Source organism: Homo sapiens, chromosome 4 (genome assembly GCF_000001405.40).
Source record: "Homo sapiens chromosome 4, GRCh38.p14 Primary Assembly".
In the NCBI taxonomy this organism is placed as follows: Eukaryota; Metazoa; Chordata; class Mammalia; order Primates; family Hominidae; genus Homo; species Homo sapiens.
In genome coordinates, this window is record NC_000004.12 from 89,406,969 (window position 1) to 89,528,864 (window position 121,896).

At 37.5% G+C, this 121,896-nt stretch overlaps 1 long non-coding RNA gene across 3 annotated transcripts, besides 4 other annotated features; it reads right to left on the bottom strand.

The window, feature by feature from the left end:
• Positions 11,996-12,521: an enhancer, noted in NCBI's record as "NANOG-H3K27ac hESC enhancer chr4:90340115-90340640 (GRCh37/hg19 assembly coordinates)". NCBI's record gives its function as "activates a minimal SCP1, AML or CMV promoter by ChIP-STARR-seq in primed H9 embryonic stem cells {active_cell/tissue: H9 hESC(primed)}" and the evidence as "EXISTENCE:reporter gene assay evidence [ECO:0000049][PMID:30033119]".
• Positions 12,522-13,046: an enhancer, noted in NCBI's record as "NANOG-H3K27ac hESC enhancer chr4:90340641-90341165 (GRCh37/hg19 assembly coordinates)". NCBI's record gives its function as "activates a minimal SCP1, AML or CMV promoter by ChIP-STARR-seq in primed H9 embryonic stem cells {active_cell/tissue: H9 hESC(primed)}" and the evidence as "EXISTENCE:reporter gene assay evidence [ECO:0000049][PMID:30033119]".
• Positions 49,487-78,591, bottom strand: LOC105377328 (uncharacterized). Of its 3 annotated transcripts, XR_938979.2 has the most exons (5): positions 78,382-78,591; positions 68,613-68,706; positions 67,346-67,411; positions 63,150-63,263; positions 49,487-53,249 (listed from the first exon to the last, which is right to left on the bottom strand). It is a non-coding gene; the product is annotated as an uncharacterized LOC105377328 (long non-coding RNA). The 3 variants fall into 3 exon arrangements; XR_938981.2 differs by lacking the exon at positions 68,613-68,706; XR_938980.2 differs by lacking the exon at positions 63,150-63,263 and having other exon boundaries at positions 49,489-53,249.
• Positions 82,609-83,201: an enhancer, noted in NCBI's record as "H3K27ac-H3K4me1 hESC enhancer chr4:90410728-90411320 (GRCh37/hg19 assembly coordinates)". NCBI's record gives its function as "activates a minimal SCP1, AML or CMV promoter by ChIP-STARR-seq in naive H9 embryonic stem cells {active_cell/tissue: H9 hESC(naive)}" and the evidence as "EXISTENCE:reporter gene assay evidence [ECO:0000049][PMID:30033119]".
• Positions 104,690-105,191: an enhancer, noted in NCBI's record as "NANOG hESC enhancer chr4:90432809-90433310 (GRCh37/hg19 assembly coordinates)". NCBI's record gives its function as "activates a minimal SCP1, AML or CMV promoter by ChIP-STARR-seq in naive H9 embryonic stem cells {active_cell/tissue: H9 hESC(naive)}" and the evidence as "EXISTENCE:reporter gene assay evidence [ECO:0000049][PMID:30033119]".

Here is a 121,896-nt window from a genome sequence, read left to right on the forward strand (position 1 = left end):
TTCTGGAATAAAAAAAAAATAGAATGCCTTCACTTGGTTTCCAGAAAACCATATTCACTTTGCAATGGACCAAATGTTAATGTTACACCAAAGCTCATTCGCTGAAATCCTCCTAACCTTCAATGTCATGATGTTAGGAAGTGCGAATTTTGGGAGGTTATTAGGTCATGAGGGTGGATCCCTGAGGAATGGGATTTGTGTCCTTATAAAGGGGACCCCAGAGAGGGCCCTCACCCTTTTTCCACTATGTGAGGATACAATAGGAAAACAGCTGTCTGTAGGAAGAGGATCCTCACCAGAATGCCTCGACCATGCTGGCATCTTGATCAAGGGCTTCCAGCCTCTAGAAAAGCAAGAAATGTATTTCCATTGTTTACAGGCAACCCAATCTACGGTATTTTTGTTGCAGCAGCTCAAATGGACTAAGACACTTTTGTTTATCCCTCTGTCTTTTCTCAGTCTCTTCTGATGGATTACTTTCTTCTTCCAGAGCTCAAACCTTTGTCATCGTCATTATCGAAAGTAACCTCCATATGCAACTCTTTATGCCAGCTATGCCCAAATTAATATCCCAACTGAAATCTCTCTCCTGAATTCCAGGCTTATGCATCTGAGGTAGGCAGAAGAGTGTCCCCCAACTCCCCAAGTGATGTCCCTACCCTAATCTGTGGAACTTGTGAATATGTTACCTGATATGGCAAAAGGGGCTTTGCAGATGTGATTAAGGTTGAAGGTCTTGAAATCATCAGATTATCCTGCATTTTGTAGGTAAACCCAATCTAATCACATGAGTCCTGAAGCCTGGAAGTGGAAGAGAGAGGAAGTGGGTCAGAGAGAGGACAGGAAAGAAGGCAGGAGAGATGCGAAGCATGGAAAGGATTCTTTTATTCCTGGCTGGAAGTTGGAGAAGGAGGGTAACAAACCCAGGAATGTGGCTGACCTGTTGAAGTTGGGAATGGCCCTTTGCAGACAGCCTGCAAGCAGACAGGAATCTCAGTCCTACAAGTGCAAAAAGTGAATTCTGCCAACAACTTGAATTAGCAGGAAATTGATTCTCTCCTAAGGCCTCCAGAAAGCAATGCAGCCCTGCCCACAGCTGGAGATTGGCCTGGTAAGATCCATGTTGGACTTCTAACCTACAGAACTATAAGACAATAAATTTGTGTTGTTTTAAACCATTAAGTTAGTGGTAATTTGTTACAGCAGCAATAGAGAACTAATACAATACCCAACTGCCAACTTGACATCTCCATTTAGATATTCAATAGACATTTTAAACTTAGCACATCTAAAATTGAAGTCTTGGCTGGGTGTGGTGGCTCACACCTGTGATCCCAGCAATTTGGGAGGCCAAGGTGGGAGGACCACTTGAGCCCAGGAATTCAAAGTCAGACTGGGTAACATAATGAGACCCCCATCTCAAAAACAAAAACTGGTTAACATAGTAAAATTGAAGTCTTGTTCTTCCCCAAAACACCTGTTCCACCTATGGACTTGCATATCTCAGTTAATGACAATTTTGTTTTTCTGATTGCTCAGGCCAGAAGCCAGGGAGTCATGCTTGATTCCTCTTTCTCTCACACAATCCATAGTCAGTCTGCTAGGGAATTGTATGTGTTCCGTCTTAGAATATGTCCATGCCTCACCTTCCCCAGTATCACTACTCTGGTGCCAGCTGTCATTATCTTTCACCTAAACTACTGCAAAATCCTCCCTATGGGTCTTCCTCTTTAATACTTGACCCTGAGAGCCTGTTTTCAACAGAGTAGAGAGTGAGCCTGTTAAAACATGTCACATCATATGACTCCTGTGCTCAAAATCCTGCAACAGCATTTCACTGAGAATAGAAGCCACTAGAGGGGACACAGGGCCCTAAGTTATCCACTCCAGCCTCCCCGTGCTATTTCTTTTTTTGTTTTCTGACTTCATCTCCTGTTGATGCTTTCCATTACTCACTCTTCTCCAGCCACATTGGTACCCAAATTAGACACTTTCCCACCTTATGGTCAAGGTCAGTTCACTTGTTCTCTCAATCAAGGAAGCTCTCCTCCAAGGTATCACTGTGGGAACTGCCTGACTTCCTTCACATCGTTACTCAAGTCTCAATCTCCCAGTGAGGCCTACTCTGCCAATTTAATACAACCTTCTGCCTTCCTGCATTTTTTAAAGTCTCTCTTTCCTTACTTTTATTTTTTCTTCTCTTCCTTAGCACTTACCACTTACTAATATGTTAAATAATAAACTTAATTTTATGTTTATTGTTGATATCTGTCTTTCCCCACTAAATTATAAGCTTTGCATAGGTAGGAATAGTTACCTGTTTTATTTATTGATATGTCCTAAGACCCTTGATTAGTGCCAGGAACACTAGAGATGTGCAGTAGCTATTTGTTGAATAAATATGCAATTAAAAAAAAGTAGAGGAAATGAAAACAAAAAGAAAATGGACCTTGCTGAACTGAATTAATAATCTAGAAGATCGGATTGATGTACACCCTCACAACATACAGCAAAGAATACTAAGAAATGGGAACCATAATTTAAAAGATAAGAGATAAGGTAGCTAGATTCAGGAGTTTAATATGCAAATAATAGTAAGTTTAAAAGGAGAAAGAGGAACAGATGGAGGGGAAGCAACAACAGGAAGAAAAAAAATCCTGAGCTGAAAAAGTCTTGCATTTTTAGATCAAACTAGCAAGAACCTTTTATCTTTTGAGAGAATTTGACAGACCAAATAGCCAAAGAATAAGTAAATATGTAAAGAATTTGAGTACTAAAATTAAAAGACTAATTATCTATAGCCATGTCTATTTCTATATCCTACAAACAGAGAATACATGGTCTTTCTTTTCTTTTGGCTTTGAGACACTTACAAACATTACTCACACTTGAGAACTAATAGAAGAGTTGATTAAATTGTTGGTGGATTTGGATATGGTGGAGGATGTGGGGACAGACATAGGAGTCTTATTCCACTTGGCTTGGCTCTGGCACTTTTGCTTATTTGTTACATAAATGTTGTCAAATTACTCAACCTCTCTAAGCCTTGGTTTACTGTAAAAGTGGGAGAAAACCTGGTTGACAGAACTCCTGTATGTGAAAATGAGTAAATGCTTTTACAAGACCTAACACAGTGCCTGGCATGCTTTTGGAAGTCGGCAAAGAGTAATTATTGTTATTAGTAACTGGGAGTTGTGATAGTAGGGAACTTAGATAATGTGTTAGCAGACCAAATTGAGACGCTTTCTTCCCTGTTATTGAGATAACTTTGAAAACAATTTCTACAGAGTTCTCAATGGAAGGCAGCAAGGAAAGTAGGTAAACAAGACCTACAGCAAAATAATTGAACTCTTAAAATTGGCAAATAACCATCATTGATGAGACATATTTTAAAATAGGCACTCTTGCATAGCATGCATTTCAAAATTATCAGTGACAATTTAGAATGTTTTATAATGTATTAATTCCACATTATGGTCACAGTAGCGGAATTGAAAGATTTGATATTCTTTTCTAATAATTTACTAACGGTCTCTCAGGAAATGATTTGAGTAATGGAAAAATTCAGGTTGAAACTGCTTTTAAGGGCATTAAGTATCCTTTAGTAAAAGCAGTTAAAGTTATACTAAATAGTTTCATAATTATTTAATGGCTCTAGTCTGCTTTTTTAAAATGGAAGTGGTTTAGTGTAACTTCCTGAAGTGAATTCCTGGTTATTAGCCCAAAGACAAAAGGTAAGATATCTGCACAAGTTAGAAAATTTCAGGGAGATTGTGGCATCACAGACTCATTTTCTTCATTCTCCTAAGTACTGAATCATCCACCCACAGTCTGCTAGTGTTGAGGAATGCAGGAAAAGCAGGGCAGTGTTGGGATTGCTTTGCTCCTTTTGATAGCCCCAGCACCAAGCACCGAAGGGAGCACATTGTGGGCATTTGTGAAACACTTGCTAATGGAAAGAATCATGAAAGAATGAAGAATAGATAAATCTTAATGGCACAGAGCCTAAGGTCATGTCAGTAAACCCCTTCTCCAACCCTGCTTCCTTTCCTATCAGACAGTGATTGAATTTCCAGACCTTAATGTCAACTGTTTATCAGCTGGGCTTCTGAAACCTGTTTAATGGCTTCTGTGATGCAGTTTCTTCCTGTTCCGGATTGTTTGAGCTCCATATATAGGAGGTACCATCATCATTTCAGAGACATCAGTATAATAAGCCCAACGGGAGAATGATATGGCAATTTCTAAATTTCCTAGAAGGATCGCTCAGGAGGATGGGCTTGAGCAGGCTGCCTTCCATGTCACACCACCACTGGGCACATTTTGTTTTTTGGCAACTGCCCCAACAGGGTAAGTAAACTAAAATTCCCCAAAGAAAACTTACTGATGAAAGCCATTCAGAGTTTCATAGTATTGCTAAGAAATGTTCTTTTTTAATCTTAAGGCGGAAAAAGAAAATATCTGAGTGAATATCCAATTTTACGTATTTGTTTATATAAAATAGTATCCAGCAATGTAAACTGCTTTGTTTAGGTATGTGTAAGAATGGGATCCTTGAGGAATTATGAAGCAGTTTTGTAAATTATCAGGCAAGTCTGCTGTTATTGGAGACAGTTCCTCCTCTGACCAGCTTGGCTTAATCTGGATCCCACAAGGCAGCAGTCTTTCCTAAGCTTCACCTATTCTGATTTGCCAAATGCTTTTCTTAATCATCTGGTGCTACCAGATGTCAGAATTCCCTGCTGCTATCTCTAGTATTGGTAGTCTCTCACTTGTGGTAAATATAGCTCATGTTGATTCAGTTGGCTTGTGTTCTGAACAGCTGGATGGGTATCAGGGGGCTTGGGAAAGAGGCTGAACTCGTCCTGAAGAGTCCTGAGAGACTTGGTCACAGCTGAAAGATTGAGTGCCTGAAAGAGCCCAAATAACCACAAAGCTTGTATCTTACATAAAATTTCCCTATAAAATGGAATCCTTCCGCCCCCATTTCTAGGTAAGCTTTATCTGTGCTTGCAACGTGATATGGAAGGCTGACACTTACCCTCTGTGTCCCTTCATTATAAATTACCACTATGGAAATATTCATCACAACCCTTTTTCTTCTTAACAAGATTTGCCTGGGTCATCTGCTCCTCTGGTGATCTCACTGCGTGGTTCTTGGATGCCCTCATTAGTATCGCTTGAGTTGCCTGTGACAAATATAGATTCCAGGGCTTTTCTCAGATTATTAGAATCAGAATCCAAAATTTTAAAGTAGCTCTCATTAATTGAGCACTAACTTGTGCCAGGCTATGTTCTGTGTACTATTATACGTAATATGCTATTATGTAATGTATAACACATGACTATATTGTTATATCTGGTGTCTTCTGAGTTACTGAGAAACCAAAGACACAGCTCCCCAAAGTGAGAGATGCCTGTCGCCCATCCTACAAAGCTAGGCTGTCCAATGGGACATGTGTTTAGAATCCAAGTTCTGAGAACCTACATTTTAAACAAGCTTCCTGGATATTTTTATGTACACTAAATCTGAGAACTACATGCATAAATTCAGCTCCAGGAAGTTAGGATTCAGGTCTATTTTGTTCCCTGTGGTATATTCAGCACATAACAAAATATCTGGCAGGCAATAGTGTTTTATTTTATTTTTAAAATAAAACGTACAACTAATTCTCAAATATTCCTTCCTTTTTATTTTGAGGATCCTTCTAAATGGTGGAAAGACAAATATACTACATTCTGTAAAGTAAAAGACAGATAATCTTGTTTTTAGATGTATTTTCAACTTTTGTAAAATGGCTCCTGTGAGTAGATTATCTTGCTTGCCAAGAGCCTATTTTTACAAGTGTTTTTCAATTTACATCACTGGGTAACTCTACAAGCATCATAGCTTTGCTGAAGTAACGTTAGAAATGAAGCAAACAATAGGGTTGGGTGTCTTCTGAGTTACTGAGAAACCAAAGACACAGCTCCCCGAAGTGAGAGATGCCTGCCCCCCAACCTGCAAAGCTAGGCTGTCCAATGGGGCGTGTGTCTAGTACATAATTCTCCTGGAAGAATTAGCAGAGCGAGTTGAGACTTTCAATTCAGCACCTATAGAATTCAATAGCTCATGAAGGACTGTGTTTTCTAGAAAAAAAAAATGGGATGGGGAACAGGGTAGAGGAATTTACTCTCAAGAAGAAATGCTTTTGACATGTTTTTCTAACCTCCATCAGCTGACCTTTTCCAAGAAAAGAAATACATTTAATTTGATTTCCAGATTTGTGATCTACACAACTTATTTATAGTTACTTCGTCCTCCAGGCCTGAAGAATTTAGAATATAATAGAAGTGGCAATGTTAAAATCCCAAAATCAAGCCTTAATAAACATAGAAGCTTGTGGGCATTCCTGGCTAGAGATTAATTTGGCACTATTTCAAACTAATATTCTTGAAAATTTTAAAGTATCTGTCATTAATTGAGCACTACTTGTGCCAGGCTGTGTTCTGTGTACTATTATACGTAATATACTATTATATGTAACTTACTACTATATCATAACATTCTATTATTTGTACTATTATATGTACTGTTCTATGTACTGCATGAGTACATTTAACCTTCTCAACATTTCTATTCATAATGTACAGTTATTTTCAGATAAGGAAATAAAAGCAATGAGAAGTTAAATTGTCCAGCACCCTCCTCCTCCTATGTGGTCATGTGACCCCCAGAGATTCCAACTCAGGCACTCTTAGTTCTGCTACTCTAGTGAAGGGCAGGGAACGAGTCTCCTGGGAGGTAGTTCTAATGCCTGTGCTCCTGGGAACCTAACTGAAGCCCTGCCACTGCTCATTTGTCTCCCCTTTCTAAAATCATCTATTACTCCAGCCTGCTTTTTTTTTCTTAGTGGGTGAACAGGGTTTCTCTACCAATTTCCCCCAGGGGCTTGTTACATATTCCTTTTATTATACTTACTATTCTCTGAGGTGACTTCTGGTAAATTCAACTTTCTTCATTCCCTAATATTGCCAGTGAAGCTTTCACAAACCGTATAGTATAGTATTCTGTGCTGGGTTAAAAAGCTGCCCCCCCCCCAAAAAAAAAAAAAAAAGCATTTAAACCTAACTGCCCTTAAAGTCAAGGCAAGCTTGAGACATTTTGATGCAAGACCCTATTCCTAATGGTCACAAGGAATACTGAATGAACGCTGGCAAATGAGAGGACGGGAGAATTGTTTTGGGTTGATATGGATGCAGAACGGTAATGTGGTTGGTTTGTGTTTTTTTCCTAATTAGCCTACTTAGTGAGGGATTCATATTAGACAGTCCTGAACAATCGATATCCTTAGAAGATACACCAAAGAGGATATAGCCCTGCAGGGAAGGCTTCCACTGTCCTTTCTGCATGCAAATGCAAGATTCTGAGGCCTAGCGATTTCAAAATGGGCAACTGACAAACAGACTTTATACTTGTAGTATAATAGACTTGAAGAAACCTCCATTGACTCCAATTTTAAAGATGATTTTCATTGCTGATGTACATGTTTCTGGCATTTCCCACCCTCTCTGAGATAAGTCTGAAAAATAGGAAAGAAGGAAGTTTGGTTTTCTATGAAAACACAGTTCCACATAAACTACAGAACTTTTTTGAAGTGCCAAATGCACACTTAGCCTGAATCTAGTAATTTGATTCTCCTGGCCAAATCTACTTGCCATAAATATTCTCATAACAATAGCCAGCCAAGTGTGTTTGAAAAGTAGCAGTTATCTCTGGTTTGAGTGCTGTGTCTTTAGGTTCTTGGGAACTGTAGGTAATATCCAACAGTAATGTACTTGTAACTGTATCCAGTATCATTACTGAAATTTAAATTTACTTTATGCTAAGAATTGATTTTTAAATATCCCTCATCATAAGGACTGGTTGTAGAGACACTAGAGAATCATGATGTTGACTGCTTTAACCAATACTGAGCACCCACTGTATACTAAGCTTTGTATAATTTTTGGTGCTACCGTACTAGCTTGAGTTAAATATGGTCTAGACTCAGTTCCTAAGGAGTTCATGGAAATGGATGTGTAAATGAAATGGTTTCAGGAAAGATCAAGGAAAGCTTCACAGAGAAAGTAGCACTTCCACAGGGTTTCAAAAAGTAAGTTTGCATTCTCCAGGTAGATCTAAGGAAGAAAGAGGAGGAATAAAAGCACTTGAGTGCCAATCACAGTAATGTGAGTGGGGGAGGCCTATGAGGCTAAGGTCAATGGGATTTGTGATAGATGCTGGGAGGAAAATCTAGAAAGGGAATTTGAAGGGTCTTGAATGCCATATGAATGAGTTCAGATTTTGCCTGTAGGCAATCGAGAAACACTGAAAGGCTTTAATCAGTGTAGTGACATACTTACATTAAGGTTTTAGAAAGATTACTCTAGTGGCAGTAGAAGCAGAAATTGTGGTGGTCATGCTGAAGACTGAGTGAGTGCTTAAAGGATTATAATTATACTTATAAATGATATAATCATAATAAAATGGTTTACATGAGAGATAATATTAAACAGAAGAAAATTTTAGTAATAAAGATGGAAAGGACAAAAGACATTTGAGACATTTGACTCCAGTTTCTTAAATTAGTGGATGTTCAAGTTTTTTTCAAGCATTTTAATCTTCTAACCCTCTAAGAAGACTTATCTGAAATACTTATATATTAAATGAATAAGTTGTATTTTGTTAATAAATGTAATATGGAAATTCAAACATGTATTTACTTATATAAACTCAATTACTAAAATCAATGTAGCTGATTTACTACAGACAAATTTGCTAATAAATTCTATGATTATAGATGAGAATTACTGAACTTTATCCGTATTAACATATAATTTATTGAATATATTTTAACTTGCATATACAGGATTCTTAAAAATAAGTAGTTACAAAGGGGTAAATGATCATTGCTTTACAAAAATTAGGTAACTTTGAAACATTAGATACCTCCAATTACATTGGTTTGGAAGCTTGAAGGACCAGTATTTGAAATGCTTGTGTCAAAAATGTATCATTAATAATATTGAAAAATGCTTGAACTCTCTATAATAAATGTGAAAGTCTGAAATGGAGTGCTTAAAATATAAAAATATTAATTTATCTATGATATTATATTCTTGCTGTGTGATGTATTATGCATTCACTTGTTATCGCACAACTGATTTTGGGCTAGGAGTAGTACATTCCCTGAAGGAGTGCTCCTAAGTCTTGCCAGCATTTGTTTGAGAGTAGCACACATAAGCTTTAGTAATAATCTTTCTTGCACATTTCTATGTGAACAGACATGGGCAAGTCTGATTTCCAAGAACGGCTAATGTAGAATGATTCTCTTCCTAATCAATGGTCATTTGTCTGGGGTGAGTTCTAGAATTGGTATTTTTAAAGAGTGCCCTACATGAGTCTTTCATGAGGCCAGTATTGGAAAGCCCAGTTCTTTCTGGCCAGCCTTATTTTGGGTGCCAGAGAGACATATGCAGTGGGAGAGAAAAATAAAGGCTAATTCTATATGTTGCCTAAGTGCTAAGAAAAACAAAACAAAAAATGGGACAGCATATAAAATACTATGCTGGCTTGATACATGAGTAATTAAATCTGATGTTGGTATTATTCTGATAAAGTTACAGTGATTATAATTTTGGAGAAGGAGGGAGAGGCTTTCAGTGGATTCCTGAAAGTGATGATGGTTGAGCTGGGAGTAGGTTTCTCTCAGTGGAGAGGAAATAGTATGAATAAAAGTACGACATTTTGAGATGTAGGTAGTCATCCTCTGGTTTTGATACTGGGCAAAGATGCTTAGGCACTTCAGAGGTTTTCTGGCCCATCTTTCTAATCCTGAGCATAACTTCCCAGAATGGATCTATGGTGTCTCTCATGGCACCCCGTGTATACTGGGAGGCCTAGGTTTTCTCAGTAACTTCCTTATAATTATAAAGAGCATTAACTCTTTAAGATAATGCATGAGTAGATATAATTTCATAAATGGAATTGGTAGAGCTTGAAAAGTTAATGCACTTTCCCAAGTTAGCATCTTAGTTACTTTTCAAAAGCAGGACAAAAACCATTGCTTGTCAGAGTAAGATATAAAGCAAAGAACTCTTTTTCCCCATGAGGTCTAATAGAGCAAATCACCTACAAGGAAGACATTATTTTTTGCCTGAATGGTAGGAGCGTGTGGTGAGTCATGAATCAATAAAAACATTACCATAAGCTATTTAGTGATTCATCTCTTTCTTATTTCTAAAATAGGCTTCAAACAGAAGAACATTTTACTTATATCCTCAGATTGTGCTCTGAGATGCGCTTATAAAATTCTAGGGTCAAACTCTACATTTGACTGCTAGAATAAAATTCCCATTGATGCAAAACTTCAGGAAATTTGTGGTTTGCAGAAGAAAGGTAATAATACTCGTTTCTCTGCTTCCATTTGAGAAAGTTTTTAGATTTTCTTTCCTCTGTAATTAAGTGAAATTGGATCTTACTTTTCATACTTTACTATTTTTGAAAAGCAGATTGCTAAATGTGGCAAACTGTATTTTCCAAAAATGGCCAAAGCAATATTCCCAGGACAAAGTGTTCTAGAACTTTACCATTCCTCTGTCAAGAAGAAGAGTCTATTTCCTTTCCCATTGACACTAGGAAGGCCTTGTGACCACGTAGATTAAAAGAATGTGTATGAGTGACACAGTGTGTCTGTTTCTCTACTCTTCTCTCTTGACCTTGGGTGGACCTTTTTGACCACCCCTGTGAATAAAATGCAGTGAAAGTAATGCTTGTGAGGTTCAGGCAGAAAAAGTCGTACAGCGTCTGCGTGGTTCTCTCACTCTTGGGAAGCTTGCCCTTAGAATTCAGCCACCATGTTGTGAGGAAGCAGAGGCCACATGGAGGGCCCACATGTATATGTTCTGGTTGACAAGCCAGCTATTGTCCTGGCTAACAGCTAATACTGACTGTCAAACATGGAAGTGAGCAAATCATCTGATGTTTCCAGATCCTTGCATTTGAGCCATTCTAGTTGAGGCCAAGATATCACTACCTAATCCTGCTTAAACTGCAGATTTGGGAATAAAATAAGTCTTTTTACTTTAAGCCACTAAGCTTTATGGTGGTTTTCTACACAGCAATAGATAATTGGAACGCTAAACAATAGCAATGAATAAGCAGAATTTTTTTTCATTTCAAGATGTTTCTCAAGATTTAAACAATGCGACTTTAAATAAATTAAAAGATGTATTAATCAATACGTCTATTGTAAAGTAGCAGAAAGAAGATTCAACAATTACTCTGGAACAGAAGCAGAGGAATCCGTTTCAGAATTAGCTCCTATTTTCAACCTCCCATCCCTCTCCATCTCCTAAGTTGATACAGAACTATATGCCTGACATTTAATAGTCAATTGATTTAGGGAAAAATAGGGCTCAGAATTTAGTTAAGGATAGCCAAACTTGTACCTGACTGATTTTCCCCAAGCATTCTGTTTATTGATATGTAATAAATACAAGTCACAAGAAATGGTGCAAGTTCTCTTCATAAGATCCTCTTTCTTCTCATTGTGAACAGATATGCTGCAGAAACCCAATGAACAACCTTTCCAGTGCATTTCTCCCCAGTGTAGAGCAGGCCTTCTTAATCTGTTCAGCCTGCTAATAACAAAATACCATATGCTGGGTAACTTATAAACAACAGAAATTTATTTCTCATACTTCTGGAGGCTGTGAAATCCAAAATCAAGATGCCAGCAGATTCAGTGGCTGGCGAGGGCCTGCTCCTTATAGATGGTCCCTTCTAGCTATGTCCTCACATGGTGGAAGGGTAAAGAAGCTCCCTTGGGCTCTTTTATAAGGGCACTAATCTCGTTCATAAGGGCTCCATCTCATGACCTCATCACCACCCAACGATCCTACCTCTTAATACTATTGCACTGGGGATGAAGTTTTAACAGGAATTTTGTGAGACCACAAACATTCAGACCATAGCACTCACCCATACCCCAGCCTTTTTGCCATCCCTTCCTGCAGCTAATCTTAAGTTATCACTCTCTCAGTTCTTTTTTTAGAGTTGCTAGTGCTAATGAGGGATATCTTAGCTACAGTGACACTAAATCACTCTGCACTAATTTCAGATGAATATTCACTGTTACTCAGCAAGCCTTTTAAAAATTCAGTCCCTGATGACTTCTTTTTGAATTGCTAATAATTTAGAAGTTAGTTGTTCCAGACTTTTCAAAATCCCCTGATCATACTGTGAACTTCTAAGAGATGATCTAAATCCTTTTACATGAAGTTAGAGGCTTTTAGGATTCACTTTCCTTCTACTGTGACTCAATATCTCTACATAACAATAGCTTTGCCCCTACACCCTTAACTACAGCTTGGAACATCTGTCTCCACTGATGTTTATTTTCTTCCAATGCAGAAAGGTAGAAAGAATATCACCTTTGACCTCCTGCCGTTTCACCATCCAAATCTTACATCTGTATCCCTCCGCCTGAACAGGGTCTCCTTGGGGCAGGGCACTGTTACTCAGCACTGGTCTTGCTGTGTCTAAAACACACGCACACACACACACACGCACACACTGAAAGAGACTCCGAGAAAAAGGAAAAAAAAGGAAATGTTCTCCAAAGACATTGTGGATAATAATGTGGATTTTAGATTTTGTGGAAGGTGTCACAGAGATACAGAAATATGTACACTTCACACTTAACTCAGAACATTTTCCTAAAGATCATCTTTAAATATATTTCTCTTTTCTCCAGGTGGCCACTGTTACCCCTTCACCATTTCTTTTTGTCTCTATCACTGTTCCCTTTAGCCCTCTACTTTTTCCCCCTCTTTTGGCTGCTCTAGCTCTTTTGTGGCACTCCCAGAAATTCTTTCCAGTATTTTCCTTGCAGAAAATAATTTAATCTCTCTTTGTTCTCCTATTTGTATTTCCATCCACTATCCAGCTTAACACAACAAAATCTTGTCCTTGAAATCCAGCATTCCTGAAAGATGAAAGGAGGAAGGGTGGACACATGTTATTCAGTATGTTCTGATTCCATGCATCGTTTCAGTCTTATATTGTCCCCTCAAGGTGCGTGCCCCTTTGTCTTTCTCTTCCCTTTCACTTTTAGATCCAGCTTTCCTGCAGAAAGTCTGATTTCTCTGCTCCTACATATTACAAACCTGCAGGGTCAGGCCTGTGATTGTCCAGAGTTGCCTATTACTGGCTGGACACATTTGTCGAATTCAGAAATAAAACAGAAGAGGCCTGTTGTGGTTGTAAGTCGCCTGCTTCCCAACCATGTATTTATTATAATAAAGTTGATATTTTAATATCTATCCTTCTGATCTTGGTGGAATTTGAATCCAGGAGTGGAAAAGAAGGGTGTTATTTTGTGGGCTTTCTAAATTTGAAAGTTAAAAATTATGCAAGGCACTAAAGTTTTCATTTCAAAGCAACTAAACACTATGTAAAAAAGAAAGTATGCTATTATACCTAGATGTTTATTTCTTTCCTGTCTTGATCTTTTTGGATGTCTAAATTTTTATATCTCACTTTCATGGTGTAGCTGACTAAGCCATTAGTAACTTCAAGAAAGTGTTCTATTTTTACAAAAGGATGTTTTCCTAACATGTGCTCTAACCATGCCCAATGAGTACTTGGTAGCCACCCAAATGCAAGCCAATTTCCATAGTGGTAATTGATGACAACACTGCTATTCCTATCACATTCAACTCTATGTCTCAATTAATATTCCCAACATATGGTGGCCTAATGAATCACTTGTATCGAGAATGGTGCGTCTGTCTAAACCAGTGGTTCAAGAGGGCATACTTGATTCACTTTGAGAGCTTTTATAAACTATGCAAGAACATTCTTCCCTTCCCTTGCACAATATTCTAGCCACCTTATGGTCAGAGTAATCACCAATTAGGTTAGAAAACAGACTGTAGATTCTTCATTTGGCTTATTTATGTTTCCTATACTTGTACATGTCTTCTGATTTCTAAGACTTGGGTAACTTATTATTTTATTCTAATTTCTTTCCTATTTTTAAAATATGCATTAAATTGGTCTTTTGTGGATTGATAGTACATACCACCTAAGAGTGTGGACTTTTACAATAGTAGTGAAAGGTAGATTAAAGTGTCCGCCCTGTTTCTGTGTGAATTTTGTTAACCCCTGGTTTCTTTATGTATAAAATGGAGAGAGTAGGAATATCTTTCTCATAGGAATACTTTTAAGATTAAAAAACAAAAAGAGATGATGCATATAAAATGCTAGGCAAAATATGCAACTCAAATGTATGGGCAGTGGCAAGCATTCAATAAGATATTAGGTATTATTGTTGTTATTATCATTAGCTTTTAGCTTGTGTTAATTCAAGAAGAGAGTTTGTTTTTTACGCTTTTGCTAATCACCTTTTATTATATCTTACATTCTATGTTGCTGCCCAACCCTGAAGGGACTTTAAATAATTCTCCATCTCCCAGCCTGGGTGACAGAGCGAGACTCTGTCTCTAAAATTAATAATAATAATAATAATAATAATAATAATAATAATAATGCTCCATTTCTTTCAAGGGAAAGATTCACAACACCATCAGCCTCAATTGGAATTAGTTAACAACCAGGCCAGCTGCATGACAATGGACAATTTATCTCACATGACTCTTTCAATAAATATTTTTGAGTGCCTGGTCATTGAACTAGGTCCTATAAGATCCCTTTCCTGAAATGGTATCATTTGTTTAAGAATATTTTACTATTTAAGTCTGGCCTTCTCTAATTATTTCATATTAGTATGTGTATCTGTATAAGAAACAGTGAGGGGCCGAGTGTGGTGGCTCATGCCTGTAATCCCAGCACTTTGGGAGACTGAGGTGGGAGGATTGCTTGAGTCCAGGAGTTTGAGATCAGGCTGGGCAACATAGTGAGACCTCATCTCTACAAAAAAATTAGAAAATTAGCTGGGCATAATGGTGCATGTCTGTGGTCCCAGTTACTGAGAAGGCTTAGGTGGGAGGATGGCTTGAGCCGTAATTGTACCACTACACTCCAGCCTGAGCCACAGAGTGAGACTCTGTCTTAAAAAAAAGAAAAAATGAAACCAAAAATTAATGAACTGATCTCATTCGATCTCTGATAAGTCATAGCATGGAAGATTTCGGTGACAATTTACCTATTCAATAATGAATATTCCATACAAATGTTACTCTTATCCATCTTCCATGCCTTACTAAGAATTAGAGTTACCAGCTAAAATGCAGGATGCCTAGTTAAATTTTAATTTCAGATAAAAATATAAATAATTTCTTAACATAGCTATGTCCCAAATATTGCAAGGGACATACTTCTGCAACATCACTTGTTGTTTATTTGAAATTCAAATTTAGTTGCATGTGCTATGTTTTTATTTGCTAAATCTGAATTTCTGTTAATGCAAGCAGAAAGGAGACTTAAAAACTAAAATAATGGTAATGCATTTAGTCTGATTGCTGGATTTAGAGATTGCAAGGCCATGCTATTCTCTTTCATTAGTTTGTATACTATTTTTTAAACAACATGATCAACCAGTTATTTGCCATGGTTGAAGAAAAGGCTGCCTGGGCTCGTTCACTTTGTGGTTAGAGGATACATACCTTAAATCTACAAATACAGGACAAGAATGTTGTTGGCTGTCATTCTACTCAGGCTTAAATGATGTAGTATCAAAGGCCCAATTCAAGTCCTGCTGTCTTTCCAGGGGCCCTAAACCCTGCCCTGCTTTCTCTTAGCTTCCTGAATCCTGTCTGTGTACAGTTCCTCCATTGATTTCTCAGGCTTCATCTGGAGTTCCACATGAGTAGTGATGACAGGGTCAGATTAACACATCATACACAGAAATAGCTCCATACATAGATTGGTGAGTAAAGGCTATAAGATCAGCATTTAACAGTGACTTTTACCATAATTTAGCCGTCAACTTCATTTCTGTGAGCTCAGACTTAATGGCCACGTAACATAAACCTCAATTTTAGAATAAATTAATTTTTTTCTGTGCCTGTTTCCATAAATGAGAAAACAGAACTCCCTTTCTCCATTCCATGGTACACAATTTTGGCTTTCATTCTGTGACTATACAGTCACCTTTACTGCCATGAAAGTATCTTTGCTTGGCCTTTGGTTCTGCCATGTAAACCAGCAGAAGGGCCAAGGTAAGTCATGGCAACTATGTACTGAGCTGGATAAAATGAAAGAAAATGAATCATCTGCTGTACTGTCAATTGGGAGAACTGATAAAGCAGAAAATAATGATGAACCAGGTGTGCCCTTCTCCAGACAATTAAGTGCATGTTTTCTCTTAAAATCACCTATCTGGAGAAAAGGCATAAACTGTTGCCAATTAAAGCAAGTCTTCTGGAAATGTCTACATTGTCTCCTGGAAAGAGGATGTAAATAAACACTCAGCAATGCATTTCCACAGGAAACAAGATTCATGCTGGCCTATCTCTTGGGCACAGCACCCAATGGTGGAAACAATAAATTTGAAGGATTAGGTGGCTGGATCTGTTTCTACAAAATAACATTTGCATTGAGGCCATATTATTATGAAAAATAAGGATAAAAAGTAATTGATTATCAAAATTTGAGGATCATAAAAGAGGAAAGACTGCTGTATACATATATATGAATCAGTTACTTTCTCAGAAAAATTGAAGAATGATTGCAATATAGTTAAAATGTGCATCATATTTTATAAATAATTTAATGCATAGCAAACTCTAGAATAATATACATCCTTATACATATGAGAGACATATTATATAAACCAAATATACATATGACGCTTTGCCTAGATGTATGTGTATATTCAACAATACATTTTACTCTGAGAGAGGATTTGGCAAACCACAGCCCACAGGTTGGATGCTTGCTTTTTAAAATATAGATTTATTAGAACACAGCCATGCCCATTTGTTTATGTATGATTGATGGCACCTTTCCCGATATACAGCAGACTTGAATGGTTCCAAAAGAGACTCCAGGACCCAAAGAACCTAAAATGTTTACCTGGCCCTTTGTTTTAAAAATTCTAAGACATGGTTATGGTAGCTATAAAAATCATGTCTGGTTTAATGATTTTATAACATGAAATTCGATTTAGTTATTCATTGTTGGCAGAGGAAGATGAAAGACTGCCAGCTACTAGGTAAGGATTTTAATGTGTATGGAGATAAATAGAAGAAACTTTCTTCTTTATATCTACTCCAACTTTCTTCTCCTCTTTATAATTCTGTGTATTTTTTCTTGCCTTATATTTCCCTTTCATTTTTATCTTATTATTCTATGTGTATCTTCACTTGTCATTTATGACCTTTCTCCGTTTTATCCATTTTCCACATATATTTTTATAGTGGGAATTTTGGGGTCATGTGAAGCACAGGAACTTTTTGCCTGGAAGATCTATCCATCCATCTCCACATGAGCAGTATTGAAAACTTCCCACCTCCAATGAACTAAAAAAATGAACTGAGTCAGATAAATAGTCCTCTGCACAGTTTTCCTGACATTTGTTTTAATGTTCTGCAGTAGAAAATCAGGAAGAATTCTGTTTGGTTCAGTGTACCTGTAACAAGCTTTGGCTTTGATCCAGGTAATTTTTCAGATACTGGTGTCTCAAAGACAAATAAAATAAGGTGTATATCCTTTGTTCTTCTCTCTTACACATCTTGTACTTTATTCTAAATGCTTAGGATAATTTGTACTTTGTGTGTGCAATCGTGTGTGTTTGAATTGGATCTTGTACTAAACTATAACCTCCATGAAGACAGGGATGATGTTCATTTTGCTTACTCTTTTATTGTCAGTGCCTGCCATAATTATAAGTCCTCTAAGAATATTTATTGAATTACTTTAATGAATGATGGAGAGGGCCACTAAAACATTTTAATAATTAGAATGAGAAGGTCATGTAAATCTTAGATAGATCATTCTGGTAGTATTTTGAAACTTAGGAGGATCAGACTACAGACTGTAAGTCAGTTCTTCTAGTTGATCTTTCTTGTGTAGCAGAAAAAAATAAGATATTTCTGTAATTCCTCAATTTGGGGGTAGGAAGGGCATGAACCTAGAAATAAGTAGTTCTTTAACTCAGTCTGGTTTTTTGCCACACAATAGTTGCCACATTTCTCCACCCACTCAGGTGTGCCTCTTATTCCCCAATTACAGCTTTGAATCTATTACCCAGCCCAGCTTCAACAAGATGTACTTGAGCAGCTCTAATCTGCCTCTGAGCTTTACCCAAGTTAGGTAATCAGAGTTCTACATTATCCTAGGAGCTATGCCATGATAGATGCTTTAGGCATCATGATAGGTTCTATGGAGAAAATGATTAATAAGACAGATGCTGCCCTGCCACAGTCTAGAAAGGGAGAAAAATCGAAATACAAATGATGCTAATATTAGTATTGAGTGATAAGTGCAATAATAGAGTTATGTATCTGTTGTAAAGGTGGCAGAGAGGAAAGAATGTTTATGCCTGTGTTATGGATATTAAAAAGGCTTATAGAGGAGGAAGCATTGGGTTTATGTTTTCAAAAGCAAACAGAATTTTTCAGGTTCAATAGTAGGTGATATGCAAACTGAAAGTAGATATTCAGGCAGAATAAATAAAAAAAGACATGAAGGAATTAAGTTTGCCATGCTTTTTAATAACGAGTCCACTGTATTTGTTCCTCTTCTCAGATCTTGATTCTTGTAACTTGCCAAAATTCCATTCTCTTCTTAGGCTCTGTTTTAATGTTGGGATTCTCTTTGTAGGAAAATGGGGTTCTTCTCCTGAATATCAATCCTGTTTCATAGTGGCCATTAGACTTCTCTGACATTGCCTGCCAGTCTTAGATCCTGATTCTAAAAGTCACCTGTCTGAAATCCGCCATTTCTGTGTCTACTTTTTTCTTGGATCCTATTGGTCTAAAGTGAGATGCTGTGGTTCTTGGATACTGAGCTTTGCCTCTGTCATAGATCAAGCTGTCTCTCAGAGATATAGCCTTAGTTAAAGATTCTGGCTCAAGTGATTTATACAGGAGTAACCCCAGGAAAAACAAGCAAGAGAGTGGAAGGAGAGAATAGAAAAGGAAAAAAGCTAAGCAATGGTGTGATTTCAGGTGTGGCTTCAGGCTCAGCCTGATCCTGTGGGGGAACTCTGGAGCATAAATTACATTTCAGGGTTTGTTTTACCTTGAGACAAAAGAGCTAAGATTTTTACCCTCATACCAATCAGTCATTGGCTCCAGGCAGCCATGGTAGTTAGCGAGTGGGGGGCCTAAGCTACCAAGCACTTCCAAGTGAGATAACTGAAGTTTTTAAGGGTGGACACTGGAAAGTCATAGGTTCTAGTTGTTAGCAGAATGGCAATCCAAAGATGAAGAATGCTGGTAAAGGGATGAGAAGGGCTAGGTACAGTGTCCACTGTGGACTCCCACAAAGTCTTCCCCAAGTTCATGCCTGTGATGCCTGGTGAGTGGGATGCTTCAGGTCTCCAAATGTCTCAGAATTTTCCTTCCTGACATAATTATCTGGACTCCTTTGTCTATGCCAAGTCTCCACATAAAATGCTTGCATTCCTGGAAAGCTATTGTATAGTTTGCTATAAAGGAATGCCCGAGACTGGGTAATTTATAAAGAAAAGAGGTTTATTTGGCTCACAGTTTTGCAGGTTGTACAGAAAGCATGGCATCATTATCTGGTTCTAGTGCGGGCCTCAGGAAACTTAGAATCATGGCAAAAGGTGAAGGGGAAGCAGGCATATCAGATGGTAAGTGAGGAAGCAAGAAAGAGAGGAGGAGGTGCCAAGCTCTTTGTAACAATCAAATCTCATGGTTACTCATTACTATGGAGGGGGCACCAACGCATTCATGAGGGATTCACCCCATGACCCAAACACCTCCCGCCAGGTCCCACCTCCAACGTTGGGGATAACATTTAAACATGAGACTGGGAGGGGACAAATATCCAAACTATATCAGGGATAGTTCCTTCAAGGACAGGGAGGAAACTGAGAATGTTCTTGCTACTTAGGGGACTAGTAAAATTTCAGATGATCAGAGAGCATTTGGTTCATTCCAAAACATCATTTCATACTGAAAACAGAATTTGAAACTTTCATATGCACAAAAGAAAGACAAGATTGATCTTCGGATTTGAAAAACGTAGGCTGCTTCCTGATCAGTATCCCAAGGCAGAATAAAGTATTTTCAGGATATTTTGCATTCAGATGTATTATGCTCCAAATTCAATTCTTTTGATTAGAAGATTTAGGCTTGCTATAATATAAAAGCAAGTGTAGGACATGGCTACACAGCTTGAATAATTTTTGCAACTTCAACGAGAATTTTTGAATACTTTAAACCATGATTCTTACTTGTACTATATGATTAGTAATTAGAAGTAATTTGGAAAAAAGCATGTGCCGTTTTCTCTATTATTCCTATGAGGATTATCATTATAGTGATTTTCATTCCTTTCTCTGAAATAAAATATTTTAAAAGCTCAAATTATAGGACTTATAAAAATGTACATTTGTACATTTCTTTTATGAGAAAGAGACAAATAATAATGATGTAATCATATGGTAAGAATTTGTTGAAATCAACAACTTTCAGGTCAAATTAGAGAGCTAGCATTGATATAACCCAGTATCTAGCATCACTTCCTACTCTTAAATTACAGTAATTGATATTTATAATTAGTAGTGTGGCATAGGTACTGTTGTGAACCAGATGGGTTAACTTGTACTTATTATCATTTAAATATATTCTATTTTTACTCTATTTTTTAGAAAATTGGTAATCTATGTACAATAATTCTTACCTAATGAGACTATTCAATTATCCATTTTGTGTCATTCTGGATAAATGGGCACTGGCTCTATCTTTGTTTCCGTCATACCATGTTTGTGGTGATGTCATACTCCAATTTTAAAGATAATTTTATTTATCACACCGGAATTGGCCAATGCCTGGAAAGGTTACATCTGTAAAGTAAACATAAAACACTGTGGAGCCAAGTGGAGCCCAAATGATCTGTTTACATTTAAGATTGATTTTTTAAAACCTCATTTCCTTGTTTTGTTACAGATGGCAGTGGAAAAAACAATAGAATTTCTGAATGAAAAAAATTCCTAGATTTCTATGTTGTAAAAGCAGGTCCTTGACATTCTTCCTGTTCATCTAGGGAGATGCTGGCATCCACTTTGTTATCTGGAGGTAGGCCTTGATACTTGGATGTTTCTTCAAACACAAGATGGTAGCAGGAAAAGGGAAATAATGTGTGGAATTGACACGGAGGGAAACTGTAGCAGGAGAAGAGAAAATTTTTTAGCTAAGATTATGCTATTCATACAGATTTGTGGGTATAGATTACTTTCCTCCATGTTATAATGTTGATAACTTGATGAAAATAGCAAATAAAAAGTAGCATTATTCTTCTGTACCCAACAAATGTTTTTGACACTACTATAAGGACAATGTTGCTTTTTGACTTACCTTGTTCCATTTGAATAATAATTAAGAAAAACGTAGATGGGCCAGGCACAGTGGTTCAAGCTGTAATCCCAACACTTTGGGAGGCCAAGGTGGGCAGATCACTTGAGCCCAGGAGTTTGAGATCTGCCTGGGCAACATTGTGAAACTCCATTTCTACGAAAATACAAAAATTAGCTGGGGGTGGTGGCACATACTTGTAGTCTCAGCTACTTGGGGGACTGAGGCAGGAGGATTGCTTGAACCTGGGGGACCGAGGTTGCAGTGAGCTGAGATGGCATCACTGCACTCCAGCCTGGGCAACACAGTGAAACACTGTCTCAAAAAAGAAAAGAAAAGAAAAATATAGATGGATGATTAATCAAACATTTTATTACTTATCTTGGTAAATTGGCAGGTTTAAGACCTTACGTTAGATAGTAGAGTATGAGCAAGTTGGTAGTCTTTTAAGAAACGTCTGTAAGATTTTATTTCACAATCTTTTCAGAATCATCATTCATAGTTGAGTTCATCAAGTGTCACTTAAATGGCCTGTAAATTAAAGAAACAATTCTTTAACATGTTCCTATTTAGAGGATGGATCCTCATTTGACCTTTTATATTAAAAGCTATAATAAGAAGAGGAATGATGACTTTTTCCAGCACTCCTGAACAATGTGTCAAGATATATCTGCACAGAATTTCACAAAACGTCAGGGGCATTGTCTCCCTTTGGTAAACTCTAAATGTGGCACATAGAAGGTATTCTTTTAGCAGTTATTGTGGATATGAAGCTGGATATTGATTTAACAAAATATTTTCATATTAAAGAAATGTTTTATACATTCAAACACATGATGTGTTCTAAAAAGTGTTCATTGATACCTAGAGAACAAGGATTTTAATTTAATTTCCCCATCAAATAATATGTCAAAGCAAGTTATCTATCTGGACTAGACTTTACCTCCTTGTCACAGTGGTAGTAGCTTAAATTGTAAAAGATCTATTTTTAGTTATTGAAATATGGCCCCCCACAGAACCAGTCACTGATGGACTTTACTAGGTTTCTTCAGTATTTCCTAAGAGGCAATTACCCTGGAAATTATTCGTAGCACAACTGTTATATCCAACAGCCAACTCATCAGGAATTTTTGTTGGCTTGACCTGCAAAGTGTATCCAGAATTCGACAACTTTTTACCATTTCTGTCACCATCTTCCAGGACACCATCACATCTCACTTGGATTGTTGCCGTAGTCTTCTAACTGGTTTTCCTGCTTCTAAACTCACTCCTTCTAAGTTCATTGTCAACACAGCAGAAACAATAATTCTTTGAAAACATAAGTGAGATATCATTGCTCCTCTGTGTAAATGCTTGAGCCCTTATCACTCTGAATGGCAGCTAGAACCGTTACTGCAGCCTCACTGCTCTACATGGCCTGTTTTCCTCTCCCCATCACCTCTTTGACTTGTTATCCCAGGAACTGCCCCTCTCTTGCCCTCCATTCCCTCTTCACTAGCCCACCGGCCTCCTCATTCTTCCTGCCTCGGAGCTGTTTCCTTGTCTGGAATTTTCTTCCTCCAGATGTCTGCTTGGCCCACTCTAACATTTCTTTCAACTCTTTCCTCAAATGTTCAAATGTCATATTCTCATTGAGGCTGTCTTTAGCTCTCTACCTCATCCTACTTCCCCACTGGGCACTCCCAGTTCCTTTAACCTGCTCTTTTTTTGTCCTCCCTGTAGCACTTATTTTTTTTTCTATCTCCTCCTTCCACCTCTACTAGATTGTGAGTTTCATGATGACAGAGATTTTGACCATTTTGTCCAATGACATACTGCCAGGGTCTAGCACAATATAGATGCTCAAAAGATATTTGTTTAATAAGTGAATTAGGCCAGGTTTGGTAGCTCATGTCTGTAATCCCAGCACTTTGGGAGGCCAAGGTGTACAGATCGCTTGAGTCCAGGAGTTCAAGACCAGCCTGGGCAACATAGTGAGACCTCTGTCTCTACAAAAAAAGAAAAATAGCCAGGCATTGTGGCACGTGCCTGTAGTCCCAGCTACTCTGGAGGGTATTCTGGAAGTGGGAGGATCACTTGAGCCTAGGAGGTTGAGGCTGTAGGGAGCCATGATCATACCATTGGACTCCAGCCTGGGCAACAGAGGAAGACCCTTTCTCCAACAAAGAAAGAAAAAAAAAAAACAGGATCCATTGCTATTTTATGTCCGTGACGTAAAAGAGTGCATGGGGTCACCATAACATGAACTACTACCTTCTGCTGAAATGTGCTGGTGTCTTTGAGAAAGCACCAATAAATAGCTCCTTCCTGCCTGGCCGAGGTTTAAACCAATTTATAGACAAAACTAAGTTTCAGCAGGCAGAGCACAAAATATTAATATCACCTTAATACTGAAAGGACTGGTAGAAAGACATACTTATTTCTGTAAGCAAGTCAGTTATCTAATACTGAACCTCTGCCCCAAATAGATACATGTGTCTACAGAACAGCACTGACCGATGACATATCTTCCAACAAAAGCAGAATAGGCAGAGCAGAATTTCCCCTCCCAGGAATAGGAAAGAGAAAGAAACTGTGCTGTCCATGCATTTTTCACCTGCATATATTCACCACTCATTGTTTTGTTTCTTGGAGTTGGGGGAGGTGGAGCAATTGGGGCGGGATAGAGAAGTGTGTGATGAGGGCATGGGGAGAGGTCAGTGGTGTTACTCCAATAAACATCCCATCATATAGAAGAAAACATTAGACATGGAAGTGAAGTGATGTCCCCTAATAATATCTATATTTTTCCTCTTTTGAAATTTGTTCCTTTTGGTTAAAATTAGTATATCTCAGATATTTAGAATGTTAATTTGCTGTCGGCAAACCCAGAGAGATGAAAAGTCAGTCCACGTGGTTGGTATGGAGAGAATTGCTGAAAATATAAAACTGAGACCTAACCTATCAGCAGTCAGGGAAGAGTTAGAGGAAGATTATGTTTTAAAATGGAGATCCTTCAGTGACTCCCCCATACTAATAATATTTCAAATATCTTCAAATCACAGGCCACTCTTTGGGTATTCCTCAAGGTAATGAGAGGCACATCATCAAGGAGGCACAGGTTTTGGGTGTTTCTTATGTACTAAGAACTGGGGATAAGAGTAGTGCACAAAATAAATATAGTCCTTGCCTTCACAGAATCTATTGGGGAAGAAGTGTGAGTATAAGTAAATATAGAGTGAAAATAGCATATTAATAGCACCAGAAGCCTGGGCGCAGTGGCTCATGCCTGTAATCTCAGCACTTTGGGAGGCCAAGGTGGGCAGATCACCTGAGGTCAGGAGTTTGAGACTAGCCTGACCAACATGGTGACACCCAGTCTCTACTGAAAATACAAAAATTACCTGGGCATGGTGGCACATGCCTGTAATCCCAGCTACCTGGGAGGCTGAGACAGGAGAATTGCTTGAACTCAGGAGGCAGAAGTTGCAGTGAGCCGAGATCGCACCACTGCACTCCAGCCTGGGCAACAGAGTGAGATTCCAACTTTTTTTTTTTAAAAAAAAAAGCACCAGAAATAGGTGCAAATTGAGGCTGAAGGTGAGAAACTTTACTCCTTCATTGTTTACAGACTACCCATATGTTCCAGGGACAGGATTAAATGCAGAGGATATAAAGATATCCTGTCCTCAAAAAACAGAAAGTTTAAAATGGGAGAGATAGAGCAGGTAGTTAAATAAGCAGGTCAATAAAATACAATATAACATATAATGTGTCTTAGCCTGTACATGGAACTATGTTGACCCAGAAGAAAATACCTTAATTCAGGTTTAGGTTTCAGGAAGACTTATTGGAGAGGTGAGTTAAAGCAATAAAATAGAAATAGGAAAGGAAAATGCAAGTGCATTGGAAGATAGAGTTGAGATGCTTACTCAGAATGTATCAGAGTGAGTGATGAAGAGACGAAAACATGGAATGGGAGAGTAAGGGATGGGTAAGATAGCATTGGAGTAAAAGGAGGAGAAAAGAGAAAAAAATTAAGGAAAGGTGATAGCTCAAATTTTTCCAGAATAAAATGACTAGAGTTCCTCAGACTTAAAAATCACAATGCTTTCTAATCAGCAAAACTAAATACAAATTACATGCATACATAAGGATGAAACTTCAGAACAATTTAAAAAAGTGAAAATTGAAAAACCAAGTACAGAAGAAATAGGTTATCTACAAGGAATAATAACAGAATTCTCGCAGGCAACGATACTGCTAGAAAACATTTGACTCTTATCTTCAAAGGAGAGTAGAAAAACAGCTTCCAGGCTAGCATTCTATTCCCATTGAAGTTATCATTCAAAAGGGAGAATAAAATACAGCCACTTCTAGACATATGAGGATTAAGTATTTATTATTCATGGACCCTTTAGGAAAGTACTCTAGAGCAGGGGTCCCCAACCCTGTGCCATAGACCCTGGCCTGTTAGGAACCAGGTGGCACAGCAGGAGGTGAGCGGCAGGCCAGTGAGCATTACCGCCTCAGCTCCGCCTCCTGTCAGATCAGCAGCTGCATTAGATTCTCATAGGGGTGCGAACCCTATTATGAACTGCACATGTGAGGGATCTAGGTTGCATGCTGCTTATGAGAATCTAATGCCTGATGATCTGAGGTGGACCTGTTTCACCCCCAAACCATACCATTTTACCCCCACCCCCATTAGTGAAAAAACTATCTTCCAAGAAACCAGTCTCTGGTGCCAAAAAGTTGGGGACTGCTGCTCTAAAGGATGAAATCCCACACAGAGAAAAGAATACGTGCACAAATCCACAGTAATCCAGCGAGCAGGGACAAGTGGGAGGCCTGGTGTGGCTAAAGGTCTGGGGGAAGGGAGAGATCAGCAGTGGCCTGTGACTCTGGCTGCTCTTGTCCTTTAGGGGAGATCTGGGCTTTCTCTGAAGGCTCAGAGTGATCAAAGGGTCTCAGCAGGGTGAGGACTTGTTTAGATTTATGCTGTAGTAAGATCACTGTGGCAGAGGGTAGAGAATATGTTGTTGCCAGTGAGGCCAGTTGGGAGTAATGGGTGTAATTTAATGAGAAATGATTAGGGCCTGGATGAAGGTGAGGCAGGGAGGAAAATGGTCAGATGCTGGAATTGTTAAGGCGGTAGGTCCTCAGGACTCAGTAAGTGATTCAGTGTGGCGAGAAAGAAAGAAGGCGTCAAGCAGGCAATTGTTTTACTAAGGCAGCTTCCATGGAGTCCAATTGCAGTGAGAGGAGCAATGGGAGATGAGAGTGGAAACACTGATAACCCTGTTAAGAATGATCTGTGAAGCAGCGGCAAGACTTAGAGTAATAGCCAGAGGAAGATCAGAGGGAAGAAAGATATTAGGATGGAAGGCTTAATGAGCAAGTGGGGAAGACAAATAAGAGAAGCAAAAAATGAAGATATACAGAGAGGTTCAGAGATACCTGATAGAACAAGGGCCTGGGCAGGTAAGAGGAAGTAGAGAGCCTTATATACAAGGAAACATAGAGAAAGATGCAGGCTGTGGTACGAATGCATCCCCCAAAGTTCATGTATTGGAAACTTAATCCCCAGTGCCACAGTGTTGAGAGCTGAGACTTTAAAGAGATGAATAGGTCACAAGGGTTCTGCCCTTATGAATGTATTAATGCTGTTATCGTTGGAGTGGGTTATCACGAGAGTGGGTTCCTGATAAAAGGATGAGTTTGTCCTTTCCTACCTCCTCATAGCAAGAGGCCATCACCAGATGCAAGCCCCTCGATGTTGGGCATTCCAGCCTCCTGTAAGAAATAAATTTCTCTTCTTTATAAATCACCCAGTCTTAGGTATTCTATTGTTGCAGCACAAAACGTAGTAAGATAGGGCAGATGCAAGAAACTGACAATCCCCTCGTCCTTTGTAAGTAGCACCATGACTGGCACACAGCAGTGATGAATAAATGTTGAGTGAATTAATGAATCAGTGAATGAAAGAATAGAAAGATAGATGATGGATATATTCAGGCAGGCTCCAGATCTTAGTATACTAACTCTCAAAGGCCAGCATGTTTTCAAGTTAGGAATGGCAGACCTCTAGTGGACAAAAAGAAAAGTCAGCAATCTAATGGCTGAGAACAAAATTTGCATAAGATGGTTTGGGTAAATGCGCTTGCAAAAGAATAAGTACATAAAGCATTGCTTTACAAAGATTTTATCATACCTAATTTTTGCTGTGCTCAGTTTCTTATAAATGGGACTTAAAAGCACATGCATGATGAGTTCACTTCTGTAATTAACTGCTTAGAGTGAATGCCTTATGGAAATGAAGCCAGTAATCTTTTAATTATGATTAACATTTCTTTTTAATACCTGCAGGAGGGAAATAATTACTCATATGTGGAATTTCATGCTACAAGCTACATAAGATACAAAGTAGCTGTTCATTTTGAAATAGAGAAAAGGGGAAAGAGAAAATCGTAACCAAATAAACCTTTGGTTACAGAAGTCTCAAATATGATGAAAAGAGTGTATTTAAAAATGACAACAGCAACACATATTGTTTAAAATATTGAACTGTAAAAACAAGGTTAACAGACCTTTTTAGTCCTTAAAAATTAAATAATGTCCTACTGTCAAATTATTTGGAGTTAGCTCAAGGAGGAATTATTTGTTGATGCAAACTATGGTTCTTTTAGGAGCCTGAGTGCTTTCTAATAGAGATCAAGTTGAGTTGATCCTATGTTATTCACAATCAAAGAAAATGTTTGGCAGCTATTCCAGGTTAATTAACTACATAAGGTCTCCAGTTTGTAAATCAGAAAGGTATTACAGGTGACTACTTAAGGATGCTTCAGTTTTTCTATTATGACAATTTTATTAACAATGTACAGTGTCTTAGGTAAATGAAAGAAGAATATAATTTTATGTGGCAATTGTGTGCAGCTGGTGAGGTGGGGATGAGAGAGTTAGGAAATATTAGATATGAGAGTACACATGTGGGAACTTTTCTAATCCATGACTGCAGAATTTAAAACGATTGAAGAAATTACCATCTTTTGCCTGAGTTAGCAGAACTGAAATTAGCTTCTGAGGAAAGCTCTTTGGGATTTCTTGTTTGTTTCTGAATCTTTTTAAATGTTTAATTCAATACCACTGTATTTGAGAATAAACATTATTAAAATGTCATAATGACTCTTTAGACTATTTTAAGCTGCCATAAAGAGAGTGTTTGCATTTTTTATCAGCCCTGATCTGCCAGGGACTTAGTCATTAGGCATCATTGTATAATTAAATAACAATAAATAATTATAAATAAATGTTTCAAATTTGATACCAATAAGAGCAGAAATCTGAGAGCAAGTAAAAAAGGGTTTCTAAGCAATATTTAGACAACTGTAATAAAAATATCTAATAAAAGTACAGCTCACACCCGCAAAAATGAGTAGTTATCGCTGGATTTATTTAATAGGTGATTTTATTCTGCTTTATTTCTATTGCATATATGTCCAAAGTTCTCTGCATTGAGCATTACATTTGTCATTTTAAAATGACTTAAAAAACAAAACAAACAAAAACACCAAGAGCTCAGCATCATTTGTTGACTAGAAACTGTTGCATGGCTGCTACAGATGCTATTGTACCTTTTGGGCACATTCTGCAACATCTCTTGCTATTCTGAGCCATCCAGAGCGATTCTACATACATCTCTAGAAAATAATACAAATTTTCCAGGACAGTATGATGATGTCAGCCATTGCTTAATCAGTTTTTACATTTAGGGAGAAGCTAGAGGAAAGTTGGAAATGCTAAGGGACATTTCAAGACTTCCCAGAAAGTAGCTGTGTCAGGAACAAGGAAGGCAGGAGGAGCCTGGGGAAAGTCTCACATTTGATTCAAAAGAGTTCCAACCTTAGGAAAGTTGGACTCTCAAACACGTCTGTTTCAGTATGCAGCCATATTCACGCCTAGATGCAGGACTGCTATGGTTCCCTCCTCCATAGTGCTGTTTATTCTGCACCACAGAGTTCCCTGGGCCTGTGAGAAAAACCCCACACTTCACTGGGGTGCTTGCTTTTGGTCCTTTCCTCTTTTCCTTCCTTTCATCCTCCTTTTTCTTTCCTTTTGTTTTCGTCTCTGCCCCTTAACAATTAAGTGTTATTCTCAAAATAGGAGAAGATGGCAAGTTCAGATTTGTAACTGCTAGATATGATATTTTTGTATCTTTTTCTTTAGTGAACTCTCATTTATTTAACAAATATTTATTTGCTCACAAATATTAAAGCATAATTGCTTTTATTGAGAGAATCTGTCTAATAAATAGTAATTCAAAAAAGAAAAGAAAGGAAAACCCAGATGTAGTTTCTGCCTTCAATAAATTTACAATCTAGTGGAAAAGACCAAAAGTAAACAAATAATCTCCCCAAATATATATATATATATATATATATATATATTGAGATGGAGTCTCACTCTGTTGCCCAGGCTGGAGTGCAATGGTGTGATCTCGGCTCACTGCAACCTCCACCTCCCGGGTTCAAGTGATTCTCCTGCCTCAGCCTCCTGAGTAGCTGGGACTACAGGTGTGTAGTCCGGCTAATTTTTTGTATTTTTAGTAGAGACGGGATTTCACCATGTTAGCCAGGATGGTCTCGATCTCCTGACCTCATAATCTGCCTGCCTCGGCCTCCCAAAGTGCTGGGATTACAGGCATGAGCCACCGCGCCCGGCCCCAGGTAATTTTTATTATGATTTTGGATGCATGCTATGACAGGACAGCACAAGGGTGTGAGTGATGGTGGGGATATCAGAAAACACCCCTGAGGTGTGACATTTATCCTCAGACCTAAAACAATGGTTCTCAACTGGGCTATTTTGACAATATCTGGAAACATTTTTGTTATCACAACTGGGAGGAAGGATTTACATTTCCTGATCATGTAGTGTGACTTCCTTTTTTTTTTTTTTTTTTTGAGACAGAGTCTTGCTCTGTCGCCCAGGCTGGAATGCAGTGGCCTGATCTCCGCTCACTGCAACCTCCACCTCCCAGGTTCAAGCAATTCTCCTGCCTCAGCCTCCCAAGTACCTGGGATTACAGGTGCCTGCCACCATGCCTGGCTAATTTTCATATTTTTAGTAGAGACCGGGTTTCACCATGTTGGCCAGGCTGGTCTTGAACTCCTGACCTCAAGTGATCCGTCCGCCTTGGCCTCCCAAAGTGCTGGAATTACAGGCGTGAGCCACTGCACCCAGTCGCATAGTGTGACTTTGATTTGTGTCTCCATAACAGGAATATTTTCAAAATAAATCATCTATTTTATTCCCCATAAGTTATATTAATTTTTGTATATTAATTATTAATTGTTATAAGTTATATAAATTATACTGTCCTGGGTCTCTGTATCCATTGAGTAGGCTTCGATTGTTTCAGGGTGAGAATAGACAGAACCTAACATAGAGAAGTCACTGCTCAGCTTTGAATGTCAAATTAGACATTTTTTGAGCACTCAGAAAAACAATTGCCTTGGATATCGTAACTTTTAGAGAAAGGAAAGTTTTCTTGGAGTATAATAATTTCCTTTCATATAATCAAGACACCTATATATGATTCATATCATAGTGTTTTACTATAAGACATTTGTAAATTGAAAGACAGTTATGAGGCCCCATCAGACAGGAAGGAGTAGAAAGTCCTTCTGATGCTGAGGCTTAAAAACCACGGAAAGGAAGAGGGAAGCAAAGCAATCTACTCTGGGTGTCCTTGCTTTGTCCTTGGCAGTGCTGGGGAAGCGGTGGTGCTGGGCAGGGCCTCTGAAGCACTGAAATCATGTTGGGGAAATCCAAGGCAATTGGAGACTTCTGGTTTTCCCAGCGGGTGGCCTGAGAACCATGAAGATTTCTTAGAGTAACCACAAGGTGGCAGAGAATCGCAAATGACTTCGAGAGGCTTTTGAGTGCCGGGGTAAAAATGGCCGCAGGAGATGCTCTAGTTCACAGGCTTGAAGTAGTGTTGAGACAAGAAACGAAGTAACCTTGGGACGGAGATCTGACTGATAGACCACACAAACTGGAGTCACGGGCAGACCTCAGAGCGTCATTACTGAGAGCTGGGGAGGGCTGAGGCAGCCAGCGGGCATCAGGTCTTCACCTCAGCATAGAGCTGAATGTGAGGCACACTTCTGGATGCCTCAGGAGCCAGTGCAGAGGAACAGAGGTCCTCCGAGTTCTGGATACACACTTTCTACTCTACACCACTTACACCACCTGGGACCTTAAATCACTCTGGCAAAAGGGAAGGAAACCTTGAGAGGAGGGTGGCGAAGGGCATCACATCTGAAACCCATGACAGTAACTCAAAAGACATGAATTATCCAGAAAGAGGCTATTTAAACTAGAAAAGACTGAATTACTTATTGACAAGCCTGTTTTGTTTTTTTCCCCTCCTGTCAATGGTATTGGGGGCTTGAAAGCAAGACAAAGTCAGAGAAAATAAAGAAAAATACACTGTGTGTGTGTGTGTGTGTGTGCATTTGGGTCGTTTCAGAAGTAGTAAGTAAATTTACACACCACTATATTGGAAAGCCGACATAGAATTCCTAAGGAAGTAGGGACACTACCAAGCTACATCATCCTATCATAAGACACAGGGTAGTCTACTAAAACTGTACTTCATATTCTAATATTTGCCTGAGGTACAACACATAATATCAAGAATACTGGAGGGAAAGCTGATTTGTTCTTTCGGGAAAGGCTTATTTCTTATGTTTATTCTGGGCACTGTAGGTCAAAACAGGATGATCCAGACATGACTTTTAATTCAAAAAGATTTTAGAAAAAAGGCATGTGCATTATTCATCAATGTAACATAATGAAAAGATAGGCTGTATTGTACACTCATTAGGAATGCAGACCCCGGGAACAAATTGCTTGAGTTTGATCCCAGCTCTCCCATTTAAGACTCTGACATGTTACTTAACCGCTCCATATAAAGAACAAGTTTAGTTTCCATAGAAAGAACAACTTTAGTTTCCATAAAGACCAAGCTTAGTTTCCACAAGTTTAGTTTCCATATGAAGGCAGTGGCTGCCTTATAGGATTGAGTTAATAAATGCAAAGCACAGAAAACACCTGACATATAATAAGACCTAATAAATATTGATATCATTGTCATTAGCAATAGTAGTAGAAGTAGTAATATTAGTAGTCATAGTGAAAGTAACAGTGGATGAGGTAGTTATAATTACCCAAAGGAAAATGAAGATAAAGGGTTCTGGCGATTACTCATAGGGGAGATTATTTCCAGTTGAAGGATCAGGGAAGATTTTGAGGGAGGTGGCATTTGGTTAGGGCTTTGAACATGTTATTGTTCAGTTCTCCTAATAACACTGGCCTGATTAAGAGAAATGAGAATAGGAGACACGCAGGGAATACAATAACTTGACCAAAGGAGAGACACAGGAAATACTAAGAATGAGTGAAAAACAAAGAAAGTCAGCAGAGAGCAGTTGCCTATTGATATTCTGGCATGGTGGGTGAAGCCGTCAATGCTGCTTCTGTTTTCCCTCTTCCATAGACTGCTAATGTGATAAAGAAAGAGAAATAATGGTTTCCAGCATTCACTGAAAGTGGCTCATTTTCTCCTGAATCAATCTTTGGTAACACAATCAACTCTGTGCTGCAAGGCCTGCTCCAGAGGCCGGTTTGCTATATTTTAGGATTGGCCAACACTCATGGGAATCAGAGGTGAGAGGAGAAAGTGGATTTTAGGTCCACATTCAAGACCTTGACTGAGAGTTTGGAGGATTTTGTCATTGAAGAAAAGGTAATTGGAGTAACAGCTTCCAGCATCTTTGCTCTTTGTTTTTATACCCCTTTCCACATATATCCCATCTCTCAGAAACTCTTCTACTCCCCAAATTTGCTTTTTAATGATGTACTTAGTAGGCATTTTTATGAAGATTTTTAGTCCCCCAGGAGCAATTTTATGCTAAATTTATTTTCTAATATTAAGTGTCTTATATTAAAGGAAATTCAGTTGAAAATAGCAGAATAGAGAAATGTGAGTGAGGAAGGTATTTCCAGGGAATTTTAGTAATTCCTAGTAAACCACCATGCCATATATTAATATTTAGATACCTTATTTGCACCACCTTGGGCCAAAATTGCACTTTCTACAAGTTTTAGTGATATAATATTTAAGTTTCCTTTGTAGATTATAGAGTTTTGTTGAATTAAGAATTAATTTCAATTTTTAAATATTTGTATAGGTATTAAAATTCATTATTTCTTCCTGTAAAAAAGTCATCTGTGTGTGCTTGTGTCTTTATAAAGCTGGAAAAAACACAAGGGAGTAAAATTTAAAAATGAAATTCATCTATAAACTCACCACTAAGTGACATTAACGGTTTGGAGCATGTCCTCCTTTTTCCTTCTTTCTTTATTTTCTTCTTTACAAAAATTGTATCACTTGGTGTGTCAGCCTGAATACTGTCTTCCCATAGATATCCATGTATGAGGGGACTTCAAAAAGTTCATGGAGAAAAATGAAATTAGAAGAGAAAAAACATTCTTATAAACAGGCTTTTTCTTTTTAACAAAAGAAAAAGATGAAAATTTTTAAAAAATTGAGCTTTTTTTCTTAACATAAACTTCATGAAGTTCAAGACACTTTTGTAAATTATGATACCGGCCATTTGATCTATTCTTTTTTTTTTTTTTTTTTTTTTTTTTGAGACGGAGTCTCGCTCTGTCGCCCAGGCTGGAGTGCAGTGGCGGGATCTCGGCTCACTGCAAGCTCCGCCTCCCGGGTTCACGCCATTCTCCTGCCTCAGCCTCCCAAGTAGCTGGGACTACAGGCGCCCGCCACTACGCCCGGCTAATTTTTTGTATTTTTAGTAGAGACGGGGTTTCACCGTTTTAGCCGGGATGGTCTCGATCTCCTGACCTCGTGATCCGCCCGCCTCGGCCTCCCAAAGTGCTGGGATTACAGGCGTGAGCCACCACGCCCGGCCTTGATCTATTCTTAAAGAACTGGCAGTCCTGGGAATTTAAGCATGTGACTGCAGTCTTTTTTACAGTATTTACATTATTAACTGAAGAAGAATGGGTGCCCTTTCAGGATTTTTTTCTTTTGACACAGGGTTTCACTCTGCCACTCAGGCTAGAGGGCAGTGGCATGATCACTGCTCACTGCAGCCTCAACCTCCTGGGCTCAAGCAATTCTCCTGCCTCAGCCTCCTGAGTAGCTGGAACTACAGGTGTGCACCACCACACCCAACTAATTTAATTTTTTTTGTAGAGACAAGGTCTCACTTTGTTGCCCAGGCTTATCTCAAACTCTTGGATTCAAGTGATCCTCCTGCCTTGGCCTCCCAAAGTGCTGGGATTATAGGCATGAGCCTCCACACTTGGCCCCTTTAAGGATTTTTTAGGATTAGAAAAAAAAAAACAATTCAGAAGAAGGCAAATCAGAACTGTAAGGTGGATGCCTAATGATTTGTCATCAAACTCTCATAAAAAATTGGCCTTGTTTGATGAGAGGAGGAGCATTGTCATGATGGAGAAGGACTATTAAGTGAAGCATTTCCAGTCATTTTTCTGCTAAAGCTTTGGCTAACTTCCTCCAAACACTCTCATAATAAGGAGATGTTATCAATCTTCACACCTCCAGAAAGTCAACAGGCAAAATACATTGAGCATCTAAGAAAACTGGTATCGTGACCTTTGTTCTTGACCAGTCCACTTTTGCTTTGACTGGATCACTTCATCTCTTGGTAGCCATTGCTGTGATTGTGCTTTGTCTTCAGGATTGAAGTGCCTTATTTCCTGTTACAGTTCTTCAAAGAAATTCTTCAGGATCTTGATCCCGTTGTTTAAACTTTCCATTGAAAGCTCTATTTTTGTCTGCAGCTGATCTGGGTGCAATAATTTTAGCACCCATTGAGTGGAAATTTTGCTCAGCTTTAATTTTTTAGTCAGAACTCTGTAAGCTGAACCAGTTGAGATATCTATGGTATTGGCTATTATTTCTTCTGTTAATCATCAGTCCTCTTTGATTAGGGCATCAACAAGATGAATTTTTTCCTTGCAAATTGATGTGGATGATCTGCCACTGCAAGCTTCATCTTCAATATTGTCTCATCCCTTCTTAAAATGAATTATCCATTTGTGAACTACTGATTTCTTTGGAACATTTTCTCCATATGTTTTTCAAAAATTATCAATGGTTTCACCATTCTTCCACCAAAGTTTCACCATAAATCTGATTTTGCTCTTACTTAAATTTTAGCAAAAGTATTACTCCGAACAGGGCTCTTTTCAAACTGATGTCTTATTCTTCTTAGTACCTCAACTAGATCATGTTTAAACATGTTATAACAAGTTGGTATGAGTTTACTTTAGTGTAAAAAATGCAATCCAGCATAATTGTTTCATAACTTAATGAACTTTTGAAGATGCCTTGTACAATCCCTAGAACCTGAGAATATCTTATATGGCAAAAGATTCTTGCAGATCTGATAGATATGAGAAGATTATTTTGGATTATTGGGGTGGCTCCAATGTAATCACAAGGCATGAGAGGGAGTAAGGGGAGATTAAAAAAAGAGAAGAAGGTTATGTGATGATAGAAGCAGAGATTGGAGTGATGCAGCCATGAACCAAGGAGTGCCAACAGCTTCTTGATACTGGAAGAAACAAGAAATGAATTCTCCCCTGGAGCCTCCAGGAGGCACCAGGCATCCTGGATTTTTATTTAAGACTTATTTTGTATTTCTGAACTTCAGAACTGTATGAAAATAATTTTTTTAACCACGAAGTTTGTGGTAATTTGTTACAGTGGCAATAGAAAACCAATATGCTTGAAAACAGTCAAGATGCAAGTAAAAGAAAATCTGACTCAACCTGACTTAAAGTAATGTGGAGCTGTTAATTCACTAAATTGGAAAGTCTAGAGGTCGAGCAGCCTTGAAGTGTGGTATAATCTACAGGTTTATCATGTTATCAGAGCTGCAGTTGCATTTCCCTGGGATTCTCTCTGTTTTGCCCTCTTCTCTGAGTTGTTTCCTTTGTCCTTAAACTGGTTTCCCACAGGCCAGCCTTCTCAGCAATCCTTCCAAGATTCAGTCTGATGAGACAGACTTAGGCCACTTATCTGAACCAATCAGCATGAGAGCCTGTCACTGTGAGGCAAAGAAACTATGTGAATCACTTCGTTTTTGTTACGTTGTCCACAGGATTCAGGAGTGGAAAGAGCTTCCCTACAACTACATGGATCCACAAATGGAAATCAGGCACTGATGGAAAAGCAGAATGGATTCTGGAGACAAACACAAATGTCTGCAGAATACTCCTTAAGCTACCCAATAGCCATACATATTCTCCTTTAAACACATGTCTTAAAAATGTATAACCTTTTACATGGAATATACACACCCCACCACAAAAAAACACAAACCCAAAATTGATCCAGTTACTGAATTCAAATTTTAAGAGCTCTGATGGGACCCAAAGCCACATATATTACATATCACATTTGTGGAGAATATGATCTATATTTACATGGCTTTTGTATTTGACTGATTGCATTATTCCAGGAGTGTCTTGCCTGGAAGATGAAGTGGTAAATAACTTTCCTTAACTTGACCTTATCAGGGTATCTCAATAGATCACACAATTGTGATTGTTAGATTGTTCACTACTCAAGGCTTGCTTCAAAACTTTCCCCTTGCTGGGTCCACCAAACCTAAATTATCAGGCATTCACACTAAAATATAACCAGATGCATTAAACCAGAATCAAAACTTCAATTAATATTTTGCCTTTAACCTTGTTATTCTAAAACACTAATAATAAAACTTCAAGGTCCTACTTTATTTATGGCAGTAGAAAATAAATTTGGATCTCTTAAGGGAGGAGCAGTTGACCTTTAGTAAGTTTCATTCCTTTTCATTGGGTCCAAATATAGTTTCTCACGATTCATTAATTTATGGCTAAATGGACAATTATCTATATAAAACACATCTGTATTAGTTCATTTTTGCATTGCTATAAAGAACTACCTGATACTGGGTAATTTATAAAGAAAAGAGGTTTAATTGACTCACATTTCCACAAGCTGTATAGGAGGAATGGCTGGGGAGACCTCAGAAAACTTACAATCATGGTGGAAAGTGAAGAGGAGGAGGCACTTGTTTACATGGCCAGAGCAGGAAGAAGAGAAAGCTAAGGGGGAGGTGCTACACATTTTTAAACAACCAGATATGGTGAGAACTTACTCTCATGAGAACAGCAAGGGGGAAACCCACACCCATTATCCAATCACCTCCCACCAGGCCCCTTCTCCAACACTAGGGATTACAATTCGAGATGAGATTTGGGCAGGGACAAAAACCCAAACTATATCATTCCACCCTAGCCCCTCACAAATCTCATGCCCTTCTCACATTGCAAAATAAAATCCTCCCTTCACAACAGCCCCCCAAGTCTTAACTCATTTCAGCATTAACTCAAAAGTCCAGAGTCCAAAGTTTCATCTGAGACAAGGCAAGTCTTTTCTGTCTATGAGCCTGTAAAATCGAAGCAAGTTAGTTACTTCCAAGATACAATGGAGATACAGGCATTGGGTAAATACACTCATTCTAAGAGGGAAAAATTTGCCAAAACAAAGGAACTGCAGGCCCCATGCAAGTCTGAAACCTAGCAGTGTATTCATTAAATCTTAAAGCTCCAAAATAATCTCCTTTGACTCCATGTCTCACATCCAGACAACACTGTTGCAAGATCTTGGGCAGCTCCACCCCTGTAGCTTTGTGGGGTACAGCTCCTGTGGCTGCTTTCATAGGCTGTCACTGAGTGCCTGCAGCTTTTCCAGGTGCACAATGCAAACTGTCGATGGATCTACTATTCTTGGGTCTGGAGGATGGTGGCCCTCTTCTCACAGATCCACTAGGAAATGCTCCAATGGGGACTCTGTGTGGGGACTCCAACCCCACATTTCCTCTCTGCACTGCCGCAGTAGAGGTTCTCCATGAGGGCTCTGAACCTGCAGCAGACTTCTGCCTATATGTTCAGGCATTTCTATACATCCTCTGAAATCTAGGCGGAGGCTCCCAAGCCTCAACTCTCATACTTTGCAGGCTTAACACCATGTGAAAGCCACCAAGATTTATAGCTTGCACTCTCTGAAGCAACAGCCTGAGCTGTACCATTGCTCCTTTTAGCCATGACTGGAGCTGGAGTAGCCATGATGGAGGGCACCATGTCCCAAGGCTACACAGAACAGCAGGGCCCTGGGCCTGGCCACAAAACCGTTCTTTCCTCCTAGGCCTCCAGGCCTCTGATGGGAGGGGCTGCTGTTAAGGTCTCTGAAATGTTTTGAAGGCATTTTTCTCATTGTCTTGACTATTAACATTCTGCTTCTCTTTACTTACGCAAATTTCTGCAGCCAGTTTGAATTCTTCTTCAGAAAATGAGTTTTTCTTTTCTACCACATGTTCAAGGTGCAAATTTGTCAAACGTGTGTGCTCTGCTTACCTTTTTAAATATAAATTCCAGTTTCAGATCATCTCTTTGCTTACACATATGACCATATGCTGTTAGAAGCAGTGAGACCACAATTTGAATGCTTTGCTGCTTGAAATTTCTTCCACCAGATACCTTAAATCACTGCTCTCAAGTTCAAAGTTCCACAGATATCTAGAGCAGGGACACAAGAATGACTTTTACTCAAGTTCCCAATAAGTTCCTCATCTCCAACTGAGACCACATCAGCCTGGACTTCGTTTTCCATACTACTATCAGCATTTTGGTCACAACAATTTAACAAGACTTGGAAGTTCCAAACTTTCCATCATCTTCCTGTCTTCTTCTGAGCCCTCCAAACCATTCCAAAGTCACTTCCACATTTTCAGGTATCTTTATAGCAACACCCCACTCCTGGTACCAATTTTCCATATTAGTCTATTCTTGTATTGCTATAAAGAATTACTTGAGAGTGAGTAATTTTTAAAGAAAAGAGATTTAATTGACTCACAGTTCCACAGGCTGTATAGGAAGCATGGCCGTCTCCCCAAGAGGCCTTAGGAAACTTACAATCATGGTGGAAAGCAGAGGAAGGAAGCATGTCTTTAAATAACCAGAGTAGGAAGAAGGGAGAGCAAAGCGGGAGGTGCTACACACCTTTAAACAACTAGATCTCAGGAGAACTCACTCATTATCAAAAGAACAACAAGGGGAAAATCCACCCCCATGATCCAATCACCACCCACCAGGCCCCTCCTCCAATACTGGGGAATATTACAATTTGACATGAGATTTGGGTGGGACACAAATCCAAACCATGTCAATATCTGATGATACAATTATGCAGAAAGAAAAGAATACCTGAAACAAAACTACCACTGGGAAAAGAAGAAACATCAAATAGGGATAACTGGTCCATAGCAAATGGGATGCTCTTCTGGGCAAGAGTTCCTTAGTTTGCTAATCTGGTCACCACTGATTTGCCTCTGTGGGAGGATTTTTTTTTTCTACTGCTGTCCTTCAGAGTCATCTCCAAGATGGGCATTGAGTATACCACCCCTCTCCCTATGCTGCTTGGGGTCTCATTTCCTATTGCAGTGAATTAAGAAATATAGACATTGCATCCAAGGCCTAAGAAACCACAAGCTTGGAGTTTATTTGGCAATACAGCTCCATGAAAAGTTTAGAGGCTTCCAGGCGATTTGTTTTCTATTAGTTTCATAATCAGCAGCCAAAGTCAGCTATCTTGATGGGTTGTAATCTTGAAGTTAAGTTCTGGCCATCAGAGTGTCTTTCGTGGTTTCTTACTGCTTTGCTTGTTCCTTTAGTGCTATGGTTCTCAAAGTGTGGATCCTGCACCAGCAGCAGAATCTTGGGAATTTGTTACAAATGCATTCTGGGGTCTTGTCCCAGACCTACTTTGAAACTCTTGGGGTGATGCACAGCCGTTTGTGTTGTACTAAGCTCTCAAGGTGATTCTGGTACTTGATAAAGTTTGGGATCATGGCTTTAGTTATTGCCACTTTGCAACAATCCAAAACAATAAGCTGGGGTAAGAAATTTCCATTAAAATCCTCTCTTTTTGTGGGCTGTATGTGAGCAGCTTACTCTTGAGAGAAATGATTAGCCTTTTTCTTTCTTATAAATAGGAGATAATTACAGAGGCCTGTATTAAGGTAAGAGAGTAGCAGCATGCTCCTAACTAATAGTCATATCTTAAGTTGTCATCCCTTTCCTCTATTAGGATTCTTGTTTGCGGTTAATAACTACCTTTCCAGTATTTCAAGATTCCTGACTCTTAAGTCAACTGAATAGAAGTCAAACTTAGAGTTTCTCTAAGCAATGTCTTATTTTCTTCCCTCATGTTTTTAGATGCTAGTATAAACTCTGTTTTCTCTCTCTCAAGCAGGAATTTATTGAATATAAATTCAATAAAGTCAACACACTCTAACATTCTATTTTTTTTCTCCTAAGTCCTTTAAATGCTAACATTTCAATGTACATGATCTAGTTCTCAAGGGTAGAAAAAACAAAAATTATTATTTTTGCTACCATGTAACAATAACTACAATCTTCCAACCACTGAAGAGAATGGTTTCACTGGCCTCCACCAATCTTTTTAGCTCAGCCAAGACCTCATTTTAGAGTTTCAGAATGTTAGACTCATTCTGGGTCCCAATTTCTGTTTCAAAAATATTAATTCCAAACAATAGAAACCAAATGTGGTTATCTTATAGGGAAAAAGGAAGTGTGGAAAAGAAGGAAAGTTATTTCCTTTGAGTTTATTGGAACTAAATGGGGCCCTATATACTCACCTGAAGGCTTGAAGTCTGGGGAATAAGACAGGGAAAATGCGCAGGATCGAAGGGAGATGACGATGAATTGGTGGAAAGAGTAGCCAAGGTTATGCTGCAGGATGGGTCATGTCAGTTTGCCACCACTACTGAGTGCTGCTGGCACTGCTTCGTGGCTGCTGAGATGATCCGACAGCAACTTATCCCATGTTTTTGGCCAGACATTTACAGTCTAAGTGCCAGGGTAAGCTTCTAGTCAGATCAGCTTAGAACATGTGCCCCTTTCTGACTAATACAAGAAGGTGTAGGAGGATCTGGGTCCTCTTATGTTCCATATGATTCCGGAGATCATACAGTAGTATGAATAATATCAAGGAGAATGAATGTTGGGAAGTAAAAATTATTGACACATATACTCTATATCCCACCTTTCTATCTAGCAATGTATCAATAGTATATCTTGTCAAATATATTTTTTTACAATTAAAAATTTTTCAAAATCAGGATTACTTTTTCATAATTCTATTGTGATACCTTGACATGGAGGCACAATATAGTGATCATTGATTTGTACAAAATATTTGCACTTAGAAAGCTCGAATGATCACAAATCTTTTCTGTATTTTATTCATAGGGAAGAAAATCTGTAAACTATCTTATATCAAAAATTATTGGTTTTGAATGCCATGTTTGGGTAAATTTTTTTCAATATCAAGAATTTCTACTTTTACATTTCATTTATATTTAAGATTATTATTTGAGATGTGGTAACATCTTGAATGAAAAAGTGACCAATGAAACGACAAAAGAGAGAAAGGGAAAGAGAGAGAGATGGGCAGTGGAAAGGAAAAAGGAAGGAAGAAAAATGCTAACATTTACTGAGTATGGTGCAACTTTCTTTTACATAAATTATCTCATTTAATCTTCCGAGTAACTCTCAACCATTTAAATCTGCAGAACACATTTTTCAAATGAAATTTTGCATCATAACAAAGCAGATAACTGCTGAATGAGTAGCTCTGGATAAATAGTTGAGGGAGTAGATAGTCTCTTCATCACCCTTTAGATGACACTCAGCATTATTAAAAAATATATTAACCAATTTATGTTAAAAAAAGATTAAACTTCAATAAGTGTAGTTTTGGCAGTTGAGTCAATTATCTTGTATTCTTACTCTTCACAGATTGGTTAACATGTACATCAGGTTTATGTCCATAGTTAACTTTTTCATGTTACATAAGTTTTAAATTTCATGTTTTAAGTGTGGAATAAAAGATTATTTATACCTGATAAATTTTGTGGATGCACGCACACACACGCACATACACATAGACTCAATAAACCAAAACATTATATTACCCAGAATTTTTCATGCCTATTATGTATAAGGAGAATTCTATGTGCAGTTATAATTTTAACATACAACTTCATAAAGATAAGGCAAAATTCAACTTGCCTCTTACTAAATCAAAACAACCTGCACTTAATATCACATGCTAAGCTCCTAAACATGAAACGATTTACTAGATGAGGCAGTTACTGGTTCAGTTACTATGAACCAGTCCCTCACAGATAATCTGTAGGCCATTTCGTGGTTTTAAAAAATGACAGACTAAGGTCAGATTCAGAGGGCTGAACAAAGTATATACGAGGTTGAAAGCAAAAATCTGTACATATTACAGAAATAGTTGTCAGTTAAAAGCAGTAGAAGTAGAATTATCAAAAACATAAGGTATGATTTTGTCACTTTCATTTTTAGAAAAAAAAAGGGAAATTTATAAGTGTTTGTTTTACCACTGAAATATCCCATTAGAGCCCCATCTCATGGATATCATTATTCTTTAAGAAAAAACTGTTCTCTTTGTGAATTATAGACATGAATACATTCACAGCAAAATGCTTGTCAGTTGAAATATATGCTATAGTTTTTCTCACCACTTGTACTGGTTTCTCTTTAAAACAGCAGGACATGCTCTTGAGGGGATCCTGGGGCGATTTCTTCATCTACTCCCCACATTCAAAATCTCAGTTGAGGTTTGAAATTTTTTTTACCAACTATAGATAGACTTTGATGGCACACTTAAAAATGAGTCATGGGAAAATTAACTCGACTTAAAATCATTTAAGATACTATAAATATCTAATATCAAAGCAAGTAAAAACATAACTATCTCAATATAAGTAGAAGAAGAAATCTGGACCTAGAAGCTGCCAGAGATTGGTGGTTATTACTACTGTAGGTGTATCTCAGGAGCTGACACGTGATAAACTTGCATCTGCAGGAGGCCCTCACTGGCTTTCCTGTACTTCCTTGGCTTCCATTCAATCTTATATTCAGACTAGCTAAGAGCATTTACTCAAAATGCAATTCTAGTCATATTATCTTACTCCTTAAATCTTCCATTGTGTTTGGGGTAAAATGAAAAATCCTTAGCATGACTTCCATGCTCCTTTATAACAGATATTTCCTGTGTCTCCCTTTTCTAAATCCCGGGCGTTATGCTCTCTCACCCCTCTGCCTGGAATGTGCTTCTTCCCATGTTTTGTCAGTCTGCTCCTACTCTGATATTGGCAGAAGCACCTCTTCCTCAGGAAAGCTTTTCTTGGCCCCTCAGACCTATGGGGACGAGATAGGAAAATAAACAAGGGAATACTTCTTCAGAAGGCATTGATCATTATAGAGAAATGTGAAGAGTAATAGTGGGGGTGTTATTTTGCATAAGATGAAGAAGGAAGGCCTTGCTGATAAAAGTGCCATTTGAGCAGAGACCTGAAAGGATTGGAGACAAAATGTGCAGCTCTCTGGAGAAAGAGAGTCCAGGCAGAGGCAGCAGTTGGTGCAAGGGCCCTGAGGTAAGATGGACTTGATGTTTGAGGAAGAGCAAGAAGGCCAATATGGCAGGCACCAAGTGAAGGAAGAGAGCATGGGAAGCACTAGAAGGAAAACTCAGAGAACATGTAGACACCATGGTAAGAAGTTCAGATTTTGATCTTAAATAAGAGGAAGGGCCGGAGTGAAGCAAATGAAAGGGTAAATATGGGGAGATGAGGCTGGAGTGGGGATGGGTTAGTACAGTGCAACTAGGAAACCAAGATAAGGCCTTTGGTTCTCCCTCTGAGTTAAGATGTAATGGCACTGGTTGGCTAAATCAGAAGAGAAACAACCAATCTGTTGGTTGGCTTAAGCAGAAGAGAAACATAATTCACATATATTTTGAATGATCACTCTAGCTGCTATGTTAGAAACAGAATCGATGGGGAAAGAGTAGGGGCAGGGAGCCTATTTAGGTAGCTATTACAATAGTCCTGCAAAGTATGACTGTGACTGCCCAGGGGTGGTAGAAGGCCTGATGAATGCCTGGAGTCTGAATTTACTTTGAAGATAGAGCCAACATAATTTGTTAATATGAGGTGGGAGAAGTGTCAAGAATTATTCCAATTCTTTGGTCTGAGCAACTATACATAATATGGAATAGAGTGGTCCTATACTACAAAGAAGAAAACTGAGAGAAGCTCTTGGAAGGGTGGGATGTAGAAAGGGGCTGCTGCTGCTGATGGTGATGAAATAAAGAATTCCCCTTAGAACATGCTGAGTTCAAGATAACTACTGGGGAACCAAACAGAGAGATCTAATTGAGAGTCAGATACAAAAATCCAGAGTTTAGCAGAGAGGTTCCAGGCTAGAGGTATACATTTTTGAGTCATCTGAAAATAGATGGTATTTAAAGACTAAAACTAAATGACATTATTTTGGGAGCAAGTATAGACTAAAGAAAGGTCAGAAGACATCTAGGCACTCCAAACTTTAAAGGTTGGCAAGATAAGGAGGAGCCAACAAAAATTAGACTTGTTTATGAGATAGATGTTCACCCCAGAAATTGGTGTTCAGAGACTAGGTGAAGAAGAATGGATTTGAACAAATAGGGAGAGGTCAGTTGTTTCAAATGTTCTGATGGATTGAATAAGATGATATTTAAGATTGAACTTTGGATTTGGCAACAATGGCTTTGATAAGAGGAGTTTTGAAGATAAAACCTTGATTGGAGTGAGTTTTAAAGAGAATGAGAACAAAACTATAGAGATGGTAAAAGGTCTGTGGTTGCTGGGGTTTGGAGGAGAGAAGGAGGAAGGGACAAATGGTAGAGCACTGGAGATTTTTAGGGCAGTGAAACTATTCAGTATGATGCTGTAATGGTGGATACATGACATTTCCTATTTGTCAAAACTCATAGAACTGTACAACACAGTGAACCCTTATGTAAATTTTTGACATTAACAATAATATCAATATCAATTCATCAATTGGAACAAATACACCACACTAATGAAAGATGTTAATAATAGGGGAAAGTGGGGGCAAGAGGCAAATAGAGAGTATGTGTACAGGAGCTTTCTGTACTTTCTGCTCAATTTTTCTGTAAACCTAAAAGTACTCTAAAACTAAATCCTATTAATTAAAAATGAGGAGAAGGAATAAGAGGAGAGGATGTTTAGACAATTGAGTGCACAGGTTACTAAGTTGTTGTCTCTCAGCTTCTAACCCACCCAGGCTGGAGCTGGAATTATGATGACCACATTAATCCTTGGCTTGCTGGCCCCTTGTCAGAATCTGTTGACAGAGGACCCATAGGAAGACTGGAAAGCTGAAAAAGGGGGAAGGGACTTTCTCACGTGTTTGCTCTCTGATCCTGCTCAGCTTCGTCACAGCAAAGGCTCTTCATGTTGGCAGCTGGTAGATCAATTCTGATAGCAGCATTTGATTCTTATTTAGTTTTTTCCCACACTCCCAGAACCAGACTCATTGACCAATCAGAGATATCTGCACCACCCAATCAATGTCCCATCTGTCTGACTCCCAGCTGTGCAATCTTGTCTCCCCAGCATCCCCTGGTCCCTTACTTACTAAGGTCCCGGGAACCACAGTAGGATTTCTAGCAAGCACTAAGGACTTTCTTATCAGTTGTCACACATATATCATGAGTATGTATACTTATTTAGCTTCTGTCTTCCCAAGTCAATTGTAATTTCTGTAAGAAAGGGGTCATGTCTCTCCAATTCACTGTTGTAGTCCCAGGATTAGCACAGTCCCAGGACCTGTGTAGGGCTCAGTTTACATAAATTAAGAAATAAATTATTTGAAAGGAATGGGGGAACGTATTCATTTTCTAGGGCTGCCTTAACGAATTTCCAGAAACTAGATGTCTTAAAACCACAGAAATTCATAGTCTCACATCTCTGGAGGCTAGAAGTCCAAAATCAAGGTCTTTATAGGGCTGTGCTCTCTCTAAAGCCTCTGAAGGAGATCCCTCTTCACTTTTTCCAGCTTCTGGTAGCCCAAGGTGTTCCTTGGCTTGTCGCACCACAACTCCAATCTCAGCCTCCATCTTACCATGTGGTGGTCTCTCCTCTCTGTCTGTGTGTCTTTGTGTCTTCATAGGGTGGTTCTCCTCCTAGTGTCTGTTATCTCCTCTTTTAAGGGCACCAGACACATTGGATTAGGGCCCACTCTAATTGGGGATGATCTCACCTTAACTTGATTACATCTACAAAGACCCTGTTTCTGAATAAGGTTTCATTCGTCAGTACTGGGAGTTAGGAAGTCAGTGTATCATTTTAGAAGACAGAATCTAAGCCATAGCAGGGAGTATAGAGAAGATGAAGATGGGTAGGGAAGAGAAAGGTAAAGAAAAGAATATCTGAGTTAAGGTAGTTTTATTTAAGACCTACTTGCCTTAAAATTATGTCTGACTACATCTATTTATCTATGTATCCACCCATATTTTAGTTCGTAGTATCTTGATATGGTATATTTTTTGGAGGGACAGAGACTACTTTAATTCCTGATACTCAATGAAGATTTAGTATGATTATACACACATGATTATAAATAGAGGTGTATAAAGTGCATGGCATTATATGGTTACCTATAGTAAACCTTTAAAATACACAGTGTATAGACAAACATTGCACAATGTATGAACTCTCAGCTCCTTTAAAATCTTCAGCAATCTCATGATTAGACTGATAGCAAAATTTGTGGTTGATATTGTTGTCCACCTGATCTTTCCTAGATACGCTGTTTTTCATTTCTGGTGTAATTAAGTGGATATTTGTTCATGAGTCACATTCTGTTCTATGTGTAGACACACACACACACATACACACACAAGAATGAGGTGATGGGAAAAGATTATCTGAAATTGAGGCTAATGACATTGTCAAAATAAAACTTGGCCATAGACTGCCAGGTTAATTTCAGGTAAACATGTTATGAAAAACAAATCCAATTAAAAGAAAGGTGTAAAGATATTAACTTTTCTTTTTAAGATTTTTGTTTTCCAATAACATGTTTAGCTTACTTGCAAAAGAGTCACTTAGCTTACTTAGATTCACCATTAATTATAAGCAGTGCTACTTAGTGGTTCAGGAGGATAATTTATCTGACATTACCAAACATGCCTGATGTGAGTTGTAAGACTTATAGTGCTTCAAGGGTTTAAAGAAAGTGCTTAATGCCAAAGCTCACACACACTTCAGGTTCTGTATGAGCAAGTGACACAGACTGAAAACAATTACTAAGAAGACTTTATTACATTATATTCTGTGAGTTTTGCTTCCCCAAAGGGTCTAATACTGCTATAGAAGGAAAAGTCTATATTGAAATATTTTAAATTCTGAATTTGGAGTGAGGGAAAATTTGCATAAATTATAAAAATAATTTTTAAATAATTATTTAAAAACTTTAAAAATAACTTTATATTGACAAGAGATTGACCTTTTAAATATTTACACAATAATCATGTCATAGTATTTATAGTTTATAATTTTACAAAAACATTAATGATTAAAGCTTTGCATTTTTCTTCCTAGGAATTGTTGATTTTTACTTTGTAATAATTATTCAACTCTAATTCTTTATTTTATTTAGTATTTTACTTTCTTAAAGCCCTAAAGTGTTCTATTTTCCCTAAATTTAATATATCTTTTAGTTCTCAACGTATGTGTAGCCTTTTAATAAACTGCCGGAAAATGACTTTGGCTTTCCTTTACATGAACATAGAAAAATTTTGGGGTCTCTTATGACATTTCTCATCTTTTTTTATGTTATGAATTACTTGTTGATGATAAATATTCTGCATAATTTTATAAACCACATGAAATGAAGAGAAAGTAATTAAAGCTTTTGAGCTCTACAGAAGTATTAATTTATGTCCACTCCCCAAGAATATTTACTTTTTACAATCTGTATAGTGTGAGAGAGAAACCTAAAATATATGAAAAAGCATTTATTACCATTCGTTCATGTACTTCCTTAATTTATTCATTCATTCCAGTACTTTACAAAATATTAGAATACTAATCTTGTGTTCAAGTAACTGACTTTCTCCTAGGACAGAGATAAGTTAATAACAAAAATGAGAACTGGCCAGGTGTGGTGCTTATGTCTGTAATCCCAGCACTTTGGGAGGCTGAGGTGGGTGGATGACCTGAGTTCAGGAGTTTGAGACCATCCTGGCCAGCCTGGCCAAAATGGTGAAACCCCGTCTTTACAAAAATACAAAAAATTAGCCAGGTGTGGTGGCGGGCATCTGTAATCTCAGCTACTCTGGAGACTGAGGCAGGAAAATCGCTTGAACCCGGGAGGCAGAGGTTGCAGTGGGCAAAGATCACGCCACTGCACTCCAGCCTGGGCAACAAGAGTGAAACTCCGTCTCCCAAAAAAAAAAAAAAAAAAAAAAAGAGAACTGCAATGAAGTTTTTCAAATCCTTGTTCCTTGTATTTATTCCAATTTCACTTAAACAAAAGCACCTCCAGAACACTGTTTAGGGATCTTAGTCTACTATCTTCCTTATTCTATTATTTCAGTTTTGTGCCTCTGTTTTTTTCATAATTCTGCCATCATTTTATTTTATTCTTCATATATATGAACTGTATATAGAATATTTATATCTCATTATTAGGAAAGTTTATTTGGGTAAGAGTCCTGTTAAATATCTCTGGTTTTTAGTTAAGTCTTTTGAAACATTATGCCTTGGAAGTAAAGTCAAATCAAAATAGACCAGGCTTTACAGAGAATTAAACACAGCTTCAAATAATCATACTTCTTCTAAATGCCTGCCAGAAAAACAATATATCCTTTTTGGATGAAAAGAATACTATCTTCAAAACTTTGTTTTTTGTTTTTGTTTTTATTTTTTAATACACAATGTCTCTCATTTAATCAAAAATTATTGAATGTGTCAGAAAACAAGACCAAGTCACTGAAAGCAAGAGAAAGAATTCACCAGAAATATATCAAATATATCAAATTTATATATTGGAGTTATCAAGCACAGATTTTAAATAACTGTTATTAATACATTTGAGAAAATAGCAAGATAGAGAATTTCACTAAAAAACTAGAATCTATAGAAAAAATCACACATAAATTCTAGAAAAGAAAATCAAAATAACTAAAATTAATAACTCAATAGTTGGGTCTTCAGCAGATTGGACAGAGTAGGAGAAAAGATTAGAGAATTGGAAGATAGACTACTAAAAACTATATGACAGAAAGCTCAGAGTGAAAAAAGTATGGAAAATACAGAATGCCGTGTGAGAGACTTATATGTCAAGGTAAAAAGGCTCTGTGTCAACATGTGTAAGAGTCACCCAAAATCAGTATTTCTGAACCATTCTGAGGATAAAATTTTACATGATACCACAAAAGAATTACTGTACTAGCCAGTGGGTATAATCTGCTCACCAGGCCACCATCTTAGAATCAGGTCACCCTCGTGGGCTCCAGAAGCTGGCTCCAGGTCCCAGGATAACCCTACAGGTGTGATTGTTGGAACTCTGCAGGCATCTGGTTTACCACAATGAATGGGCTAGAGAGTCAGTGAGTACACCCAAGGGGAGCAATGGGAATCTGACCCACTCAAGTTCTACTATGGGCTCCTGCCTGGATAACACTGCAGACTCTGGCTGATTCCAGCCACCAGGGTGCGACTGTAAAAATTTTAAAAAGGCACTCTGAAGTGGCAGAATTGCAGGGCAGAGAAAGGAAAATAGGTGTGGGCTACTAGGATCTCTTTCTACCCACAGAACACTTCTTCTCATACCAAAAGTATGGGGGTTTTCCTCAAACCAACAACCAATTCTCCAACTGTAGGACACCATTGAGTGTCCTACAATTTAATTCAATTGTGATGCTAACTACCTGGAATTAGGATCAGCTCCCACAATTTAAGGGCTCAGTCACACCACGGACTCCACTGTTTAGGGTTTTTATGCAATGTCCGTTATGTAGGCATGACTGAGTAGATCATTGATCATTGATAATTAACTCAATTTCCAGCCCCTCTTATCTCCCCAAAGGCTGGGGGATGGGGCTGAAAGTTTCAACCTTCTAATCAATGGTTGATTCCTGTAGCAACAAGCTCTCATGCTGAAGCTATCTGGAAGTCCATCAAAAGTCATCTTATTAGTAGAAACTCAGGTATGGTTGAAAGAGGCTTATTATGAATAACAAAAGATGGTCCTCTGACCCCTATCTCTCAGGAACTTCCAAGGGTTTTAGAAGCTCTGTGTCCAGAATTGGGCATAAAGACCAAATATTATAACAAAATACAAGGGTTTTAGAAGCTTTGTGCCAGGAACTATGGATGAAGCCCAACTATATGTTTCTTATTATATCACAATATCAAGAGGTCCAGGTCAGTGGGCCCACTTATTTGGGTGGAAGGGAGGTAGTGAAAGTTTTAATGATCACTTAGGGGACGGTGACCTAGCCCAAGCCAACGAGAATGATTCCTTGAGTTTTGCTTGAATTATTGGGGAAGAAATTTCTTCCCACTAAAAATTTTAAATTCGTTAAATATAAGCTTATAGATGTTATTGCCCATCTTCGTTACCACTGAGATGAATATAATTGAGAAAGAAGCCAGCAAAGTGCAAAACAAAACCAAGAAGTAGAGAGGAAAAATTAGTATTCCTGAAGACAATGATTAAACTACTGGGTCAAACCATACTGCCCCTAGTTTATTCCAGAAATTTACAGGTATATGAGCCAGTGTGTTTCCTTATTCACTTAAACCAGGTAGATTTGGACTTTCCTTACTTGAAACAGAGAGCTTTCACTCAGAGGCACAAGGTTTTTATCTTTGTCATTTCCTCTTGGGTGAGGATATTGTGGGCTGTTTTCAGTAGGACTGCTCCTCCCTGCCCAAGTCATGGAGCAGAGCAGAGTCTAAAATGTGACAGACTCTCAGGGAATGATAGTGACTTTTACGCCCATCTAAATTTGTTGACAGGATATATTTGTGGGGCCACAAGAACTATGAAACATGAATGTGGAACTCAAGCAAAATATCCAGATTAAGATGTAAGTTTTGGAAGCATTGTCATCATAGGAAGTTAAGTTTAGGCATTGTATGAGATATACAGTAAGAAGAAATGCTTGGGCTTGGACATAGACTATAGGAAGCTAATACTTAACAGGGAGCTAGAAGAAAAGAGTTAATGAAAATGAAAGAGACTGATCTGAGAAGTAAGAGAAAACCCAGGAGTGAACAATGAAGGAAAAAAAAAGAAGAATGGTTTGTGTGATCAAAAGTAGAGGAGAAATGACATGAGGCTCTTGGATTTAGCATTTAAATATTGAATTTGGCAACTTGAGTTAACTAAAGACCTTTAAGAGAGGAGTTTTGTTAGAGGAAAAAGATGAAAAAAGATTTTAGAGGTTGAGGGGCACACGAGTGTATCAATTAAGTTTGGCTCAAATAAAAACAATAATTTGTGTATACATAAAATCTTAAAATATATTTCTTTTACTGAGGAATTTTTAATATTAACAATGATTGCATTTTTCTCTAATATCAACTTGAGATTCATTTCTGTGAATTTTATTTGACTGCACGACCTTAAAAATAATTAGTAAATAATTCCTATTTATCTAAGGAATTCCTAAGCTTATCAGAAGTCATAAAATCAGAAAACAACTGAACTTCCATACACTTCTTACACATATTCTTGCATAGATAAACATGTATATAAAAGATCAACTAATTAAAATCAATGTGGTATATGCACTGAACTATATTTTCTTAAAATGTTGTATATTTTTTGAAATTAAAGTTTAAAGCTTTAAATAACACAGTAGTCCCCCCTTAGGCACAGTTTTGTTTTCCACAGTTTCAGTTACCCAAGTTAACTGTGGTCTGAAAATATTAAATGGAAAATTCTAGAAGTAAACAATGCATACATCTTAAATTGTGCATCATTCTAAGCAGCATGATGAAATCTTGCAATGGCCCATGCTGTCCCTCCTGAGGCTTAACTTCCCTTTGTCTGGCATTGTCCATTATCACTTAGTAGCTATCTTGGTTATCAGATCAATTGTTGCAGTATTGTATCCCTGTGCTCAAGTAACTCTTACTTTACTTAATAATGGCCCTAAAGCACAAGAGTACTGTGCCTAATTTATAAATTAAACTTTATCATAAGTATGTATGTATAGGAAGAGACATAGTATATATAGGGTTTGGTACTATGTACAGTTTCAGGCATCCATAGAGGGTCTTGTAAAATAGCTCCTGTAAATTGGGGTGGGGTCTACTGTGTTATCTAATCTTACATAGTTTATGACTTATATGAAGATTTACATGCATTCAATGGTATATTAATACATAAAAGCAGCTAAAGTACAAGTAAAAATAGACTATTGGTAACTTAAAAGAAAACCCAGCCAAATAATAATGAAGCAAAACAAAAAGGTAGATGCTCATTTCACTCTTTTATGAAAGGTATCAGGAGAGCTGGTATGGAACTCCGTGGTTATCCGGTTCTCAGTCTCTTTTATCTTCCTACTCCACTGTGTTTCGCCATGGCTATCATTGTGAAGGTTTTTTCATTGTCCAAGATGGTTGCTGGAGCTCTGGCCACTGCGCCTGTATTCCAGACAGGAGGAAGGAGAAAGAACTAATGGCAAGAAGGTACATGTCAATATTGTAAACTTAGTTTATGACACTTTTTTAAAAAAGTCCACCTAACCTCTGCTTAGAACCCATTGAAGATCAACAGTGGTCAGAAAGACTGGGAAATAAAATATTTCAGGTGGGCATTGATCAGGGAGCAGTTAGGTACAAAGAACAGGAGTGTGGATACAAGATAGGCAGCTAGAACTCTCTATCTCAATGAGGACTGGTATAGGATGAATGAAAATGCACTATATTTTCTAAGAAGTTTGGCAGAGATTATGAGGAAGTATGTTGAATAGAACTGGAGAGAATGGAAATTTTTAGAATAAGAGAGACTTGATGTTTTTGTGGGTTGAAGTGAAGAATGTATAAGACAGAGTGCAAATAATTGATGGAGCAAGGCCCTGGGAGAGGTGAGAGACAGGCACGAAGAGCACAGGAATCTTTACTGGTTCCTTGAGGTTCCATTCAAATCAATGTCAAGGTAGTCTGCAATACGTTGTTACCACGTGGAACCCATCTGCCTTGCATGAGATCTTAATGATAGAGTTATACTACTTTAATTTTGCTTGAAAATACTTTGCAAACATCATTTGTAAGGGTGTCATGTCCTTTATTGTAAAGAATAAGCTGTTTAACAAAAAAAGGATTGTTCTTCACAGGTTTGAGTAAAAAATCATGGCAAATAAAAGTTTTCTGGGTGAAATTTAAAAATATTTAGACGTGTACATACATAGGTAGAAAGCTGGCATAAAATAATATTTTTTGGATAAATGCTCCTTTGGATAATTAACATATCTAATACATTGTTTTCAAAATAAGCATTTGTGTTCTTTTTATTTACTCTCTGGCATACACAACCACACACACACATAAACATACACACATTTACTTTTAAAAAGGTATAAGTTGTTAAAAAGCAGGGTATATGGCAATAGCCTCTGTAGCTTAAGAGTCTTTTGATCACTTCCTGGCAAGTGTGATGTAATATCTTATTCCTCATACTCAGAATCACCAGTTCCAAATGCTGTATTCTAATAACCTATGACAGCATAAATAATTTATCGTTTTCCAACTTCCCCATCCCACAATTTTAAAAAGGAGGATAAATAGAATGTTTAACATGAATATTATCAGCTTTCTAACTTGTGGACAACAGGTAATCTTTTATTTCTTTTTTAGATTGAAAAATTTAAAGGTGTTAAGTCATTCTTCAGTTGTCCACATTATGTGTAAAAATAATTTCTTATTTTACATGGCCAGAAGTACTACAGCAGTATTTCTAAAGTTTAATGAAAATGCGTTTGCTTTCTTTGTGCTTAAAGTATGAATTAGTTCATCTGGCTTTATTTTAGGTTCATTCAATGACTGAAGTTATGGGCTAAAATGGTAATTTAGCAATCCCCATGTTTTCCGCAGTTAAAAAATCTGTATAATTTGAAGTTTAATTCAAATGATTTTGGCATTTTTATCAAAGGCTGACTAACTCTTTTCAAAAGGTTAGTTGAGATGTGTGGCTTAAGAGGGACAAAAATCTGACAGGAGCGGTGACTCACGCCTGTAATCCCAGCACTCTGGGAGGCCGAGGAGGGCGGATCACCTGAGGTTAGGAGTTTGAGACCAGCCTGGCCAACATGGTGAAACCCCGTCTTTACTAAAAATACAAAAAGTAGCCAGGCGTGGTGGCAGGCATCTGTAATCCCAGCTACTCGGGAGGCTGAGGCAGGAGAATCACTTGAACCCGGGAGGTGGAGGCTGTAGTGAGCTGAGATGGTGCTATTGTACTCCAGCCTGGGTGACAAGAGTAAGACTCCATCTCAAAAAAAAAAAAAAAAGAGAGAGAGAGAGACAAAAATCTAGTCCATGGATCCATTTCTATTTGTCAGATTGTTTAAAATCCTCAGTATTTTCAATGAAGTACTTTGAGGCTTAAGTTATAATGACTAAAAGATGATGATATTCATATTAACATGGAGATGTCACCATCACTACACATGCTCAATCAGCTTGATTCAATCACTGTACCCTCTTACTCTCTTTCTCTACTCCAGATTGGTTCCTGGCAAGTAAGAAATGTGGAGGAAGGGAGAGAGGAGAAAGGGTAGAAGAGAAAAAGATAATAAGAGAGAGAACGAGGGAGGAATGTTGGAAGAAATGGGAAGAACTCCTTTGATTTATAGGCATAATATTTTAGAGGGAGATAAAATAAATTCTAGATAAACTTTTTTCATCATTTTACATCTTTCTTTAAATGTTCTTATAGTCTCCCACTTATCTCACTTGCTCCAGCCACAATTCAACTTTGCCTCAATTCCCTTAATACTTATTGTGTCTTTCAGTAGTCCACATCACTTTTTTTATGGTTTCTTTTCATTTTATTTTTTTAGAGATAGGGTCTCACTATGTTGTCCAGGCTGGTCTCAAACTCCTGGCCTCAAGTGATTTTTTTCACCTTAGCCTCCCAAGTAGCTGGGATTACAGGCCTGAACCAGTGTGCCTGGCTGTGTTACAATTTTTTAAGTATGAAATTTTCTTTTCTAGCAGACCTGTTTCATAAGAGGGATTATGCCTCATTTATCTTTATAAATCCTATGTACTTAAAACAATACTAGCCACATAGGATGTGCCCTTTAAATATTTGTTGGGCTAATACATGAACTCATAAAGCTTTCTAGGAGCTTTGGAGTCCATTAGAATTAGAAATATTTAAAGAATGGTAATGGGACAATAAGTATCTTCATTAATTGTCATTATATCAACAAACACGATAATAATAAATTTTCAGGTCTTTTCAGTTGTCTTTCAATTATGTTACATTTAAATTTAAAACATTCACAGCAAATCTTGCTTTTTCACTTCTTTATAAGAGTAATATATTGCTGATACAAAAGAAACCTATCTGAGTACAGATAGGTTGTAAAAGCTGATACTTACAAAGTCATTATCAACAGAGAATGTGTGTAATCAAATTCATTATGTTGAACAGTTTAGAATCTACATATAGTAAAGGAGACCAAGTAAATCACTATTTCTAACAACAACAATCCTAAACCTAAAACAAAGGTATACTTCAACAATAAGAGAGAAACGAAGGAAGATAGATACAAAGAGAAAAAGGCACAATGAATTTCTTTGCTTGACTTTTCAAGACTGTGTCTGGATACTAGTGCCAACAACAGGAAGAAAAGAATCTGCTATGGTCTGAATTTGTCCCACCAAAAAGCATGTGGTGTAAACTTAATACCCAGTGCTACAGCATTGGGAAGTGTGACCTTTAGGAGGTGATTAGGCCATGAGGGCATGTCCTCTGAGTGGATTAATGCTGTCATCAATGAGTGGGTTCCTTAAAAAAGAATGAGTTCAGCCCTTTCTTGCTCTCTTTCTCTCACCCTCTCACCTTCCACCATGGAATGGTGCCCCAAGAAGTCTCTTGCAAGATACTGGCACCTTGATATTGGACTTCCCAGCCTCCAGAACTGTGAGCCAATAAATTTCTGTTTTACTATAAATTATCAAGCCTGTGGTATTCTACAATAGCAGGACAAAATGAACTAAGAAAATACCTCTGCTGACTTTGAGGGTTGAATTTCATTCTAAACCATTTTGGTAAGAAAATAAGCATTGTGGGGACAGGTACTAGCATAGGCATTATTACAAATTCAACCCTAAAACAATGAAATAGAGTAGAAATTTTAGAAATAAACGTTTACATTTTTGGTTAGTACCTTTTCCACCAGTATGCCAGGACAATTCAATGGGAGAAAGGATAGTCTTTTCAAAAAATGGGACAACATGAAAAAGAATGACATTAAACCCCATACCTCACATCATATACAAAAATTAATTGAAAAATGGATCATAGACCCAAAGGTAAGAGCTAACACTATAACTCTTAGAAAAAGTAGGACTAAATTTTTGTGACCTTGGATTAGGTAATGGTTTCTTAGAAATAGCACCAAAAGCACAAGTTGCCAAAAAAACCCCACAAAAAATAAATTGGACTTTATCAAAATTAAAAGCTTTTGTGCTTCAAAGGAAACAATCAAGAAAGTGAAGACATCTCACAGAGAGAGAAAACATTAGCAAATCATAAATCTGATAAGGGAGTGGTATCCAGAATACATGACAAACTGTTACAGCTCAATAATAGAAAGACAAATAATCCAACTTAAAAAGGAAGAAAAGATTTGAACAAACATATCTGCAAAGAAGACAAATGAGTGGCCAATAAATATATGAAAAGGTGCTCACCCTCATTAGCCATTAAGGAAATGCAAATTAAAACAACAGTGAGATACTACCTCACAACTACTAGGACAAAGCTATGGTTTGAATATGTCCCCTTCAAAATTCATGTTGAAACTTAACTAACCCCTATTATGGTGGTGTTAAGAGAGAGGCCCTTTAGGAAGTGATTAAGTTGTGATGGTTCTGCCCTCATGAATGGATTAGTGCCTTATAAAAGGGCTGGAAGGAACAACCTTAGGCTTTTTTTTGCCCTTCTGTCTTCTTCCATTTGAAGACGCTACCATGAGAAGACACCCACCATCAGTGGAACAGGCCCTCACCAGACACTAAATCTACCAGTGCCCAGTTCTTGGACTTTGCAGCCTCCAGAACTATAATAAATAAATTTCTGTTGTTTACAAATTACTGAGTCTCAGGTATTTTGCTACAGCAGCATAAAGGAACTAAGACAGACAGCTATATCAAGAAAGACAGACAATAACAAATGTTGACAAGAACATGAAGAAATTGGAATCACCATACAAGGCTGGTGGGATTTTAAAATGGCTCAGTCACTTTGGAAAACATTTTGGCAGTTCCTCAGAATTTTAACCTAGAGTTTCTATCTGACCCAGAATATTCAACTCCTTGTTATAGACCCATGATTTAAAGTATATGTCCAAATAAAAACTTGAATAAAAACTATGAATAAAAATATTCGGCCAGGTGCAGTGGCTCACACCTGTAATCCCAGCACTTTGGGAGGCCACAGTGGGTGGATCACAAGGTCAGAAGATCAAGACCATCCCGGCCTACATGGTGAAACCCCATCTCTACTAAAAATACAAAAATTAGCTGGGTGTGGTGGCACGCACCTGTAGTCCCAGCTACTCAGGAGGCTGAGGCAGGAGAATCACTTGAACCCAGGATGCAGAGGCTGCAATGAGATGAGATCATGCCACTGCACTCCTGCCTGGGCAACAGAGCAAGACTCTGCCTCAAAAAAAATATTCATAGCAACATTATTCTAAATAGTCCAACAGTAGAATCAATCCAAATGCCTATCAACTGATGAATAGATAAGTAAAATGTGGTATTTCCATAAAATAAAATATTATTCAGCAGTAAAAAGGAATAAAGTACTGTCACCTCCTGCAACATAGATGAAACTTGAAAACATTAAGTTAAGTGAAAGAATCTACTCACAAAAGGCAAATCTATAGAGATAGAAAGTACCTTAGATTGCAAGGAGCTGGGGGAGGGTGGGAATGGGGTGTGACTGTAATAAGTATGTGTTTCTTTTTGGAGTGATAAAATGTTTTAAAATTAGATGTTGGTGATGAATGCATAACTGTTATTCTACTATAACTCGCTGAATTGTACACTTTAAAATGGTTAATTTTATATGTCTATTATATCCCAATAAAGTTCTTAAAACAAACTAAACTAAAAATAGTAATAGTTCAAACTAAGACATTTAAAATGTTTCTCTGTTTATTGAATAAAGCCCAATTTGTAGTTTAATAAATATTATATGTAAAACAAAGGAACTAAAGAGATGATTTCTAAGTTTGTCTCCAGAAATACAATTTAGATTTCATGATTCTATAATTTTATACTGAAATCTGAAAAAAAAAAACTGTATCCATTTGTGATCAGTATGTGTCTCTAATTGAAGTTCTCTGTCTCTTTGTCTCTGCTTCTCTCTCCCTCGCTTCCTCCCTCCCTGCTCTCTCTTAATGTATTTCTTGATTTATTGAGAGTAAGAAGATTCAAAGCAGGGATAAGAGAGATCAAATTCACCTTTTATATAACATTTAAAGCTCAGTACTTTTTAAATAAATACAATCAAATTTTAATAATGTAGGCAGAGAAGTTCAAACAAAAGCATAGATTTTCTCAGAAAATCTGAGGTTTCCATAGATAACATTATTATTAAATTTTTATATATTTAAAACAAAAAATTAAAAAAGGTCAATTTACTTGCATGCTCATTCATGATCATTATTTGATTTGATCCCATGGTAAGTATTTCATAAATAGACCTCACCAACTATACAAACTCACTATAGTTATCAACTTGGCTATAAAAAGCATTCTAACATCATCAGTTGGAAATACGTTTTAGGAACTGGCAATTTATTTTTACATTGGATTGTAAACTAAAACTCTAATCAAATTAATATATTTGCTGAATGTCTCTCAGAGAAAATATTAAGAAGTCTAAAATAAATGGTTTCAACCCCAAGAAAGTTTATGTTTCTCTCTAGTTCAGAAGATCCTTGTCAAACCCCTGTTAATCCTTCAAGATCCACACCACTCTTCTCTGAAATCTTTTTTGCTTCTTGTAGAGAGACATGGTTAGGTGTGTTGCATCTTTCATTAATGATTGTTTTAAATATTAATATTATCTATTTACATGTCTGCCTGCCTCTCTGGGTCTTGAGCTCCAGGGTAGTGACCTTATCTTTTATTAATTGATTTATGTGACAAATATATATCAAATACATACTATCATGTTGGGCACATAATGGTAAAACTTTTAGTCAAATGGTAATAAAAAATAGGGATTGTAAGGCCACTAATTCAGTAATTTCTTCTCAGACTTGCAAGTAAAAATGTAACATTTTTATTTTCTGCAAAAGACCCTATTTCAGAATATAAATAAAGGTCTCAATTTCTTCCAGCATAAATCTCTTTGGTTTGTTTTAGGTTTTTTTGTGCAAGTTTTCAGTCTTTTAGATTTCCTCATTTTCCCTGTGATCTAATTTCAGGTGATTTCTGAGTTTTTTTGGAGACTCAAAAGTCCTTGTAGGAATAGGAGAAAATGGTTTTGAAGGCATAGTCATAGGAATCCTTGCCAGTTTTCTGAGAAGCATGCAGTCTTACCAACCCCTGACTGCTATCCACTGGATGTGACCACTTCTGTATAGTGTTTTGAGACATTATGTTGGCACCTACTCTGAAATGGTTCTAGTCACTTGCCTCCAATATTGAAATCCCAGAATATTTCAGCCATGACCCTCCAACCTTTGTCAGTCCATTAGCCTTCTCAGTATTCTCTATCTCAGATCATGGGAACACTTCTGAATCCATATGTACAGGACATGGAGAGACAGTGTATTTATTTAGACTTTTAGACTTTCCTAGTTCAGAGCCTCTTTGCATTAATGTTGTTGGTTCTAGGCTAGCTTGGGTGCCAAGTCAAATTCTGGGCTTCTCACAGAGTCCTGAAGCTTCAGCAAAGCTGTACCAGGGAAGCAGATCATCATCATTGACCTTGTATTTAATTTCTTCAGAGCTGGATCCTACTGGCAGTTGTCATATGCTTTCCTTTAACCCCGAGTCCATGATGACAAATGGGTTACACCAAGAAAAATCATCTAATCTGTAAAGTATATGTTAATTATATTGAATAGGCATTTATATACCATTGTGAAAGGTTTTTAATAGCCCCACCATTTAATCCTATACTTATAATTGGTGTGCAGCAGATGAATTTTTAGCCTTAACATTTTTTAAAATTTCGTGATAATTTTAGACACACAGAAGAGACGCAAAAAGTAGTACAGAGTCTATTTTATATATATTTACCCAGATTATCCTTATGCCAACATCTTACACAGCCAAAGAATAAAATGATCAAACCTAGGAAATTAACCTTGGTATTATGCTATTAATGAAACTACAGAATTTATTCAGATTTCACCATTTTTTCACTAGTTTATTTTATTATTTTTGGTTCAGGATCCAATTTAGAACCTCACATTGTACATAGCTGCTGAATGTCCTTAGCCTCTTCCAATCTGAGATGCTTTCTCAGTCTTTCCTTATCTTGTTTTTAATATTACTGAAGAGGAGTTATTTTATAGAACTTTGCTCCATTTGGGTTTGTTAGATTTTTTATTGATTATATTAAGGCTATGCATTATTAAGAAGAATAATGCATATCAATATCATTTACCTCTGATGATATGCACTTCTGAATGCATCATATCCAAAGTAAATGACATTGATATGTCTTATTACTGATTATATTAATCTTGATCACTTGGCGTCTGCCATGTTTTTCCATTGTAAAGTTGCTGTTTTTCTCTTTGTGATTACTAAATATTTTGAGAGAGATACTTTGTGATTGCAGTGGATTGAATGTTTATGTTCCTTCCAAATTTATGTCCTGAAATTCTAACACCCAAGGTCATGGTATTTGGGAGTGGGGCCTTTGGGAGGTGATGAGGTCATTCGGGTGGAGCCCTCAAGAATGGGATTAGTGCTGTTGTAAAAGAGACTTCAGAGAGATTGCTTGCACCTTCAGCCATGCGAGGTTACAATGAGAAGATAGCTTTTTATGAGGAAGTGGGTCCTCACCAGACACTGAACCTGCCAGTGTGTTTATTTTAGACTTACTGGCCTTCAGAACTGTTGAAAAATACATTTCTGTTGTTTATAAGCCACACAGTCTATGATCATTTGTTAATGCAGTCCAAATGGACACACAGTGACTATGCAAAATCTTATTTCTACTTAAATTTTACCTATCAATTTTAGGATCCATCACTGATCCTGCATAAGTCAATTATTGCTGTGGTGTTCTAGCAATGACTTTCTATTTTCTATTTCCCTTATGCCTTTTAAGTTTTTAATTAGAAATATTTCGTAAGGATGATTTGTCTCTTTTCCTCTACTGATTTATTTATTCAGTTTTTTTTTAATATCAGAATGAGTATTTATTTCATTCTTTGGGTTACAATACAATACTATCATTACTTTTTTTGTTTCTCAAATTGTCCTAATTTTGGCTATTGGGATTTTTTTTCAGGTTGTCTCTTTTGCCCTTTGAATATGCTTTGATATTTTATTTGCTCATTTTTAATTACTTTCTTACTCTCCAGTATCACAAATTGTTCCAGGATTGTTTATATTTTTCCTGCCATAACCCTGAAATGAATCATTTTTCCAAGGAACCATAGTTCCTTTTATGAGCACATGATATTTAGAAATGAAGCTCTTTGCTGCTGGCATGATACTTCTTCTAGCACATTTTAATGGATACAACTGGAGATACATGTATTACACTAACTCATGCCTATAAACATAAGGCATGAGCCTCATATTTGTTTATCTACATTTGCAGATATTTGAAAATCATGAGTTCATACTGATATCTCCATCTCTAATCCAGTACCAGTGGTTCATTCCAGCATCCACCCTTTCCTTATTTGTAACTTCTTCTTTTGACAGTGAGAAACTCAGCTTTCACTGTCTACACTATATTTACTTATTAGCTCAACCTTACTATAAAATATGAAATGAAACCCATACCCATGTAAGAGACTAATTTGCCAACTGTATCAGGAATTAGCAACCTATGGCTCACAAGCCACATCTGACCCTGTATTTGTTTTTATAAATAAAGTGTTGTTAAAACATAGCCACACTCATTTATTTATGTATTGTCTATGGCTGCTTCTGTGCTCCAACAGCAGGGTTGAGAAGTGGTAATGGAGACTATATGACCCACAAAGCCTAACATATTTACTATCTTGTTTTTTACTCAAAAAGTTTGCCAACCCCTACACTAGAGCAGAGTGTTAGTGTACATTACTTTTTGTCTTTAAAATATACCGTCACATAACTGCTTACCAAAGTTACTTAAGTCAGCTCCTTTCTTCCTCATGTCCTTTAGTGTGATCATGTGATTCATCTGTAATACAGCTAGATTTATTTGGCAGTTTGCGTTCCACTCCTCCACACATCCTGTTTGATTTTTAAAAAAGGAACGTGCAGTAAAATTCACTCTTTGCGGCTTACGTTTCTGTGAGTTTGACAAATGCAATGAGTCATGTGTCCACAGTCACAGTTTCATACAGAACAGTTTTCTCATCCCCCAAGTTCCCAGTTGCTTCTAATTTATATTCACCTCTCCCATCATTCCTCTACCACCGGCAACCATTAAGCTACTTTCTATTCCAATAGTTTTGCCTTTTCCAGAGTGTTTATTAATGAAATTATACAAAATGAGCCTTTTAATGTCTGACTTATTTCATTTAGCAAAGTGTATTTAAAATACAAGCATGTTGTGCTAAAATATTTACTACCTGGTCCTTTACAGGAAAACATTTACCTATCCCTATTGTAAAGAATAGAAAGGAGTGGAAGTATATGGGTGACCTTGTTGGTGACATAATATAGAAAGCAAAGAGGAAATGAAAAATTGTTCCATAATTTCAACTTTGGATTATTGAGAGCATGTTTTACCTTAATAAAAATAGGAAGCCCTGTATTTGGGCTTTTCTCAAATGGCCAGACACCTTTGTGTAATTTACCACTATGTAAAGCTAAAATAATGAACAGTAAGTAGTCATGAGTTTGCTATGCAGCAAATCCTATGAAATATATCAGTTTTAAGTTTAGTTGCTGGGGAATGGAAAGCACTCAGTGGTAGGAGTTGGGATGCAAACATAGAAGAAAGGGTTTCTATGTCATTTGGCCTGTACGATTTTGTCTGTCTAAAAAAGGGTTGTTCAGAAAGCTCCTCATAAGGCAACAATAGAAGTCATTTCATAAATTTTTTTTTCAGATAACATATTGTGATGGTTAACTTTATGTGTCAATATGACTGGAATATGGGATATCCAGGTAGCTAGGAAAATATTTCTGAGTGTATCTGTGATGGTGGTTTTGGAGGAGATTAGTATTTCGGTCAGTAGACTCAGCAAAGAAGATCCACCCTCAACAATATAGGCTGGCATCATGCAGTCTGTTGAGGGCCCATATCAAACCAAAAGGAAGGGGCAAATTCTGTTTCTCTCTTCTTGAGCTGGGACATCCATCTGCTTATACCCTTGCACATCGGAGCCTTCAGACGCTGGGACTCACACCAGCACACTTCTGCCTACTCCCTACCTTGTCAGGCTGTTGGCCCCAGACTGTGAAATCCATCATCTGCTCTCCTGCTTCTTTGGCCGTGGTACTCAGTCTGAATTACACCACCAGTTTTTCTGGGTCTGAGGACATACTGTGGGACTTCTCAGCCTCCATAATCACATGAGCCAATTCTTATAAATCTTTCTCTTATGTATTTGTATATGTCCTGTTGGTTCTGTTTCTCTGGAGAGCCCTGACTAATACTAGTCAGGGTTTTTTTATTATTCTAAAATTTCAAATGGTAGAGAGAAAGTGAGAGTAACCTTGCAATTTCACATTATCAGAATAACCACTATTAACCTGTTGGTAATTTCTTGCAGAATTTCTTACGCATGTAGAGCTAGCGGGAGAGATAGAGATATAACTGTGCCATAATATTCTCCCTTAGCTGCATTTTAAAGTAATATATTGTTTATGTCTTTTAAAAGAATACATTCAGTTCTATTTTATTATTTTTTAATGACTGCATAATATTCAATTATATAATTGTACTGTTATTTATATAACCAATCCGTTTTTTTCTTCTTTTTCTGAAGACAGGGTCTTGCTATGTTGCCCAGGCTGGTCCCAAACTCCTGGACTCAAGTAGGCCTCCTGCCTCAGCCTCCCAAAGTGTTTGGATTATAGGCACAAGCCAGAACACCAGGCCCAGTCAATTTTTGATATTAATATAGATAATGTCTTAATATAGATAACAAACTTAATAATAGCTAAGTTTTCACTGTTAAAACATAAAAAGGACAATTTTATGCAAAAATATTCGTTCATAATTCCAGCACTATTTTCCTAACATAAAAAGTTAAAAATATGACATTTTATATTTTGTGTTTTGCAAGAAGTTTTCATTAGTATTGTGAGATATCTTTAAATACTTTTATAAAACTTATTTTCATTTTTGATCATTTGGTACTTATCAAATACCACAAAGTACTATTAGTTCTTATATGAGCCTCATCTCAGTATAACCAACTAGTAAAAATTACTTGAGACTACTATGTTTTAAACTTACTTCACATCACCCAGATATTGATTCTATTGTGCTATAAGCTTCTTACAATCAATAAACACAGGAAATGCAAAAATCTAACATTTATAATACATGACTCTCATCCTCCTACCGTATGAAAAATTTGTAGTAGTTTTGTGAATAGTGCATTTCTATTTCTGAACTGTGACTATTTGGTTTTCCTTACTACAGTGAAAGACCTAGTCCTGGGTGTCCAATCTTTTGGCTTCCCTGGGCCACACCAGAAGAATTGTCTTGGGCCACTGTATTAGTCAGGGTTCTCTAGAGTGAGAGAACTAATAGGATCGATATTTACATAAAGGTGAGTTTATTAAGTGTTAACTCACACAATCACAAGGTCCCACAATAGGCCATCTGCAGGCTAAGGAGCAAGGAAGCCAGTCCAAGTCCCAAAACTGAAGAACTTGGAGTCAGATGTTTGAAGGCAGGAAGCATCCACCATAAGAGGATACTTGAAGCTTAGGCCAGTCTAGTCTTTTCACGTTTTTCTGCCTGCTTTATATTCTAGCCTTGCTGGCAGGTGATTAGATTGTGCCTACCCAGATTAAGGCTGGGTCTGCCTTTCCCAGCCCACTGACTCAAATGTTAATCTCCTTTGGCAACACCATCACAGACACACCCAGGATCACTACTTTGCATCCTTCAATCCAGTCAAGTTGACACTCAGTATTAACCATCACAGCCACACATAAAATACACTAACACTAACTATAGCTGATGAGTGAAAAAAAAAAAAGGTTCATGCATAAACCTCATAATGTTTTAAGAAAGTTTATGAATTGGGACACATTCAAAGCCGTCCTGGGCCACATGTAGCCCATGGCCTGCCACAGGTTGGAGAAACTTGACATAGTCATTTATCTAGTTGCTTAATCCAGAAAACTGGTTTTTCTTCTTCTTAATGTTTCTGGGATTATCCATGTATCTCTATTCCCAGTATTACTTTTAGTACATTCCGTTCTCCCACAAGACTCCAACAGCTTCCTAATTGTTCTACCTGTCTCTGACTATGCCCTAATACGAACATTCACCTTATTATAGCTAGAGACCTAGATAAAAAAGGAATTTGAGACTAGATTCTGGCTCCTGCTTATCTCTCAGCCTCATCCCAACTTTTCTCTTCCTGTACTCCACATTCAAGGCATTCCAAAATAGTACTAAGACTCTAAATATACAATATTTTCTGGTGCTTCTATATTATAGTGAAGGCCTGAAATTTTAGAAGGGTCTTGAGTGGCCTAACAACAAGTTATCCTCCCCCTCTGCTTCTGCAATAAGCTCCCCTAGCCAAATAACCCTCCTATCATGGGGACCAGGCACAATCCCTATGTCCCCTGGCTTCACTTTTGTGCCAGCTCACAAAATTATTCAAAGAAGCCACTCACATCCTTCCATAGGAAGCAGGGTTCACCCTACCCTCTTGTTACTACAAAGCCCCCCACAGCCCCTGCTTGTTCATCGATTCCCAAGTGCACCTCCACATAGTCCTCCTTGGTTTAGGATGTCCTTCTCCCCTGGGCTCTGCGTATATCTGATTAATAAACTCCTGTCAATCTCATCTGTTCAATGGCAGGTGTTGTGTTTTCAGCCATTTCCTTAACCCTAGGGTAGGAATCCCTTCCTCATCAACAGAGTGAAGAAGAGGTGAATACAACATGGGTATGCTATATTTCCTATGTTTTGGAAAAAAGTTTCCTTTTATCTTGCTAAATTCTAGTCATCCATTGGGACTCAGTATTGAAATGGTATACCTTGTCTCTTTTAATAACCCAACCTCTGCACTTTAATCAAATTAAAGCCTTTTTAAAATGCCCCTGACACACTGCTTCAATCTGAGAAACCTTTAGCAGGGGAGGAGAGTGTGGACACTTCTCCATTTCCTTACCTTGTTCTGATCCTTCTTGGCATCACTTGGCCCACAAGGCTGCTCTTGCAACTTCCTGGATTGGTTCTGGAGGGAGAACAAAAGATGTGAAAAACATCTTAGTTGACAGAGGCAGATACAATTTGGTATTTAGTGTCCTCTGAGTATGGCAGATTCCCAGGGCTCATTTTTTTTTCTGGAATATTTTTGTGGCTTTCTTAGATTTTCTCCCTTTGCAAAAACATCAAAATTCAGTTTTTGTGTGTGGGGAATGTTTCTGTGACAGTTATTCCCTACATTCCCCTGTCTCCCAGCAGCTTCTCCATTGGACAGTGTATCTACAGCCTCTTCTTGCTAAAGGCTCCTCCTTCCTGGCAGCAAATGCTCTTGAAGAGGAGTGTCCCATTAAAAGAGCATGTCAGGTTCTTTCCTATAAAACCCACTTCTCAACATAAAAATTACACCTCTCTGACCAACCACTGATGGAAAATAGAGACTTCTTTCTTTACAGATCCAGGTACAAACTTCCACTTCTGAATTTCTCAGGTGTGAAGCAAACACCAAATGTTTATATCTCTAAACTTTAGTGGACAAATATCAAATTATCTGGGCAGCACTTTGGAAGATCCACTTCGCAGCTGTGAGGTCAGGACAAACACCTTGTTTCTTAGCCACATAATAGAAATAGGTAAAATGCCACTGCATCTGGGCAACTTATTTTAAAGAAATTCTCTCTTTAGTTAGGTTTCTTCAACTTTTTACAACCTGCAAACATTTGAATGTGTCTTGCAAATTTCACGTGTTGGAAACTGAATCCCCAAATTCATATGTTGATTGGACATGGGACCTTTGGGAGGTAATTAGAATTAGATAAGGTCATCAGGGTGAGGCCTTCGTTATGGGGCTGGTGACTATAGGAATAGGAAGACAGACCTGAGCTGACACACACGCTGTCACCCTCTCGCCCTGTGATGCCCTCCATCATGTTATGATGCTGCAAGAAGACCCTACCAGATGCCAGCACCATGCCCTTGGACTTCCTAGCCTCTAGAACTGTAATAAATAAATTTTATTTTTTAACCCAAGAGGCGGAGGTTGCAGTGAGCCGAGATCGTGCCATTGCACTCCAGCTTGGGCCACAGGGCGAGACACAGTCTTAATAAATGAATAAATAAATAAATCACCTAATCTGTGATATTCTGTTACAACCTGTATAGAATATAAACCAAGACATATTTTCAAATCAGGGTATGAGTCAATAAGTGCAAAAATATTTTTTACTACTTACTTCGCAGTCCTACATAGATGATTTAGCAAGATACTTTGAAATGGAGGGCAGCTGGCATGTATGGTTCTGTTTTTCTTTTGGGCCTGGCATGAAACTGAAGCATATGAAGTCTCATTTTAATATCCTGTTATATTTTGTACCTAAATTTTATTTTCTACAACATTAATTAATTTATATTCTTAACAGTCTGACTAGATCTTTTTCTATATAAAAAAGTTAATTGTCAATGAACTTGCTACATTAACCAAAGATTTTGAATAAAAATTAATAATTTGGTTAAAACTATGTTGAGTATATATTTTCTAAGCTTATTCATATTGGAAACTGCAAGGTTTTATGTTGAATCATATGTTCCATGATCATTTCAAAATAAATAACCATTTTAATAATGTTTGTTATGGGTTTTTAAAATAGGTCACATCTTGTTTGGCATTTTAATTCCTCATGCATCAGTGGCAACATCAAAGGCAAGTTTTTCTCTTTTATCGTAAATGATTTTGTTTGGATTCTCTGAATCTCAAATGAGGTCATGATGAGCATTAGGAGTTCTGAGGAGGCCTCTCAAACTCCTGCGGTTGTAAGAAAAGTTTGTGTGTAAAATTATAAAGTATTATAGTGCAACTTAATCCTAGAAGGACAGTGCCCCAAGACAATTTAAAAAATCAACATATATTTTGGTGAAAGGAAGCTAAGTAATATAAAACAAACATGCTAATAAACAAAAACCCAGCACTAATTGTATATCAAGATAATTGTGTTTATGCATTAATATTCACATTCTACAAAGGATCTGACTTGACTTACAGAAATACATTGTATATAATAAGATTTTTTTCTTAAAAAGGACTTCCAGTTTGAACCTGAATACATATAGCCAAAATGTTTCTCCTTTTAAGAAATCACAAGAAGGCAACAAGAAGATAATTGAACACAAATCACTTCTTTGGTAAAACCAGCTGACAGATAAACCCCAGACTCAAAAATAGTTGGAAAGGATTCCATAAACAATGAAGGTCAAACAGCAGGGCTGGAATCAAGGAGACTGACAAAATAATATATTTTCAATAATCTCAGAGAGGGAAAGTATGACCCAAAACTTACAATATATATAAAGTGTGATCCAAAACTTAGAATATATACAAAAAAGACTAATAAATTCAACTCCATAAAACAGTGATGATGATGATGATATTGATAAAATTCTGCAAGGTAAAATATCTTGAAGAAAAGTGACCAACTGGAAAAAATATTTGCAGCTATTACCTTCAAAAGTGTAGTTTTCCTAATATAAAAAGAACTCTAAAAAATCATTAAGGAAAAGATCATCAATCCAATAGAAAAGGGCAAATAATACAAATTAGCAGAAAATAAAAATGGATCTTAATCACGAAAAGCTGCCTGACTTCACTTACAATAAGAGAATACTATCACAATGATACTGTTTCTCACCAGTCAAATTGGCAAATATAATAAAAATGTAGCATATCTGTGTAGGAATGTAAATTGAGAATACTTGTATAGAGTACCTTTTGGAAGAAAACCTTCAAAATTAAAAATGTTTTATGTGTGTAAAATAATAATATATTTATAAGATTATTCATTATTTTACTCTTTGAAATGGCAAAAGGTTGAAAACAACCCTAATGTAATTAGTACGTGTCATGTTAAATAAATTATGGAATAGCCAAATTTTGGTACAGCATTCTGAAACTGGAATACTAAGCAGTTATAAAGAAGACTGTAGAAGATCTTTATGTCCTTATAGGAAACTACATTACATATATTGTTAAAAGTATCCAGCAAAAGGTAGAATCATGTGTATGGCTTGCTCCATTCCTACAGAAAAGAAGAAAAGAAAAAGTATACACACAGTGGTCTTGGAAGACCATTGACAGAATAGAAAAGAAACTGACGATATTTTTTTTCCTCATGGGAGTGGGGGTATGAGTAGCTGAAGGATAGAAAAGTGAAGATAACTTTTCTTGTATACATTTTTATATCAGTTGAAACACTCAAAATTTATATTATATTTGTATTTATATTATATATTCAAGTAAATAAACTTAAAGGCAAAATCAAGCAACAATAATGACAATATGTACACTTATGATCTTGCACAATTATGAACGAAGTGCCTCTCTGATCTGAGCATCCTTTTGGCCAGTGCAAATGAAGGTATAAAATCAATATCTAAGTTTGTTTTATCCACAATACAGAACAAGGATTTTCTAGTCTCCAAAGCCTAAGGAAAAAATTTAATTTTTGACTGGAAACATACCATATTTTTGTTAAAATTGCTAGAAGGGCCCAATCTGTATGGCCTCTGATCTCCCACTTCTTTAAATTGATAATATTATTAGTTTGTGACATTCCATTTAAAATCTAATTTAGTTATCTACTTCACAATTTATAAGTTTGGTTTCTCTTACAACATTCCACATGATATATATGACTATGCCTGCCATTTAATGGAGTTTACTCTGAATATCTCTGGTACTTCAGCACCTACAGAGAAGGTTTTTCTTAATTATGGCCTAAAGAGAGGAGTCAATTGAATATGCCAACAATTTTAAATTTGTTAATCATAAATTACCTTTTAAAATGATTTCAGTGAAAGAAAAAATGTTAAAGGCAGCCAGAGAGAAAGGTCATGTCACTTACAGATGGAAGCCCATCAGACTAACAGTGCACCTCTCAGCAAAAACCCTACAAGCCAGAAGAGATGCGGGGACAATATTCAACATTCTTAAAGAAAAGAATTTCCAACCCAGAATTTCATATTCAGCCAAACTAAGCTTCATAAGCGAAGGAGAAATAAGATCCTTTTCGAACAAGCAAATGCTGAGAGAATGCATCACCGCCAAGCCTGTCTTGCAAGAGCTCCTGAAGGAGGCACTAAATATAGAAAGGAAAAACCCACTACCAGCCAGTACAAAAACACACTGAAGTACACAGACCAGTGACACTACGAAGCAAGCACATAAACAAGTCTGCAAAATAACCAGCTAGCATCATGATGACAGGATCAAATTGACACATAACAATACTAACCTTAAATGTAAATGGGCTAAATGCCCCTAATTAAATGACAGAGAATGGCAAGCTCGATAAAGAGCCAAGACCCATCTGTCTTCAAGAGACCCATCTTAGGCGCAAAGACACACATAGGCTCAAAATAAAGGGAAATTTACCAAGGGAATAGAAAACAGAAAACAGAAGGGGTCACAATCCTAGTTTCTGACAAAACAGACTTTAAACCAACAAAGATCAAAAAAGACAAATAAAGGCATTACATAATGGTAAAGGGTTCAATTCAAGAAGAAGAACCAACTATCCTAAATATATATGCATCCAATACAGGAGCACCCAAAATCATAAATCATAAATTTCTTGGAGACCTACAAAGAGACTTAGACTCCCATACAATAATAGTGGGAGACTTTAACACCACACTAACAGTATTAGATCATTGAGACAGAAAATTAACAGATATTTAGGACGTGAACTCAGCTCTGGATCAAGCAGACCTGGTAGATATCTACAGGACTCTCCACACAAAAACACAGAATATACATTCTTTTCATTGCCACATGGCACTTACTCTAAAATTGATCACATAATGAGAAGTAAAACACTCCTCAGCAAATTCAAAAGAACTGAAATCATAACAGTCTCTCAGACCACAGCACAATCAAATTAGAACTCAAGATTAAGAAACTCACTCAAAACCACACAAGTACATGGAAATTGAACAACCTGATCCTGAATGACTCCTGGGTAAGTAATGAAATTACGGCAGAAATCAAGAAGTTCTTTGAAACTAATGAGACCAAAGAGACAATGTACCAGAATCTCTGGGATGCAGCTAAAACACTTATAAGAGGGAAATTTATAGCACTAAATGCCCACATCAAAAAGCCAGAAAGATCTCAAACCAACAACCTATCATCACAACTAAAAGAACTAGAGAACCAGGAGCAAACAAACCCGAAAGCTAGCAGAAGACAAGAAATAACCAAGATCAAAGTGGAACTGAAGGAGACAGAGACACAAAAAACTCTTCAAAAAATCAATGAATCCCAGGAGCTGGTTTTTTGAAAAAATTAATAAACTAGATAGACCACTAGCTAGACTAATAAAGAAGAAAAGAGAGGAGAATCAAATAGACACAATCAGAAATGATAAAGGGGATATGACCACTGACTCCACAGAAATACAACAACCATCAGAGAATACTATAAACACCTCTATGCACATAAACTAGAAAATCTAGAAGAAACTGATAAATTACTGGATACATACACCCTTCCAAGACTAAACCAGGAAGAAATCGAATCCCTGAATATACCAATAACAAGTTGTGAAATTGAGGCAGTAATAAATAGCCTAACAACCAAAAAAGGCCTAGGACCAGAGAGAGTCACAGCTGAACTCTACCAGAGGTACAAAGGGGAGCTGGTATCATTTCTATTGAAACTATTCCAAACAATTGAAAAGGAGGGACTCCTCAGTAACTCATTTGATGAGGCCAGCATCATCCTGATACCAAAACCTGGCAGAGATATAACCAAAAAAGAAAACTTCAGGCCAATATTCCTAATGAACATTGATGCAAAAATCCTGAATTAAATACTAGCAAACCAAATCCAGCAGCATATCAAAAAGCTTATCCACCACAACCAAGTTGGCTTCATCCTTGGGAGGGATGCAAGGTTGGTTCAACATCTGCAAATCAATAAAAACTGGATAATCAATAAGCTGGACCTTTTCCTTATACCTTACACAAAAATTAACTCAAAATGGATTAAAGACTTAAATGTCAAAAACAAAACTATAAAAACCCTAGAAGAAAATCTAGGCAATACCATTCAGGACATAGGGACAGGCAAAGATTTCATGATGAAAACACCAAAAGCAATTGCAACAAAAGCAAAAATTGACAAATGGGATCTAATTAAACTAAAGAGCTTCTGCACAGCAAAAGAAACAATCACTAGAGTGAACAGACAACCTATAGAATGGGAGAAAAATTTTGCAATCAATCCATTTGACAAAGTTCTAATATCCAGAGTCTACAAGGAACTTAAACAAATTTACAAGAAAAAAAATAAATGACCTCATTAAAAAGTGGGCAAAGGATATTAACAGACACTTCTCAAAAGAAGACATTCATGAGGCCAACAAACGTTATGAAGAAAAGCTCAACATCACCGATCATTAGAAAAATGCAAATCAAAACCACAATAAGATACCATCTCATGCCAGTCAGAATGGCATTATTAAAAAGTCAAGAAACAACAGATGCTGGCAAGGCTGCAGAGAGAAAGGAATGCTTTTACACTGTTGGTGGGAGTGTAAATTAGTTCAACCATTGTGGAAGACAGTGTGGTGATTCCTCAAGGACCTAGAACCAGAAATACCATTTGACCAGGCAATCCCATTACTGGGTATATACCCAAAGGTATATAAATAATTCTATTATAAATATACATGCACATGTATGTTCATTGCAGCACTACTCACAATAGCAAAGACATGGAATCAACCTAAATGCCCATCGATGATAGACTGGATAAAGAAAACGTGGTACATGTAAATCGTGGAATACTATGCAGCCATAAAAAGGAATGAGATCATTTCCTTTGCAGACAAATGGATGAAGCTGGAAGCCACCATCCTCAGCAAACTGATGCAGGAACAGAAAACCAAACATCACATATTCTCACTCATAAGTAGGAGCTGAACAATGAGAACACATGGACACAGAGAGAACAACACACACTGAGCTTGTCAGTGGGGCAGGGGGAAAGAGAGCATCAGGACAAATAACTAATGCATGTGGGGCTTAATACCTAGATGATGGGTAGATAAGTGCAGCAAATCTCCATGGCACACATTTACCTATGTAACAAACATGCACGTTCTGCACATGTATCCCAGAACCTAAAATAAAATAAAAATAAAAAACAAAATATGGTATATATACATCATGGAATACTATACAGCCATAAAAAGCAATGAGGTCATGTCCTTTGAAGGGACATGGATGGAGCTGGAAGCCATTATCCTTAGCAAACTAACACAAAAACAGAAAACCAAACGCTGCATTTTTCACTTATAATTGGGAGCTGAATGATGAGAATACATGGACATGTGGGAGTAAACAACACACACTGGGGCCTGTTGTAGTGGGGAGACAGGAAGGAGAGCATTAGGAAGAATAGCTAATGGATGCTGGACTTAATACCTAGGTGATGGGTTGATAGGTGCAGCAGACCACCATGGGCACACGTTTACCTATGTAACAAACATGCACATCCTGCACATGTACCCTGAAACTTAAAAGTTGAAAAAAAAAAATAAGGCAAGAATGGAGAGACAAGGGAATATAAAATAGGCAAGAAAAATAGAAAGCACTGAATAAGATGATAAATTTAAATGAAAATATATCATCCCTTACGTTAAATCAAATGATTTCAGAAAGGCATTTAAATTTAAAAATGTAAAAATAATAAAATTATATTTTAAAAATATACTTTTCAAGAAAATTCCAGTGACATGGTATTAGAGAAAGATATCACTAAAAAATTTTATTTTAGAACATGGATATGTACCAAGAATATTTATTCTGCTTATATTATCTTTTAAGGTTCAGAAAATGAAATGAATACAAAGAAGTTTTAAATATTTTGTTTCAGTTGTACAGATCTGTATTTTTCTTTTTAGAAAAAAATTAACTTTTTTTTGAGGAGCACTATGTAAAAAAATTTTTTTTTTTTTTTACATCAGGACTCTCAAAGCTGTCCTGATTGGTCAACAAATGACATGGCCACTCTTTTAAATCATCTCACTTAGATGCAGCCAGCTCTGTCAGTAGATGGCAGTCCTGACAATGTGATCTAAGGGAGAGTGAAGCAGGTGGGAACACCAGTTCAAAGCAAGTGGACCAAGCTGAAATTATGGAGAGAACTGTGATTTATTCATGGTCATTTTACCTACTTACTGTAGACTTGTGCAGAGCCCAAATTAAGCTGGTTGATTCATGCAAACATTTTAATAATTAGTTCTAGAAATGTGAAAAATCTTTATAATTCCTTTTATTAGTTGAAATTGTCCTATTTTCCTTGAGACCACGAACTAAAAAGAACATATGGTGACTTAATTTTACAATAAGCTGAGATTAGTAGAAGAATAGTGATAGATGATTTTAAAAATTTATAAACTCATAGACTGAAACCTCAAGATTGTGTTTGTTTGACCTAGTGTTTAAAACCCAAAACTTGATATAGTGGAAAAATGGTTAGTTATTGCTAGAATTAGGATGAAAATTAAATTCTAGGCAGAATCTCAAGTAGCATGTATATTTATGATTTGCAGTTGAATTATCAACTGAATTTAATTAGCTGTGAATATTTTGGGGCCTATATATTAGGCATTTCAAAACTGTTGTTTCTGTATTTTGTTGACAGGTCACAGAAAGGATTATTTCACACTTTAAGAGAAAGTGACTCAGGGTTGTTGGAAGGTGGGTAAGAGTGACTAAGTCTGGGTGAAGTTTCCTCCTGCCTCTTTGCCTTTTCCTATGCTATTATTTTCCCACCTTCCATAGTCCGGGGAGATGACCGATGGATTCCCAGGATACTCCTTTACTTACTACAAGTGATCAAGGAAATTCAAGGACTGAATATGATAAAATATATTTGGGGAGGAAATGTAAAGTATTTTAAAATTGACAGTAAGTATAAGAAGTAATTTCTGAGGGCAAAATGGTGGTTGTCTAACAGGGGTGCCTGGTCCCCGGGCCATGGACTGGTACCAGTTTGCGGACTGTTACGAACTGGGCGGCACAGCAGGAGGCAAGAGGCAGGTGAGTGAGCATTCCCACCTGAGCTCCCCCTCTTGTCAGATCAGCCTTGGCATTCGATTCTCATAGAAGAGTGAACCCTATTATGAACTGCGCAGGCAAGGGATCTAGGTGGTGCATTCCTTATGAGAACCTAATGTCTGATAATCTGAGATGGAACAGTTTCATCCCCAAACCAACCCTGCTGGCCTGTGGAAAAATTGTCTCCCATGAAACCAGTCCCTGGTGCCAAAAAGGTTGGGGACCACTGGTCTGTAATTTGTAATATTGAGAGAAATTGGGGAAAACAAAGATTTTTCAGAATCCAAAGTGTAAACTGATCTAGTGTAAAAGATTTATAGCAAATAACAGACCCAAAAGCCTTAGTTTAAGGCCAGTAAGAAATCAAAATCATAAGAAGAATGAGGCTAGGGTAAACCCAACCCAGGAAAATAGCTCTGAGTAGACGCTAAAAGGAATTTGACTTGAGAGGCAGATATGGAAACACTTCTCTACCATGATCTAAGGATCTGAAATGAGCAACTCAATTTTCCTGGTGAAAATATTCAAACTCCATCGTTTGCAATTCAGTTCCCTTTATGAGATGGCCCAACCTCTGTTTGTTTCCTAGTCACTTCTTTCATAGCCAGTGTGTATCCAATGAGTAGACCTATGGGCCACTCTTGTCTGTGCTTTCCTGCTGCCATGGTGACATGAGTTTTGAATTTCTCTTTACCTAGATTACCTACACCTCCACTTTGAAAATAAACACACTGCTCATATTTGACCAAATGGATCAGTTTGTCCATAAAATTTCCTCTGATTCCCTCAGCTGGAAGTACTCTTTCTTTCTAAATCCTAAATTCATGCTAAGTACCTCATCTGGTCGCTTAACGCATTCTGTTTTGGTTTCAACTGTTGATGCATTCTTTTACTACGCTGTAAACCCTTAAGAGATAACATATATTTTATTGTTCATAGGCAAGCCAACCTTGCTGATAAATATTCACAGAATAATTAAGATTACCATATATAATTATTATCACATAATTGTTAAATTAAATATGTAATTACTAAATCACATAATTATAAAGATAATCATGTATGTATATATGTATTTATTGACATGGGTTAATCCTTTCAAGCAGGTTATTGGGTCTCAGGGTCATTTAAATAAAAGGATATTGAGGACTGAAAAGGAAGTCACAATAGGAAGGGAATTGCTTAATAGTTCAACCTGTTCATGTAACATTGCACGAGACTCTAGTTTTGTTTATTTCAACCATATATGTTTTTTCTCCTACCATGAACTTTGAAATGGCTGTCTGTCTACTAGATTACAATGCATAAGAAGAATAAGATTAGAAGAATAAGCATTTTTGTTTGTTTGTTTGAACTTGAATTTTAGGTTCAGAGATACATGTGCAGGTTTGTTATATAGGTATGTTGTGTGTCATGGGGTTTTGGTGTAAGATTATGTTTTCACCCAGGTAATAGGTTGAGTACCCAATAGGTAGTTTTTTGACCCTCTCCCTCCTCCCATCCTCCATCCTCGAGCAGGCCCTAGTGTCCATGGTTTCCTTTTTCTGTGTCCATGTGTTCTCAATGTTTAGCTCCCACTTATGAGAACATGTGATATTTGGTTTTCTGTTCCTGTGTTAGTTCACTTAGGATAATGGCCTCTGGCTCCATCCATGATGCTGTAAAGGACATAAACTCATTCTTTTTATGGCTGCATAGTATTCCATTGTGTATATGTGCTACATTTTCTTTATCCAGTCTACCATGGATGGTCTTTTAGGTTGATTCCATGTCTTTGCTATTCCTATCAAACTACCAATGACGTTCTTCACAGAATTAGAAAAAACTATGTTTGTTTTTTAAGAACTGGAGAACCATAGTCAACTGGGGGAAATATCTTCTCACCTGTTAACAGGAGTGGGTGAGACTAGGCTGTTTTATAGAACTTGAGATCTTCCTATTTTGAACTTTTCTTTGGGAGCTGGATGATTTTATCACCTTAATTGGTAAATGTGTCTTGCAGAATACCTGCAAATAATGAATACTCAATTAAAAAGTGGTTTACTTTGTTGTTGATTTACCATATGCCTCAGAGATTTTCCTAGTTATAATCAAGAGCTATGAAGTATGTAAGTGTTTTTCAAACCATCACTTGTGGAACAGAGCCAAAGGATTGAGATGGAGTGTAATTAGGAGTGTGTATAAATGATGCCTATTTTCTGGTGCATACTAGATAATTGTGCTTATTTTTTATAGCTAGAACAGCGACTAGAAAGTAAAGTTGACAACCTATTAGGAGCTTTAATTGCCTTTAAAATTCAAGTTCTACTGTAAATATTACTATTATAATATTGATAATATTTTAATCAGCCTTCAGATGTAGCTGTTTTTAAATACAAGAGAATGTACTTAAATATCCACCTTAATGTCATTCCTAATATTAGACCAGAGTTTTAGCAAAGTTATTAAGTTGAAATACAATCTTTAAACTATTTGCCAGAACATTAAGTTAGAATTTGCCAGTTCAGGTCAATATTTCTATGACACAATGCATATGGAAATTATTTAAATATCTTTACTTTTTAAAATGAGGACTATTTATATTGAGGAGAAATATCAAAAAAGTTATAGCATTGTGAATACAAAAAGAAGAAGAAGAAGAAGAAGAAGAAGAAGAAGAAGAAGAAGAAGAAATAACAGCTAGATACACTCTAAGCAGCTCAACTATCATTCCTAGAATGACTCCACAGCATTTTCCCCTTTGTACAGTAGATGTCACCAAAAGTTAAAGATGCCTGAGTAATAGATGCTCTTGGTACAAAGGAGAAATGTTTAACTATTATTTGAATCTAACGGTGAAAAATGCTAGAGGGCAAAACGTGCTTTTTCATAAGCATGTCACACTGATGCCTTTATCTATCACATGCAATGTTTCTTCCCATTGGACATATTCAACCCTCCTGAAAAGACAATGTATTTTATTTGTTTTTACGCTCTGTCTTTTTCTTTCAACCTTGGAATTCCATTTATGTTTTTTATATGCGGTCTGCAGGCTCTAAGAATTAAAAATATATCATTCATTAAAGGTAAATCAGCTAATTTCTATACACGTCTGAGATTCTCAGGTAAAAGGTGTTATGTGAGATGCATGCCTAATTGCAATATGTTCCAAATGATTGTATTTTTCTTTTAAACAGGGGCAGAAGACTCTCCATATACTATCATTAATGCCAACATCATTATATTAGAATATTATATCTGACAGTCAATTAAGGGTTGCTGGGAGCTGCCTTTCTCCAGTAGGAAGCACAGAAAAGGGAAAAGGGCCTTCTAGCACTTTCTCAACTTACTGAAGGCTGACTGATTCCAACCTTACACTGATAGTTTGATCCCAGGACAACAGGTGCAAAATATCTCAACCCCTGGGGCTAAGATAAGAAAGCTCAGGGGTGAGAGGATCCTATCTCCCCAACCTCTGCAACCACATACATTGAAGAATTCAAATTCAGTTGCCACAGCCCTAGGCCTCCTAGAAAAATTGAACTATCAACTAATTAGGGAGATCTAGGGGGCTCCCATAATGGGCCCACTCAGAAGACTTTTCAGATCACAGTCACTTCTCCACCAGTTCAGGGTCCCAAATGTTCTAATACAGACATCATCAGCTCAAATGCCTCTGGGATCCAGGCAAGTAACATAAATGTCTGAATTGGTCTAGACGGCTAACCCCACCATAAGGTATTTCAGTTCAAACTTTATCAAAGCTATTTCCACACAAACAAAAATCTGTAAGCCAGATTTCCCCCAGGCCCTTAGCTTTTGACCCCTGCTCTAATTGAATCAGGGTTTTAAGAAAGCAGCCAGGCCAGGGAGGTGGCTCATGCCTGTAATCCCAGCACTTTGGGAGGCCGAGGCGGGCGGATCACGAGGTCAGAAGATGGAGACCATCCTGGCTAATATGGTGAAACCCCGTCTCTACTAAAAATACAAAAAAATTAGTCGGATGTGGTGGTGGGCGCCTGTAGTCCCAGCTACTCGGGAGGCTGAGGCAGGAGAATAGCATAAACCTGGGAGAAGGCAGAGCTTGCAGGGAGCCGAGATTGCGCCACTGCACTGGAGCCTGGACGACGGAGTGGGACTCCCTTTCAAAAAAAAAAAAGCAGCCAAAGCATTTTGCGGGCAGACTGAGCTTGCATTCTAACGAAATTCCTGTGACAATTTTTTCATATAACCATATAGGTAAATTATAAAGAAGAGGAGAGTTCTCGTATCGATTTTTTCATATAACCATATAGGCAAATTATATACGAGAGGAGAGTTCTCGTATCAGTTTTACTTTCTCTTCACTAAGAACTTCGAGATGGTTTCTACTTAGAACAGCTGGGGTTCCATCTGGGTTGCCTTCGGCCTGGTGCCAGACCTTACTTAGTTCCTAGTTCTGAAATCCAAAACGTTATCAATTAGTTCAGTAAAACGTCCTGTCAAACGTTGTCTGTCTGAGTTAACTGCACTAGTGAAATATTTTATTGAATATTCTTTAGAGCACATTTATAATTGAAAAATGTTGTTTTTGGAAAAACAGTACAATGCAAATTCAGCTAGAATAGCTTATATTTCACTATTTTGAAATCACTGAATTCCAATAAAAGCTTGAGCAAGCTTTTAATCTACTGTCCTTCCCTGTAAATAAGCTACAATAAAAATGTGGCAAAAAATTAGACATAGCATTCACGATATTTCCACTCAAAACTTTTTCCACATTCTTTTCTATTCTTGGTAGCTATGTAAAGTTTTTGACAGTTATTTGCACTTAATGTTTATCAAATGTTGCTACAGAAGTCTCATAAATAACAATTTAGTTATTGCCCAATAATACTTCATCGAATTGATAGGCCAGAATTTAATTAATCATTTCTTATTGCCAAGTAGCTAGGTTTTTTTCCGTTATAAGTAAATCTGCAATGAATAGAAATATATTAGTTCTTTTAGATAATCTTTAGGAAAATTCCCTAGAGTGAGATTACTGCATTGAAGGAGACTTTTATGTAATTTTTGGAACCCAGAATAAAAATGGTTTCTAAAATGATATCAATGTACATATACACATTACCATAAATTATTTTATTATACACATTTATTATACACATTAGCATAAATTATTACCTTATTTTACACTGTGTATATTTATTAGGTATGTTTTCCAAATTTTAATGAAAATTTTATTTACTTTTTCAATTTTTTGTTTACTAATTTTTCCTTATATGTGCTTGCATTTTATCCTTTCATGTTTTTTTCTGAAAATATTTTATTAGCCTTTTACCTTTTATTTTGGTTACGATATATTTCATTACAAAGAAACAATGGTTATATGTAGGAAAATCTGTTTTTTTTTTTCTTTATGGCATCTTTCCCCTCTTTTATCAAGATTTTTAATGAGACCAGTTTCCCGCAAGGTTTTCTGTTAATTAGTTTATATAATTCTTCCTGGCAGCCAAGCTGTGGGTAACTTCCGTATTTAGTTATTAATCTACTAGCATTGTAGGGAGGGCATATGATAAAAATTACCATTAATAATTCTCATTAACTTTGAAACATTTGCTACACTATACTGTTTAGTGTCTTAACAAATTTTGAGAGTAACTAAAAATAAGAATTTGTTAATAATTGAAAACAGTAAAATTCAACACAGTGCTACTCAGCTCTTGAATTTTAGACTATGTTTTTTCTCTGGAACTTAGTATTTACATACCAAGGGACCAATTCTTTTTAAACATTTTTCTCCCAAAATGACAAAATCAATCATTACTTTATAGAACATACAGCTTGTCTTAACCAAACAACTAATTTTCAATACTAGTTTCTAATTGGTTGTTTAAAATGTTAACATTTAGTTTCAAGTTAATTTGCTCTTTTTTCAAAAGACCAGCGGAAGCCACATGATTTATGAGTTTGTTTGTATAGATATTGTAGGAAAACAGTGGGTTCCTGTGACACGACCAGGAAAGATTAGGCTCGCAGACACTTTGAAGGGTGAGGGGGAACGAAATGTATTGGGCGAAAAGGAAAAAAAACTCAGCAAAGCGATAGGAGTTCCTGTTAACAGGCCTCCATCTCACAGACTGAATCCCAGGTCACCACCCCGGAACAGGAGAGCCTAGGCCAGGCTTCTCCTCCCTGCAAACAGTGGAACTTCCCGATGCCCCACCGCGGCCTCTCAGTGCACAGCTTCTCTTTCCGTCTTCAGAAAGAATAAGGGGTGGTGTGGGAGGGGGTGTGGTGGCGGGGTGGGGAGGGTGTTAGTGGGGGTGGGGGGGTTGCAGGGCGGTGGGGAAAGGGCGGGCTTCATCCGGGACTGGCAGTTCAGTTTTTCAGTCCTCAGGCTGTTTTAGGCTTGAAGGCAGGGTTTAACCTGGGGGGATGGGGGTCGGGGTGAGAGGTGACAGCATGCTGGCAGTCCTCACAGCCCTCGCTTGCTCTGGGCGCCTCCTCTGCCTGGGCACCCACTTTGGCGGCACTTAAGGAGCCCTTCAGCCCGCCGCTGCACTGTGGGAGCCCCTTTCTCGGCTGGCCAAGGCCGAAGCTGGCTCCCTCAGCTTGCAGGGAGGTGTGGAGGGAGAGGCGCGGGCGGGAACCGGGGCTGCGCGTGGTGCTTGCAGGCCAGTGCGAGTACCAGGTGGGCGTGGGCTCGGCAGGCCCCACACTTGGAGCGGCCTGCCGGCCCCGCCGGCCCCCGGCAGTGAGGGGCTTAGCACCTGGGCCAGCAGCTGCTGTGCTCAATTTCTCGCGGGGCCTTAGCTGCCTTCCCACGGGGCAGCGCTCGGGACCTGCAGCCCGCCATGCCTGAGCCTCCCCGCTCCTCCGTGGGCTCCTGCCTCCCCCACGAGCGCTGCCCCCGGCTCCACGGCACCCAGTCCCATCGATCACCCAAGGGCTGAGGAGTGCTGGCGTGCACTGCTCGGGACTGGCAGGCAGCTCTACCTGCAGCCTCCGTGCGGGATCCACCTGGTGAAGCCAGCTGGGTGCTCCTGAGTCTGGTGGGGACTTGGAGAACCTTTACGTCTAGCTAAGGGATTGTAAATACACCAATCGGCACTCTGTATCTAGCTCAAGGTTTGTAAACACACCAATCAGCACCCTGTTTCTAGCTCAGGGTTTGTGAATGCACCAATCCACACTCTGTATCTAGCTACTCTGGTGGGGCCTTGGAGAACCTTTATGTCTAGCTCAGGGATTGTAAATACACCAATCGGCACTCTGTATCTAGCTCAAGGTTTGTAAACACACCAATCAGCACCCTGTTTCTAGCTTAGGGTTTGTGAATGCACCAATGGACACTCTGTATCTAGCTACTCTGGTGGGGAGGTGGAGAACCTTTGTGTCTAGCTCAGGGATTGTAAACGCACCAATCAGTGCCCTGTCAAAACAGACCACTGGGTTCTACCAATCAGCAGGATGTGGGTGGGGCCAGATAAGAGAATAAAAGCAGGCTGCCCCAGCCAGCAGTGGCAACTCGCTGGGGTCCCCTTCCACCCTTTGAAAACTTTGTTCTTTGGTTCTTTGCAATAAATGTTGCTGCTGCTCACTCTTCGGGTCTGCACTGGCTTTATGAGCTGTAACACTCACTGCGAAGGTCTGCAGCTTCACTCCTGGAGCCAGTGAGACCCCGAGCCCACCGGGAGGACCGAAGAACTTCAGATGCGCCGCGTTAAGAGCTGTAACACTCACCGCGAAGGTCTGCAGCTTCACTCCTGAGCCAGCGAGACCACGAACCCACCAGAAGGAAGAAACTCGGAACACATCCGAATATCAGTAGGAACAAACTCCGGACACGCCGCTTTTAAGAACTGTAACACTCACCTCGAGGGTCCGCGGCTTCATTCTTGAAGTCAGGGAGACCAAGAACCCCCCAATTCCGGACACAGGGGGACTTGGCTGCTTCCTGTTTCTATCATAGACGCAGCTGGCCTCAGAATATTCCACTTATGGATGAAAGAATGATAGTGTTATTTTATGGAAGAATTTAAGAAGATGTTGCGGTATCATCGACTTTGTAAGTGTGAAGTGTTTTTACTATTCCACTCACAATTCAGTTCAGGAAATATTTGATTTAGAAAGAGATTTACTACAATTTGCTGGGTTTTCCCAAATAACCCTCTTGACAATTATTAATATCTTAGGCTTAGCAACTCACTCAAATAGACTAAAATAGACTGAATATTTGCTTAGGCCTTCTTAACATATTTCAGACATATTTTTCTCTTCTTGGTCTTCCTCAGTAACATCTGGTGATCTCCAAATCAAGAGATAAGAGAAACCAAGCATGCCTGGAAGAGACGTTTCTTAAAGGTCACCTACAGATCAATACCCACAAAAAGCAAACCACAAATTAATGGAAAGGCATGACAGAAATCATTGCCTTTCTCATTAGGCCCTCTGCCAACTGCCTGTTACGTATTAGATCCACCCTGATTTATTCTAAGCCCTAGACTGCATAGGCTGGTGCTTATTGTCATGGTCATTATAAGCCATTATTATTCATTCCTAGAGTGCAAATGAGCTTCTTATCCTTTAATTCTTCCCTAGGAAAGCACCCCAAGGGAACCATAATTTGCAAAAAATTGGCCTCCTGATTTCTTTTTGCCTAATGAGTTTAATTTTCGGCTTTGAAAAGGAGAAAGCTAAAGGGACTTGAAACCTACAATGTTAATTCTAATTGATCACTTCAAAGACCTTTTACATTCATAGATGACTGAATCTCAGGTTCAGAAAGTGTCTTAACGGTCTTCTACTCAAGGCACACTAGACTCAGGAGACTGCTGTGAGAAAGAAAAAGAAATCTAGCTTATCTGTCTGTGGGAGATGCTAGAAACAGGGAAACATGAAGGCATAAATAAACAGAGATGTTCCAAGCCTTTTTGAGATCAATATATTTTACTCAGGAAATCTTTATAAAAATGCATTTCTTTGTAAAGATCCTGAAAGATTTATTTCTTGGGTATTACAAGTGAACTGGTTAGTGAAGTATTAAGAAATAGGTGATCCACAGCTTAATAGAAATATTGAACCTCCTAAAATGTCATAGAGAAAAACAGTTTAAGGTTAAGGGTGAAGTGACAGATGTTGCACTATGGCAACTTTGATTATAAAATTATTTATTTATGTTTTGTGAGATTTTCATTTGCCAAACTGCTGATTCTTGAAAACTGGCATAATTCCAATATTTTCCTTAAGAAACTGAAACCGTTTTTGTTCTTTTTCCCATCTTTGGAGGAAGTCCTCTTAAAATGTAGAATTCATATTAATGTAACAGTCTGCAATGTCTGCTCAATTCATCGTAGCCCTGTGATGAAATACTCCGGATGTATAGGAATTACCATCATTGACTTCTAGGTTTTATTTGACAGAAAATTCAAGGAGAAGCTGGAATACTTTGTCTCTTTAGCAGTTATATGCTTGGCCTTTCATAACTATGACTAATACATATACAGTCATGTGTTGCACAATGACATGCTGGTCAATGATGGGCTGTATAAACAATGGTGGTACCATAAGATTATAATGATGCCAAGAAATTCCTATTGCCTAGTGACGTTCCAGTGTTGAGAGAAAGAAGCCCCTTTCCAGACCCCAAAAGGGGATTCTTGGATCTTGTGCAAGAAAAGAATTAGGAGTGAGTTCACAGAGCAAAGTAAAAGCAAGTTTATTAAGAAAGCAAGGAATGAAAGAATAGCTACTCCATAGACAGAGCAGGGCATTCCCAGAAGCAAGAGGAGGAACACATCCACATTAGGTACAATGCTTGTTTGCACTAAGGTAAGAAAACAAAATATCGTGGAAGAGAGGTGCTCTGTTACAAGGGCTGTGACAAAAAGATTGTTAATCGGTGTATAACTACTGTCTTAATAGTCTATATTTTTATCTTTGAAGTGAAACTTATTCTTAAACTAAGAATGCTTTTGTTCTTAAGATACTGGGACATCAGGACATTTCCCGGGTCTGTTATTTCCTGCCAGACCCAGGACTTAACAGACCCAGGATATAACAGACCCAACTGTAGATATCCTGTGACTAAGAATGCCAACCTCCTGGGAAAGCAACCCAGTAGGTCTCAGCCTCATTTTACCCAGCCGCTTTTCAAGATGGAGTCACTGTGGTTTGAATGCCTCTGATAGTAGCATAACGCATTATTCATATGTCTGTGCTGATGCTGGTGTAAACAAACCTCCTGCACTGCCAGTTGTATAAAAGTAAAGCACATACATTATGTATAGTACATAATATTTGATAATGATAATAAACAACTGTTATTGGTTTCTGTAAGTACTGTAATTGTACTTGTTATTTTACAGTGTACTCCTATATATATATACATATATATATATGTAAATTAAATGTAAAGCAGCTTTAGGCAGGTCCTTCAGGAGGTATTCCAGAGGAAGCTATGGTTACAGGAGATGACAGCTCCATGCATGTTATTGCCCATGGAAATCTTCTAGTAGGACAAGATGTGGAGGTGGAAGATAGTGATATTGATGATCCTGATCCCGTGTAGCCCTAGGCTAATGTATGTGTTTGTGTCTTAGTTTTTAACAAAACATTTTAAAAAGTAAAAATTAAGAATTTTAAAAATAGGAAAAGCTTGTAGAATAAAGATGTAAAAAATTTTTTACAACCGTACAATGCATTTGTGTTTTAAGCTAAATGTTACTATGTGAGTCAAAAAAGTTTAAAAACTTAAGAAATTTATGAATAAAAAAGTTACAGTAAGTTAAGATTAATTATTATTAAAGAAAGAAAAATTTCTAAAAATAAGTTTGGTGTAACCAAAGTGTACAATATTTATAAAGTCTACAGTAGTTTAGAGTAATGGCCTAGGCCTTCACATTTATGCACCGCGCGCTCATTGATTCACCCAGAGTAACTTCCAGTCCTTCAAGCTCCATTCATAGTAAGTGCCCTGTATATGTGTACCATTTTTTATCTTTTGTATTGTATTTTTACTGTACTGTTTCTGTGTTTAGGAATGTCAGTACCCACCAGTGTATTACAACTGCCTGTAGTATTCAGTACAGTAACATGCTGTACAGGTTTGTAGCCTAGGAGCAATAGGCTATACCAACTAGCCTAGGTGTGTAGTAGGTTATACCATCAAGGTTGTATAAGTACACTCTAGGATGTTCACAAAATGACAAAAATGCCTAGCAACACATTTCTCAGAATGTTTCCCTGTTGTTAAGCGACTCATGACTGCATTTTAAATTTAGAGCATCTTTTCTGAAGAAAATGGTTTAGGAAATATATAGTCAGAATATGTCATTTTAGGGGACTGTTCTACCCCTAACAGTGTTTTAGGATTATCTTTAATCTTTTCCTGTGATCCAACCCCATATTTCTTCAATCAAACAAAATTATATCTAAACATACTATCTGTATATTTAGAGCTCTTGTCTTGCTTTGTTTAATTGCTTGTACATGAAAATGTCTTCATTTATTTTTTGTTTCAATAGCTTTCTAGTTTATTTTGTTTTAATAGACTTCTAGTTGATTAGCCAGTGCTTCAAGATAGCAAGGCTAGGTTTCTATACTGCCAGCTACAATTATTTGAATCTCTTCTACACTCTTTCTCATGGTTCTTTACATTGCAGTCTCAAATTTACCTGCAGATAACCACTTTATATCTCCATTTTTGACCTTCTTGTTTGTAATGGCTAATTTTATGTGTCAGCTTGACTGGGCCATGGGATGCCCAGATAGCTGGTTAAAGATTATTTCTGCATGTGTCTTTGAGGACATTTCTGGAAGAGGCTGGTGTTTGAATCAGTGGACTGAGTAAAGCAGATGTTCTCTCCCAGTGTGGGTGGGCATTATCAAAACCATTCAGGGCCTGAATAGAACAAAAAGGCAGAGGAAGTTTGAATTTGCTCTCTGCCTGACTCCTTGAGCTTGGAATGGATCTACTCCTCTCAGCACTCCTAGTTCTCAGCCTTCAGGCCCACGTTGGATTCTATACCATGGCCCTCCAGCTTTCAGGCCTTCCTTCAAAAAACACCACTGTCTTTCCTGCATCTCTTAGATTGTGGGATTTCTCCACCTCTATCATTGTGTGAGATAATACTTTAAAATAAAATCTCTTTATATATTGGTTCTGTTTCTCTGGGGAACCCTGAATAATACATTCTTTACCTCGTATTCATAGAGTAAAAGTTAAGTGTTCATCTACCTTTGGACTAATTTCTCATGTACAATTTCTATTAACTTACCATTAAGTGTTCCAATCCTAAGTGACTGAATTCTTTTCGCCAGATATATTCTGAGCCCATACTAGGTATGAAGCATCAGACTAGGCTCTGGTAGAAGATTTAATGGAGACAATGCCATTTAAACAGGTCTTCAGGGATGAGTAGAATTTGATGGCAGATTTTTTGCTGGGAAAGTTCCTTGGGTGAGGGTAACAATTAAAGCAAAGTCATGTCAGTGGAAAAGTCTTCAGACTATGTTGGGGAACAGCCAATAAACTAGACAAATGGGAGTACAGGATTTATGAAGGGGAATAATAAGTAAAAATACTGGAATAACAGGTTTAGGCCAGGTTGTGGAGTGTGTACGTGTGTGTATTTGTAATTTTTAAAAGCACATATAAGCAAAAACTAGTAAACAAATAAATGCAAAAATTAAAGGAATCTTTACTTATAAAAAGTTGCAAGCTTAATACATATAACTTTTATTTTCTTCAATCATTAGAAAGTAACTTGCAGACCTGATAGCCTATGATCACAAGTACTTTGTTATGCATTTCATATAAAAAAAGGACTTTCCCTTATACAACCATTCAATCATCCAAATATGGAAATAAATACCACTATTTAGCTAATCCTTAGACTTCATTCAGATTTTCCCAGTTATCCCAACAATGTACTATATAGTGAAAGGATGCTGCTTAAAATCAGATTCTTTTGGGTATTTCTGAGTATTTCAGACACTCACATGTTCTGAGTGTTTCAAGCTACCAAGAATTTTTTTCTATAAGGACACTGCTTGTACACCTATGGAGATAATAGCCCCATTTGGGGTCTGTGTGCAGTGGGCTAAGAAGGAATTGTTAGACTTGTTCCTGAGAGCCTCATTTTGGCTCAGATCACTCCAGCATTGTGTTCCCAGTATATCACAAAAATTTCTCTGTAAAATCAATGTTTTTTTTCTTGTAGGAATTTTATCTTAATAACTTTTATAGGAGACCATGAGGTCTCGACTAGACAACAAAGTGAGGACATTCTGAGTGGTATTTGGCATCTCTCCTCCGAAGCCAGGTAATGCAGTCTTTCTCAGGAGGCTGTCCAGGTGGGCTCTTGGTCAGCTCCATGGGTCTTCCAGATGAGTCCATGTGTCTAAACGCTCATGATGACAATGCAGAAAATCTCCACTCTTCTTCACTAGAGCACATTTGAATTGTCTGGAGAAAAGTTTTGAAATTTTAAGCTATCTGGCTTATAACTTGTATTTAACCCAAACTGTGGAATAGAAATACAGTCATGGAATTATGCTGAAGAAAAGAATGTAAGGAATGTTCTCTATTACCTTAATTCCCCTTACTCCAGGGTTCCACAGGCCTATGCAGGACTCAACCTTAGTGTTGATCTTGATTGGTCTGTGGTCTACCCACAAACAGATGTTCACCTGGCAGCAGACAACAGAGGTGGGGAACCTCCCACCATAACATCTACGTTTACTAAAGCAGGGTCCCATGAGGGCTTTTGTCAGGGCTGAAGTCATTCTGTGTAGTTTGGTTAGACTTCAGATCATTCAAGTTTTCTCTTTTAATTATAGGAATATTTTAATCATATTACAGTACATTTTTAGGTCAGAAAATGATTTTCATTTCATTGTCAAGGCAATTTGTGATAAAAATTGAAATAATGCCCAGCATGATTTAAAATTTTAACTCTTAAAATCTTTGAGTTCTAATAATACTGAGTTAAATAAATTTCAAAGCTGTGTGGGTCTCCATGTTGTGGATACACCTGGCTATGATATCTCTATTACTGTATTTTTCATGATCTTATATATTTCCTTACTTTCATCTGATTTGGGTGGAAGATGGAGCTAGAAGCATCAAAAGTTACATAGTGGAATTTTATCAGACTCTGTGGCTGTCTCCTCTTAGTGCCTCATTAGGGAAGATGTAGCTTTTTTGAAGCTGGCTGCAAAGCATCATGCCGATTCCCTGCTGGCATGGTTGGATCATGGCAAGGAGAGGAAGAAAAGCAAAGGAAAATTACTGGTGACCCAAAGCTGTTGTGACATTCAGGGAAAAAAAGAAAATTGTCCCAATGGGACCTTTGTAACTGAACTCCAAGGTTTGTAGACTTATGTTTCAATAACATTGGATTCACCTTTCAAAGTATATTGTTATTTTAAAAACACAAATGTGAAACATAAGCCTCTACATATGTTTATAAAACATATAAACACTAATATAGAAAAGAGGAATGAGAATATTTCCATTTTATCTATGTTGCAAGTGGGAGAGGTGCTTCATTGGGATTTATAAAGGGAAGTTTAAAGAGTAGATTTTCCAGTGTTGCTTGCCAGGCTCTTCTTTCAGGAAACGTCCTTCCGTCATCTCAAACAAGAGTTCCCTGTTCCCAACCTTTGACATTTACTGGTAGAATGTTTGGTCATCACAGTAGAACACAATGTTTACTTTGTTAAAAGGAAATTTATCACTTATTTTATTAGTTTTGGATGACGCTTGTGGATAAAGGGCAATTCCTTATAAAAGTGATAACAATGTAATTCCATAGGTGTATAGTAATGGTTTGATCTTTAAAATGCATGCTAAATTGTTTTACTAAATTCTATTGAATTCTTTTTTTAATTTTTTTTCGTGTGTGTGTGTGTATGGAGACGGGGTCTCGCTATGTTGCCAGAGCTGTTCTCAAACTCCTGAGCTCAAGCGATCCTCCTGCCTTGGCCTCCCAAAGTGCTGGGATTGCAGGCATGAGCCACCATGCCCAGTTGACTTATTTTTTTTTTTAAGTCATACCAAAAAGGAAAAATCACATGTTAAATAGAGTGAAATCTATTATAGCAGACATTCGTATTACTTAAGTTCTAGTTGGGCCATAGAATTCTTTCCCTGCACATCACTTGATATAGCAAAGTAGGAGATACTTGATATCTCATATCTTACATGGTTTCTAGTCCATCAGAATATCACCATGTCGTTTTCAAATGGTATCTCCAAGAGGCATATTTCTGCTTGGTATTATTGAATGTCCCTGGGGTTAAAAATTTAGGTATAGTGAATTAAAGCTTCTCTAAGTCAGATTTCCATTTCCTGTGAAATAAAGATAATAATTGTTAGGTCCACTCCAGAGATTTGTAGTGATGGTCAGATGAGAAAATGTCTACAACATTAATTTATAAATGTGTTAGCATTATACAAATTTGCAGGATTGTTATTATTACTATTTAGATTCATAATTACTTGGTTTCTTTTTTCTATAAAAATGAAAACTAGACAAAACCAGTAATTTAGTATCTGTGCATTAAGTTAGTCACAAATTTGGCACAGTCCCTCTTTCGTGTTCACAGTCCATGCATGCAAGGATGACCAATGGTAGTGCTTGGATGCGGCCATATTGGGTGTTAAGAAAGGCAGCAAAGAAGTAGCTAGTTCTTCAGGTCACATCCCTTAGCTGGCAAGTAATAGCATTATGTGCATCTTTCCCATAGAAATTGAAACTGGGTTTTTAGAAAATATGGGACATGAAGTTTTATTTTGGAAGAGACATTTTTATTCTAGAGAAAGCCTATGCATGTTACATTATTCCATTTCCCTTTACTTTCTTCATTTTAGGGGAAAATCTGTCAAATGAATTCTAAGTATACTAGGTAGATTTTGAACTTTCTTTTTGAGTCCTTAAACCTTGATAGCTCTGTTAGCAACTAACTTTAAGACTTTCAGACTTTTTTAGTCTTAAAGTCATTCAATGAGAAGGACATCTCAAAAAGCAGCTTTGGAAGATGTTAACATATATCTCTGCTGGTAGAAGCAAATAATTCAAGACTGAAAATGTACCTCCCTACTCAATCTTTAAGGAAGCCAATCCCATTCCTGTGTAATTTACTTATATCTTTGGAGTATTTATTATTTCTCTGCTGGCTACCTGTGGAAGGAGCAACAGGGGAGCATGAGAGAAATATATAGCATACTTTAGATCTCAAGGGACTGAGAGTTTTAGTATTTTTCAAGATGTATATTAGCAGTGTGAAACAGAGGACCATAGAAAGTGATATGTAACAAAATATTTAATTGAGTGTTTTAAAGGAAAACCAGAGCTGGATAGTAAAGGAGTTCATTTGGGAACTGTTGAGACTTCAGTGTCGAACTGGGCTCAATTCTGAAAACAGCATGGGCAAGAGGGGATTTATAGTTAAGGATCAGGTTGGGGGTCAATGGATGAAAAATTACAAAGAGGAAACATCAGAAGTTGGGGATTCTGATTAAACAAACCTAACAGGATTCTCACCAGAGGGAGGCAAGGGTGATCAGATCTGGAAGGTGTGTGAAGGATGAGGAACTTGATCAGATACCAAGGGTGATCAGGCCAGGGGTGGTGGTTCAGGTCTGTAATCCATTACTTTGGGAGGCAGAGGCGGGTGGATCACCTGAGGTCAGGAGTTCAAGACAAGCCTGACTAAGATGGTGAAACCCCATCTGTACTAAAAATACAAAAACTAGCCAGGTGTGGTAGTGCGTGCCTCTACTCCCAGCTACTCAGGAGGCTGAGGCAGGAGAATCGCTTGAATCCAGGAGTCAGAGGTTGCAGTGAGCTCAGATCACAGCACTGTGCTCCAGCCTGAGCAACAGAGTGAGACTCTGTCTCAAAAGAAAAAAAAAAAAAGAAGAAAGATACTGAGGGTGATCAGATATTAAGGATGGGGGATGCTTGCTAAACTGACTTAGGACTTCTGCTAAAATAGCACAATGCAGAGACAGAAAATTCCACAGGTTGAAACTTAGTTGGGTATAGGGTTCAGAGGAGACTGACTAAAGTTTGGACAAGGAGCATATCTTGTCAATACAACCAGGTGCTGATTTGTAACTTATATGCAATTTGTAATAGAACAGCTGCCTATGTAGGGGCTGTTTTGATCTAAATTATACAATAATTGAAACTTGATTCAATTGGTGACCTTCCCTACTATCAATATTTTACATAAATACTTTTTTTCTGTTCCATCACTACTCTTCACTCTTACTTGGGTTTTTAAATGACCAGAATGAGCCATACAATAATACTGATATAATTGCTAACACTTTGCTCTCACCACCACCTCCTCATCCTTCTCTCTTCCTGTACCTCCTTTTCCTCCTTTTTTGATAGACTTTTTTTTTTCAGTCTTATAACATCAAAATTGGAAAATAGGAAACTGAAAACCTTTACACACTTAAGTCAATTCCTAGAATTTTAATAAAGTGATAGTTCTGGATGTTTCTAAAACTATTCAGTGAAATACAAAAATGCTACTGCTGAGATTTTGTTTTCATTAAATCTTTTCTGAAATTGCTTATATTACGTGAACAAATAAAATTGTCCTACTGTATGATAAAGGCAAAGTAATACTGGCAGAATTGCAGGCTTGTGAGTCCAATTTTTAAATTAGACAAGAGGAAAAAAGCTTCCTGAATTTGCAATGAATGTATATCATTATTCTTCATGTTCCATTTCTTTCTTCATTTATCCTAGTACCTCTTGAGAATCTTCAGATTCTTGCTTTTCTTTTTTTCTTACTGTAAAACAGCATGTCCCATATTTCAAAGAGGCTTTTTGTAGGATAATTTAAAACTTATTTTTTTCCAAGGGGATGGTGAATCCATTTGTGCTTTCTCTATTCAGTTTATCTCTTGTTTACAGGTTTATGGAAAATGAGATTATCACAATTTATATTATAGTTTCCTTAGATGACCAGCAGAAGTTCTTTACTGACTTAGTAATGGCAAATGGACAGGTTGAGCTGAACCAACAGTTGGGAGAAACCAAACAGTTTCTAGGTCATTCTTGATTTATGGATTAGGTTGTAAAATGACTAAGCTTTACATTTTAATACGTGTGTATAATATTAATTTCACAATGAAAAATTTTCAGGATTTTTGTGAATTACTTAAAATTAATCTTCCTAATTAATTTACATAATATGATTTTCTAAAGAGTAACAATCAGAAGAGGCTAAGAATTTCATACTTTTATAGGCGAGTGGAAGAGATAGCCTTTCCTCCATTTATTTACATCATATTATCATTTACTTGGAAAGGACAAGATCTTGACTTTCTGCATTCAGGGCTTATTTCTTCTAATAAACTTCCTAAAGATCAACTCCTAATTTTTTAGGGACTGTAATTTATATCACAGAATTAGCATTTTTTCAGATAGTTTCTTGTTTTCTAATTTTACTATATAATTGGCTGAATCATATAATAAATGCTGTGATTACCACACTTGGTCTTAGCCAAAAGGCCAAGAAGCGATATGATTACTAATTCTGTAAAACTGTTAATGCCTTCATGAATTATTTCATCTTTGATGTATGCTTATGTTTCTACCATGTTTAAAATTTCCTATTTGTTTCTTTGTTGTGTGTTGAGACAGTAACAATTAAGTACTAAAAAAACTTATGGATTAGTAAGCTATGAATCTACCTAGTGTGAAAATGACAGAGTCACTATACTTTTAGAAATAATAATAGCACTAGGTTCCAGATTCTGTAAGGGCAGGGAAAATGTCTACTGTATTTGCATTTGTTCTTAAACCCTTTAAGAAACCCTTAAGAAAGGTTTTCAGAACTCAAAGCGTTTTTGTTTAAAGGACTTTATTAATCAATGTAACCTTGTCTACACTGTTACTTCAGAATTCAGAATATTAAAGGAATAAGTAATTTAAAAACTACTAGTATTTCTTAATTAAATTTGATATTTTAGTGGACATCAAAAGCTTTTTGCATAATATTTTCTTGGGAAATATCGTATCCACAAACAAAAACATATGTACAGGTATCAGTCACATTTGCCTAGGAACATCAATGAGGCTGGCATTCTAGGTTTGTTTTGTCTTATGTTGAAATCAGCATTAATCTCTTTTTTTGAAGTTACTATTTTTGAGTAAAGAATTTAGAAATTAATTAAAATAGGTATGTGTTTGAACTACTAGAGCAACATTGTGATTTTATGGGGAAAATACCATTAAATTAAGTGAAGGGACCTTGCTTTTCCGGATACTTCACACTGTCTGTTTAATGAATAACCCATTCAGATTTAATTTATACCTGCTGTGTTGTGGTATAACAATGAACCATTATATCTCCAAAGCATGAAGTTAATGAAATAATACCTATCTGGAGTTGGATATTACACACACACAGATTCTTTCTCTTGTTTAAAGCTAATTAACATGAAAGACAATTTGACCACTTTAAATGAAAAAAGAAGAAAATGAGAATGATGTGTCCACAGTGAGGCAGGCAATGGAAAGTTTAGCTATGAAAGAAAAGTTGAACAAGTACAAGCCACATACACTTTTCAAATTATTCTAGCTTTGAGAAAAGAAATATCTTTTCAGAGAATCTTTAAACTATGTAGTATCAGCTTAAACGATCTGTTATTCATATAGGTTCAACCTAATTCTCTACTACATCATGTATATGAAACCTATTATATTATTAGTATAGTAAGTGTGGGAAGAAATCTATGAAGAAAGTGAAGCAAGTGATTAAAACAATGTTTAAATGTGTATGAACACTTCTCAAAGAAGCTGTCCATAGCTGGGTGGTAGTAGGGGCCTTATTTGGATAGCATCCTTGGAAAGGTGGAGATTGAGAAACAGTCACAGAAGTTTTATTTCTATGAGTCCTTTATTTTGGAACTGATAAGACTCTTCCTAATGAAGAGTTAAGACAGAGCTTCCTCAGCCTCTGAAATCTGGAACACCTCAACAGTCATGCGGAGACAAGAGATTACCCCAAAATGTTTCACATTCTTTCACAGAAAGAAGCTAAAACTAAGAATGAAAATCCTGGGCCGGGCGCGGTGGCTCACGCCTGTAATCCCCGCACTTGGGGAGGCCAAGGCGGGTGGATCACGAGGTCAGGAGATCGAGACCATCCTGGCTAACACGGTGAAACCCCGTCTCTACTAAAAAAAAATATAAAAAATTAGCTGGGCGTAGTGGCGGACTCCTGTAGTCCCAGCTACTCAGGAGGCTGAGGCAGGAGAATGGCGTGAACCCGGGAGGCGGAGCTTGCAGTGACCCGAGATCGCGCCACTGCACTCTAGCCTGGGCGACAGAGCGAGACTCCATCTCAAAAGAAATAGAAAATCTTTTGGGAAGTCCAGAGAGTTGTAACCTCCCATAGTGGGGAACAAAAATGTCACCTGGGAGCCAATGTTAATGCTAGATTTCTGCACCCTACTGCAGAGATTCTAACTCAGTAGTTCTAGGCCAGGAATTGATATGTCAAGGGGTTCTGACATATCAATTCACTACTCTGAGAAACTCTGACCTAGAAACAAAACTGAGGTGGTCAAAATAACTTTGCATACTATCCAACCCTGATCAAAATTTATAAACTTTATGATGGAAAAATGTTGTTCTCCAAATTCTGTTGCTCCCGCTCCAAATGACAGAATTAAGAGAAGCTAGTGATAGCAGCGGTATGGAAGTGGTAAATGAGGCTATAAGACTACATCTGGAGATAAAGCATATGGCAGTTGAAGAGTGGGAAACACCATCATGAATTCACAGAAAAGTCAGGGTACCTGGTAGATTAGGGCTCTAATAATAAATGTTAGGTGGGTACTTGGCGCAAAATATTTGAAGTTTTTACCCTATTGCATAGTGGTCTCAGGTTTGATATGGCCTACAGAAAATTTACCTTTGAAAGCACTTGAAGGATATGATATTTTGTTTGTTTTAGGAAATGGAAGTTAGTGTATGTAGAAAGCCTTCTTGAATTGTCACAAAGAAGTGGAACTATATTAAATTCTATGCACAACATTTTCATAGTATGACCTTGGCTGCTTCTCTCTAAAATGCACTTAATTCACAAGTTTAAAAATATTACCTGCATATCATTTGTCAAATAAATCTTCTTACTTTGACATTATCATCCCATATACTTTCATAATGTTGCCTTTTATTTTTTTAATATGCAATATACTTTTTATTTTGAAATAGATTCGTAGAAAAGTTTTAAAGATAGAATGGGGAGTCCCATATACGTCTCACCCAGTTTCTCCTATTGTTAACATCTTATACGATCAGGGCACATTTGCCAAAACTAAGAAACCACTGGTACATTACTGTTACTTCAAGGTAATAGTACTAGTTTTTTTCACCAATTATTTTCTGATCTAAGACCCAATCCAGGATACCTAGATAGTATTTGATGATGATGTCAATTGTTTGGAAGCAACTCCTAAATCCATTCCACACTAAAGGGATCAATCGGGAATTAAGCTCCACCTTTTGGAGGGGAGAGTAACTACATAAATTATTTAGAATTCTTCTTTAAGAAAGATTTGTCTCTTCTGCCCCCATTTGTTTATTTATTCAGTCATTTATTTACATCAGTATGGACTCATGGGTATTTACTTTGTACTTTGGATTATAATCTAGTACTGAGTTAATTACGTTGTTGTTCAAATTGTTCCAGTTTTAATCATTGTGACCTCTTTTAGGTTGGCTTTTGGGTCCTTTGACATGCCCCATTACTTCCTACTTTCTGGCACTACAAGATGTTTCAGGCTCATGTTGTATTTGCCTGCCCCATTCATAGGATCAGTTGCCTTTGGTTTTTAGCCTCAAAGAAGACAGAAAGTAAATGTATTTGGTTTCCTATGGACAATACCTTGTGTAATATTATGAATGCTTATGGTGATACTTACGTTTATAAGGCCAAGAACAAAATAGGATCTAATTAGGTTCATTTCCTATTAGGACAATATGAAACAAATACTCCTATCTGGCCTGAAGGCATTACTAGGAAAGTGATAAAGGTGACACTTTAGAATGGATTTTACCTTTTCTTTGTCATTTCTCATCAATATGTAGAAACAGTTTTGAGAGAACACTGTGGAGAAGGGTGGCTGTTTCACCACTTAGCACACACAAACTTAGGCATGGCCTTGTTCTTTGCTCTTTTCAGCCACCTTAGTTTCCAGAGTAAATAACATTGGCCCCAGACTTAAAGCAGTGAAGAATTATCTTCGTCAACAGATAAAGATGAATAGTTTATTGCCTTTTTCTTACTCCTTCCCATCTCTCCCTCTATTGCTTGATTAACATGTACTAAAAATTCTGGTGCTCCTATTATTTTAACCAACAAATGCATGGATTATCTTCTTATATCCATCTTTTTTATATTCTTTATTATCTTTTTCACTGTTGTTGTATCCAAAACAATGAGATTAGTCCAAAAATTCTTTCTATCCTCTGGTACAGCTGGAAATTAGCTTGCTAGCTGTTTGCCTCCTTTTTCCTTCTTAATGAATAGAGGATGTACTGTCCAACAGGTAATGACTATACAGTGCAGGTTCGAGGGTGATGGTCCATTTAGAAGGCAGCTTACAGTTTTATTATAAATATAAATAGTTATTAGGAAAAACAAGCAAATGAACAAATGAGATAAAACATCTCTGAATGTGTCTCCTAAATGATCATACAACAAAGGCCTGCCCACAAAAGAAGGAATTTATACTGGAAAATTCACAGGGATTAGTAGTTTTATGCACATGTGTAGAAAGACATATCATCATCAAATTACATTCATGAAGCAAAAGTTCTGGATCTCCCCGAAGTGGAGCTCCTGAAATATTTAATTCTAATGCACAGTACTTGAAAGTGTCAGATACTTTTCCCCTAAAGCTTTGGTGTTGTCTAACCTTCTTTCAGTTATCTTGATTATTTTTTTGAATTTAGGCATAATTAGGTGGTTATACTAGACTGCAAGGTCTTTTTCAAATTATTGGAAAACCCAAACACAAAGAACAGATTGTCATTACTTTGATGCTGGTAAAAGTGGGTTTTAGTACTTAGAGAAATGGATTTTGTTTTGCTAAAAAGTCACTGGGGACACATGTCAGCAAAAAGAAAAGGAAACACATGCTGACTGTTTCCCCAGACAAGTGGTTTTCAAACTGGTACACATTAGAATCACTGGAGAGGTATGAAAAACTTCTGATGCCGGGGTAACAATATCTGCAGTGGGGTCCAGGCACTGGCATCTTTTAAGGCTTCCCAGGTGATTATAATGTGCATTCCATGTAATAAAACAATAATTTTCATATTTTAGTAAACATTTAAAATATCTGTATCATTTGTTAACAATACAGATTCTTGGGGCCAGCTCCAGTGTTCTCATTTCTTGATTAGGTGTGGAGTCCAGAAATCTATGTTTTAAAGGAATAAATCTTTAGGTGCTTGGTTCTTTGCATGATACTTTAGTCTTACTCCATAACTGCTTGTGATGCCAAAAAAGGCTCTGGCAGCAGCCCACCCCAGATTTGTACTGCTGCCTGGAGCTGGCCAAAGCTCTATGGAACTGTTTGGTTTTCTTTGCAAGCCCGGGATCTCTTTATTTCATGTACGTTGGCCACATATGCCTTTTCTCATCAGCTGTCTAGATACCTCATCGTTGAACATTCAGCTCCTATATTACCTAGCTTTAGAATTTCTGTATTGTTCAGGCTCCCCCTCTTCCTGTTCCTGTTCCCCTACAGCAATTGTAGCAATTATCTTACTGTTTTGTGAACCTTAGTATTCTTATCTGTGTCTTCTGTAAGACTTTACATTCCTTGAGATGACTAACCATGACTTGCTGATTGTAGTTGTAGTGCCTGCCTCAATTCCTTATAAATTGGCACCCCAAAACTTCAAGTCTGATAGGTAAAACATTATAAGAAATTGTACTGTGAGACATTCTAGCTCAAGGATAAATACAATACTCCATGAAAATACAGATATTTTTGTTCACCTACAAATTTAATTTATTCGTGACATTTCTTCTCTTTCCCCATAATTAGCATAAATAATTCAGAGGAGGCTATATTCTGTTTAACTGTGAATAAGAAGTTCACATGCTGTTGACTCAATATTCTAAGCTATTGGAGAGGAACAAAACTAGATAATCCAAAAATCACTTATATTTATGTTTGGAGTACATTTTGGCATTTCTTTTGGAATAAATGTGGTCGATGCTCTAGGAATTCCCAGTATTTCATACAAAAGATTGAAGGCACATCTGTAAGACCTGATTCTTCAGAAGCTAAAAGCTGTTCTCTGCTATTTAGCTCCTCCACAAGCTACTCATATGCCCCGCTTTTCCAAGGACTCCTCTGGGAATAAGAGAATAATATTGAAATTAAAAGGAACAAAAAGGGATTGGCATGTGTCATGTGCTGTGTGTTTTAATCTAGGACCCTTTCCCCTCGAATAGAGTGCTTTCTTATTTCTGACCCCAGGTAAAAGAACATTCTGTTTATGATAACAAAAGAGATAGTCAAGCAAAATAAGTTGTATTCATAAAATCTTGAAATCAATATAAAAGAATCAGGGGTAACTTCTAAGGATGATAAATTAGATTTATGTTTTCTCCACCATAAATATTGAGCCATTTGTAGTGGAACCTCCTTTTTTTCAGAAAGATTTTTAAGAACTCTAAAAATAGGAAAATTTAACTTTCTTCAAAGTAAACACTCTCAGTAGGAAAACACACTGAAAATTTACAAAATTCAGATTAGAATAAGTCATGATTTTTTTTAGAAGCATAAAATATGCTCATGGATATGTAAATGTGGTGGATTCTTTCCTATCATCTTCTATCTCTTTACGTGATATATTCCTTAGTATTGATAAAGTTTACAAAGCAGTCATTAAAATATTCTCTTTAAATCTCTGACTTTACTTGTTGATTTGACTGGTTGCTTCTCCAGTATTTGCTGTTTTCCTTCCCCACTGGGCAAAGCCAGGGGATCTGAGTAGGCAGAAGCTGAAGAGCACATTTATATTCTCTTTCTGACTGAGATTGGTTCAAGGATAAGAACTTGGCACAGGTTTGTCCACTCAGAGTAAAGCCCAAAACTTTTAGCCAATAGTTAGGGTGGCAAACATCTTCCTTTGGGACTGGAAGGAAGAGCATACATTACTCAAATTGCAGCTGATAATCGTTTTGTCACCAAGAGAAGACTTAGTCTTGGGATAAAGCTGACAGGGTCTTGGTGAAATGATTTAGTTATCAAATCAAATCACATCTGATTTGAGCCATTTCCTCCTATAGACTTTTGAGCTATTTTAACTCATTAATCATCTTATTGTGTACAACAATGTGAGCTGGATTTTCTGTTATTTGCAATGAAAAGACTATCATTTGCAACTTAGCAGATGATATGGTTTGGCTGTGTCACCACCTAAATCTCATCTTGAATTGTAACTCCCACAATTCCCACATATTGTGGGAGGGACCCAGTGGGAGGTAGTTAAATCATGGGGGCGGATCTCTCTCATTGTTCTTGCAATGGTGAGTGGGTCTCATGAGATCTGATGGTTTTAAAAAGGAGTTCCCCTGCACAAATTCTCTCTCTCTTTCTCTTTGCCTGCTGCCATCCATGTAAGATGTGACTTGCTCCTCCTTGCTTTCCGCCATGATTCTGAGACCTCCCCAGCCACATGGAACTTTAAGTCCATTAAATCTCTTTTTCTTCCCAGTCTTGGGTATGTCTTCATCAGCAGCCTGAAAACGGACTAATACAGTAGACTTGAGTACCTATGGCTGACATGTTTTTTCAAATGAAAGAGTAACAAATTGGTAATGTCAATATGTTACAGGAAAAAACAAAAACAAAACAGAACAAAAAACCAACAGCCTCCCAATAAAATATAATAGAATTTACATCTGTGGCATCATGTGTTTGAACCAGCCCTTATAAATGGAAACTAGTTTTTCTTGTTGCATTTTGCATTTCCTTCCCAATCATGACAGAATAAGAAAGTGTCACACAAAACTTGGATGGCCTATTTGGATGGGTAATTTTTAGATGATTTAGTTCTATCCCTTCATTTTATAGATGAAGAAACCAAACCTCAGTGAGATTGAATTGGACAAGAGCTGAGACAGATGTATCCATCTGACTTCTGATGTACCCTCTTTCCACTGTAGTATGAGGTCTACAGAAAGAAATTTAGAAACCAATGGCTGAATGAGGTAGATTGAAATATTGTTTTGTTCCCTTCCCTATAAGGGGATTATATCTCTTTGTCCTTGCCATGTCACTTTCAGTATCTCCCTCTACTTTCTCACTTTCAGCCCTAGGCTTGATCATGTGACTTCCTGAGGTAAATGTGAGTAGATGTGACAGAATTATGAAATGTAACTGTGTGAGGCATCCTGCTCTCATGCTATTATGACAAGTCCCAGATGGTGGCTGTTCTTTCGTCCTGGTCTTTGAATGAGAAAACCCATGGAGCAGTGCCTCCACCTGTAGCAGAACCGCAGCTGCATTTAACATGAATGGGCATGAAAAATGTATTGTAGGAAACCATTGAAACTTGAGAGGGTTTGTTACTGCAGCAAAGCTGATGAATACTATGAAAATCAGGAGTAATTATCCCATGTGGTATGAAGTAAGAAAGGAAGACATTGCTATGCATTTAGAACATACCCCTTGCTTTTCTTGGCACTTTGTCCATGGACATGATTGGTAATGCTTTTTCCTCCCAGAGTATTGCGAAAGGACAAAATACTTGTTGGTTTCATTCTTATGCCAATAACGTCTTACAGAAACTCGGTTCACTTACTTCATTATTTTATGTTAATTGTGAGGAAGGAGAAGAAATGGGATAAACAAATAAAGTTTACAGAAAAATAACAATATCTATATTAATATGGCAACTGAAGTCTAACCTGTGGCAGGGCATCAAGCTAATATATTACATATTTTCAAGTGTATCTTGCACTTGACTGTGAGCATTTAAGGAAGGCACTATACCTGCCTGGAAGAGCTAGGGAACTTCCCAGAGGGGTGATATAATTTGAATATTTGTCCTCTCCAAATCTCATGTTGAAATGTAATCCCCAGTGTTGGAGGTGGGGCCTGGTTGAAGATGTTTGGCTCATGGGGATGGACCCCTCATAAATGGTCTTGGTGCCCTCTCTGCAATAATGAGTTTATGTGAGATCTGGTTGTTTAGAGGAGGCTGGCACCTCTGCCACTCTCCCGTGCTGCCTCTTTTGCCATGTGATACATCAGCTCCCCCTTCACCTTCGGCCATAATTGTAAGCTTCCGGATGCCTCACCAGCAGCTGAGCAGATGCTGGCACCATGCCTGCACAGTCCACAGAACCATGAGCAAAATAAATCCTTATTTATAAATTATCCAGTCTCAAGTATTCCTTTATAGCAATGCAGAACAGACTAATACAGAAAATAAGAGTGTAATAGGTAATCCAAATGTCAAAAGATGTTAGGAAGTTATAAAGATGGGCTGAAGGGAGGTAACTTCCAGAGGGACCACTATATGCAAGGACAACGAGTCACCAAGAAGAAGTCACTTGTAGCTAACACAGAGGGCAAACGTGAGGAAGGAGCAGGTATGGGCCCAGCCACGGCTGACTCTGCTTATCATCCTGAGGGTCTGGCCCTCATGCTGTGCATAATAAAATGTCACTGAAGGAATACCATCAAGGTACTGCCATGGTCAGAATGTAGTTTTACAAATATTTCTTTATTCAGGGGAGAAGGAAGAAAATGAAACCTGGTAACACTGATATGGAGACTCGATAACAGCTATTTGTATTAGCGTGGATAAGAAATGTGAAGATCCTGCATTAAAGCAATGGCTGTGGGATAGATGAATTATTTAGATTTGTTATAAGGTGCACTCCACTGAATTTTGTGAGGGTTGTTTTAGAATAAGTCACTTTACCTAGGCAGATACATATATAGGAAAGTTTTGTCAGATATCTTAATAGGAAAAAAAGGGGAAACAGCCTAATGTAATGATTTTGGATTTGAGGCTAGGAGGGAGTAACATTTACTATCTCTCTGGTATTAATTATCAATCCTTTCTAAGTCTCAGTCTTCTTACCTGTATCTTGCGTATAATAAAGTACCTTTCTTGTAGGATTATAGTGACAATGAAATGAGATGGAGTTGGGGTTCAAGCAGGCTGGTGGGAAAAATATTAAAGATAGTTATATAACAGCCAAAAACTCTCTTGGGAAGCCCGAGAGTTTGCATAGCTTCAGATTGCTTGGCTGAAGGCAGCCAGGGTCTCTTTGCAGGAGTCGGAAAGATTAGGGTGCAAGTACAAAGGAATGTGGGAAGTTTATCTTACTAACCTGCTTACTTATACAGGTTTAAGACTAACCTTTCAAACTACCCCTACCTGTGGGTACTTGACGGCCTCCTACTGGGGGGCAGCAGTCTGCAGAAGTTTATCACCCGCAAATGGTGTTTGCTTTAGGCTCCGAACCTGGCCTTTAATCTTTACCCTCTAGTGGTGTTTACTCACAATTTTGTTAATTAGTCTTACTGAATAAATGCGAGCCTGACTAGCAGATGAGGGCTGAGTCACAACTGTTTACAGAACTCAGCTTGGAACCTGTAAGCTGCTCGGACCCTCAGCTGGACTGGCAGAGCAGAATATCTGTGTGTCAGTGTACTTTCTTCATCCATCGCCGAATCAGGGGTCTGCAGGAACAGACCCCCCTGCAGCTAGTGCCCCCGTGAAAAGAGCGCTGCCTCAAGATGGGACATGAAAATATTTAACCATTGACTCTGCCTAAAGGATGAATAATTTTTTGGTCATGTCTTTTTTTCCCCTGATTCTTATTAGTTCTGTAACATCAGTTGGGATAGACAATATGGAAGATTTCAGGTGAAAAAAGAAGAGGTAGACAAGTTTGATTGGAATATCTAGAATCTGATTGTCCTGTAAGATATCCAGATGGAATTATCTAAACAGGTAGTTGGCATTTCAAAATGGTCTCTGGTAAGTGATTAGCAGTTCAAAGTCTGAGAATGAGAAGAAAGTATAGTGGAGAAGTATAGGTCATATTAAAATTGATCCCACAGGTGTGAAAGATATTGCCGGAGAGAATGCATAGGAATCAGAAGGGTTAGGGGCCAGGAGCCAAGAAAGGAGGTGAGAAGGAGTAGCTGGACAGTGGGTGGTAATTAGCTTAATGTTCTGTAAAGCAAGCAAGAAATTTTTATAAGAAGGAATTTAATTATGGATAAACACTCCAGATAAGAGCATGTAATATGCTGAGAGGATGAAATATACTAGTTACAGAGACGTGGTGGAGGCGGAAGCTAGATATACTAAAGGGTGAATGAAAAGTGATTAAGGAGAGAACAGGAATGTAAGGTTGTTCTTTTAAGGCCCTGGAGTGTGAAGGCAAGAGGACTGCAAAGACTACTGGTTGCCTAGTCAATTTCAATTCTCAGTACCAGAATTCTTCTAATTTTGGTTACTGTAATATGATCAGTTTAAAATGACATTCCCAAGCCTCCTTGCAGTTGGGTGACTAATGAGATATAATGGCCACCCATTGGGTGGGCTTGGGCTTCCAAGAAAGCTCTTCAAAGGACTGACACAGCTGGGAGACATGTCCTTTTCCCCTCTCCTTTCTCTACCTTCCTGAAATGGAAATGAAATAGCTGAAGTCACAGCAACCATCTTGGGACCTTGTAAAAATGGTCAAGAGAATCTCAGATACTTTAGCATTAATATGCTTGAAGTCCTAAATCAATGGCATCAACTGTTTACTTCTATTATGTGAGATAAATATGTATTTTAAATCCCTGTGGTTGGCACTGTTTTTAGCAGCCAAATATAAACTGACAAAGTGTGATAGCTAGATGATATAAGGTTAAAAGAATATCTATATTCCTAGTCAAAGTAGTATCTTACAACTTCTTTGAGGTTATTTTTTAGATTGATTTACTATTTTTCCCTCAATAGGGAACATGGATAAATCACTTCACTGTCAGGTACTCTGTAGTAACCCAAAAAAATGTGCATCTTTTCACTCTTTCTTCTTATTCTCTCCATCCCCTTCTTTCCATCTTTCTTCTGTCTCCCCCTCTCCTACTTTCCTGATAGGTAAGATGCTTTCTGATAGATCAAGAGGTTAATAAACTTTGAATAATTGGATGTAAAGTGTTTGAACAATAAAATCTCTGCAGATAGGAAGATATTTAAGGGTTAGCTTAAAACATTGCACAGGAAATATAATGATGTTATTATTTTTCCAACAAGCAAGCTGTTTTGGTCTTGTAAGCAAATTAAGTGATATTCACCAGCTAAGAGGGTTCAGGCATCTCAGCCCACCAGGAGAACAGGGAGGCCCCTCATGCGCAGGCATACAGATACGATGCACCACACAGAGGGAATAAGCCATGCCTTGTGATAAGAACAGAGCATCAGACATTTGCTAAATGCTATTTGACAGGAGAAAAAAAGTAATCATTGTTACCGTGGAAGACTGTTCAAAGTCACTGAGCAAAACTTCAGTGATTTCAAATCCAGAGACTGAACATGTTCTACAACTAGGGATAAGCATGCTGTTAAACCTTCAAACAACACCCCTGTGGAGGGCAGCTTGGGATACAGAGTTGAGCTGCCATAAACTGGACAGAGAAGGAAAGGGAATCATCTACATCAACAGGAGAAACAATTATCTTAGCCATCCACCTGGCTAGTCAGTTTTTCCAGCTGTTTAGTAAGGAGAAACTGCTTTATGCTATTTGTGATTATTAAAAATTATAGTTGTTTTAATTCTCATTCCATCTTGTGGGATCAATAATTTCAGTTAATTCTTATGTCCCAGATTAAAGATTGAGATGGAATTATCTAGTAGGTAGTTGGCAATTCAAAATGGTGCATAGTCGGTCATTACTAGATAGCATTTTGAATTACCATATCTTCAGGTCTTGAGATATTTAGCTATCTAGAGTTCATCAACCTACCCGATGCCTATTCAGATCTCCTACTGAGAGGAAGCAGGCAACGAAATCTTTTAAAGAATGGTTCTTTAAGAAGACATATATTTGGTCTAAATGTGTCAAAGGTGAGCTGTTACACTCATAGATTTATATTAAATATAAACTTCTTTTATTTTTCTGGTGATATATTGCCTAGGGATTGTGCTTATCGTAAGGTCCCAGCAAATGAAAAGGAAAGACATTGACTGGGAGAAAATATTTTCAACATATATCTGACAAAGGAGAGGAATTATGCCCCAGGAACAGTACTTAACAGATTACACCCTGGAACTTCATTTATGGCTGGGTCCGATTTCAGTGATTTTGGGCTAATGCTGTAATGGGCCTTTGAGCTGATGCTATAATGGGATGAGACTCTTGGAAACTTTTAAAAGGGGTTACCAGGAAGCATATGAACAGATGACGCTCATCACTGGTCATCAAGAAAAGGCAAATTAAAACCACATTGAAATACTGTTATATACTCACTAAAAGGGACAAAATTAAAAAGACTAACACCGTGTTTTGGGGAAGATGGAGGCAACTGGAAATCTTGTAAAATATACAATGACTCAAACACTTAAGAAACAAATTTGGCTGATTCTTATAACGTTAAACCATTAATACTTACCATATGCCCCAGCAGTCCCACTCTTATGTATTTACCTAGAGAAATGAAAGCACATGTTTACACAAAGAGCTGCCATAAATGTTCACAGCAGCTTTATTTGTAATAGCTCCAAATTGGAAACAATGCTGATGTCCAGCAGCAGGTGAATGGGTAAACTAACTTGGTAATCCTACAATGGGATACTACACCCAGCCAGCAGCCGAGCACAGAGGATGTACTGATTAAGGCCCATTCCTAAGAGACACAGGACTCCTCCAGTGGGAGACTGCCTTGAGGACACCCCCTCAGCCTAACCAAACCTTTCTTGGAATTGCACTGCAGTCTAAGCCTTTTTTTTTTAACCTCCTTATCCTGCCTTCTTCCTTTCTTTTGCAGGTGTTGGAACTGCATACTGTGTAGACTCTCCAGGTCTTCTCAGGATTCTCTTCCCTTTATTTTTCACAGCATTTTCCCTACATCTGTTTCATGGCTAATCCTTTCTCGACATCTGCTTCCCAGAATACTCAGATTAACAAAATTGTTGCCTGGGGCTGAAGTGGGAGTATGGGACTTTTTTGGGTGATGGAAAAATGTTTTATATCTTTGTCATTGCAGTGGTTACATACATATATTCATTATCAAAACTTATTGAAATGTACACTTAAAGGGGGTATATTTTGTTCATCAGTAAAAATGATTTAAAGCAAAACATAATCTCAAATGCTGCCTATGACTTGCTGGTCAGGGCAGATACTGGCCAGGTAACATTTAATGTCCAGATTGCAAAGGCAGAGGAGATAAAGAATCTGTATGGTACAGTATTGGCAAAAACAGTCTTCACTCATTTAGGAGTTGCATTTAGAAATCTTTAGGAATCATAAATCTCCTTTTAAGGATAAGCTGATACCATTAGGTCACTATGGTGACTTACTTGTAAGTGGGCATAAAATGGTTAAGTAATAAATGTCCAGGTGGTTGTAGCAGGAACAATATTTGAAGGAGACAGAGACATTTCCGTTAAGTAATGACTTCTTAAAAAGGAGATAAGATTTTCAAGGTAGTTTTTAATCTGAATTTTTTTTCTTCATAAATCTGGAATGATCTCTAAATTCTTACCCACTGATAGTGTGGAGAGAGGCGGTGCACTGAGGCAGCCTCTTGCCTATTTCACCAAGCATGGGCATTGGATGAAGTTGGCATTCCAGCAGTCATCAGTGATTTATATTCTCCCTCTCCTTGCCTACCTCAGTCCCCAGATTATGACTTCATTGAGGATGATAACAAGGGCTTTATTTTTTTCTGTTTCTGGATTAGCCAGTTCACAATAGGCAAACAATGTTTTTCATTGCATAGATTATTGAATGAATAAATAGCTTTCTGTCACGACTCTGCTTCTCATGGGGCAACCCTTCAAAACACACCTTGTTTATTTTCTTCCAAGCTAAGCCGAGAACCTATAAGGACAAGATTGCTTTATTGATCTTGTTTTTCTTCATTTACTATCTATTCATTTTTACCACCAGGTTTATCCTTTACTAGAAACTAAGGAGCCAGATCAAAACAGGTTCCTACTATTATAATTGAGGTCAAAGAGCTTGTGCCTTACAAGATCCTCAGTACAGAGGGTTCAATGTGGCATCTAATTGAATTGCTGTGTTGCTCAAATCCAAATGAAATCTTTCAAAGTTGACTTGACCATTGAAGAACAATTAGAAATGTCAAAATCCACCTGACATAATTTTTCATTACATACCTTTAAAATACAATACAGACAAAATCTAAAGAAAGCAATTTTTAAAATAAGATTTTAATCTTAGAATGTTTTTTGATTTATAGGAAAATTGCAAAGATAATGCAGAGAGCTCAATTGTACCCTTCACCCAGTTTCCCCTAATGCTAACATCTTGTTTTACTGTGGTAGGTATATCACAGCTAAGAAAACAACATTGGTACAATATTGTTTACTGAACTCCAGACTTTATTCAGATTTCACTAGTTTTCCCTTAATGTCCATTTTCTGTTCCAGGATCCTCTCAAGGATTCCACATTACATTTATTCATCATGCCTCCTTTGTCATCTCCACTGTGTGACAATTACTTCATCATTCTTGGTTTGCGTGTCCTTCCATTTTTGAGGAGTATTTTGTAGAATGTCCTTAAATATGGATGTGTCTAATATTTTTTCACGGTTTGACTGGGATGTGGGGCTTTTGTGAGAAAGATCACAGAGGCAAATTCACATCACATCATATCAAGGCTACGGGCTATTCCTGTGATGTAGATATGAAGATGTTAATCTTAATCACCTGAACAGGGTTCTCCATTGTAAAGTCACCTGCCCTCCCTGCTCTCCCTACTCTATACATTGGAAACAAGTCATTACATGTATCCCACATTCAAAAGTGGTTGGCAGTTTAAGCTCCACTGCCTGGAGATGGGGGAAGCCACATAAACTATTTGAAATTTTCGTCTCCACCTTTGCTTATGTATTCATTCAATCATTTATTTATGTCAGCATGGACTTGGACTTGGGATATTTCTTTTATGCTTTGCCTTATCACCCAATACTATCCTTGTTTATTTTGTTCTCATTGCTCCAGCTTTGGCCATTAGAAGGTCTTTCAAGTTGCCTCTGACATGCCTCCATCCTTCTATTCTCTGAGTACTTCCTTAAATCCTGGCACTGTAAGATGCTCCTAATTTACCTTGTCTATCCCACGCCCCCAGCTCTAAAAGTAGCCATTTCTTCAAAGAATCCTGGTTCTTTTTATTGGACATTGGAGTTAGAGCCGATCATCTGAGCACTGGGTAACAGTTGTCTTTTTAAGAGCACAATTATTGAAGTTCCAGCTACCACTGAAATATCACTACACCACTGCATGTCTGGTATTTAGCTGAGGGAAGAGTTTTGTTTCATGTATTAGATATATTCACTAGGGTTTTCTGTTGTGTATTATTTTCTTTAAGTTCTGGTTGCTGTTTTATTTTTTTTTGGGGGGGGAGGGTAGGATTCCTATAAGATGTACAGACCAGTGGATTACACTGGGAATTGTTTTGACAGCAAGAAACAGATGGTTTCAAAAAGAACTTATCCCTGGATTAATCTTCTCCCAGCTGAGTTGCACCATGAGTGTTATGTTTTACAGAGCTCACTGAGTTGAAAAGGCCCGGTACACAGGTGTAGGTATAATCATTTGGTGAGTTCATCATTTTGGAGTTTGGTCTCCTTATTTTCATGCTGTTTTATTAGCACACTGAGAACTGACATACCTTTCAGGAGCAGGCTTATGTTATTCAAGCTTGTGGAAACTGACACATCTCCATAACTCTGATTGACTAATTTACAGTAATAAATGCAATGGTAAGCAAATTAGAGTACTTGCGTCAATAGAATCTTTCCAATTAAATATGATGTTCAAGAAGCAAAATTACCATCAGAAGCCTGCCTGGTGAGCGTGGATCAAAACAAGGGGAGTTTTACAATTCCCGTGCTTCATGGCATATTGTCAAACCAGGCTGATGCACCTTCTTCATGATGAGGCCATGTCTGCCTCCACAAGTATGAAGTTCTGAATGGGCATAGCTGGCTTCTAGCTGTTTGGGTCTCTTGTTCTCTGGACTGACAATCCCCCCTACTCTGCTCTGACAAATACTACTATAAACACAGTACAATACAAGTGGGTAATATTCTAAATTCAAAAATTCCAATTCTATTCCAGTTATATATTTTCTGAAAATAACTGCCTGATGTTGACTCAAGATTCTGGTGTTTACAAAATCTTAAAATGTCTTTAGTCATACTTCATAAAACCAAAAAAGAAAAAAATTAGAAAACAAAAGTTGGAGTTTACTTCTATAAAAGGCTTATACACAGATATTGCATATGGATCTTACTAGTTTCATCCAGGCAGAGCAAATTTTTCCTTTATCCCTAATTCTATACTCCTATAAAAGGCTGATACACAGATATTGCATATGGATCTTATTAGTTTAATCTAGACAGAGCAAATTTTTTCTTTATCCCTAATTCCATCCTCCCTCCTGCCCCGGTACCCATCTCCCATGGGAGAGGCACTTTTCTGTTGCCCCCATGTAATTGTGTGACCTTGGATATATTATTTAACTTTTATTTAATATAATCCTATGTTTCCTTATCTGTGAAATGAGGAAAAGTAATTCTCCTTTAGAAGTTTGATATATGGATGAAATCAGATAAAATATATCAATGTCTTTAAAAATTCACTGGTGAATAGTAGGCATTCGATAAGGACTAGCTGCAGTCAGTGGCTTACAGTCCCCAAACAGCCGCTTAAAGCTGCACTCAACATCTCAGATGCTGTGGCAGCACTCTTCCTCTGACTCGGTGTTGCCCTGTTCAAGTGGCTTGGATAAACCAGCATTCATCTGGTGAAGAAACAGTGATGGCAGGCTGAAATATTCAAGTGGAAGGCTGAATCCTCTGCATCATCACTGCAGCAGTTAACTGCTGAGCTTTTTATTTTTTGAAATGTAGAACTGTTGAAAACCAAGAGCAGTTTTTCATGAGCATTTATTCTTACTCATAAGTGTCTAGCAGGGATTGCCAAGTGTGATTACATTCATTAAGATATTTTTGTGTTAGAAGAAAACCTTCGTATTCATAAATTAATAAATACTTGTTCATATTATCACTTTAACCTGATCACTTTAATTTTACAAATGGGCTTTTTTTCTGAGGTAGCTTTATTTGGAAGCTGAATGACTAGCCTACAAAACAACAGGGATTAGAGTTGAGAATGGTCTTCCTGATTGCTGTGTCATAAATACAAGACTGTAATTAGGACAGCCTTGACAGAATGTCATCCACTTGGATTACTGTGCACATGATAATCTGTCACTCTGGTACTCTCGAGACCCAAGAAAAAGGCTGTTGTGCAGCATGTTAACATGTGTTTGTGAAGAGTTGTTCATTGAAGGTTATGCCTGACATCTTCTTGTCTCTTGAGTCTTTTGGTAGATTTCTAATTTCATCTATTTCATTAGCCAGATATTGGTTGTTAGAATGATTAGTGCTCCAGGAGGACCCACCCAAGTGCTGTCACCAGGGTCTGCTCCCTGTGGAGTGGAAAGTATCTCAGAGGCTTATTGTCTCCTAAAGCCAGGGATCGTAGGGGCACACAGCTGTGTCCGACAATTAAAAATCACTCATGCTTGGTTGTCAGGGGGCACAATTGTCAGAATCTGTCCATCCCCTTGCCAAGGTTGATTTTGTCAAAGCTGACCCCAATCTTTTATTCTAATCACACTTTCTACTTTGTTGAGCTATTTGGATAGCAGCTCTGCCTTTTAACCTTATCCACTCCACTTTGGGCTTCTGAAATTTAACTTTGTCATTCTACTTATAAATTTTCCTTGTCAATGTCCCCTGGTTTTTACCTTGTTACCTTGGAAAACGGTGTCAGGACCCATGATCTTGGTTGTTCCAGCCACTCTTCCATATGGTAGAGTCTCATACCAGCACTGGAAAAATGATGTTTCACACATTGTACATGATAGAGGGGATGAGGACGTGGTTCTTGCATTTGAAGGATTGTGAAGTCTTCTTTCTTAACAGATCAGAGAAAAATAGAAGCTACATTACTAGCAAATTTATTTTTACATCCTTTTCTTGAAAAATGACACATCGGTAAACACAGTAATCTAGTTTATTACTTTATTTAAACAAAGACCTTCTGTTTGATTTTTTTTACTTCTTCTATTTTCCAAACTCACATAAGCAAATTCCAAAATGCTTGAAGATAATAATCATTCTGATTTCAATTTTGATAATTTTAAAACGTTAAAATTGAAATGTAGAAAATGCTTATTTTTAAATTAATAAAATATAATTACAAGATCCCTCTTATAAAATTGCCAAAGTGTCACAAGAGTTTACGCATGTAAAGCGCTTTACTCAGTGCCTGGAACATGAAATGTGCAATTAAAAAGCTGTTATTATTAGCATTGGATTTCATACTTACAAAATAAATAGTTTGTACCACATGACCTACAATGTCCTTAACAATTTTAAAATCTTGAATCTGAATTTTACTCCCAACAGAATTTCTGGTGTATCTATGACATTGCTTACTAATTACCCCAAAAATATTGAATGTGTAAGCTCTGGACAGCATAAACATATTATATACACATATGTAATAACAAAAACTGAGAAAATAAGAGTGTTAGGTGATAATAGTTGCAAGAAAAGCAGGGAAAGGGGATGATGAAGGGGAAAGCCAGAGTGTGGTCCTATTTTAGAAAAGGTAAGTGTGGATAGACCTCTCTGGTAAGGCAAGGTATGCACAGGTATTTGATTGACATCAGAGTGGAAGCCCTGTGGCTATCCGAGGGAAGAGGGTTCTTGCTTCATTTCTGAGAAGGGATATACCCAAAACATATTATGGCCCTTAAAGTCAAGTGAGCTGTTGCTTAGCATTCAATTCAATACAAAAGTTACCTCTTTGCTTTCAGAACAAAAGGGAAACCAGCAAACTATCCATAAACCATCTGTGACACATGGACTGATCCATGCCCAAGAGGATTCATTTTCCAAACAAGAATCCTGGGATAGCTGTGTTGACTGGATAGATATTCGACTTGGTGAGAAAGTTGTCTCTCAGATCACTAGCTTAGACTGTTAGATGTTAACAATAGAATTTTATTACCAGATAAATTTTAGCATATCTGATTGATATAAACTATATCTCTATGAGGCTATAATAATCAAATGTATGTGAAATATCTGGTCTCATTGATGTTTTATTAATCTCATTTCCTCATTACTTGTTTCACTGAAGCCAGGTAGCCAGAAGACTCGTTAAAAAAAATGTTATATTTATTATTTGACTAGGATAGTGCAATGGAAAGTGCTCAAGAACAATTGATTTATTAATATGCTGATTCGTTAATTCCTTCAATATGTATGAATTAAGTGAGGGGCATCGTGCTAAGGGTAGGTCATTTGAATCCCAGTACAAACACTGTTATAAATGACCTACATTATCTGAAGAAAACAACAGCCTCTCTCTGAGTCTCAGTTTTCTCACAAGTTCAATGATATGTACTGAGCCCATATTGTATGCCAGGCCCCGTGCCTTGTACTAGGGACACAGAGATGGACACGACAGCATTACGGGGGAGACAGATATGCAAACCATTAAAGCATGGAATGGTGCATGCATGTCACAAATATATCCAAGGTAAAGGAAAAACAGAAATGAGGTAGTGGTTAATCTATCAGGGGAAATGGAGTTAGGAAAAGCTTTGCTGAACAGATGTTTAAGAATGGACAAGAGTCAAGCAAAAAAAAGAAACAAAAAGAAAAAACAATGAGAGAAAGTCATTTCCTACAGCTTATCAAGTTTAAGATTTCATGATTTTAGCAAAATGCCTGTTGAACTTTTGGAAAAAGGCATAAAGGCATGGGATTAGATGTTAATAATGTCATTAAACCATTAAAAGTAATATTCAGATGCTTTAAAAATATTGAAAGCTTTATAAATAAAAGTCCTCATCACAGAGATATTTTAAAATTTCATTTGGGATTTTTTGGACTTTTTTATACATTTCCAATTAGGAATGTCTCAGCCTGAAATGTAGACCTCCCTTTACCATAAAGTTGTCCAACTGCTGATAAACCATTTGGCTAATAAGTTTAGAATAATGACTTGATTTTATCATATATGTCCATAAGCTGTTAAGATATAAAAGTTTTGGATCAGTATGTGTAAGTTCACTTAAAATATATATATTTCTGTTTCTCTCACTATGCAGAATTTTATGAAATACAGAATATCTGCATTATTTATTTTTGACTGCAATGTTAGGGGATGGCTTATTCCCTCAATGATTGCTGCTATGGTTATTCGAGAAACTATAGAATTCATTAAAAAAAATAAATCTACCTTAACTATATCCCCAATGCCTATGAAGTTATCAGCTAAGGCATTTGGATTGTACAAAGATTTCAACAAAAGATGACCCAACACTTTATCTTACCTTACATCCCTTGGGATGAGACCTTGTTTAGTGCTAAGACTATTCAATCAAATGGATTTTTTGCTGGCTGAACTCACAGGCACTTACACACATCAACAGAAGAATCTTTGCCTTATCCAGTGACTATATCAAATAGCTATTGTTAGGATGTAAAGGTCTCAGTCAATCAGGACTTGAGAATCTCAAAAAATTTGATTTCTCTTTAAGAGACCTTTAGAACAGACGAGAACACAGAGCCATCCTTGTTTAATAACAGATGAAGGGAGCTATGAGACTGATGGGACCTTTACTTCAATTAAATATGAGAGGAAGAATAGGGAAAGATCTCAGAATAATCGAATTTTATGTATGAAGGATACTTAGGTAATAGGTAAGTAAATTCCTCCCACCTATGAGGAAACTGAAATGCAGAAAGATGAAGGGACTTGCAAAGGCCATGCAGCCAGTTTTTCTATAAATGAGCCAGGAAGAGTAGGACTCAATTTCAGACTTTTGACATTAGTTCATATAAATTAGTTTATACAAATACACACAGAACTACAGTGATAACATTGAAATCTATCCATCCCATAAATTTAAATATGCTGTAATTGCCATCATCTAGTTTCCTCCATAATTTAAATAGATACCCTCATTTTCCAATATCTACTCCTGCAAATTTCTAATTATACATTTTAATCATTATTTTGGTTACTATTCACTTGGGATTAAACCTAATAATGTTGTCTAAAGGGAGACAAGTTTTGGAGGAAGAATACACAGAAACAATAAGAGAAAACATAGTCATAAGTAAAGTGGAACCAAAACGTCTTTGCAGCTGTAGAAAAATCCAAGGTCAATCAATACTACAATAGAGTTGAAAGGAAAACAGGACAGGCACAGTGATACATAATTCACTAATATATGAGAGCTCTGAATGATCTTTCATGGGTATTTGCTTAGAGTGGCAAGGGTGGCTGTTTTCATGGATGCTCACCTGGTTTAAGATGGGGGTCAATTGGCCACTGGGGATATTAGATATGTGTTCCCCAAGGCCCCTCTGCTGTTACTGATGTGGATCCTGAAGAAGCAGTGGGAGTAGGAGGTTGGTAGTAGAAACAGCAATTCAAAACTCCCTTTCCTTATTCTGAATAGAGAATATTTTTATTAGTTCTCGTAGCGTAATTGTAGGCCTCAGACATTCTTTTATTTTTGGTGGGCGAACAGAGTCTCACTCACTCTATTGCCCAGGCTGGAGTGCAGTGGCGTGATCTCGGCTCACTGCAACCTCCGCCTCCTGGGTTCAAGTGATTCTTCTGCCTCAGCCTCCTGAGTAGCTGGGATTACAGGCGAGTGCCAACATGCTTGACTAATTTTTCTATTTTTAGTGGAGATAGGGTTTCACCATGTTGGGCAGGCTTGTCTCGAACTCATGACCTGAAGTGGTCTGCCCGCCTCAGCCTCCCAAAGTGCTGGGATTACAGGCGTGAGCCACTGTGCCTTGCCTCAGACATTCTTTACAGATCCCTGTGAAAACACTGTAATAGTGTTGGGTTTGTTTCTTAACCTAAGAGAAAGAAAATATGGTTAACAGTTACAATTTTGTGCCAAAAAACCCTTCAAAATCAAATTGATGATAAAATGATGAGTTTATTACTTAACCAAATCAATAGGACTATTAAATATGCTGCTTAATTATGAATCAGAAGAGATAGTTACTTTTGCTGCTGCTCACTCATAATGTAGGAAATTTAGGTCACCTATTGAAAGGCTTATGGCTAACTATAGAAAAACTGAAATAGATCACCAATAGTTTTCCATGCTGCAACTTCTTTCTAAAGTATAGATGCCCATCTGTTAAAAATGATTTGGCTTTTAAGTATATACTGCCTCTTTTAACTTTTTTAAATCCTTTTTTTTTGGCTTTTTAAAATTATGTGAACGATATAACCTCACTGTGTAGAATTTGAAAAATAAAAATAATATTTAAAATCACTAATTTTTTTATCACTCAGAAATTTTTATTACTATTAATATAATTCCCATGAATATTTTGATGAATTTCCCTTTGTTATTTTTAATATGCGTATCTGTTTATAGATATAGTACATACACCAAAACCTTGGCATTATATTCTGCTTGCCTAACTTTAAATTGTATTCTTTTAGTTGGGCCTCTCCTATGAAATTAAGCTTTCTTCAAAAGTGGAATTTTGATTTGGGTGATTTTTTCTTCCCTTTGGTTCCCTGATTTTGAGGTATTAATTATTTTCATTATTATATTCTCATATAAATAAGAATAGCCAAGACTGATGGTCATAAGTACATATGGTACTGTAAAGATGAAATCATAATTTTATTTCAGTTAGTATAATAGCTGACCTGACTAGTCCTACCTTACTTCATTCATATCCCAATTAATGGTGGTAAGAGTCTTGCTTCACATGTCCCTCAAAATATTCACCACTGCTATTCAACATAGTGTTGGAAGTTCTGGCCAGGGCAATCAGGCAAGGGAAAGAAATAAAGGGTATTCAAATAGGAAGAGAGGAAGTCAAATTATCTCCGTTTGCAGATGACATGATTGTATATTTAGAAAACCTCATCATCTCAGCCCAGAAACTCCTTAAGCTAATAAGCAACTTCAGCAAAGTCTCAGGATACAAAATCAATGTGTAAAAATCACAAGGATTCCTATACACCAATAATAGACAAGCAGAGAGCCACATCATGAGTGAACTCCCATTTACAATTGCTGCAAAGAGAATAATATACTAAGGAATACAACTTACAAGGGACATGAAGGACCTCTTCAAGGAGAACTACAAACTACTGCTCAGGGAAATAAGAGAGGACACAAACAAATGGAAAAGCATTCCATGCTCATGGATAGGAAGAATTAATATCATGAAAATGGCCATACTGTCCAAAGTAATTTATAGATTCAATATTATGCCCATCAAGCTACCATTGACTTTCTTCACAGAATTAGAAAAAGCTACTTTAAATTTCATATGGAACCAAAAAAGAGCCCATATAGCCAAGACAATACTAAGCAAAATCAACAAAACTAGAGGCATCATGCTACCTGACTTCAAACTATACTACAAGGCTACGGTAACCAACACAGCATGGTCCTGGTACCAAAACAGATATATAGACCAATGAAACGGAAAAGAGACCTCAAAAATAACACCACATATCTACAGCCATCTGATTTTTGACAAACCTGACAAAAACAAGCAATGGGAAAGGATTCCCTGTTTAATAAGTGGTGCTGGGAAAACTGGCTTAGCCATATGCAGAAAACTGAAACTGGATCCCTTCCTTACACCTTATACAAAAATTAAGTCAAGATGAATTAAAGACTTAACTGTAAAACCTAAAACCATGAAAAACCTAAAAGAAAACCTAGGCAATACCCCTCAGGACATAGGCAGGGGCAAAGACTTCATGAGTAAAACACCAAAAGCAATTGCGACAAAAGCCAAAATTGACAAATAGGATCCAATTAAACTAAAGAGCTTTTGCACAGCAAACAAAACTATCGCCAGAGTGAACAGGCAACCTACAGAATAGGAGAAAATTTTTACAATCTATCCATCTGACAAAGGTTTAATATCCAGAATCTATAAGGAACTTAAACAAATTTACAAGAAAAAAGCAACCCCATCAAAAAGTGGGCAAAGGATATGAACAAGTGCTTCTCAAAAGAAAACATTTATGCAGCCAACAAACATATGAAAGAAAGCTCATCATCACTGGCCATTAGAGAAATGCAAATCAAAACCACAATGAGATACCATCTCACGCCAGTTAGAATGTCAGTCATTAAAAAGTCAGGAAACAACAGATGCTGGTGAGGATGTGGAGAAATAGGAACGCTTTTATGCTGTTGATGGGAGTGTAAATTAGTTCAACCATTGTGGAAGATGTGTGGCAATTCCTCAAGGATCTAGAACCAGAAATACCATTTGACCCAGCAATCTCATTGTTGGGTATATACCCAAGGGATTATAAATCATTCTACTGTAAAGACACATGCACACATATGTTTACTGCAGCACTATTCACAATTGCAAAGACTTGGAACCAACTCAAATGCCCATCAATGATAGACTGGATAAAGAAAATATGGCACATATATACCATAGAATACTATGCAGCCATAAAAAAAGAATGAGTTCAGCCAGGCACAGTGGCTCATGCCTGTAATCCCAGCACTTTGGGAAGCCAAGGCAGGTGGATCATGAGGTCAAAAGTTTGAGACCAGCCTGGTCAACATGATGAAACCCAATCTCTACTAAAAATACAAAAAATTAGCCAAGCGTGGTGGCGCACACCTGTAATGCCAGCTACTCGGGAGGCTGAGGCAGGAGAATCACTTGAACCCCGGAAGCGGAGATTACAGTGAGCTGAGGTTGCACCATTGCACTCCAGCCTTCAAGACAGGGTAAGACTCCATCTCAAAACAAAAACAAACAAAAAAACCACGAGAAGAATGAGTTCATGTCCTTTGCAGGGACGTGGATGAAGCTGGAAGCCATCATTCTCAACAAACTAACACAGGAACAGAAAACCAAACACCGGCAGGGCGTGGTGGCTCATGCCTGTAATCCCAGCACTTTGGGAGGCTGAGGTGGGTGGATCACAAGGTCAGGAGATAGAGACCATCCTGGCTAACAACGGTGAAACCCCGTCTCTACTAAAAATACAAAAAATTAGCCAGGCGTGGTGGCGGGCGCCTGTAGTCCCAGCTACTCAGGAGGCTGAGGCAGGAGAAAGGCGTGAACCTGGGAGGCGGAGCTTGCAGTGAGCCGAGATCGCACCACTGCACTCCAGCCTGGGCAAGAGAGCAAAACTCCGTCTCAAAAAAAAAAAAAAAAAAAAAAGAAAACCAAACACCACATATTCTCACTCATAAGTGGGAGGTGAGCAATGAGAACACATGGACACAGGGAGGGGAACATCACACACCAGGGCTTGTCAGAGGATGGTGGGCAAGGGGAGGGAGAGCATTAGAACAAATACCTAATGCATGCAGAGCTTAAAACCTAGATGATGGGTTGACAGGTGCAGCAAACCACCATGGCACATGTACACCTATGTAACAAACCCGCATGTTCTACACGTGTATCCCAGAACTTAAAGTAAATATATATATATATTCTATAAGCAAATGAATATATATGTATATATGTCTGTCTTATACTAAGCAAATGAACATATATATGTTCATTTAAGCAAATGAACATATATATGTTCATTTAAGCAAATGAACATATGTATGTATATATATATCATTTGCTTCTTGTTTAAAGAAACATCAGTATACTAAGTTAAATTTATAAAACCAAATGAAGATGACTTTCATCATGAAAACACCCTTTCAGTTCACACAAAAAGGAACAATTATAATTTTCTATTAAACCAACTCTCCCCTCCCTCGGACATGAAAATTATTGAAAGCTTTCAAAGTTTCAAGCAAATTTTAAAGAATATCCAATAAAGTGAGACTCATGTCTAACTACTTCTTCAAAATGCCACAAACCCTCTGTCTCCTCTTTTAAGGCACCTGTTTCCTCTCACTGTGGTTGAGCTTACTGATGTTTATATGTAAAATGTCTGATGTGTGTTCTTCATCAAAGACTTTTCTAGTGTGGTTGCGTCCTCTGCTGTGCTGTGGTTTGTGTGGCGGCCCTCCTCTCCTAATGCTCCCCTACTGGATTCTGGGGGGAAAACGGAAGGAACCATATCCCCTTCTCCTTTGT